We start from the raw sequence: 144,179 nt of genomic DNA on the forward strand, positions 1-144,179 counted from the left end.
ACAGACTAGGCTGATTCGGTATCCAGAATTGAGGCGCATACACATGCTATCTCAATCTATGGGGCTGCCATACAGATTTCAAACCGAGGATAGACCCCTGGGTATTTAAACTAGACTTTAGTCTCGGAAATCCCGAACCTTTGTGTTCTAGGTATGAGCCATTCGAACTCTAGTTTCCACTGTCTCAGTTGGTCTCCTACGAACTCACCGCAAACATAGACAGGTGGCTATACCAAACCACCAGAAGTCGTTCAGGCACGACAAACACCAAAGGAGTTGCACCTTTAGAGGATTTAAGGTCTCCTAGACCAGAAAGTGCACAAGACAGTGCGAATGATACAAAAATACAATGTGCACAAGACAGTGCGATGCAGAGCGAATGCACAAAACAATGCTAAACAGATGCACAAAATAGTGCGATGCTAAAGGTGTACAAAACAGTACGAGCAGGGTGAATGCACAAAACAGTGCGATATAGATAAGGTGCGCAAGATAGCGCGATGCAATGCCCTAACAAGTCTAGGTAAGGTGCACAAGATAGCGCGATGCAATGCACTAACAAGTGCAGGTAAGGTGCGCAAAATAACGCGATGTGATATGCACTAACAAGTGTGGAGAGGTGCGCAAAATAGCGCGATGTGATATGCACTAACAAGTGTGAAGAGGTGCGCAAAATAGCGCGTTGTGATATGCAAAGCACAAGACAGTGCGATGGAGGTGCGCAAAATAGCGCGAATGAATGTAATGCACAGGATAGTGCGATGTGATATGCAAAGCACAAGACAGTGCGATGGAGGTGGGCAAGATAGCGCGAATGAATGTAATGCACAGGACAGTGCGATTTGTAAAATAGCACGAATGTAAACTGCACAAAACAGTGCGATTGAAGTGCGCAAAATAGCACGAATGATAAACTACACAAAACAGTGCGATGCGCAAAATAGCGCGAATGTAAACTGCACAAAACAGTGCAATGCGCAAAATAGCGTGAATGTAAACTGCACAAAACAGTGTGATACGCTAAACAGCGCGATTGATTTGAAATGCACTAACAGTGCGATACGCTAAACAGCGCGAGTGATTTGAAATGCACTAAACAGTGTGATATGCTAAACAGCGCGAGTGATATGCAATGCACAAAACAATCCGATACACTAAACAGCACGAGTGATTTGAAATGCACTAAACAGTGCGATACGCTAAACAGCGCGAGGGATTTGAAATGCACTAAACAGTGCGATACGCTAAACAGTGCGAGTGATTTGAAATGCACTAAACAGTGCGATACACTAAACAGCGCGAGTGATATGCAATGCACAAGGTAGTATGAGTGAGATATAACCACAAGATGCATAAGACAGTGCTAGTGAGATACAAAGTGTAAGTGCACAGGACAGTGCGATAAAATGCACATTCTATGCAAGTATGGGGGCATTTTCTACGCAACAGATACGAGCATTTTCTATGCAAGTATGGAAGCACATTCTATGCAATATTGAAAGCATATTCTATGTATGAGACGAGCAAAGCATATTCTATGCAGAATCGAAAGCAAGCATATTCTATGCATGAATCATAACGATACGTGGCACGCATGCAATAACAATGTATATGAAAGTGCACATTCTATGCAATAGAGGGGCATCAAACATGTACTCTAGTGCCTCCGATTTTCCACTTAGAGGACTTCGCAACACACTCAGCTCAAAAAGGGCACACCCTGTTCATATTGGCGAGAGATAACATCTGCATGTGAAACCCTCGGGTGCTGCTTGGATTGCCATTCTGACTTGAAGCAGGCTTACACTTGGGGTCGAGATACACTCATACTCCAGAGAAACGGCGAGGCCTGAGAAGGTGCACCTGGAATGCAGTCTCGGATTTTGCTAAAGTTGAAACATGCTAAAATGCTCCAAATTTTCCCTCTTTTCTTTTGCTTTGCAGTCCGGAACCTAAATAGCTTCAAATAGGACCTTGTTTTACTATTCTGACATGACCTGGGTTGAACCCTACGGCTTTATGAAAGAACCAATCCTGTTTTGCACGAATGTGGAGAACGACATGGCACTCTTAGCACAAAACGATTTTTGAAATTGAAACGAGAAAATGGTTCTCAACCGGGTATTGAGCCTACAACTGACCACAGCTAAAACGACTCAACAATGGAAAACAAAGGTAGAACAACCTAAACACAACTCAACAAAGGAAAAACAAGATAATATGACCTAAACATCTGTTGACACTCAAACGACTCAAAACAAGAATCGAGACAAACAAAAACGCACAAACACAACACTCAGCTGTGTTACAAAGGCAAGAGACCTCTCGGTGCACGAGGAGCCAGTTTCTCCGGGTATTGTTTCCCACCATTTCTTATTTGTGATTCTCACATCACTCGGCCCTCAAGCTCGGCTTTTCTTACAAAACCCTTTTCCTCACTTTTTCTCTCAGGGCACATCTCTCTATTCTTTAATCTCTTATTTTTTATCCCTCCCCTGAGTGGTTGATGGATAAACAAAAAGTTGCGGGCTCTTGCCCCTAGCACTCAGCTAGATTCTTCTTTTTCTGTGCGCAGCTAGTGAGTTCCTCCCACAGAGGGGTTGTGCCGCAACTGAGCGTGTAGCGAATCTGCAGCTGACATCGGCTGTCGATGCTCTACCGGGGAGTTTGGACATGGTTAGATCTGTCCAGATGAGGGAGTGGAAAATCTTAATCCATTCCAATTCATGCTTTGCACATGGCTTGATACCTCGTTGCTTGGAGGATGAGAGAGCTTTCAGCCCTTTGTTGTTAGCTTCAGTTGTGCCCTTTTTTAGCAGGTAGAGTGCCCTTTCTGGCAAGTAGAGTGCCCTTTTCTGGCAAGTATGTTGACAACGGGGGAAAGACAGGAAGCCTGACTCAACTGTGCCCCTAATTCATCATTTTGACCATTTTTTGTTTTGGTTTTCTACTAAAACAATTTTGACCAACATGAGAGTTAGATTAACATGCTTGTTCGATTTTCTGATTTGAAATCATGCAAGCCAGGTTATGAGCACTGAAAATTTTCCTTTTTCGGGTCCAAGAAATGGTCTAGCTTTTAGAAAAATGGAATAATTTTCAAGAGAATTAGTCAACCTCAGTAAAAATTCTCAAAAACTATTTTTGCAAATGGCCACTGCTCGACCAACACAGAACTTACTCTTGAGATGCACAACCTCAGATCCGAAGGAAAATTGCCCCTTGCTTGAAGAGAGTTGCCTGGTAACGAAGAGTTGCCCCTGTTTGAATGGCACCGCAGCGCGTTGAATGGCAACGGAAAGTTGCCCCTTGTTTGAATGGCACCGCAGCGCATTGTAGTCAGTCCTCAGAGTGACGAACACAACCAAATCCTCAGATACAGAGAAGACAAAGATGACCAGAACCATCACATGGACACAATCGAATGTGAAGTGTTTTACGGCTAGACTTCAGAATGAAGTTGCCTACGTATCCCAAAGATGGGAATCAAGCCTTATGTAGTTCGGGTTAAGGTACACTCGTGTATTAACCCTCACCTTTTGCGCTCTAACTTTTGCCAAGGCCGCCCTTTGCGAGTTTTCAACCTTGCGAGCTATGTTCTTCAATTCTTTTTCATTTTTTTTCTTCTTTTTTTCATCTCTTTCTTCTTTCCTTTTTTTTTTTCATTTTTTTGCATTTTCTTCATCATCATTTTTTTTTTACATTTTTCTCTTTTGTTCTTTTCTTTTCTCTTTTTTTTTTCTCTCGCTCTAACTTTTGCCTGGGTCGCCCTTTCGGGTTTTCGGCCCAGTGAGCCTCTCAAGGGTAAAAGTGTAGCTTGGTCCATGTCAAATGGTTTTGAGATCCTGAAGTCATCTGAATCCAGGAGAATGGCTGCTGTTCGCTGACGATGCAGGAGTCCATCCAATGGGGGATTGAATTTGCTCCTAGTGTTGTGGATAGGAACTCGGTTATCCTTTAGCAATACTTTCTTCTTTCCTCCCTTCTGGGATTTGGCATTCTTGCCGATCTTCATCTTTGACTCTTCGAGCACATCTGACATTTTTACCCCTAGTTCGAGGGGTGCTTCTGATCTAGCTTCACAAACTTCTTGATCTGACTTTTCTTGCCCCTAGTTCGCGGGCTGCTTTAAATCTGGCCACACAGGCCTCACATCATGATTGGTCTTGGAACATTCTGAATCCAAGTTCAAGGTTTGAAATCAAGAGGGGTCGAGTCTCGAGGCTGAGATCGATCCTAAGCTGCACAATCTCAAGAGCGATTCCGCACAAGTCTTCGCAGGACGACGTAAAACATTTTTTGAAATTTTTTAAGAAAGCGACTAGTCGCTCGCGCTAAAGACAATGCGAAACCAATCTGGATCAAGCCAGGATCCTTCTCAGTACTCACGTTAACAAGCATGATTTCATTCATTAAGGGCTTAGCATGCCTCTCTTTCTCTTAATTGATCAAATTTTTTGCAAATCTTGAGGAATTCCTTCCTCTTTGTTTTCATCACAATGTTCAAAAAGTTTTGAAAAAACTCAGGTCAATGCAATGATTTCAAAGCACAGAAAAGACACAGTTCTGGTCAAATACTGCCATCTTATTTAGAACGTCTGGCACAACTGGTACAAGGCAGAAGCAAACACAAGTGTAAAAATCACTACTGTTTCATTCAAAATCTGTTGGCACAATTGGCTCCAAGGCAGAAACAGACTCAAAAGAAAGTGAAAAGACAAACACAAAATAAGCAAGTGATGTCCGAGGTAACACCCCCGAAATCACCCGACTCTAACAAAACAGGACTGACTCGATACAACAAGATAGACCCAACTGACTCAGTATGAAAAGACTGACTCTATACAACGGGATAGCCTTTAAACGACATAACAAAACTGACTCAATACCCGAGTCAGAAAGTACAAAAACCAGCATTCACAAATGCTCAAAACAATGCGTGCCATACACCACATCTGGAGTAAACTGAGTGCCGCCCTCAGGTGGTTCATCCCCTGATCACATACTCGTACTATCCCCCAAGTTCACTGATCCAGTGGCGATAGACTTTGCTGAGCTGGTGCGGCGATGACCTTGTTGTCAAACAGATCTTGTACATCATGGCGAAGACGAATGCAACTGTCAGTGTCATGACCAGTTTGTTGATGGTAGGCACAGTATTTAGTGTGGTTATGCTTTGGAGGGATAGGATCGGGTAGAGGCCGTTGTTCCAATGGCTTCAGATATCCCTTCCGGAGTAAGGCCTCTAGAGCCTTTGACAAAGGCATATAAAGTGGGGTAAAAACCTTCTTGACTCGAGGTGGATATTTGGTTTTTTGTGAGCTACTTCCGAACGCACCGATGAATGGGGTAGTTATTTTTGATATGGTGGTGGTAACCATGCCCACTTCAGAAGATCTTGCAGTTGCATCACCACTGGTGGTCGCATTCGAACTACGGGAAAACGCCCTCCTGGGCTGCTCCTTCTCCTGGTCAATGAGGCCCTGCTTCATAGCATCCTCAATTTGTACCCCCATCTCATGTAAATCTGAATAGGTGGGGAAGAGGAGAACAATCATTTTCTGCATAAGCTTGGGCTGGAGATTGCGCACAATCATCCGAATCTGATCTTTGTCAGTGAGCCTAGTGGTCATCATTGAGGCCTTGGCCCTCCACTAGGTTACGAAGTCAGAAAAACTCTCTTTAGGCTCTTGCCTAGTCGTCTCGAGATCACGGGTTGTGACCTCGATCTGTGTATTATAGGAGTACTGAGCGACAAAAGCCTCGGACATCTCATCCCAATTCCTCTTAGCGTCGTCTTCCAGTTTTGCGTACCAGATAGCCGCCACACCCGACAGGGTCCGGCCAAATAAAGAAAGCTTCTGTAGTCTGGTGAGGCCCATCGCCTTAATATGTCTGAAAACTGCCGTAAGTGCACCATGGGATCCCCGGACCCGTCAAAGCGGTCAATATGTGGCATTTTAAAACGGTCTGGCAGCGTCACGGCCGTATCGGTATACCCATCCTCAATGTCCGGGATAGACTTGACGCCCTAAGATTTCTTGAACAGCTTTTCAAGCTTGCTAACCTTCAATGCTGTGGGGTCCACCTCGGAGTCAAAGGGAGAATCCGGCAGGTTGGTGGGTGTTTTGGATAATTGGGGTAGGATTGGGGGCGGAGCCGGTCTCGTCGGAATGTCCATATCTCCCTGGACATTTGGTGCCTCCTCGGGTGCTGGAACTCCTGGTGGGGGAGGGGCTTGGTGCGAAGCAGATGCCCCGATTTGCTACTGTAACCTGGCGATCAACTATGCTTGTTGAGCCATGACCTCGGTCTGTTGTTTGGCAAATTCGGCTTGACGAAAAGCGTCCTACTGCATGATTTTCATACTTTCTTGGAGTTGACGCATCATCTCCTCCATTCCTTCCATACTGCCCTGAGCTAACTGATCTATCGGTATATCTATCTCTGTAAAAATAGATATCTCAACCCAACTGCGCACAGGTGAGATGGATAATGACTGCTGATCCGAAGACTGTTGAACTGATGATCTGTGCCTGATCGGCCTTTTTACCCTGCCTCTGGCAAAGGAACACTGACCTGACAGAGTCTATCAGCACAAGCCCAATGTACTGGGGGATATTGGAGCTTTCTGAAGCTATGGTTCCAAGACCTTGTAAAAGAAGAAAATAGACAGCATCTCAGCCTGATTTCACCAAAACAGATATGAGCAAAGCTGAATGACTGTGCTCTCTACTAGATTTTGCCCCAAATTCTGCCTGTAAACTGATACCCTCAGGTAAAACTGATTCTCAAATATTGGTGCCCTCAGACCTGATACTTAGACTTGTACACTGATACATGCATTCCTGTAGAGACATACTCTAAAAGCACATAGCAAGCAAGTGAGAGCCAAAACACCCCTATGTTGGGGTAGGGTTTCCCTGTCCAATTTTGTCAGGAACTAGGGTTTCACTACGCACGTAGTGGTTTCAAACGACCTATGATCGGGTAAGCAACTTGTCCTAGTTTGGAATGGTCACTATGGATTCCGAATATGTGCTAGGTCGAATGGTCAAAGAGGGTGCCCCGGTAAAACTGGGGTTTGTGTTCCCATCGTGGTAGAGCCCGCAAGCAAGCCTCCGACAAATCGTTCAGGAATAGCATACGGCAAACACGGTGTCCTAGGCGCACCAATGCAAATGTAATGCAAAGAAATGCATAAGTGTAATCAAAACAAGATATCATGAGTTCGAGTCAAGTTCTCTAACATCCCCAGCAGAGTCGCCAGAAACTGTAGACGTCCCCGAACGTCCCGGGGGAAATCCCCCCGTTTTGTTCATTGGGCTCACTACAGTTCAGACTCAAAAGTCACGATCCTGTATCTAATCTCACAGAGTGCAATGCAAGACCGATGAATCATCAAAGAGTCAAAATCTGGCAAATCATTTTGGAAAACATATTTTTAGAAAGAAGTGCCAAACATGGACTGCTTTTCCAGATACAGAGTTGCCACCTAAATATTTTATTTTGGAAAATTTAGGAAACCCTGACTCGTGCCTAAGGCCACGTGTCCGTCATCACCAAAGTTGCCTCGGCTCGGGAACTTAGGTACGATTGGGGAAGGTCACTTCGTAAGCACCCCCGCTCGCCTGATCAAAGATCGGCCTCTACTAACCATAATATCGGGTTTTGAAAACATTATGCATTCTTATTCTAGTTATTAGCCTAGATTTACTATGTGATGCGCACAGTATATAAGTATAGACTGGATTGCCTAAGCTGGAACAAAGCATCGCACATCCGATTGTTTTGAAAATGGATCGAAGTTTGCTACTCGCAAGTAGGCTAAAACACGGGTTCCGACGAATTATCCCAACTCAAGCAACCCAACCTTTACCCACAGGCATTCAGGCAGGTATATCACATAAGCACATAGCCTCATGGTAAACATGCTATCATGGCAGTCACTCACACACATGCAAGGATGCTAAAGCATAAACACTTACCGAGTACTCCAAGCCAAAACAGAAACTATGTTAGAAATCCATGCATGATCCTAACTATGCTGAAATGCCTAATGCAACACATGCAGGAATGCAACTACAATAGGCTCGGCTATTCTAAAGATGGCATGTGAAGTGCTACAACTAACAAGTATTCAACTCAGAATTGAAATACAATGTAGTTAGTATGATGCGCCGAGCCTGGTGCATGCAAGACAGATGAATGAATGCAAACATGCTATCATAAGTATGCTAATTGAAACATGCCCTAAACTAACCATCATAAGCTGGTAAATAAAAGGGAGAAAGACGTGGGGTTGGAAGACAAACATCACACACACACACACTTATTACAATTGTGCCCTCGCTCGGAGGGTCCGAATGAATAGTACAAACCATGTAGCTAATCTAAGCTAAGTAACAAATTACAGCTAATTATTGCACAACATTAATTAATCAACAAATTAAATAAGTAAGCAATAAACTAGCATGCAAACTAAATACAATGGACTGCCTTAGCTCTATTTCAGATGGCGAAGGGTGTATGCATGCTCGAGTCACCTTGTCGGTAAATTCCATCGCGATGCCTCGCCTCACCCTTGTTTGCAATTGATCTCAGAAACTTACACAAAGCTCCAGAAGGCTGAAACTCCACCTTGGGAAGGCCACCGACCAGTTATTAGCATGGGAGACCACCTGCCGACCACCCTTTTGTGGTGGAGACCAAAGAGGGTGGTCGGCCTGCCAGAAAATCTGGTCGACCGACCAGTTTCCACCTCTGGTTTTTGGTTTTTCTGCAACAAAGGCAAGAGAGAGAAAAGGCAATGTATTTTCAACAAATGTGTGCATGACCACTCTCCCCGTCCTTGCACAAGCTCAAGGGAGTGTAGTCCTCGATCCTCGTGCCACAAATCACGCATCTCGATGCATGATGACCGAGAAGTTGAATTGCACGACTCGATGTGAAATGAATGCACATATAAGCAAGTAAAGCCAACAACTCTATCATGGACAGTCAAGAGTGTTGGCGACCGAGAATCGAGGCACGTTTCGTCACTTGGAGTACGAAACGTCCCTCGTTTTCCGTGTTCAGACTAAACCCTACTCCAAACACAAAGCAATGAGATGGCATACACAATGTGACTAACATGCAACCTAGCATACGTAATGCTATGGGCTAAAATGGCATACACAATGCACGTGACATAACATGGCATACATAATGCACTTATGAAAACTATCATGTGCACATGAACTAAATGGCATATACAAATGCGATATGGACTTACGCCAATATGAGTGGACCTCAGCCACACTCACTTCAGTGGCCATATGGTGGAAATGAGACAGCCGAAATACATGCAAACATGCATGGATGCAAAGGATCGACCCTAAGGCACAACATGTAACTCTAACAAAGCATGGAAAGGGATGACATATGGCATATAATGACACAAATTCCAGCTCTGAAATAGCATATAAGATGGTCCCAAAACATGCAAATGACTCACACAATGCATGCTAGATGGCCCAGATACTGAAACTAGTGAAGTGCGTTACACTAGAGGTACACAAAGGAATGCACAAATGGCAAAACCACCCCCAAATAGACCCTAGGCAGGTCCAAGACAGTGGGAAAATGGCCTAAAATGATGGCTCAAAGTGCATTCAAATGAAGCCCATGCAATGGTCGGTAAATGAGGCATACAAGCCGGACTCTCTAATGCACTTAAAGAGTGAAAATCATGGGAATATGGCATGCATATAGGCTCTGAAATATGATGTGCAATGGCCCCAAAACATGAAAACACCTCAGTATATGCATGCGATGGACCTCAAAACTCAAAGTTAAGCATGGATACTGAACTACAGCCATGCAAAACAAGCATCATTTGACCATGAGACCCAAAAACAGAGATAAGGCAGTCCAAAACATGCACAAAATTAGTTTAAGGCAAGGCCAAAATATGCTAGGAAAGGCGGCCAAAACATCATGCAAAACAAGCTAGTGAACCATGACTTACACTACAACTATATGAAGCATGTGAAGGACTACCAAACCAGCTAAAAACAGAAACAAGGCATGTCAAAATATGACCCAAAACCCATTGGAACTCAGTCAACACATGCTAGAATGAGGTGCTCCTTTGAAAGGCTATGCAAGGGGTTACTCTACACATGCAAGATAGACATCAAAAATGGAAAAACTACCTCTGGAAAGAGGTTATGGAGGCCATAAAACTCACTGAAAATGGCCTGAAATGACGCTAGGAAGCATGTAAGTAAAGGCTCCTATGAAAGGCTATGAAGAGAGTTACTCTACACATGTAAGAGGGACACCTAATATGGCAAAAACAACTCTGGACCGAGTTCATTCAGGTCCTAGAACTCATCAAAAATGGCCTGAAACATGCTCAAGAAGTGTGTAGATATAGGCCCCTTTGTTAGGCCAACAATGCTAGTAAACAAGACAAGGGGTGAGAGAGTCACCCCTCTCTGATTTTGGGGCTCAAAACAGTATGTTAGCCACTGAAAATCCACTGGATTTCAGTGGCTTGAAGGCCAAATGAAGCTCACTTCAAAGGCCTAGATGCATGGCTCAAAACAAGGTGAAAACAAGCATGCAAGGGGGTAGATGACCCCCAACAGAAAAATGACCTTAAACAAAGTTCAAGAGGAGCTCAAAATATGATTGTTTTCAGTTTATGACAAAGCCTAAATAAGCTTGCAAATAAAGCTAAACTATGAATCAAAACAATGTCAAAGAGAGGGAAATAGAGTGTTACCCTTGTAGCCAAAGGAACCAGCAACTTTTGGACCAAGATAGCAAGTCTTCAACCTCTGAAAATGAGCTCCAAGGTGCTTGGATGGATGATGGAGAGGTTAGGCTAAGCGGTGTAGTGCAAAGGGGCCAAGAACCAAGCAATTTAGAGCTCAAAAGAGAGAGATATAAAGAGAGATATATTGTTTAGCCCTAACAAAAATCTGAACCCTAGCAATGGAAGAGGGCCCTTCCCTTTATAGAGGAGAAGGTCTAAAGCTTCTCCAAGAAGCTTAAAACCAAGCTTAAACATCCTCCATGAACGAGTATGGAGAATGCATTCTGAGGCTTCCAGCTGGCACAGCTGGCTTCAACTCAATGAGACAAAAAAGCAGAAAGCTGGCCGACCAGTTCAAGTGGTCGGCCGATCACTTGCCCTGGTCGGCCGACCAGGGGTCAAAAGGTTCAAGCGTGAAAGGTGGTCGGCCAGCCCATATTGGTGGTCTCCCAGGTGAATGCAACTCAGTGGTGGTATGGGAGACCAGAAAATGTGGCTCAAAAGTGAGGGAGACCACCTACCTGTCAAGAAAAATTGGCCGACCGGGAAAGGTGGTCTCCAAGAAGAAAAGGTGGTCTCCCACCCTACTACCACTTCTTAACAATGAAACTAGGGTCCATGACAAAAATGAACCCACACCGATGCGAAACGAAAGTTCCGGGGCCAAAACACGCAGCCGGGGGCCCCGAAAACTGACTATTAAGCATCGGAAGTGGCGTGCGACCACAAAGGTGGTCTCTTAGGCCACAGTGTCCCTCTAAAGAGAGGAAACAAGGTGTGTGCCAAAAATCGGAGCAAACAGAGTTAGTTAAGCGGTCTCGAACTGAGGCACACGGCCGACGGCTTGGAAAATCGAAAACTAGTCTCCAAACGGGAAAAATGGCCTACGACCACGAAACGTAGCCTACGGCCACTGAGAGATGGTCTACGAGACCTCTCCCTCCCTCTAGGAGGAGAAAACAAAGAAAACAGAACTTGGTTCGCAAACCGAGACAAGGCAAGAAAATGTTCCGAAGCCCGGAGGCAAGGCTCTCAGTCGAGACTTTGCAACCTCAGAACGAGCACAATATGCAACATCACCGAGCGCTCAATCGGTGACGTCTGAGTCTTAAGGTCGGTCAAAAATAGACACCCCATTTTTGACCGACCTTAAGACTCAGACGTCACCGATTGAGCGCTCGGTGATGACGCATATTGTGCTCGTTCTGAGGTTGCGGAGTCTCGGCTGAGAGCCTTGTCTCCGGACTTCAGGACTCTTTCGTGCTTTGCCTCGATTTACGAACCAGATCCTATTTTCTCTATTTTTCTCTTCCTGAAGGAAGGGAGAGGTCTCGTAGACCATCTCTCAGTGGCCGTAGGCTACGTTTCATGGTCGTAGTCCACTTTTCCTGTTTGGAGACCAGTTTCTGATTTTCGGAGTTGTCGACCGCGCGCCTCGGTTCGGAACCGCTTAACTACCTCCGTTTGCTTTGGTTTTTGGCACACACCTTGTTTCCTCTCCCTAGAGGGACACTGTGGCCTGGGAGACCAACTTCGGGGTTGCGCGCCACTTCCGGCACTTAACAGTCAGTTTTCGGGGCCCTCGGCTGCGTATTTTGGCCCCCGAACCCTCGTTTTGCACGGTTAGGGTTCTTTTTTGGCATGGACCCTAGTTTAATTGTTAGAACGGTGGTAGTATGGTGGGAGAACACATTTTCTTCTTGGAGACCACTTTTCTTTTCGCCGCCCGATTTTCTTGTTAGAGAGGTGGTCTCCCTCACTCTTGGGCCATAATTTCTGGCCTCCCATACCACCATTGTGTTGCATTCATCTGGGAGGCCACCTATTTGGTATGGCCAACCACCTTTGGTGCTTGACCCTTTTGACCCCTTGGTCTCCCTCACTTCTGAGCCACATTTTCTGGTCTCCCATACCACCACTGTGTTGCATTCACCAGGGAGGCCACCTTCTTAGCATGGCCGACCACCTTTTCTTGTTGACCCTTTTGACCCCTGGTCGGCCGACCAAGGGAAGTGGTCGGCCGACCACTTGAACTGGTCGGCCAGCCATCTCCTTTTTGGCCTTCCTGAGTTGCATACAGCTGTGCTAGCTGGGAGGCATTTGCCCCATCCTCCGAGATTTAACCCTTTTGTTTGTCTTCTTAAGGAAGCTTTGGCCCTTTTTGCTTAGCTTCTAAGAGAAGCTTGACCTTTTGTCAAGCTTCTTGAGGAATCTTGACCCTTTTGGTTTAGCTTCTTTTAAAAGCTTGGTCCCTTTGCTTGAGGCTTCTCCAAGAAGCCTTGGACCTCTTTTTCTATAAGAGAGGCTCTCCTCTCCATTTGCAAGGGTTGAACATTTTTGGCTGAGGCACACATATACTCTCCCTCTATATCTCTACATACAAGCTCCATAGCTCCATTGGTTCTTGGCCATTTGCACTACACCTCCAAGTACTACACCCCCACTACCATTCTAAATACCTTGGAGCTGTTTTTCAGAGGTTGAGGGCTCACTTTCTTGGTCCAGAGCTTGCTGCATTGCTGTGCTACAAGGGTAAGTCACCATTTCCCTCTTTGTAGCTTTATTTTGCTTCATTCTTTAGCCTTATTTGCAAGCATTTCTGGGTTTGTCATAAACTGAAAAAAGTTTTGTTTTGAGCTTATAAACATGTTTGTTTAAGACATTTTTTCTATTTGGGCTCATCTTCCCCTTTGCATGCTTCATTTCCTCATGTTTAGGGCTATGCATTAGAGCATTTGTGTTGGCCTTGGTTTGGCCTTTTAGCCACTGAAATCCAGTGGATTTTCATTTTAGTGGCTAACATGTGTTTTTGAGCCCTAAAATCAGAGAGGGGTGACCCTCTCACCCCTTGATTTGTTTACTAGCTTTGTTGGCCTTCCAAAGGGGCTCCTACTTGCATGTTTCAAAGCCATATTTCAGGCCCTATTTGGTGAGTTTTAAGGTCTGCATAGGCTCTGTCTAGAGCCCATTTTTCCATATAAAGTGTCTATTATACATGTGTAGAACAATCCTATTCAAGGCCTTTCAAAGGGACTTTCACTTGCATGTTTCCTAGACTAATTTTAGGACCTTTTTGGTGGGTTTTAGGACCCTCATAACCTCTTTCCAGAGGTGGCTTTGCCATTTTGTGTGTCCATCATACATGTGTAGAATAACCCCTTGCATGGCCTTCCAAAGGAGCCTATCATTCTTGCATGCATTGACTGAGTTTCAGTGGGTTTTTGGGCATATTTTGGCATGGCATACTTCTACTTTTGGCTGGTTTGGTGAGCACTCATATGCTTCATATAGTTGTAGTACAACTCATGGTTCACTAGCTTTCTTTGCATGCTTTGTGGACCCTTGATTTTAGCACTTTTTGGCCATGCCTTAAACTGATTTTATGCATATTTTGGACTGCCTTAGCTCTGTTTTTGGGTTCCATGGTCGAATGATGCTTGTTTTGCATGCTTGTAGTTCAATGTCCATGCTTAGCTTTGAGTTTTGAGGTCCACTAGATGCATATACTGAGATATTTTCTTGTTTTGGGGCCATTATACATCATATTTCAGAGCTTATGTGAATGCCATATTCCCATGTTTTGTACTCTTTAAATGCGTTTGAGAGTCAGGCTTGTATGCCTCATTTACTGACCATTGAATGAGCTCCATTTTTTTGCATGTTGACCCATCATTTTAGACCATTTTCCCACTGGTTCAGACCTGCCTAGGTTCTGTTTGGGGCTGGTTTTGCCATTTGTGCATTGCTTTGTGTACCTCTAGCGTAACCCGCTTCACTAGTTACGGTATTCGAGCCATCTAGCATGCATTGTGTGACATATTTGCATGATTCGGGACCATTGTGCATCTTGTTTCAGAGCTGGGAAATTTGTGTTTGTATGCCATACTTCATCCTTTGCCATGCTTAGTTGGAGTTGCATGTTGTGCCTTAGGATCGATCCTTTACATCCGTGCATGTTTGCATGTATTTCGGTCGTCTCATTTCCATCATATGGCCACTGATGTGAGTGTGGCTGAGGTCCACTCATATTGGTGTAAGTCCATCTTGCATTTGTATATACCATTTAGTTCATGTGCGCATGATAGTCTTCGTAAGTGCATTGTGTATGCCATGTTATATCACGTGCATTGTATATGCCATTTTAGCCCACAACATTTGTATGCTAGGTTGCATGTTAGTCGCATTGTGTATGCCATCTCATTGCTTTGTGTTTGGAGTAGGGTTGTAACGCCCTCAAAATAACTACATTAAACCCAACAAATAAGACATGCATTGATATTCAAAAGTTCCACATTCTTTCATTTATCAGAGTTTTATTACATAAGTATTACATGTTAACAACAAAAGCAAAATGCCCTACGGGCTTACAGCTTTCCAAGTTAACACTTGGTTACACAAAAAGGAGTACTAACTCATACACATTAAGCCCTTGGCTTGAATTTACATGTAATACATCAAAAGTAAACTGACAAAAGTATGTCCGCCTCTAGCCTCCCAAGCTATGTCCTTGGAGGTGGCATGCTTCCTGTACCTGAAAATGATATTCCCATAAAGGGTGAGCCACAGCCCAGCAGAAATATAGTAAACCAACCATGAACAATGACTAAAAGATTAGCAATTGATAGATGGCCAACACTGATATATTCACATAAATCACACATTTATGTCATACGACCTTTGAGTCCAAGTTTCCTTTCATTTTCCCTTTTTCAATGGATAGGCATATAAGCACTAACCACATTATCAATAGATATGTATAACAACAATATCCACATTCTCAGATAAGCAAATAGCTATATCCACATTCTATAACAGATATGTATAACCACAATATCCACAGATAAGCATATAAGCTATATCCACACATCACAAAGATAAGCATATAAGCTCTATCTTAACTTCTTTAGACAAGCATATGAGCTGTATCTATGGAGTTCATCCCCTATCTTCTCCCAACACTATTCGGTTTAGAGGTACATCCCCTATCTTCCCCTAAACCGCGGAGTACATCCCCCATCTCCTCCTCTACACATAACGTATATAAACACATTGGTTCTATATACAATCACTCAATACACATATAGTTAATGTATTCTATCAACCGTTAAGTTCCATGACACACTTCATTGATTAGTTTCAGTTTGCCTAATCATCATGCATTGTCTACAACAATCACGACTATCCTCCACTGATAGCCCAAAGCAGTTATTTCTAAACGGAAAAATAAATGCACAAATGGATATTCAATCAACATTTCATTTCCTCATTTCTCACAATTAATTATCCCAATTAATTAAATAATGTAATTAGGTCAATTCCCATAATTAACATTTCAACCCTTAGGTCCCATTTTCATCAATGATTTAATATTTATTCCATTTCTCTATTCCAAACATGCATCTAGGTTTATTATGAATAAAACCCCAACTTTTGTAAAATTACACAAAAGCCCCCAAACTTTTACAAAATTACCAAACCAACCCCAACATCTCAAAATACCAAAATTTAAAGACAAAATCCATAGAGAGGAGTAGGATATCCCTACCTCGAAGTTTGAGCCAAAAAGGAGATGAAGACTCGAAGACCAACGTGCTCCAAATCCAAACTTTTTCAGATTAAAACAAAGCTCTCAATGCCCTCTATCTTTTTAACAAAGGCCCTAGGCTAGAATCATACTCTAGGGAGATCAATTCTTAGAGAGAATATAAGTGTAGAGAGAGAGAGAGTCTCGGATCTAGGGTTTAAAAGAAAAAGAAGGTGAAAAAGTGATGTTCAAAACGCTACTGTCCGCTGATATAAAACACGCTCGCTCGAGCGAAGCCTTTGTCGCTCGAGCGACCAGACACAGAAAACTCTCGCTCGAGCCAAGAAACTCTTGCTCGAGCCAAAAACTCAAAAGTGCGCTCGAGCGAAGGAATGCTCGCTCGAGCCAACAACTCGAACCCTCAGGTCTGCAACCACAAGCACGCTCGAGCGACAGACCTCTCGCTCGAGCGAAGAACAAACCAGACCGCTCGAGCCAAGAAAAGCTCGCTCGAGCCAAGAAACACAACTCTCAGGTCCAGAACCAGACGCCATCGCTCGCTCGAGCGAAGCCACCCTGGCTCGACCCACCAGACACAACTCAACGCTCGCTCGAGCGACAAACTCCTCGCTCGAGCGAAGGTCCAAAAATCTGGGCAGCAACACTAGGCTCCCAAACACAACCAACCTGTAACAAACCTGCCCAACACATCCTATAGCTCAAATACGAAGAAAAAGGATGCAAACAAGATAATAAACAACTACCAACATCCACGGACACATGTCCGGATCACTGTTCAACAAGGGTAAAACCCGGGATCGCTATAAGGGTTTAGTCCGAACACGGGAAACGAGGGACGTTTCGTACTCCAAGTGACGAAACGTGCCTCGATTCTCGATTGCCGACACTCTTGACTGTCCATGATAGAGTTGTTAGCTTTACTTGCTTATATGTGCAATCATTTCATATCGAGTCGTGCAATTCGACTTCTCGGCCATCATGCATCGAGATGCGTGATTAGTTGCACGAGGATCGAGGACTACACTCCCTTGAGCTTGTGTAAGGATGGGGAGAGTGGTCATGCACACATTTGTTGAAAATACATTGCCTTTTCTCTCTCTTGCCTTTGGTACAGAAAAACCAGAAACCAGAGATGGAAACTGGTCGACTGACCAGATTTTCTGGCAGGCCGACCACCCTCTTTGGTCTCCACCACAAAGGGTGGTCGGCAGGTGGTCTCCCATGCTAATAACTAGTTGGTGGCCTTCCCAAGGTGGAGTTTCAGCCTTCTGGAGCTTTGTGCAAGTTTCTGAGATCAATTGCAAACAAAGGCAAGGCGAGGCGTCGCGATGGAATTTACCGACGAGGCGACTCGAGCATGCATACACCTTTCATCATTCGGAACAGAGCTGAGGCAGCCCATTACTTGTAGTATTGCATGCTAGTTTATTCGCTTTCCTAGTTAATTTGTTAATTAATTAGGGTTTTATAATATTTAATTAGCTAGAGTAGTTGATTATATATTCGGACTGTATTATTTATTCGGACCCTCCGAGAGAGGGCCAATTGTTGTAATAAGTGTGCGTGTGTGTGATGTATGTCTTCCAACCCCACGGCTTTCTCCTTTTTATTTACCACCTTATGATGGTTAGATTAGGGCATGCTTCAATTAGCATACTTATGCTTGCATGTTTGCATCATTCATCTGTATTGCATGCACCGGGATCGGCGCATCATACTAACTGTATTATATTTCAATTCCGAGTTGAATACGTGAATCAGTTGTTGCATTTCATACGCCATTTTAGAATAGCCGAGTCTATCTTAGTTGCATTTTTGCATGTGTTGCATTAGCCATCTTAACATGAACTAGGATCATGCATTGATTACTAACTAGTTTATGTTTGGGCTTGGAGTACTCGGTAAGTGTTTATGCTTTAGCATCCTTGCATGCGTGTGAGTGACTGCCATGATAGCATGTTTACCATGAGGCTAACTACTTATGTGATATACCTGCCTAAATGCCTGTGGGTGAAGGTTGGATTATCTGAATTGGAATAATGCATTGACTGTGAGTTTTTAAGCCCACTTGAGAGTGGCAAACCATCACGTTTTCTAAGCCCACCTGAGGGTGACAAATCCACGTCTTAGCCTACTTGCGGGTAGCACCATCAAACCATTTTCAAAATAAACAAACATGAGATGTGTTGTCCCAATTCAGGCGATCCAATCTATACTTGTATGTTGTGTGCATCACGTAGTAAATCTAGGCTAATAACCGGAATAAGAGCACAAAATGTTTTCAAAACTCGATATCATGGTTAGTAGAGGCCGATCTTTGATCGGGTGAGCAGGGGTGCTCACGAAGTGACCTTCCCCAATCGTACCCAAGTTCCCGAGCCAAGGCAACTTTGGTGATGACGAACACGTGGCCTTAGGCAAACGAGTCAGGGTTTCCTAAATTCTCCAAAATAAAATATTTAGGTGGCGACTCTGTATCTGGCAAAGCAGTCCATGTTTGGCACTTCTTTCAAAAAAATATGTTTTCCAAAACGATTTGCCGAATTTGGACTCTTTGGTGATTTATCAGTTTCGCATTGCACTTTGTGAGATCAGATTAAGAACCGTGACATTTGAGTCCGAACTGTAGCGAGCCCAAATGAACAGAACGGGGGATTTCCCCCGGGACGTTCGGGGACGTCTACAACAGGGGGCTGACGTTTTTCCCGTTCCTTGGACGTCCTACATCTCATGCGTGTAGGTTTGCTGCTGCAATTCATTTCAATGTCTAGCTTAGCCAATGTTCGCCCTTCTCCTCTGCTATTGAAGAACAGTCTACTTGACATCCGCGTTAATCTGACCTTCCGCAACAAACTGGTTTCAATCGAGTATAAACACAATAAGTGGAATTATGGGCGCGAAGAACCCACCCCATTTATCCTTAACACATGCAGCGCCCCGAGGCGGTTTCATTAATTACTAACGGTTGGACATAAAGCCAATCGATCTGGCCGCAACCACTCCTTGAACTCATGGTATTCGGCCTTTGGAGTTCATAAATTGGCTGGGGCAAGGGCAGATTTATTAATCTGATTGGCTATTCTACAATGGTAAATTAGTCGCTTGGGCAAAGTGTCGATCGATCGGTGCTGTAGCCACTCCATGAACTATTGGTATTCGGCCTTTGGAGTTCAAAAATTGGCTGGGGCAAGGGCAGATTTATTAATCTGATCGGCTATTCAACGATGGTAAATTAGTCGCCTGGGCGTAGTGCCGATCGATTTGTGCCACAGCCACTCCATGAACTCGTGGTATTCGGCCTTTGGAGTTTATGCTGGGTCAAGGGCAGGTTTATTAATCTGATCAGCTATTCTACGGTGGTAAATTAATCGCCTGGGCGTAGTGCCGATCAGTCGGTGCCACAGCCATTCCATGAACTCATGGTATTCGGCCTTTGGAGTTCATAAATTGGCTGGGGCAAGAGCAGATTTATTAATCTGATCGGCTATTCTACGATGGTAAATTACTCGCCTGGGTGTAGTGCCGATCAGTCTGTGCCGCAGCCACTCCATGAAATCATGGTATTTGGCCTTTGGAGTTCATACTGGCTGGGGCAAGGGTAGATTTATTAATCTGATAGGCTATTCTATGATGGTAAATTAGTCCCCTGGGCGTAGTGCCGATCGGTCGGTGCCGCAGACACTCCATAAACTCATGGTATTCGGCCTTTGGAGTTCATAAATTGGCTGGGGTAAGGGCAGATTTATTAATCTGATCGGCTATTCTACGATGGTAAATTAGTTGCCTGGGCGTAGTGCTGATCGATCTGTGCCGCAGCCACTCCATGAACTCATGGTATTTGACCTTTGGAGTTCATATTGGCTGGGGCAAGGGCAGGTTTATTAATCTGATTGACTATTCTACGATGGTAAATTACTGAATTGCCTAATTATCTAATTGTCATGTGTACACGAATGTTTTATCCAAAGAAGCAAAAAGCAATACTATGCATCAATACAAAATTAAGCATAAGTAATAGCAAAGTACAAGGGAAATTTTTATTAGTAAATTGGGCACAAAATGCAGCCATTTTACATGTGAAAACTACTAGATAAAAAGCTACAAGTTTGCAGGGAAACGCCTAGCAAAAACTTAAAAACTGTAGCCATACATAAAAACTACTAAACAAAAAGCTGTAACATTACATTCAAAATCTTTAAACAAAAATAACTACTGTCGCCTTCGAAGCCTCAGAATCGGCTACTTCCTTTGCCACCTTCGATTCTGCCAAGTCTGCCTCAAGTTTGGCGATCGCCTCTTGGGCTGACTTGAGCGCAGTTTCACCGCATTCGCCCTCTACTCGGCAGCCAATCTGAGCTGGTCTGCATTTCTGGCCCTCTCCATCTTGGCCTTGGCCCTTGCAGCTTCCATTTTCGCCCTCACTGCTTCGAACTCAGCCCGGCTCTTTTGGCCCTCAACTTCGGATTGTAAACGGCCAATTCGTTTGATGGCGTCGTGCTGGCGACGGCCTATCTCGGCTATCCTTCTGACCGTCTGCAAAACTGGAGATTAAAACAAAAATATATGCATAAAAGGGAAAGGCAAGATCGAGATATTTACCAGAAGAGCCGATTGAGCGGCTAACGCTATTGCCAAAAGGTCTGGCTCCGAGCAGAAAGTCGACTTGTCAGACGGCAATGAAACCGATGAAGCCATGCTCAGCGCCATGGCTGGATCTTTTATAGCCGACGTGTCAGAGGAGATCGGCATATTTTTTATCTTTGGTTGAACCACAAAAGGCACAACCATATCCGACTCCTCTAAACGCGGCCGTTTGTCAGCAGGGTCTTCTCCAAAGCCGGCCTCAACCTCGGCAGGACGTTTCTCTGCCCTTCGTTCAGCCTCCTGATTTGCCGGCACGACTGGCTCTGACTCGACATCTCGGGTTTGATCCGTCTCCTCCTCAATAACAAGCGGGGGGGCTCAACATTGACGACGGGTGGCACTTCAGATCGAATGGCCTCGACTCTCTGCCGCGCGGCCATTCGTTCGGCGTTTTTCCTTTTGGCGAGTTGTGTGAGTGACAACTCGGCCATATCTCCAGGGTACGCGCCGGGAAGGTGTAGACGCGCCCGAACGTCCCGGGAAAATCCCGTTTGTTCATTGGGCTCACTACAATTCAGACTTAATGTCACGGTTCTGAATCTAATCTCACAAAGTGCAATGCAAGATCGATAAATCACCAAAGAGTCCAAATCCGGCAAATCATTTTGAAAAACTGATTTTTAGAAAGAAGTGCCAAACATGGACTGCTTTGCCAGATACAGAGTTGCCACCTAAATATTTTATTTTAGGGGGATTTAGGAAACCCTGACTCATGCCTAAGGCCACATGTCCGTCATCACCAAAGTTGCCTCGGCTCGGGAACTTGGGTACGAGAGGGGAAGGTCATGCAATGAGCACCCCCGCTTGCCCGATCAAAGATCGGCCTTTACTAACATGATATGTTGTTTTTGAAAACACATGCGCTTTTTTTCGGTTATTAGCCTAGAATTACTATGTTATGCGCACGGCAAACAAGTATAGACTGGATTGCCTAAGTTGGAACAAAACATCTCATGTTTGTTTTTTAAAGCGGTTTGCTACTCGCAAGTAGGTTAAAATGCAGATTTTACCACCCTCAAGTAGGCTTAGAAAAAAATGGTGATTTGCCACTCTTAAGTGGGCTTAAAACTCGCAATCAATGAATTGTTCCAATTCAAATAATTCAACTTTCACCCACAGGCAATTAGGCAGTTATATCACATAAGCAGTTAGCCACATGGCAAACATGCTATCATGGCAATCACTCACACACATGCAAGGATGCTAAAGCATAAACACTTACCGAGTACTCCGAGCCAAAACAAAAGCTATGTTAAAAATCAATGTATGATCCTAGCTATGCCAAGAATGCCTAATGCAAAACATACAAAATGCAACTAAGATAGGCTCAGCTATTCTAAAATGTCATGTGAAATGCAATTTGATACATGTATTCAAACAGGAATTGAAATACAATGAAGTTAGTATGATGCTCCGAGCCCGGTGCATGCAAGACAAATGAATGGATGCAAACATGCGAGCATAAGGATGCTAATTGAAACATGCCCTAAAACTAACCATCGTAAGCTGGTAAATAAAAGGGAGAAAGAAATAGGGGTTGGAAGACATGCATCACACACACGCACACTTATTTACAGCAGTTGTGCCCTCTCGACGGAGGGTTCGAATGAATAATACAGAACCAACTAGCTAATCTAAACTAATGTAATTAAACTAGTTATTACACAACAGAATGAATAACAGGCTACAGCTAATTATTACACAACTCTAACTAATTAACAAATTAACTAAGTTAGCAATTAAATAAGCATATACAACTATATGATGTAGGCTGCCTCAGCTCTATTTTGGATGACAAAGGATGCATGCATGCTCGAGTCGCCTTGTTCGGAAATCCCTCGCGACGCCCCGATTTGCCTCTGTTTGCAATTGATCTCAGAAACTTGCACCAAGCTCCAGAGAGATGAAACTCCACCTTGGAAATCTGTAGGGGTGCTGTCGACCAGATATTGGCCTTGGAGACCACCTGCCAACCACTTTTTGTGGTGAAAACCAAAAAAAGTGGTCGGCTAGCCACTTTATCTGGTCGGCCAACTAGTTTTTGCTGCTGGTTTCTGGTTTTCTGCAACAGAGGGCAAGAAAGGGGCATGGCAAAGTATTTGTAACACATGTATGCACGACCACCCTCCCGATCATTACATAAGCTCAAGGGAGTGTAGGTCTCAACCCTCGGGCCACCAATCACGCATTTTGATGCATGATGGCCGAGGGGCCGAATTGCGCAACTCAATATGGAATGAATTTACATACAAACACCTAAAGCCTAGAACTCCGTCATGTATAGTCAGGAGTGTCGGCGACCGGGAATCGAGGTACGTTTCATCACTTTGAGTATGAAACGTTCCTCGTTTCCCGTGTTTGGACCAACGCCTATTCCAAACACAATCCAACAAACATGGCATGCACAATGCGACTCAATCATGCAACTTAATGCAACACAACTTGGACATGAAAGCATGCAAGGGATGATCATGCAAACATGCAAACTAGCATACACGATGTTATGAACTATATGGCATACACAACACTCATGACACTAACATACATAATGCACGTGATAACCAACATACATAATGCAATGAAAATGGCATGCACAAGTGCAATGATCAATCATGTAACAACATGGCATGCTCAATGCTACGAACTACATGACATACTCATTGCGCAATGGACTTAAACCGAAATGAATAGGCCTCAACCATGTCCAAATCAGCAGCCATTGATGATGAAATCAAGGCACCAAAACACACATAAACATGTATAATGAAATGGCCCAAGCCTAAGGCACAAAATACAACTCCCCAAGAGCATTGAAACGATGAAACATGGAGTACAATGGCATGTGCTCCAGCACTGAAATGGCATACAAAATGACTTCGAATCATGCAAACAACTCACGCAATGCATGTTGAAAGGCTCAAGTATCGAAAGCTAGTGAAGCGTATTACACTAGAGGCATGCAAGGCGATGCTCAAATGACCAAACCAACCCCAAACAGACCCTATGTAGGCCAAAACAGTAGCAAAATGAATTGGGATGATGGCTTTGAAAGGCACAAAAATGGGGCTCATGCAATGGCTCACAAATAGGGCATAAAAGCATAACTCTAAAGAGCACTTAAAGAGTGAAAAATATGGAAGTATAGCAGCCCTACATGCTCTGAAATAACATTCCCAATGATGCCAAAACATGCAAATATCTCAGGTTAAGCATGCAAGGGACCTCAAAACTCAAAGCTAGTCAAGGCTATTACACAACAAGCATGCATGGCAAACATCATTCGACCAAGAGGCCTCAAAATGGAGCTAAGGTAGCCCAAAATATGAACAAAACCATGTTGGAGCAAAGCCAAAATGTGCTAGAATAAAGAGTCGAAACATCATGCGAACCAAGCTAGTAAACAAGATTTACACTACAAGCATATGGAGCATGTGAGAGGTTATCAAACCAGCCAAAAATAGAGCCATGACATGTCAAATGATGACCAAAAACCCATTGAAATGGAGCTAAAACATGCTAGATTGACATGCTACCTTGATGAGCCATAAATGGGAATACATTACACATATGAGAAGCATGCCAAGGGTGGCCAAACCAACCACGGACAGAGTCTAGGCAGGCCCTAAAAGTCACCAAAAAGTGGCCGAACCAAGCCTTGAAAGTATGAAAATGTATGGTCCTTTGATAGGCCAAAAATGCAAGTAAACAAGACAAAAAGAGGGAGGGTCACCCCTCTGTGATTTAGGACCTCAAAATCACATGCCAACCACTGAAAATCCACTGGATTTTAGTGGCTAAAAGGCCAAGCAAGGATTAGCTCAAAGGCCCTAAGGCATGGCACAAAACAAGGCCAAACAAGGCATGCAAGAGGGTAGGAGACCCTCAGCAAGCTTTTTTTAGTTGAAAACAAAGCTCAAATAAGCATGCAAGTATGGCTAAGAGAGTGATCAAAACAAAGCTTAAAAGGGGAGAAAAGAGGTTACCCTTGGAGCATTGCACTACCAGCAAGTTTCTCAGCCAAAAACCAGCTTTTCAACCTCCATAAAGGTCCTCCAAGAACCTCAGTTCAATGGTGGGGTGTATGGTTAAGAGTTGTGGTGTAAAGGTGAAGGACAACACACTTTAGGTACCAAATATAGAGATATAGAGGGAGGCCCTCTCTTATAGAAAAACAAAAGTTAAAGCTTTGTAGGGAAACTAAAACTTGGATGTAATCCCTCCATACATGTGTATGGAAGATACAGTCTGTGCCTTCTAGCTGGCACAGCTGGCATCCACACAGTCTGCCAAAACAGGAGGAAAGCTGCCGACCAGAAAAGGTGGTCGGCCTACTACTTTTAGTGGTTGGCAAGGGGAATTGGTGGTCTCCACACTAAAAGCAAGCCAATGGTGGTGTGGGAAACCAGAAAATGTGGCCCAAAGACCAAGAAAACCAGTTTCCCGACCAGAAAACTGGCTGGTGGGGAGAAAAGTGGTCTCCAAGGATAAAAGCTGGTCTCCCCTCTTGCACCACTTCCCAAACATAGAAAGTAAGGTTTGTACCCAAGACAAACCAAAACGGATGCAAGACGAGGGTTCAGGAGGCAAGACGCGCGACCGGGAGCCTCGAAAACCAGCTGCTGAGCATTAAAAGTAGCGTACGACCACAAAAGTGGTCTCTCAGACCACAGTGTCCCTCTAGACGGAGGAAACAAGGTGTGTTCCAAAAATCATGCCAAACGGAGAATGTTAAGCGGTCCCGAGCCGAGGCGCACGACCAACGGCTCTGAAAATCAAAAACTAGTCTCCAAATGGGAACAATGGCCTACGACCACTGAGAGATGGTCTACAAGACCTCTCCCTCCCTCTAGGAAGAGAAAACAAGACTTGGACCGCGGACCGAGTCAAAGTGCAAAGGGTCCCGAGGTCCGTAGGCGAGGTTCTCAGCCAAGAACTCCGAAACCTCGAAACGAGCACAACATGTGCAATCACCGAGCGCTCAATCGATGACGTCTAAGTCTTAAGGTCGGTCAAAAATGGGGTGTCTACAGAAGGTCTTCTAATCCAATAAAGACATCGTCGTAAACTTCTCCTCGACCCGAGGTGGACGGAGGGTTGGCTGAACTGAGGCTAGCTTCCTCAAAGGCTACCCTTAAAGCCTTGTCTACTTCGGCTTCGGACTGGCCTAATTCTTCAGCGACCTCAGCGACTTCCGCATGCTCCGAGTTGGATCCTTTGAAACCGATTTGGTGCAAGTTTCTAAAGTTGGTTAAAATAAGAGCCGTAAGAAACTCTTCACCCCTTGGAATCGGGATGTTTTCCGTTGCCGAGAAAGTCGTGTACGTCGGCTCGTATCGAAGAAGAATGTGGGCCGCTCTCCTTTGTTTTTGAAGGTTTGGACGGCCGAAGTATTTCAACGCAACTTTGATCTCTGAAAGAACGGCGTCATCGGTCGAGGTCAAGACTTTCTTCAAATCGTTTCCTGCACAAACCAAACCATGAGATCTTAAAATTGAAGTTTTATAAATATAAGAAAAATAAACGCAAAAAACTATACAGCCACCTGGTTCACCCCTCCATCTAGGAATAGGGTCAAGGCGATCCTCGCCTTCGCCGAATTCCCAGTTACCTTGGACAACGACCATAACATCATCGACTTGCTTGCCAGAGCTGGAAAGCATAGTCACAAATTGATGGTTGGTGTCCTTAGCCCTAAGGAAATAGCGTCCATGCCGACCAAAAGACTTGGCCAAGGCGTAACAATGTCGAATAGCAGGTATACCGAGGTTAATCCTAAGGCGACGGTTTAGCTCTATTATCCCCATTACGATTATGAAAAAGTTGACTTTGGGTTGGGAGGGGATTAGACCCCAATGGCGAAGGACAGCCCTAAGGAATGGATGAAGCGGGAAACGGATTCCGCCCTCTGCAATTGATAAGAGAGGGAAGACGATTGTGCTTTCATCATCCCTCCCCATATCGAGAGTGACGTCTTTCACAAGCGACAGACAAACATCATTAGGGATAGAAAAATGACGTCGAAAGCCAGAGATTCGATCCGCGGAGAGAAGGTCTTTCAGATGCTTTGCCATTTTGGTTAGCCTATAGGAGCGTACTAAACCAAAGGCAAACAAGGAAAAGGGATTCAAAGCAAAGAGGAAGCAAAGAGGAAGAAAACTTACAAGAGACGGAGAGGACAATGAAGGATGAATGGAAGTTGCAGAGGTGAGTCGGAAGGCAGTCCAAAAACTCTTAAGCGTCCAAAAATGTGTGTTTGAAAAGACGACAAGATTTCAAATCACAATAAATGGAAGCGTGCGAAGGGGCGGGAAGTTGAAATGATAACCGAGAGGCATGTGCTCTGACATCCGCGTTGGAATGAGGTTAGCCGCTTAATTTCGGCTCTGACTTTTCGAGTTCGAAACCAAACACTCCAGCTAACTGTCGTTAGTGGAGTGCTTGGGGGGCAATTGTGGGGGCCGAATACTGGGAGTCGTAAAGAGGCTGGATATTATTGGACCTGGAGAGTCAAAATATATACATCACATTTGGCCCCGTCTTGCACATCTTACCCTATTCGGCCAAACAGCTGGTTGAGTAAGGGGTCGAGTGAAAAGCGGTTTGCAACAGAAAAAGTCGAGTAAATAGTTATACGGCGAATTGAAAGTTGGCCCAGTCCCGAGGCCCAAGAAGGAAAAGATATAAATAGAAGAACATCAGCCAGAAAGAGGTATGTGAGAATCATTACGCTTAACTTAAAATACAAGTAATCCAGAGAGTAAAGACTGACTGGCCCGTCGGAGTGCTAATTTCGACACCCCCGACCGGAGTGTTTATCCCTTTTCAGGTTGTTAGCTGAGGATCTCGAGCACCCCGGTGGATCGAAAGAGTATTTCCAAACCACCTTCCCCACAATTGAGGTTCACAAGGCTGGAGGGGACACCTTAGAATTTCAAAAGGTATGGTTCTGAAATCTCATTACAATGGTTGCACACGTACACTTGGTTTTAATGCTTATGCAATTGTTTATTTATTGGTTTTATGCACCGTACTATTCATGCTAATGGCACCTAATGAAGCTTTGCATAAAATTTCTTGGATTTTACAATTAGCAAAAGCAAGTGATTTTCCATTGGACGGTGGCATATCCTTGTCATCCACCTGTTTTGCTTCCAGAAGTTTTAACTGTAGGCTCTGTGGCTTGTCCTTATTGGAAATTCGACCAAATTGCTACCTTTTTGTACACAGTTGTCCCATGTTATGGAATCCCCTTCGTACACGTTTGTTGCTTTTGTATCCTGTTGACTATAATTTTTAAGCTCAACATTGCACATTCTTTATTATAGTTCTACAAGAATCTCGCAACTGGTTTGAAAGATATTGTCTGGAAATCAGGAAATGAAATAAAAGAGGAAGCAAATGATAGTATACAGTAGTAATAGCAATTACCATATTTCAATTGAATATTGTGTAATGGTTTTTGAATGGGTAATGGTAATGCCACAACTTTCTTTGTCGGTTCCATGCTAAAAATGGTACACAACACAAGCTAGGTATATTTGTTCCATATTGAGTGGGCTAGGGGGTTGAATCGATGTTTCCAATTATTATCCGACTTTCGTTGACTGCTTATCATGGCCTGGTTCATTATTTGTGTTTTGGTTCAATGTAAAAAAAAAAAAGAAAAGGGGAAAGAATAGAGCCTATCAATAAAAATAGAGGATTTGGTATATGTGCTTTGATCATGAGTTTCCTTTATTTTAATGGTTTTAGCAATAAGACAATGCATTTGTTCATTATTAACAGTTCACAAAACTGATACTCATTAAATTTTTTACCTCTATTTATGGCTAGTTTTAAATATATTGAATATATACTGACGAGTGTAACTGGTTGCCCAAATGGTAGTGCTAGACCCTACATGGATGATTTATAATACTGACTTTGCTTTGCAGGGAAATTAGTTTCTAAAGGATAGCTGAGTAGTGAAATATGATTTGGAATGATCCTCAACTTTGGCTTAGAAATTCTTATTGGTGGTGTTTGGGAAGTTTGGGACTTGGTTTTTTTTTTTTTTTTTTTTCACAAAAAGACAACCTTTTTGCAAAACCAAAAAAAAACACATCCAAACAAAATATCATATCCAACCCCATAATCATTTCACTTTTTCTCTCACAAACATCACATCCAACCACAAAAAAACCCAAGTACCTTCCCAAACACAAAATTTTTTTTCTCTAATAATATCCTACAACTGAAAAAACCTACATAAAAACCCACTTCCCAAACACCCACATTGTAGGTAAGGTTTTTTTATTTTATTCTGTGAGCCCTGTCTATTGGAACAAACTTATGTTTAGCTCTTGGGTTCCATGTGTCAGTGAGTCTTATATAATAACTGTAGGGCATGATAGATCTCTATTGTGATGGTTTAAATTGTGTTTGTTTTGCTTTTCTGGTTTATAAAGAGGATGACTGTAGGACAATCTTCCTCTTCAATTTGATAACTTGATGGGGTATTTATGTCCTGTTCGTTCATTGTCTGGCCTTCTGTTTTTGTTGTGCATATAACTGATCTGGTATGTTGAATTTACAAAGTTTTGACCCGATATCATGATAATCAACTTGAGCTGATTTGAGTTGTTTGCTTCAATGGGGTCCACTAATTGGTTACTATGATGAACTATCTGTAATACATATTGTTCAATGGTTATTAGATTTGTGATTTTATTATTTTTGTGCCATGGAACTCTATTGATGGTCTTTCTCAGTTGGTATTGATCTTTTACCCATTTTGCTTATTCCAGTCATCGAGTTGATGTAGTTTGAGAAGATGTGTTGCAATGTCATTGATTCAACACCATCGCCCAGGTATATTTTTTCTATGCTCCAAGGTATATATATATATATATTTTTTTTTTTTCTATTTTGGAGCCATGTAGTTTGTTGGCCAAACCATGTAGTTTTGCTAAATCATGCAATCTGTTGTGGTTCCTTTGTCAAAAATACTTTATAAGAAAATCATGTAAACGGTAGATGATAATCGAGTATATAATGTGATTTACTAGTTACTCTCAGTATTGTAACTTTCGATTTCAAGTGCCTAATTGCTTATTGCTTCTCTAAACAGATAGTTGACTTCTGTTGTGGAGCTAATGATTTCAGTTTTCTTATGAAGAAGAAGCTTGATGAGACAGGGATGAGGTGCTCATACAAAAACTATGATGTTTTACAAGCCAAGGTAAACTGAGCTTTTAATAATCATAAATTGTTAGTGTCTATGTCTGGGCTGGGCCTGTAAATGCATCAGATTTGGATTGTTTGCTATTGGATTTGGTATATTCCATGGTAAGATTATTGTTGAAAGGTCGTAAGGCTCAATCCTCAAATATTTATTGATTTTAATGCAAACAAAAATAGTGGCAAAAATCAGTATGATTGTGATTTATTTATTTTTGGTTACAATTGTTCTGTATACAGTTCGAAATTACTACTAATCTTCTACTCGTTGCTATTGGGTTTTAGCTCTTCCTTGTTAGCTTCTAAAAGTATTATTAGTCGAACAACCTAGATTAGATGTTTAATTCTTTCATGTCATGGAAGACGTGGTTGCTAGGAGAAATGAATCCTGTTTCTTAATTGTGTACTTTGATCATAATACTATGTTCTGTTGCCATTTCCATTTTAATTATTCATTGTTATGTAACACTCTGCTTGGTTGCAGAAAATTAGACAACATTCCTACAGCAATTTCATTCCAATGAAAATCATGAAATTGAATTTTCCAAATGCTAGAGATTTACATACATATTCCTCTATGTTTTAATAAATCGTTGCACCAATAACTGTCAATTGATGTTGCAACTTTGCCTAGCTTGTCTTCCTCTTCATACCTTTTTGTCTTTTGGGTTAATTTTTGTTTCTTTATTTGGTTTTTAACAGGAAAAATGTCATTGATAGTTTTATTGTAAGCGGGGGGAACTAAAGCTTGTTGGAAGCCTTCAACCTGTTTCCCAGTGCTGTAGAGAGCACATGATTGGTCTTGCAATTGTGTTGTACTACAGTTGATCTCCCCCCTCCCCCCCCCTTCTCTTTTTATGCCAGACAAATTCATAGATGTCTTGATTTTTTTTGTGCAGACCTTTTTGGTGTTGAGCTGTAAAGAGTACATGATTGATCTGTTTTTTTCCCCCTTCTTTTTTTGTGCTGATCTGTTTTGTAATAACTTTCAACTTATCCACTAGGCACTAGTTTAACTTTATTTCATTTTGGAATTGAAATATTTTTTGCATATTGAGAACCATGGATTGATCCAGTATTATGTTTACCTAAATTAAGTCAATATATTGAATATTTATCAGCTTTATTGCAAGTGTTTTTTTTTTTAGTTAAATCTCACAGATTTAGCATAATTTCAAAAAAAAAAAATGAAGCTATGACGGTGTTTTTAAACGTTACTATAGAATAATGTTAACGGTTATATATTTAAAATAAAAAAGATCTATGACGACGTTTGCTAAATGTTGTGTGACGTCATTGTATCGTTATGCAGCACATTTAACAACGTTTTAAAAAACTCCGCTATACTAAATATAGCGACGCTTTTAAAGCGTCATAAAGCTATAGCGACGGTCTCATCTTCGACGTTTGGTACTAAAATGTCACAAAAATAATTAACGGCGTTTTTGGTAGCTATAGCGGTGTTTTTTAAACGCCACTAAAAACCTAATTTCCGGCAGTTACTGTTATTGTGTAGTTTATTCACCGGTATTATACCGGCGTTAATTATATACAAATTTTTCAAAAAGGTGTGTCAATATATATGAATTATTTGATAATTTTTTATATATTGTTTGATGATTTGTTATATATTGTTTGATGAATTATACTTGTTATTTGAACAATTATTTTTTGTTGTCATTAAATACTCGGAATAGTCTGCTTTTATTTCTTTCAATTGTGTTTCATGTTTTTATGTTGCAGTGTGAATGTTCACATTTGTATGAATTTAGTTTTTTTAAGGCTAGTTGTATGTTAATTGTAAATTATAAATATTCACAATGTATTCTGATATGAGTTTTGTTTTCTCAAAAGTTAGTTGTATGTTTGTTATTTTTGTTACTATGCTTGTTAGTTGAATAATCATTTTTGTTACCATTGAATAATTGAAATAATTGATTTTTACTTTTTTTTTATATTATTTTTGTTTCATGTTTTCATGTTGTAGTGTAAATGTTCACATTGGTATGAGTTTATTTTTTTAAGGCTAGTTGTTTGTTAATTGTAAACTGTGAATATTCACATTGTATTTCGGTATGAGTTTTGTTTTTTCGAAGATTAGTTGTATGTTTGTTATTTGTTGTTTATTGTGAACATTTATATTTTATTTTGGTATGAGTTTTATTTTTTCGAAGGTTAGTTGTATGTTTGTTATTTGTTATTTATTGTGAGCATTTATATTGTATTTTGATATGTGTTTTATTTTTTCGAAGATTAGTTGTATGTTTATTGCTTACTATGAATATTCGCATTATATTTTGATTTTTGTTCAAATTTTTTATTGCGTTATTTTTAAAATTTTCACATCATAAAAAAAAATGAAAGTTCATAATTTGAGATTTTTTTGTATGAACTAAGGTAGTGATTTTCTCCTTATTCATAAGGGAGATATTTTCTCAATAGAATAAGGGATATGTTTTCTCTATGGAATAAGGGACTATTATTATTATTTTTTTTATTGTGTATTAGTTTCAAAATAAAAAATGTGCAAAAAATTAAAAGGATGAGTTGATCATATTATATTAAATAGGACCTAATAGAATACTTAAAAAAAAAATTAGATGAAATAAAACACTTTCAAAAAAAAATTTTCAAAAAATAATCGTTGTTGATTTTAAACCAAAAGGTGACATGGAAAATTTATTGACAATAATGCCTATATTTTCTTATCGTTAGCTGCATTAAATCAATGACAGTTACTAGATAGCAGGGTTATAGGGTTCATTATTGTGCTCCTTTTGATAACTTGAGTTATTCATTTTTAGGTCTTTTTATAAATTATTCATACACAATATCCCTAACTATATAGTTCTATAACGTTTGTCTAAAAAAAAAAAAAAGTATCACATGAATGATTTTGAAATAGATCGTACAATTTTTCAAAAACAAATATGATAAAATTATGTATCTATATGTATATATCAGATAGACTTATTTTTTTGTATGCATGATCTACTTAAAGTGACTTAAAAAACAAACTGCTCGAATGATCGAAACAAGATCCGTAGTGAGTTCCACAGCCAGAACAATACTGCCAAAACATAAACATAAAAATAATGAGTTCGATTATTTAGATCTGATACTTTTAGTTTTTTAGTTTTTTTTTTTTTTTTTGAGAGAAAATAAGGACATTCATTATAATAGAATAGATACAGTCATACATCACTACAACATATAAGAGTTTTAGAAACCAAATATTTTGATCTCTAAAAGTGAAAATTTTGTTACAAAAAACATTTAGAGACCAATTTCTATCATTATGAGGATAGTCGCTAAAAGGTCGTCCCAAAAAGTCAAAAACAAGACTTTTATCGACAAAATTTTGAAAATGTCACTAATAAATAGACTTTTAGGGACAAAATAAATTGGTTTCAAAATATGGTTTATTTTTTGAGACAAAAAATTTGGTCCCGAAAAGATAATATTTCATCACCAATGTCTAATTTTCGGTGTTAAAAATATAATGACACTTTTTGCAACAAAAATATTTGGTTTCTAAAAAATAATTTTGTTCTTAAGTTTTGGTCTCTAAAACCTTAATTTTTTGTAATGCATATTCACGTACAAAATAAAATTAGCCTTTACTTGAGGTTCGCTGCCTCAGGGGCAAATTAAACATCCTTCCTCTTTACCTTAGTAATACATACATGATTCAAAACACTACAAAGATAATTAAAATATCCTTCAACATAGAATACAACTCCCATTCTATAGCCATCTTTGATTTTATTCAAATTAGTTTTTTTTTTTTTTTTTTTTTTTTTTTTTTTTTTAATCTATTGTGGCCTATTAATTATGGCCAAGTTCGATTATAATCTATCGATTGAAATCATAAACTATTTTCAAATAATAACCTTGACCACATTTGTTTTTATTGCTATTATTTTTGTCGATAGACATGCTAACATGACATGATAGATGTGTTAAGGACGTGGCATGATGACATGTTAAATGGAGGGCCAGAAAATTAGCAATTGCAGCAATTTCAAAGTTAGTTGTTGAAATCAAGGAGCCAAGATCAAATCAAGTACTAAATCTGCAAAATGGTTCCTATCAAACATGGGATATGGATAATGTTAAGGAAATCATGGGCTTGTTGAGGAAGTCGTGAGCTTAGGCAATCTCTTTCTCTGGTGTGGTTGAGCCTATAAGTAGGCCAAAAGGGATACAAAGAGAGACCGATCAATCAACCACCACTCACAAATCGTGAAGAATTATTTAGGAGTAGCTTAAGTTAGGCATTTTAGGAGTAGATTAAGTAATTTTTCAAACCCCATTTCTTTTCTTCTGTCGTTTGTTGTATTTTTCATTTCTTTGTTTTTGTTTAAGTTCTGGTAACTAGTAACAAGTGACAATTTAATCGAATAAATACATATTTTGTTTTGTTTTGTTCCTTCTTTACTTAATTACCTCTAGGGAAGTCTTTAGTCTGTTTAAGGCAGAGAGCTCAACCACAAAGTTTGATCTTTTATGTTTATTTCAAATATGCTTTAAGTTTGTCGATCAATCACTGTTGATTGGGCCTAAACAGAATTTTTGCTAACATAAATTGGCACGCCGGTGGGACCATTCTAATTTGGAGTGATGATGATGAAGAAATAGATTTATCCTTATGGAATCATACCTTCAACAAGTGTGCTTACATCATGTGCACCCATGGATACAAATCGCTAATGGAGTAGTAGTGTTCCCATCGATACAGATTATCAGCGGAATGCCTTACATTCTGAAAGTTGTCAGTGTCATGGTGGTGGTTCTACTACTTATTGTCAACATAATGGCATGACAAATGATGTGAAAAGAATAATTTGGTGTTGTGAGGATAAAATTTATTGGTGTGGGAGTGAAATTTTAATCCTAAAAGAAGAAATTAGTTCTCTTTGTAGGCAAAGATTTCAAATAATTTCATCATCTTCGCATTATTTGACGCAAAGAGATTTAAATTACTGTGATGGACAGATTCATCGACTTAAAGGCCAAATTTTTCGAATTGAATAAAAATTCTATATTGGAAGCAAAAATTAGAAGGCAAAATGGCCAATGAAAAATTAAGATATGAAAATAATGTGGCTCATATGGTTAATACACATATTTTTGAAATATGTGGCTCAAAGGGTTAGCACACCAAGTCATGAAGATAATATGACTTTGGAGAATTTTCATAGGCTATTAATGGCTAAAATTAAAAAATAACCCCTTATCTCAAAAAATATTGAGAATTCTGATGATAAAGGTTCACCTAGGGGCATGATGCTTTGCCAAACGTGGCAAAAAGTGACAATCCATTAATGGCTAAAAAAGAAGAACAACCCATTCTCTCAAAAAATTTAAAAAAATTATCACAAAATGATAGTAAAAATTCACTTAGGGGCATGATTTTAAGCCAAAGATGGCTGAAAATTATGAACCCACGTTTATTGAATGCGAATTTTTTAGCATTGCTCAAAGTGTCAAAATTTATGAATTTCTCATAAAATTCAATTATGTGAGTTTTGGGATCCAACATCCACTTTGGATTTGTAGATCACACAAAAAATTAATTTTCATAACATGGTTTGAAAAACAAGGGTTGAAAAATGCTATATGTAATGAATTCTCTTTAATTAGTCAAAATGTGGCCAATAGAGAATTGTTTTATTTTAAAAATAAGGTATATGACTCTTTGTTATGTCACTCGACAGAGCCAAAGATAGAGTGTTCGCCAATCAACATTGGTAGATTAAAAATTACTATCGGTATAATATAACTCTTCAAGAATTTGAATTATTTGCACCATCAAATATTTTCTGTTGGTTGTGGTAGACCGCCTTATAGATCATTTAATTGGATTTCATTCTTCAATCTATTTAAATGAAGGGGGCATTGTTTGCACCACATTTCATTTTTCTGTTGATTGTGGCCTATTAATTATGGCCAAGTTCGATTATGGTCTATCGATTGAAATCATAAACTATTTTCAAAGAATAACTTTGATCACATTTGTTTTTATTGTTATTATTTTTGTCGATAGGCATACTAACGTGGCATGACAGATTTGTTAAGGATGTGGCATGATGACATGTTAAATGGAGGGCCAGAAAATTAGCAATTGTAGCAATTTGAAAGTTAGTTACTAAGATCAAGGAGCCAAGATCAAATTAAGTACTAAATCTGCAAAATGGTTCTTATCAAACATGGGATATGGATAATGTTGAGGAAATCGTGGGCTTAGGCTATCTCTTTCTCTTATGTGGCTGAGCCTATAAATAGGCCAGAATAGATACAAAAAGAGATTGATCAATCAATCACCACTCACAAATCGTGAAGAATTATTTAGGAGAAAAAAATTAGTCATTTTAGGAGTAGATTAAGTAATTTTCCAAACCCCATTTTTTTTCTTTTGTCGATTGCTGTATTTTTCATCTTTTTGTTCTTGTTTAAGTTGTTGTAATTAGTAACAAGTGACAATTTAATCAAATAAATACATATTCTATTATGTTCCATTCCTTCTTTACTTAATTACCTCTAACGAAGTCTTTAATCTGTTTAAGGCATAGAACTCACCACAAAGTTTGATCTTTTATGTTTATTTTAAATATGTTTAAGTTTGTCGATCAATCATTGTCGATTAGGCCTAAACAGAATTTTTGCTAACACCAGTATTTGACAATCTGTAAGAATATTGGTTGACATAATTTGATGCTGTGAACACTATTTGAGCACCTCCAAACATGCCTTTGCCTCCGCCACTAGTGCTGAAGATGCTGTAAAAGAAAATTGCTTCTTTATGATTGGATTTCCGTTGTAGTCCATCGCAACCCATGTAGCCCCAGCTTGAGATGATTGTTGCCTCTATGCTCCATCAATCAAAAATCTGTGCACAATAGAATCTGGACACCAACTAGCATTGTTAGTAATAATAAAAGAAACATCCCCCCTCTTTCGGGTGCTCAATATCCTTTTGAAATACAGCCTTGTTCCTGTGGATCCATATTCCCCATAAAACCTTAATTGCTTCCACTGTAGCCCGCTCATCTGGTGCATTTCGAAACCACCACTCAATCCATTCCTAAACCAATAAACTTTGCCCAGATTCAAAATCCAGACCCAACCGTGAACCCCTCCAAATGTACTTGGCAAAGGGTATTGAAAACAAATATGTTCCACATATTCTTCTTCCTCCAAACATCTTGGGCATCGAATATCAAATTAATTAAGGCAACATTGGCAGGTAAAATTCTATGAATTAATTTCCATAGAAATAAAGCCCATTTCACCAGAATTTGAAGGTTCCATAACTTCTTCCGACACCAACAATGGACTCCTATTCCTTGAACTTCAGAGAGAGACCCGGCAATTTTTGTGCATTGATATGACTTTTTTTGGCCTAAATAACTTCAAAGTGAATATGTTAGCTTAATTTTAAACATTAAAGATTTTAGATATTCAGAATTTCGTAGCTGAATATGAGGAAACACACTGACCTGTTATTTAGTGTCAATTAAAATATGTGAAGATGAAAATTTCATTTTGTGACAATTTTTTTTCTATAATTTTTTTTTAAAATTTCATTGCAATAAACCTATTATGATAGTTTTTTCATCAATATATTGTCACAAAATATTACGACAAATTAAGGTATGAGATATATATGAGTTATTTTTATGAGATATATTAGTTTGTAGGGACAAAATTACTTTGTAGGTATGAGATATATTAGTTACAAAAAATGTAATTATTTTTATTTTTTACGATGAAATGAGCATTTAGTGACGAAATACTATCCTTTGTAAGATCCAATTAAGAAAAATGATGTTATAAATATGAGGAAATTTCATTTTACCTCCAAATTATGTCTTAATGATCAATTTAACTTGTGTACTTTTTATAATTTCAATTTTATACTTTAACTATTTGATTTTGGATCAATTTTACCCTAACCGTTAACTACCGCTTAAAATCAAAATAAAGTTGATGGCGTGACACCAAAATTTCGTTCGAAATTTTATTTTGTTTATTTTGCCTGCCAAACTATTTTAAAAATATAAATTAGACCCCCAAATCTCATATTGTTTAAGGTTCTAATTAATATTTTGGGGATAGTTCAAGGGATAAAATGAAAACGATAGCAAGTATCGTTTAATTATAGATGGTAGCTGACGGTAGGGATAAAATTGATCTAAAATTACAGAGTTCAGGTATAAAATTAAAATTATAAATACATTAATTAAATTGATCATTGAGGTATAATTTGAAAAGCAAAATGAAATTCTCCATAAATAAAAAGCATCTTCATGGGTGTTTTATTTTAAAGTGAAAGGTCCATATTAAATTACATCATTTTATACAAATGTACGATTTTTTTATATCATTATCAAAAAAAAAAAATTATATCAAAATATTTATTATGTCAATAAAATTATGCTCACTATACTTTTACTTGATATCTAATGTGTGACATACACAATAATTGTTGTAATGGTATCCATACAAGTCATATTCATATTCATATTTAACCATTAATAATTATGTATGCTAAACAAAAAATAATATAAAAATATGGTAAACATAGAATTAATTATTTTTTTAAACAAACTTCTTTTTGTTGGTAAATCTATTTTTTTCAACAATTTTAATGGTGCCAATTTATAAAAACCTCTCAAAAATTTTATATAATACTACATAAAAAAGAAAAATTCAAAGTTCAGTGGTTCAATTGAACCCACTACTTCATGCATAGCTCGGCCCATGGAGAGAAATACAAGAATTTGACCATGCCACGACCCTCCACGCTAAGTTTTGTAGCTTGAAGTTGCTTCTTTTTTGGAGCTTTCAACTGTTGCAACTTCTTTTGCATCTGTCAACAAACAAAGGAAGCAAGTGCACTGCTCAAAGCTTGTCTAGAAAAAATAATAATAATACCTCCAACACACACACGACGTCTAAACACACAAACATGCCTATAGAGCCACAACAAGCCAATGTGAGTCTACCTAACACAGCCGAAGTTATTACAAGAAGACATCTTCTGCTTTTGCAGGTAAATGGGCATGGCTCAGGTTTGACCCGACTTTCAAAGCACCTTCACTAATAATTTGAAGAAGGGAAAATGATGGGGAGGAGAAAGTGGCCAAAAGAAGTTATTTCTTCTAAAAGGTGAAAAGTTTTCCTTTCTCTAATTTGTCCCTTCATTAAAACTTTTCAAAAATATTGTCGGACCCTCCATTTCAGGTGGGTGTCCGAAAATAGGGCACGTGTCTGACATATCCATAATGTGGCCAGTGAAAAGAATTAATTATCACAAGCTTTGTGGGCTTGAACAGAGTGACAGTACATCAGCTTTCATTCAGGCCAGGTAAGGGGAAAAAAAAACTACTTTCTCTCTCTTTTCTTTTCTCTTTGGTCTCTTCCTTTGTAAAATAGGGCCTAGGACTCTTTTGCTCTTATTTGGTTGGATGAAATGAGATGTAATGAAATGATCATTCTTTAGATTTGCCTGTGAAGTGATCATTCCCTTACAATGATAAATGACACAATTTCATTTACAATGCATTTTTCATTGTTTTTTCCATTAACCAAACATGGGAACGAATATTTTGATCGAATAACCATTCAATTTCATTCCAGTGAACCAAACATTATTATATAATTTATTTTTTTGATCCACAGGAGAGAAAAGGCTGTACATACCATATTGCAGTTGCATGTTGACATGTGATTTGACCTTTTGGGGTTTATAAAAAAATATGCACTCTGACCCTAGGGGAGTCATGTCCCCAAAATAATAAGTTGAACAAAATCAACACAACTTGTGCACATTTGAAAATCTTTTACAGCAAACTTGAGAAAAGGCCTCTATCAAAAAAATTTCTATTTATCATTATTATTAGATAAAAATTGAAATTTCACAACAGCTTAAATTTTATCAAGGTGGTTTACATGATTTAAATTAAATTCCATTTACTTCCACTTCTCAGCTTTCTTATCTTCAAATGAAAATTAAACTGGCATCATTTGAGTTTAAATGGATTGAAAAAATCAACTTCAAATCAATAAGACTTCCGACAGAGAAATGCCATATTTTGAACATGTATCCTGTAGACATTTCAGCACTCCCTTCGTTACCATGTACATATACATACATACATACATATATATTATGAAAGAAAGAAACTAATTGCAATAGTAGATGGTTAAATTTAAGAGTTTGTCATAGTTGTCCTAATCTATTTCATGTTAAGTGTCCAAGAGAGGAAGACCAACCTTCAGACGGTGCTGATCTTGCACAACCTATTTAGCACGGGCCCTAACCTCATCTGGATCAATCTTGGATTGGGGGCGAACTAGAAAATCCATTGGCATTGCTTCAAGCCCTAAAGCAAGATGCATGGAAGATGACTGGCCAGACTTCGATTCCCGCATATCCCTCATAAAATTGAAGCATTTGAATATATACATTCAAAACATGGTGCAAATCAGCCATATAATAAATCAAAATTGGCTGACTGACTAGGAACCAACGGATTAATTCTGTTACGACATCTTATTGTGAAAATTCAGGCAAGTCATCTCTAGATTCCATTCATGAAGCTTTATTCATTGGCTTATTGAAAAATAAACAAGACATTCTACACATGACTAAGACTAGATATATATATGGAAACAAGGTCAAGATGGCTAAATCGCTCAAAATACGTGTAAGCAAATTGAACAAAGACAATATATACTTTTTCGCAGATGACCTTCGAAAGGGTACCTTCTCATCATCCAAGTTTTTCATGTCCTCAAACTGTGTGCTCTTATTGAATATTGGTTGACTCTGTATTTTATTTTCAAATTTTAAAATGATAAGGAAATATTAATATGAATGAATAGAAAACATGTACCCACATCAGTTATTAAAAAAAAAACTCTTGAGGTTCCAAACAATACCTACATACAAGGGTTCCGAGAATATATTGTGTATATATGGCATTGTGTATATTAGGAATTAGGTAAGAATTAGGCAAGATTGTGGTGTAAATAGGAATCTTTGTATTTCCTTTTTCAGTCATAGGTTTAGGGCTATATAAACTGATGAACTCTTTGTAATCAAACACAAGTTGAATATATAGATCATTTAGAAAAACTTACATGGTATCGAAGCCAAGTTTGAAACCCTAGCTTGCAAAATCGAAACCCTAGTCGCCATAGTGGGTTTGCTCCATCTGGTTTTTCGTTTGACTCAAAGGTTTCATCTGGTTCGACGACTCTTCGACGTCGACCCAGAGCTCTCTGCCTCTCGGTTCAATCGCGACTCATTGTCGCACCTCGTCACACCCATCTGCTGTGAATCGCGACTGTCTCTCGGTTCAGCTCAGCATGTCGTCACAAACGCTGGTTCTTCTCTCTCTGTCTCTGTGTTTTGCACTATTATTTGTTTTAAAAAAATATATATATGTATATTTGTCCCATTTGGTACTATTTGCTTGGGTGTTCTGGAGTTTCTCCTTTATTATGGTTTGACCACAGTTTATATCTCTGGTTTTGGTTGGACCCATTTGACTTCCAATATTATAAGTGTATTCATAAAGAAGAAGGGGCTATTGGCATCAAATGAGTATGCCTTTTGCTATCAGAGGGGTCATTGGAAGTATCATTTTCCCAAGAAGAGATGTTTGTCTGCTTTATCTTCTCAGTAGTTTCCAATCCAGTTCCACGCCCCTTCTCTGAATATTTTTCAGCCTCCTGCCGGTTCTACTGCATCTGCTCCGATTCCTAATCCTGACTTGGCTTCCTTGAGTGCTCAGATTAATCAGCTTTAGCATATACTGTCTGCCTCCCAATCATCTTCGTCTGTCTCCATTGTTTCTTCTCTTTATTCCGATTTGCTTGGGTTTTCTTCAAATATTTCTTCGTTTATCTGGATTTTTGACTCTGGTGCCTCTTATCATATGACTCCCCATTTTCCCTTACTTTAAAACTGTACTCTTCCTCCCTTTCTTATTACTGTCAATGCTGCTAATAGGTCTGGTATGTCTGTTATATTTGTTGGATCTGTCCTACCATCTGCTATGTCTGCTGTCTCTATTCCATCTGCCTTTTATGTTCCTCAGTTATCTGTTAGTTTATTATCTATCAATCAGTTTGATGCCTCTAGTTTTGATGTTATCTTTTCTTCTGCTATCTGTTTTGTGCAAGATCGAATGTCTAAGCAACAGATTGGGACTAGCCGTAGAGTTAGAGACCTCTATGTGGTGGAGAGCTTACATCTGCCTATGGCAACCTCTCAGATTGCCTTTTTCTCTTTTTAGTTAGGTTCTTTGTTTAGTCCTTTCTACTTGTGACATTCTAGATTAGGGTATTTGTTTGCTGATCGCTAATGGTCTTTAGCTCAGTCGGGTATGTTAGGTTAAGTTTCTCCTCGTAAACTTACTGAATGTCGGGGTGTAAACTTGCCAAAATGACAGCCTTACCTTTTCATAAAAGTATTTTTATATCTGATACACCATTTTCTTTAGTTCATACTGATGTTTGTGGCGCTTCTTCTATTCTCACCAAAGGGGATTTTGCATATTATGTGTCTTTTGTTGATGACTACACCCGTTACACTTGGGTTTATCTTATGACTCATAAGTTTGACTTTTACCAGATATACCGTACTTTCCAGTCTATGGTCACTACACAGTTTGGGTCTACTATTAAATTGTTGTGGTCTGACTTGGGTGGTGAATACTTTAAAATTGAATTATGTGAATACTTAGCCAAATTGGGTATCATTCACCAAATTTCTTGTACTGATACACCTGCCCAAAATGGTCGAGTTGAGCGTAAACACCGTCACCTTCTTGAGACAGCTAGGTCTCTCCTTTTCTCTACCTCTGTTCCGGCTCCTTTTTAGGGTGAAGCATTTCTTACTGCTGCTTTTCTTTGCAACCGTATGCCTACACCCCTTCTTTCTAGTCGGTCTCCTTATAAGGCTTGGTTTTCTCAACTTCCTAATTACTTCATTCTTCGTGTATTTGGGTCTGCTAGTTTTTTTCTTTTACCCCGTAAAGATAGGACCAAACTAAGTACCTAGTTTGTTCGATGTGTCTTTTAGGGTTATAGTCTCACTCAGAAAGGTTATCGCTGTTATGACCCTGTTTCCCGTCGCCTTTATGTCTTCCGCCATGTTGCCTTTCTTGAACGTCTACCTTACTTTCAGTTTCCTCCTCTCACCGCCCCAGTTTCCAAAGAGGATTTGGTTCGTATTGATCCATTTCCTTCTGAGCTCCCGTCTGATGAGTACATCTACACTGTTCCTCTTGAGGCCGTTCCTACTTCTCCGTCTGCGTCACACATGGCTCTTTCTCCTCATTCGGCTTCTTCTTCTCCTCCTTTGTTAGTCTATTCTCATCACAAGGCTCCCCCACCACTAGTTGTCTCTACTCCTGTTACTGCTCCTTCTGCTTCTGATCTTACTGCACACTGATATCCTACTCGTGAGCGTTGTCCTCCAAACAGCTTGGGTTGGTCTAATACATGTTTTTCTGCTTCCTATCATACTTTTTTGTCTGTTATTCATTCTTTTTCAGAACCTCAGTCTTACACGGAGGCCTGTCAGGATCCTAATTGGGTTTAAGCCATGGAGGATGAGTTATTTGCCTTGCAAAAGACAAACACTTGGGAGTTGGTTCTTTTGCCTGCTGACAAGAATCTGGTTGGTTGCAAATGGGTATATAAAGTCAAGACACATTCTGATGGTTCTCTCGAGCGCTACAAAGCTCGCTTGGTTGCCAAGGGTTTCTCGCAGGAGTATGGTATTGATTATGAGAAGACATTTGCTCATGTTGCCATGATGACTACTATCTGTACCTTGATTTCTGTTGATGCTGTTCGACATTGGCCTCTCTATCAGATAGACGTTAAGAATGCTTTTCTTAACGGTCATCTCATTGAGGAAGTCTACATGCGTCCTCTCCCTGGCCTTCTCCACTCCTCTGGGCAGATTTGTCATCTTCAGCGTACTCTGTATGGTTTGAAGCAGACTCCTCATGTTTGGTATGATCGCTTTTAGACTGTTACTGCGCTTGGGTTTCATCCTTCTACTTCTGACTCTGCTTTGTTTCTGAGACATACCTCGACTGATTTTGTTTCTCTCCTACTCTATGTGGATGATATGATCATCACTAGCTCTGACTCTTCTGCTATCTCTGAGGTCAAGCAACATCTCTTTTGCACCTTTGAAATGAAGGATCTGGGTCCATTACGGTATTTTCTTGGTATTAAGGTTGCCTCTTTTTCAAAGGGTTATTTTTTGTCTCAGGCCAAGTATGCTAATGAGGTTATTCACCATGTTGGTGTTACTGATATTAAGGTTTTTGATACACCTATTGAGCTTAATGTGAAGCTCAACTCTAATGATGATGTCCCTTTGGATGATCCCACGTTCTATCGCGAGCTTGTGGATTGTTTAGTTTATTTGACTGTCACTTACCCTGATCTTGCTTATGTTGTTCATGTCGTTAGTCAGTTCATTTCTGCTCCTCGCTCTACCCATTGGGCTGCTTTGGTTCGCATTATTCGCTATCTCCGGGGTACCATCTTTCAGGGCTTACTATTGTCCTCTACTTCCTCTTTAGACTTGGTGGCCTATGCTGATTTTGATTAGGCTGGTGATGTTAATGAGCACAAGTCCACCTTTGGTTTTTGTATGTTGCTTGGCGATTCCTTGATCTCTTGGAAAAGCAAGAAACAAATTGTTGTTGCTCACTCTACTACCAAAGCTGAGTACCATGCTATGGCTCATGCCATTGCTGAGCTTGTTTGGTTCAGCTGTCTTCTCTCTGATTTAGGTGTACCTCAGTCTTCTCCGACCTCTCTTTATTGTAACAACTGTAATGCTATTCAGATTGCCCACAATACTGTCTTCCATGAACGGACGAAACAGATTGAGATTGATTGTCACTTTGTTTAATAGCATCTGCAGTCTGACTCTATCTCGTTTTCTTTCATCTCATCAGCTTTGCAACTTGCGGGCTTCTTCACCAAGACTCATACCACCGCTTGGTTTTAGTTTCTTCTTCGCAAACTCTCAGTGTTTTTTGATAAAACACCTTGAGTTTGAGTGGGGGTGTGAGAATTATGTATGTATATACGGCATTGTGTATATTAGGAATTAGACAAGAATTAGGCAAGCTTGTGGTGTAAATAGGAATCTTTGTATTTCCTTTTTTAGTCATAGATTTAGGGCTATATAAACTGATAAACTCTTTGTAATCAAACGCAAGTTGAATATACAGATCATTCTAAAAAACTTACATCACATACTAATCAAACAACATTAGAAGGGGAGAACAAACAATATTAGAGAGCACATCTTCAAAACTCATAAATTTACTCGATGAAAATAGATCCCCCATGACCAAACATCATGCGAAGATAGCTCATTACAGAATAAAATGAAACAGGAGTGGTTCTGGATTTTCAAGACAAATTTCATCATCTTGGAGAATAGATCTTGGGTTGATCATTGAGCAAGAAAGAAGTCTATCCACCACATACACTTTCACACAATGTTCTAGCAAACAAATATCATAAAATTTATCCAAGTACAAAGGGGAACCATGAAGAGTGATCAATACATGTATGAGTGCCAAAAGTCCAAAAAATGTATAACATTACCCATTTATCAACCAAGTCTTTTGCCATTCTTCTGTTGGTTGTGGTCTCCTCATCTGACATCAACAAAAACATAATAACCTGCATAACACAAAAAATTAATATGCAGAGTTGTTCCTTCCACTGCCAAGCCATAACCATTATTCATGTGTCAGTGTCGCCTCATAAGGAGAATCCTGACCTTCCCAAGACCACTCTTCTTCAGTTGCTCTCTCCTATCATAATGCTCTAAATCAATGGGAAACTCTATGAAGTGCAAGACATAATCAGTGCACACATAATTTTAATACATCTCACTTAAAGAAATGGAGAAAACGCTTTTTGTACATCAGTTAAGATCCTCAATATTGCCCCACAGGTGTTTATATTCAGTAAGCTTCCATCTGGAAGGGGTTCGAGCCAGGTTTTCAGGAGAGTTAATACTCCATGATGGAGTTGTTTCCTGCACCAATCAACAGTTGGTGTAGGAAACAAGATAAAAACCACAAATACTAAAATGGAAACATGATGTCAATGAAACTAATGAGAGAAAATCATTTTACTTTGAGAGAACCTCCATAAGGAGAGGCAACTTTTTGAGTTTATTTATAGCAGGTTTTGACTATCTATCCAATTATGCATCTTCTTCAGCCACCACTTTAAGCTATAACATTTTCAACAAGCAATGCTATCTCTGCAGTACTCTTTTCATCTTTCTTCTTTTTCTTGCCTGACTTGAAGAGCTGATCAATTTCCTCATTGTCTTCGCCCTCTTCCACTTGGAAAAATTGTAATAGATCTTGTAAATCTTCAAAAAAATATATATTGATAGTCATTATTAAGAAACCGACACAATTGGAATTGCCACAATAATAAATTTTAAAGAACGATGAAATCCTAACCTAAGGAGCATCACCAGGAGAGCGTGGTTCATTATCAAATCCATACAGCTTCAATTGCATGAGTTCCAGGCACTACCACTTGTAACAATAACAAGAGATGTCAAGAAATAGAAAAACAACAAAATTAAATCAAAACCACCAGCAATTGTTGGATATTTCAATTGAAGTGAAGCACAAGTAAACCAAATTTAATCCAGCCCCCTCAAGTAGAAGTGTGCTTCTAGATTAAATCAAAGAGAGATGTGCGACCAGATTATAAATGTAATTAATGACATACAACCAATTATAAACAGGAAACAGTTTTTTAAAACCAATTATTAGCTTGACATCTGGGGAGATAAAGCCAACTTTTCACTGAAAAGGAATTCAAAGTGGCTTCAGCAATCATGTTTAGAAGTAACATTTCCAAAACTTCCCCGTTATATCTATATTACTCATCTCAAAATGACATCAACCTTGCTGAGATCAGTAGAAGTTCAGAACCATAGTTATAGTGAAGACCATTCATTAATATTATCAATATAACAAGTAAGGTCTCAGAACCATGGTTTCGAATTATTAACCTAGATATGCCTTATGGTCACACTCAAATTTTGGTAGCTACAATTTCTTAATTTCTATTTTGGCTTAAATCTGTATCCATTTTTGATATTAGACCTGACTAAAGAAACCATTGATGATATGTTATTTTATCCACAATAGGATCCACTACAAACATTAATGAAACATACCACAACAATATGAACTTCCAATCCTCTATGATGGGACTTATACAGTATGTAATTTGTAAACAAAGAGGTACCATCACAAAACATATAGCGATCCCGGTTGTCCCTTTACTGTTCTGTTGTATTCCGGACTCGGTTCTCTGAAATTGGTAGTGGTATCTATCTTGTTGTCGTCCTTTAATTCCATTTGATCGAGTTTTAGGATGTTTTGAGCAGGGTTGTTACAGGTTGGTTAGGCCTTGGTTTCAATTCCTTGTTGTTCAGTTTTTAGGCGATCCGCTCGAGCGGGTCTCCTTGCGCTCGAGCGGGAATTGCACACCTTCAGTATTTCGTGTTCCTGCAAAACTTCTGCAGATGTGATTTTTACGCTCGAGCGGGTTTGTTTAGGCTCGAGTAGTAGCGCTCGAGCGGGTAGTACTTTCTGGGTATAAGTCCTGGGAGGGGGAAATCTACGCTCGAGCGGACTGGTTTTCGCGCTCGAGCGGAAGTGCTTTATTCTTGTGTCTTGACACTCGAGTGGGCCTTATTGCGCTCGAGCGTGTTCAGATTTTTGTTCTTGGCGCTCGAGCGTTGTGTTCTCCACTCGAGCGGGTCATACGTATATGAGTTATCCGCTGGGTGATTTTAAATCACTTTTTGCTTTTCTTTCTCTCTCCTACTTTTTCTAAAAACCATTTTTGAGAGCCTCTCTCTCTAGAAACTCCCTTCTCTCTAGGGTTTGATCTAGTTAGAGTGTCCTCCTTCTCTTCGGCCTTTGTAAAGGTTGTGTTGATCGTCGAGGGCGTCGTTTTGATCCGAAAATCTTGGTCTTTGGAGCACTTTGGTGTTGGTCTCTTCTCCATCCAAGCTCTAACTTCGAGGTAGGGATAACCTACTCCTTACTATGAGCTTTGTCTTTAAATTTTTTGTATTTTGATATGTTGAGGGTTGTTGGGTAATTTCGAGAGAGTTTGGGCCTTTGTGTAATTTTACAAAAGTTGGGGTTTTTATTTATATAAAACCTAAATGCATGTTTGGCATGGAAAGGTGAAATTAATGTTGAAACATTAATGAAAATGGAACCTAAAGGTTGTAATGTTAATTATGGAAAATGTCCTAATTACATTGATTGATTAATTTGTATAATTAATTGTTGGAGATGAGGGATTGATTTGAAAATGTGAAAATTGGAAAGGGAAGGGGTTAAAGGGTGTAGTTGGATCATTTATCACTCACCTAGTTGAAATGTTGATTATATATCCATTGTTGCATTTATTTTCTGTATAGAAATAACTGCTTTGGGCTATCGGTGGAGGATAGTCTTGATTGTTGTAGACAACGCATGATGATTAGGCAGACTGAAACTAATCACTGGAATGTGTCATTGAGTATGACGGTTGAAAGAATACATTAAATTTATGTGTTGTGTGATGATGTGTATAATTATTGTTTATATGCATTGTGCTGTGTTGGAGGAGATAGGGGATGTACTCCACGGTTTAGGGGAAGATAGGGGATGGACCTCTAAACCGGATGTTGTTGGGAGGAGATAGGGGATGGACTCCATAGATAGAGCTCATATGCTTATCTAGTGATGTGTTGACAGAGCCCATATGCTTGTCTTTGGAAGTGTGATAGTGCTCTTATGCATATCTATGGAAGTGATGATATAGCTTGTATGCTTATCTGTTTGTGTGTGATATAGCTAGTATGCTTATCTATTATGAAATGAGAAAGTGCTTAATATGAGTTATTGCCTCATATGAGTTGTTTGGCTAGGTTCTGAGCCATGGTTATAAATTGAGAATTGAACAGAATTGGAAAATGGATTGTAACATGGACTTGTATGTCATGAAATTGTAAAGTGTGATAAGGGAAAATATCAGTGTTGGCCATCTATCAATTACTAATCTTTTCGTCATTGTTCATATTTGGTTTAGTGTATGTCTACTGGGTTGTGGCTCACCCTATATGGGAATATCATTTTCAGGAACAGGTAGCATGCCACCTCCAAGGACGTAGCTTGGGAGGCTAAAGGCGGACACACTTTTGTTGTCTTATTTCTTTTGATGTATTACATGTAAATTCAAGCCAAGGGCTTAATATGCAATTGAGTTAGTACTCTCTCTTGTAACCAAGTGTTAACTTGGAAAGCTGTAAGCCCGTAGGGCATTTGCTTTTGTTGTTAACATGTGATACTTTTGTAATGAAGTACTCTGATGAATAGAAGAATGTGAAGCTTTTGTATATCAATGCATGTCTATGTTAATGGGTTTAATGTTGTTATTTTGAGGGCGTTACAACTTGGTATCAGAGCGTACCGGGTTCGAATACCTTGGGTACGTGGGAAGTGATTAGGATCACAATGGGTTTGTCTCGCTTGATAGAGACTTAGATGTAATGTCATATGCTATGTGCTTAATTGATAACATACTTATGTGACTATGTGGGTATGGGATTTAATTTCTAGGATGTTGATTGGATCCTTGGGTTTCTGGGAGTCTTGTTGGAAAGGCACTTGATCAATGCCGTTTCTAACCGGAACTCTAGTAACGCCTCGGGACTATCATTATCCAGAAATGAAATTCGTAAGTGCTTATGTGTTTATGTGCTTACGTGGAGTGAATTACAGTTGTCCGTGTATTAGGAGGTGAGTGTTTAGTTTTGGCACATTTGTGAATGTGCTAACGTTCAGTATTACCTTTATTAGGATGTCAGGATGAGGAAGAGGTGCTAGGCGTGGTAGGTCTGCGAGGCAGGAAGTACCTTTACCGGATGATATTCCGGCAGTATAGGAGGGAATTGGTCAGGCCAATGTGGTCGAGCCAGCGGGTTAGCAGGCTATGAGTGCCTTGGCCTGAGAGATAGCAGGAGCTTTGGGTATTCTCAGAGCAGGGAATCAGGCAGCTGAGGCAGGGCCTTCTTTCTTGAAGAGGGAGTTCTTCCGGTCTAATCCGGACGAGTTTATTGGGGATCCGAAGGAACCACTGAAGGCTGACGAGTGGTTAGAACAAATGAGTAAGACGTTCGAGATGCTTGGCATCGAGGACGGAGCATTGAAAGTGACCTTGGCATCCTTCTAGCTGAAGGGAGATACGGGTCAATGGTGGAAGTACGAGAAGGCTCGTGTTGGTAGTACATGGGAGGCGTTTGTGAATGCTTTCCAGGAGAGGTTCTTGTCTGCAGTTGCTAGGGAGAAGCTGAGTGATCAGTTTAGCCGGCTTAATCAGCAGGGTATGTCTGTGGCAGAGTTTGAGGCCACTTTTACTAGTTTGTCCAGGTTTGCACCTGAGTTGGTGGCGTCCGAAGAACGCCGTTGCTATGAGTTTGAGCGGAAGTTGAGACGGGGCCTCAAGTTGAGGGTTGGTGGGTCTTACATCCGAGAGTATAGACATTTAGTGGATGCTGCAGCTCATATGGAGCTTATGATGCAGGAGGAGGACGAGGAGAAACATAGAGGCTCCAAGCGGGGCCAGGAGGGTCAGGTGATGGCAGGAGACAGAGGGGTTATAATCCTCAGCATTCTTAGGGTGGAGTTGCTAGATCGACCTTTCCGGTGCCGAGTGCAGGCTCGGGGAGAGGTAGTCAGGGAGGCTTGACTTATTTTGCGTGTGGCCAGCTGGGTCACAAGTCTTCGGTTTGCCCGCAAAATAGAGGGGGTCAGCGAGCTACTTCCTCTTCAGCTAGACCTCAGGACAGGGGCCAGCCCTTGTCTTGCTATCAATGTGGTCAGCCTGGGCACCTGAAGAGGTATTGCCCGCAATTGAGTGCTACTTCAGGAGCGTCTGGTTCTAGACAGACGCAGAGTTATCAGCCAGCTTAGTCTGTGCAGGCCTCGAGGGCCAATCCGGGAGCTTCGTCATCCCAATCAGTGCAGCAGTCTTTTGCTCCTAGAGGTGAGCAGGTGGATCAGGGGCCTACAGGGCGCATGTGTGCTGTTACCGCGCAGGATCTGGTACCGGCTCCATCAGTAGTGAGAGGTACCTTTTTGTTTTGCAACTCGGTTACTAATGTGTTAATTGATACAGGTGCATCTAATTCTTTTGTATCTGCTGCATTTGCATCTGTTTTGGAGTTGGAGTTAGCACAGTTAGCATCTCCTATATGTGTAGTGTCACCTCTTGGGGGTGAACTGATCTTGAAACAGGGTTATAGAGGTCGTCGACTATAGACTTGCATTCCCTTTTGTAGTTATGCCCATGAAGGGTTTTGATGTTATTTTGGGTATGGACTGGCTATCGTCATACCGGGCTGTTATCGATTGCTACTGCCAGAGGGTCACGTTATGTACCATGAGCGGGGAGTGGTTCCATTTCTTGGGAGACCGGGTTGGTAGTGTCCTGCCACCGGGGTATGATTCGCGAGGGCGGAGTGAGCTTAGTGGTCTACTCGCTAGCTTTGAGAGTGGCGAGTGTGATGAGACCCAGCTTGTGTTGCCGAGGGTGGTTTGTGAGTATTCGGATGTCTTTCCCCAAGACCTTGTTAATTTGCCACCTCACCGAGAGATTGAGTTCTCTATTGATCTAGTGCCCGGCACGGCGCCGATTTCTATGGCACCTTACCGTTTTGCCCCAGCAGAGTTGGTTGAGTTGAAGATTCAGCTCTAGGAACTGCTAGATAAGGGTTTTGTCCGCCCTAGTGTTTCGCCGTGGGGAGCACCGGCCCTCTTTGCTAAAAAGAAAGATGGTGCCTTGAGATTATGTATCGACTACCGAAATTTGAATCGGGCTACGGTCAAGAATAAGTACCCTATGCCCCATATAGATGATTTGTTCGACCAGTTGAAGGGTTCCCGTTGTTTCTCTAAGATAGACTTGAGATCGGGTTACCACCAGTTGAGGGTCAGGGAGGAGGATATCCTAAGACGGCATTCCGTATGCAGTATGGCCATTATGAGTTTTTGGTGATGCCATTCGGGCTTACTAATGCACCGGCAGTCTTTATGGACTTGATGAACCGGATCTTCCGGGAATTCTTGGATCGATTTGTAGTCGTTTTCGTGGACGACATTCTTATCTATTCACCTTCAGAGGAAGAGCACGAGGAACACTTGAGAGTGTGCTTGAGTTGCTTAGAGCCCATAGGCTATATGCCAAGTTTGGGAAGTGTGAGTTCTGGCTAGGAGAGGTTAAATTCTTAGGCCATGTGGTATCCAGGGAAGGGGTGTCTGTTGATGCATCCAAGGTTGAGGCAGTGCAAGATTGGGCACAGCCTAAGAGTGTGTTTGAGATTCGCAGTTTTCTAGGATTAGCTGGGTATTACCGTCGGTTTGTGAAAGATTTCTCCAGGCTAGCTTCGCCGTTGACTAGATTGACGCGGAAAGGGGTCAAATTTGTAAGGAGTGAAACTTCTGAAAAGTTGTTCCAAGAGTTGAAGGTTAGATTGACCACCGCTCCGGTCTTGATTATTCCGGATAGAAGGTCGGGTTACGCGGTTTATTGCGATGCCTCACGAGAGGGTTTGGGTTGTGTGTTGATGCAAGAAGGGAAAGTGGTAGCTTATGGCTCATGTCAGTTGAAAATACACGAGAAAAATTACCCTACACACGACCTAGAGTTAGCGGCAGTGATCTTTGCCTTGAAGATTTGGAGGCACTACCTTTATGGTGAGAAGTTCGAGGTGTTCTCGGACCACAAGAGTTTGAAGTATCTGTTTACACAAAGAGACTTGAATTTGAGGCAGAGGAGATGGATGGAGTTCATTGAGGACTATGATTTTGAGTTGCACTATCACCCGGGGAAGGCCAATGTTGTGGCCGATGCCCTTAGTAGGAAATCCATTAGTGATGTAACTTGTATAGCCATCCGGGAATGGGGAATGTTGGGTGTACTTGGCAAGTTTGATTTGCATCTGGGCGAATCTGTTGAGGCTGCGGCCTTGTTTTCTGTTATTGCGCAGCCTACACTTGTGACTAGAGTGTTAGAGGCACAGAGAGGTGACCATGAGGTAGAGTCCTTCCGAGAGAAGATCTCCAGTGGAAAGGCTGAGAAGGGTTTGACGGTGTATCCCGACCTGAGTGTGAGATACCGAGACCGTTTGTTCGTGCCGGAGTCTTGCCGAGAGGAAGTACTCCGAGAGCTCCATCATTCACGCCTTGCGGTGCATCCGGGAGGTACTAAGATGTATCGGGATTTGGGTCACCAGTTTTGGTGGCAGGGTATGAAAAGAGATGTGGCAGTTTTCGTGTCTAAGTGCCTTACTTGCCAGCAAGTGAAGGCCGAGCATCAGAGGCCAGCGGGTTTGTTGCAATCCTTGCCTATTGCCAAGTGGAAGTGGGAGCATGTCACTATGGATTTCGTTGTAGGTCTTCCGAGGACTCAGCGGGGTAGTGATGCTATTTGGGTGGTTGTAGACCGGTTGACTAAGTCGGCGCACTTCATTCCTATGCCCGTGAGAGATTCGGTAGACCATCTTGCTGACTTGTATATTCGGGACATAGTGAGATTGCACGGGGTCCCAGTGACGATCGTCTCAGATAGAGATCCTTGTTTTACTGCTAGGTTGTGGCAGAGTTTGTAGAGTGCCTTGGGTACTAAGTTGACCTTTAGTACGGCTTGTAATGCCCTCAGAAATAACCCATTATATATATCATTGACATGCATTATTTAAAAAGAACACTTTAACACTTCATTATAATATCCATCAGAGTCTTACTAAACAAAAACATTACATGTAACATCAAAGTAAATGCCCTGCCGGCTTACATCTTTCCAAGCCAACACTTGGACACAAAAGTATGAGTTCTAACTCAAACATAAATAAAGCCCTAGGCTTGAGTGTTTACATGTACAAACAATGAAAAACAAATAACTAAAAATAGTCTTAAAAGTCCAAGTCCTTCCAAGCTAAGTCCTTGGAGGTAGCTTATCACCTGAACCTGAAAATGATGTTCCCATAAAGGGTGAGCCACAGCCCAGTAGAAATATACTAAACCACATATAAGCAATGAATAAAGCAATAGCATTCAACAGATGGTTAACCAGGATAATCAATTACTTCATTTTACAGCCTCATGACACTATTGTCTAAGATACGTTTTACTTTCCAACTTTATCAACATGGCTGAGAACCTGGCCAAACTTACAACAGTGAATTATATATATATCATATTCACATTCTTCCAATATCAACAAACAAATGAGACTCAAGCTCAAATCAAAACACTTCATACTTCCAGATTGATACACATTTTAGTGCTGTATCAACAAAACACTTCAATATAAATAAGCACACATAAAAGTGATGCTAATGGAGTCCATCCCCTATCTCCTCCCAAACAAAAATCCGGTTTAGAGGTCCATCCCCTATCTTCCCCTAAACCGTGGAGTACATCCCCTATCTCCTCCCACACAAAACAATGTATGCAAATGCAATGCTCAATCAATACACGTATTTTCTGTATCAATGCAATAGTCAAAATTAATGACTTAACCAATGTGATTAGTTTCAGTTATTCCTAATTCACATGCAAGGTCTACAACAATCACGACTATCCTCCACCGATAGCCCAAAGCAGTTATTTCTAAACTGAAAATAACTATGTCAACAATTCAATGAATTCCCCAATTCCATGAATTTAACCATCTTTTCCCAATTCCATGAATTAATTATACAAATAAATTTAATAATACAACTAGGGTTTTTCCTAAAATTTACCAAAGTATCCCCAACATATCAAAATACCAAAACTTAGAACAAAACCTATAAAATGGAGTAGGAAATCCCTACCTCGAAGAAAATAACCCGAATGGAGAAGGCGGAGATGAAGACCCAAATACCAATGTGCTCCAAACAACCAACAATTCAGATTAAAACGAAGCCCTCGACTCACACACTCTTTTTAATGAAGGATCTAGGGTAGAAACACACCCTAAGAAGATCAATCCTAAGAGAGAAGGTGTGTATAGGGAGAGAAAACTCGTAACTAGGGTTTTGGAATATGAAAGTGTATGAAAAACAGATCTGAAACACGCTGCTGCCTATTTAAACCTGACAGGCTCGCTCGAGCGAAGACTTGGTCGCTCGAGCGACCAGACACAGAGAAGCTACGCTCGAGCCAAGGAAGCCTTGCTCGAGCCAACAACCCAAATGCTCGCTCGAGCGAAAGAAAACTCGATCGAGCGAAGAACTCAAACCCTCAGGTCTGTAACCAGACACACGCTCGAGCGAAGGAACTATCGCTCGAGCGAAGAACGAACTAACACGCTCGAGCGAAGAAATCTCGCTCGAGCCAAGACTGCACAGCTACAGGTCCAAATCAGACGCAACCTCTCGCTCGAGCTACCAAACCCCGGCTCGAGCGAATAACCAAAAACAACAGCTCGCTCGAGCGAAGAACCAAAATTCTGGACAGCAACACTTGGTTCTAAACCCAACCAACCTGAAACAAACCTGCCCAACCCATCCTATAACTCCAAATAAGAAAATAAGGGACAACAACAGCAATCATACAATGACAGAATCTACGGAACCTATGTCCGGATACAATAATCAAATGGGAAAAGACCGGGGTCGCTATAACCTCCCCCCCTTAAAAGAATTTCGTCCCCGAAATTAAGCTTAAATTTTTGAAAACAGGTTTTTCTCAATTCCCAAAGATATTATAAAACAATAATAAACAACTTGACCCAATACTGGTCACTTCATCTCTTTATCAAGAGGCATCTCACAATATATATAAAACAACATATATTTCAGCCTGTATCATTATTATGCATTATTCCTTCCAATGTTAGCAATTCCCATATCATATTCAATCGCATGATATATACCACACAATCAACAATGTACTCAACAGATGCAATGTTACACTAAACTTCTATAATGAAGCAAGTTTCAAGATACGCCCATTTACCAATACAAACTCAATGTTTTACAACTTAAGACATATATAAAGCTCTTAAGTTTAACAATATAACAGAATCTAGTTATAAGATTATAAATCAACAAATATGTCCGGATATTTCTGGCGGATTTCCAATTCACGTTCCCAAGTGGCTTCTTCCACTCCGTGATGTTTCCACAAAACTTTCACCAAAGGGATGGTTTTGCCTCGCAAAACTTGATCCCACCTATCCAAGACCCGAACCGGTCTCTCCTCATACGAGACATCTTCGTCAACCACTAAATCAGTCCAATCCAACACATGTGATGGATCCGGCTCATACTTCCGAAGCATACTCACATGAAACACGTCATGTACTCCGGACAACTGCGGTGGTAAAGCTAAACGATAAGCAGCCTCGCCAATCCTCTCAAGGATCTCAAACGGACCAATGAACCGAGGGGACAACTTCCCGCTCTTCCCAAATCTCATCAAACCCCGCCTAGGTGATATCTTCAGAAAGACATAATCACCCACCTCAAACACCAAAGGTCTCCTCCTACGGTCGGCATAAGATTTCTGACGACTCTGTGCTGTAACAAGCCTCTTACGGATAAGCTCAACTTTCTCCGTCGTTTCCCTCACCAACTTCGAACCCAACAGAGGTGCATCACCCACCTCGGCCCAACAAACAGGAGATCTACACGGTCGGCCATACAAGGCCTCAAATGGTGCCATACCGATACTAGACTGGAAACTGTTGTTGTAGGCAAACTCCACCAACGGCAAGTGCCTCTCCCACGATCCACTAAAGTCTAGAACACAACCCCGAAGCATATCCTCAAGGATCTGAATAGTACGCTCGGACTGTCCGTCAGTCTGAGGATGATAAGCTGTGCTAAAGGTCAACTTAGTACCTAAGGCACTCTGCAAACTCTGCCACAACCTGGCAGTAAAACGAGGATCTCTATCTGAGACGATCGTCACTGGGACCCCATGCAATCTCACTATGTCCCGAATGTATAGGTCGGCAAGATGATCTACCGAATCTCTCACGCGCATCGGGATGAAGTGCGCCGACTTAGTCAACCGGTCTACAACCACCCAAATAGCATCACTACCCCGCTGAGTCCTTGGAAGACCCACAACGAAGTCCATAGTGACGTGTTCCCACTTCCACTCGGCAATAGGCAAGGGTTGTAACAAACCCGCTGGCCTCTGATGCTCGGCCTTCACTTGCTGACAAGTAAGGCACCTAGACACGAAAGCTGCCACATCTCTCTTCATACCCCGCCACCAGAACTGGCGACCCAAATCCCGATACATCTTAGTGCCTCCCGGATGCACCGCAAGGCGTGAATGATGGAACTCTCAGAGTACCTCCTCTCGACAAGACTCCGGCACAAACAGACGGTCTCGGTATCTCACACTGAGGTCGGGATACACCGTCAAACCCTTCTCAACCTTCCCACTGGAAATCTTCTCACGGAGGGATTCTACCCCAGGGTTACCCCCCTGAGCCTCTAACACTCGAGTCACAAGTGTAGGCTGTGCAACAACAGAAAACAAGGCCGCAACCTCAACAGATTCGCCCAGAAGGAAATTAAACTCCCCAAGTGCACCCAACATCTCCCATTCTCGGATGGCTATACTAGCTATGTCACCAACAGGTTTCCTGCTAAGGGCATCGGCCACCACATTGGCCTTTCCCGGATGATAATGCAACTCAAAGTCATAATCCTCTATGAACTCCATCCACCTCCTCTGCCTCAAGTTCAAGTCTTTTTGTGTAAACAAATATTTCAGACTCTTATGATCTGAGAATACCTCAAATCTCTCACCAAAAAGATAATGCCTCCAAATCTTCAAGGAAAATATCACAGCTGCTAACTCTAGATCATGCGTAGGGTAATTCTGCTCGTGAATTTTCAACTGACGTGAGCCATAGGCAACTACTTTCCCTTCTTGCATTAACACACAACCCAGACCCTCTCGTGAGGCGTCACAATAGACTGCATAACCCAACCCTCTCTCTGGAATAATCAATACTGGAGCGGTGGTCAGTCTAACTTTCAACTCCTGAAATGATTTTTCACAAGTCTCACTCCATACAAATTTGACTCCCTTCCGAGTCAATCTAGTCAAAGGCGAAGCTAATCTGGAGAAATCTTTCACAAACCGACGATAATACCCAGCTAACCCCAGAAAACTGCGGATCTCAAACACACTCTTAGGCTGTGCCCAATCTTGCACCGCCTCAGTCTTGGATGTATCAACAGACACTCCTTCCCCAGAAACTACATGGCCTAAGAACTTGACCTCTTCTAGCCAGAACTCACACTTCCCAAACTTAGCATAAAGCTTATGGGCTCTAAGTAACTCTAGCACCACTCTCAAGTGTTCCTTGTGCTTCTCCTCAGAAGGTGAAAAGATAAGGATGTCGTCCACGAAGACGACTACAAAACGATCTAAAAATTCCCGGAATATCCGGTTCATCAAATCCATAAAAACTGCCGGTGCATTGGTGAGCCCAAATGGCATCACCAGAAACTCATAGTGGCCATACCGTGTACGGAATGCCGTCTTCGGAATATCCTCCTCCCTGACCCTCAACTGGTGGTAACCTGATCTCAAGTCTATCTTAGAGAGACAACGGGAACCCTTCAACTGGTCAAACAGATCATCTATACGAGGCATAGGGTACTTATTCTTAACCGTAGCCCGATTCAATTTTCGATAATCTATACAAAGTCTCAAAGCACCACCTTTCTTTTTAACAAAGAGGGCCGGTGCTCCCCACGGCGAAACACTAGGACGTATAAAGCCCTTATCTAGCAACTCCTGGAGCTGAATCTTCAACTCTACTAACTCGGCTGGGGCAAAACGATAAGGTGACATAGAAATCGGCGCCGTGCCGGGCACTAGGTCAATAGAGAATTCAATCTCCCGGTGCGGTGGCAAACCAACAAGATCCTCGGGAAAGACGTCCGAGTACTCACAAACCACCCTTGGCAACACAATCTGAGTCTCATCATCCTCACTAATCGAAAGGTTAGCAAGTAGACCACTAAGCTCACTCCGTCCTCGTGGAACGAACCCCGGTGGCAACACATTACCAACCCGGTCCCCCAGAAAATGAAAATACTCTCCGCTCACGGTACAACAAGTGACCCTCTGGCGGTAGCAATCAATAACTGCCCGGTATGACGATAGCCAGTCCATACCCAAAATAACATCGAAACCTCTCATAGGCATAACTACAAAGGAAAATGGGATTCTATGGTAATCAACCTCTATATCACAACCCCTAACACCTTGTTTCAAAATCAATTCACCCCCAAGAGGTGACACTACACATATAGGAGATGCTAACTGTGCTAACTCCAACTCCAAAACAGATGCAAATGCAGCAGACACAAAGGAATGAAATGCACCCGTATCAATCAAAACATTAGCAACCGAGTTGCAAAACAAGAAGGTACCTCTCACAACTGATGGTGCTGGCACAAGATCCTGCGCGGTAATAGCGTACACGCGCCCAGACAACCTCTGATCAACCTGCTCACCCCTAGGAGCATAAGATTGCTGCACCGACTGGGACGACGAAGCCCCCTGATTGGCCCTCGAGGCCTGACCTGACTGAGCTGGCTGCTGACCCTGAATCGGCCTCAAACCAGATGCACCAGGTGTGCCACCCAATTGCGGGCAATACCTCTTCATATGCCCTGGCTGACCACACTGATAACACGAGAGTGGCTGGCCTCTACCCTAACTCTGGCTCTAAGATCGAGCCGAAGATGATGCTGCTCTCTGCACTCCTCCCCTCTGAGGACAAACTGGAGACTTGTGACCCAGCTGGCCACACTTGAAGCAGGTAATGTCTCCCTGACTGCCTTTCCCCGAACTAGCACTCGGCACAGGAAAAGTCGATCTAGAAAAGCTACCCTGAGACTGCTGAGGATTAAAACCCTTCTGTCTCCTACCATCACTCTGACCATCCTGACTCCTCTTGGAGCCCTTCTGTCCTTCCTCCTCCTCCTGCATCATGATTTCCATGTGGGCTGCAGCATCAACCATACGCCCATAGTCCCGAATCATAGTTCCCCCAACTCTCAGCTTGAGGCCACGCCTCAACTTCTTCTCAAACTCAATACAGCGGCGTTCCTCAAACGCCACCAACTCAGGTGCAAACCTGGACAAACTAGTAAATGCAGCCTCAAACTCGGCCACTGAAGAACTCGCCTGCTTAAGCTGACAAAACTGGTCTCTCAGCTTCTCCCTGACTGCTGGAGATAAGAACTTCTCCTGGAAAGCATTCACAAAAGCCTCCCACGTACCTCCTATACGACCCTTAGTAAACTTCCACCACTGACCCGCATCCCCCTTCAACTGGAAAGATGCCAAGGTCACTTTCAACCCCTCGTCTTCGATGCCAAGCATCTCAAACGTCTTCGTTGTCTGTTCGAGCCATTCATCTGCCTTAAGCGGCTCTTTAGGATCACCCACAAATTCATCCGGATTAGACCGGAAGAACTCCCTCTTCAGAAAGGAAGGTCCTGCATCCGCAACAACAACCTGAGCTTGATTCTCAGCTCTGAGAATGCCTACTGACTCCCTGAATGCCCCTGCTATCTCTCGGGCTAGAGCGCCCATAGCCTGCTGGCCTACTGGCTCGGCCACATTGGCCTGGCCAATTCCCTCCTGAACTACCGGAATCTCCTCTGGCACAGGCATCTCCTGCCTACCCGGCCTACCACGCCTACCGCATCCTCGTCCTCGTCCTGACATCCTAATAAAGGAAACAAAGACATTAGCACATTAATAAATGTGCCGAAGCTAAACACTCACATCCTAATGCATTGGACAATAATAATTCATTCCACGTAAGCACATAATCACATAAGCACCTACGAATTTCATTCCCGGATAATGATAGTCCCAATGCGTTACTATAGTTCCGGTTGGAAGCAGCAGTGATCAAGTGCCTTTCCAACAAGACTACTAGAAACTCAAGGGTCCAATCAACATCCTAGAAACTACATTCCATACCCACATAATCACATAAACATGTTATCACATAAACATATAACTTTACACTAAGTCTCTATCAAACGAGACGAACCCACTGTGATACTAATCACTTCCCACGTACCCAAAGTATTCAAACCCGGTACGCTCTGATACCAAGTTGTAACGCCCTCAGAAATAACCCATTATATATATCATTGACATGCATTATTTAAAAAGAACACTTTAATACTTCATTATAATATCCATCAGAGTCTTACTAAACAAAAACATTACATGTAACATCAAAGTAAATGCCCTGCCGGCTTACATCTTTCCAAGCCAACACTTGGACACAAAAGTATGAGTTCTAACTCAAACATAAATAAAGCCCTAGGCTTGAGTGTTTACATGTACAAACAATGAAAAACAAATAACTAAAAATAGTCTTCAAAGTCCAAGTCCTTCCAAGCTAAGTCCTTGGAGGTAGCTTATCACCTGAACCTGAAAATGATGTTCCCATAAAGGGTGAGCCACAGCCCAGTAGAAATATACTAAACCACATATAAGCAATGAATAAAGCAATAGCATTCAACAGATGGTTAACCAGGATAATCAATTACTTCATTTTACAGCCTCATGACACTATTGTCTAAGATACGTTTTACTTTCCAACTTTATCAACATGGCTGAGAACCTGGCCAAACTTACAACAGTGAATTATATATATATATCATATTCACATTCTTCCAATATCAACAAACAAATGAGACTCAAGCTCAAATCAAAACACTTCATACTTCCAGATTGATACACATTTTAGTGCTGTATCAACAAAACACTTCAATATAAATAAGCACACATAAAAGTGATGCTAATGGAGTCCATCCCCTATCTCCTCCCAAACAAAAATCCGGTTTAGAGGTCCATCCCCTATCTTCCCCTAAACCGTGGAGTACATCCCCTATCTCCTCCCACACAAAACAATGTATGCAAATGCAATGCTCAATCAATACACGTATTTTCTGTATCAATGCAATAGTCAAAATTAATGACTTAACCAATGTGATTAGTTTCAGTTATTCCTAATTCACATGCAAGGTCTACAACAATCACGACTATCCTCCACCAATAGCCCAAAGCAGTTATTTCTAAACTGAAAATAACTATGTCAACAATTCAATGAATTCCCCAATTCCATGAATTTAACCATCTTTTCCCAATTCCATGAATTAATTATACAAATAAATTTAATAATACAACTAGGGTTTTTCCCAAAATTTACCAAAGTATCCCCAACATATCAAAATACCAAAACTTAGAACAAAACCTATAAAATGGAGTAGGAAATCCCTACCTCGAAGAAAATAACCCGAATGGAGAAGACGGAGATGAAGACCCAAATACCAATGTGCTCCAAACAACCAACAATTCAGATTAAAACGATGCCCTCGACTCACACACTCTTTTTAATGAAGGATCTAGGGTAGAAACACACCCTAAGAAGATCAATCCTAAGAGAGAAGGTGTGTATAGGGAGAGAAAACTCGTAACTAGGGTTTTGGAATATGAAAGTGTATGAAAAACATATCTGAAACACGCTGCTGCCTATTTAAACCTGACAGGCTCGCTCGAGCGAAGACTTGGTCGCTCGAGCGACCAGACACAGAGAAGCTACGCTCGAGCCAAGGAAGCCTTGCTCGAGCCAACAACCCAAATGCTCGCTCGAGCGAAAGAAAACTCGATCGAGCGAAGAACTCAAACCCTCAGGTCTGTAACCAGACACACGCTCGAGCGAAGGAACTATCGCTCGAGCGAAGAACGAACTAACACGCTCGAGCGAAGAAATCTCGCTCGAGCCAAGACTGCACAGCTACAGGTCCAAATCAGACGCAACCTCTCGCTCGAGCTACCAAACCCCGGCTCGAGCGAATAACCAAAAACAACAGCTCGCTCGAGCGACCAACTCCTCGCTCGAGCGAAGAACCAAAATTCTGGACAGCAACACTTGGTTCTAAACCCAACCAACCTGAAACAAACCTGCCCAACCCATCCTATAACTCCAAATAAGAAAATAAGGGACAACAACAGCAATCATACAATGACAGAATCTACGGAACCTATGTCCGGATACAATAATCAAATGGGAAAAGACCGGGGTCGCTATACGGCTTATCATCCTCAGACTGACGGGCAGTCCGAGCGTACTATTCAGGTCCTTGAGGATATGCTTCGGGGTTGTGTCCTTGATTTTAGTGGGATGTGGGAGAGGCACTTACCATTGGTGGAGTTTGCCTACAACAACAGTTTTCAGTCTAGCATCGGTATGGCACCGTTTGAGGCCTTGTATGGCCGACTGTGTAGGTCTCCAGTGTGTTGGGCCGAGGTGGGTGGTGCACCTTTGTTGGGTCTGGAGTTAGTTAGGGAGACGACGGAGAAAGTTGAGCTTATCCGTGGGAGGCTTGTTATAGCCCAGAGTCGCCAAAAGAGTTATGCCGACCATAGGAGGAGGCCTTTGGCATTCAAGGTAGGTGATCACGTCTTCTTGAAAATATCACCTAGGCGAGGTTTGATGAGATTTGGCAAGAGTGGGAAGTTATCCCCTCGGTTTATTGGCCCCTTTGAGATCCTTGAGAGGGTTGGCGAGGTTGCTTATCGTTTAGCCTTCCCGCCACAGTTGTCCGGAGTTCATGACATGTTTCATGTGAGTATGGTTCGGAAGTATGAGCCAGATCCATCGCATGTGTTAGATTGGACCGACTTAGAGGTAGATGAGGATGCCTCGTATGAGGAGAGACCGGTTCGAGTCTTGGATAGGCGGGATCAAGTCCTGCGTGGCAAGACCATCCCTTTGGTAAAGGTTTTGTGGAAACATCACGGAGTGGAGGAAGTCACTTGGGAACGTGAGTTGGAGGTCTGCGAGAAATATCCGGACTTGTTCATTGATGAGTAAATTGTATTTAAATTTTGTAATGTTGTTGGACTTAAGAACTTTATATATGTCTTAAGTTGTAAAACATTGGTAATGTTTTGGTTCAATGGAAGTACGTTGTAGAACTTACCTTGATATGGGAAGTTGATTATGATATGAACTGTGAACCATGTATATTGGAAATAGTTGGAAATTGAAGGAAATTGCATGTTGATAATGCCCTTGTAATATATGTTGTGAAATGCCTCTTGAAAAGAGATGGAATTGACCGGTAATGGGTCGAAATGATTAATATTATGTCGTAATATTGTTGAGAATGAAGAAAACCTGTTTTTGAAAACCTTGTGTTTAATTTCGGGGACGAAATTCTTTAAGGGGGGGAGGTTATAGCGATCCCGGTTGTCCCTTTACTGTTCTGTTGTATTCCGGACTCGGTTCCGTGAAGTTGGTAGTGGTATCTATCTTGTTGTCGTCCTTTAATTCCACTTGATTTAGTTTTAGGATGTTTTGAGCAGGGTTGTTACAAGTTGGTTAGGCCTTGGTTTCAATTCCTTGTTGTTCAGTTTTTAGGCGATCCGCTCGAGCGGGTCTCCTTGCGCTCCAGCGGGAATTCCACACCTCCAGTATTTCGTGTTCCTGCAAAACTTCTGCAGATGTGATTTTTACGCTCGAGCGGGTTTGTTTACGCTCAAGCGGTAGCGCTCGAGCGGGTTTGTTGGCGCTCGAGCGGGTAGTACTTTTGTTGGCGCTCGAGAGGGCTGTGGCTCACCCTATATGGGAATATCATTTTCAGAACAGGTAGCATGCCACCTCCAAGGACGTAGCTTGGGAGGCTAAAGGCGGACACACTTTTGTTGTCTTATTTCTTTTGATGTATTACATGTAAATTCAAGCCAAGGGCTTAATATGCAATTGAGTTAGTACTCTCTCTTGTAACCAAGTGTTAACTTGGAAAGCTGTAAGCCCGTAGGGCATTTGCTTTTGTTGTTAACATGTGATACTTTTGTAATGAAGTACTCTGATGAATAGAAGAATGTGAAGCTTTTGTATATCAATGCATGTCTATGTTAATGGGTTTAATGTTGTTATTTTGAGTGTGTTACAAAACAAAAGCTCATACCTTATACCGCATAGGCAGGCTGCGCATGAGTTTCACTCGCAAGCAAAGGCCAATCACAGTTGCCAGACTACAATGTTCAATTGTTGGAGTGAATGTCACCCTGAATTAAAAAAAAAAAACCATATTTAATTTATAAGAACTTAAAATTCCACCAATACAGGAGGATTTGTCGCTACCTCGCACAGTTATGCTTGTCATTTACTTCAATTGCATCTTCTCACATAACTTTCAGCTTTTCCAAGGAATAGGGATGCTCAGGATCTTTTATGTCTCTAAGATGATATAAGAATGTTAAGAGAAGTACAGAGTTTCCAAAACTACTTAGCTCCCTTGTATAATTTGGTATGAAACTATATCCATCATACTCGGATGTTAAGAAATAGTATCTAATTTTATTCAATAAATAAGTTCAAAACAAAACGATATAAAGAGTAAGAATAGCTAGTTGCCATAAAAAATATAGTTTTGCTTCCAACGAAAAGATACACTTGTTTGATGAGAAGAACATGATAGTTTTGCTTCCAAGGAGAGTAGCATCTTCCCAAGAAATTCTCCATTAATTCTTTGACAAATGTATAGCATTTATTTTCTTGTGCTTGTTTTTTTCATTGTTAAAGAGCCTTCTTTTACCCAGTGAATATTGTACTATATCTTCCTATTGTACTTTCCTCCTCCACTTTGACAAAATTTTCAATTAACACAAAAAGTATTGTCGTTCTTTTACTTTTTGTATATAGACACACAATCAAATGTAATGCATATTGACTGCAAATGTTAGTTGCGGTGAGATAGTCACCACACATTTATTAAATTTTATATCAAATTTAAATGGATTTCATGATAATTTCTATAACATGTCATTAATATTCAAAAGTTTCTATGAAAGTTTTACATACTCATAAAAGTTTTGAACCACATAGAGGCACGTGGTCCCTTACAATTGCTTCTGCTCCCTTTGTCTAAGAGATATGGACAAGCAGCAAAACTTTGCTGAATAGGAACTTCACCCATGTAGTTCGATTTGATCAACATGTCTAAACTACATATTCCTTTCTAAATTCTAATACACTTACATACAAGTGAATTTTAATATCAACACCAAGCTTTGCAAAGAAATGCATGATTTGTGAGATATATAACTGACAAAACACAATGGATATGACAGAGCATCGAATGTAATAATCAAACTCAAAGGATATCAAAGATTTCTAATTGGTCAAGGGGCTCCACAGCATACTCGTTGACATCATCCGCTGCTGTTCTAGTTCGATGCTCCTTTTTTTCATAGACAATGGGATTGGCATTGATTAAACCGGAATCCATTTTCCTCAGTCAACCTGATGCAGTTTGCAGAAGCTCCACATAAAAAACATTAAAAACTATGGTCCACGCTCAAAAGCGACCAAATGGAAGCCAAATTGATATTGAATTATTGCATAAGCATTGAACACTATTGTCCCCTTGTTCATAAATCATAGGATGTTGTGCAAAAAGAAATAGAATAACAACAAATTAGCAGATTACATATTCAATTCCAATTGAAATTCTTCGCGGCTGAAATCTGCTTAACTTTTTGTCCTTTGTTGTAATACACGATCACTCACCAGTACATCATTAACCTCAAATTGTAAATAACATCACATCGAAGCAGGGATATCTAATGATTTCTATAATCAACTCATAGAAGAAAAAAAAAAAAGAAGAAAGAAAAAAGGAGAAATTACAAAAAGAAACCAGAGTTGGACGCTTGTAACAAAATAAAACATAAGTTTTTAATTTTGTCCATTTAAACCCTAATCTTTTGGTTTATTTTTAATCTAAAACATTAGTCAATTTTCATTAAGTAAAACCGACTAAAAAAGGGTATTTGAATGTAAACATTAAACTCAATGTAGGTGTATATAAAATGTCTAAAATACCATTTTTTGTTGTGTTTAATGATTAAAATACATTTTTTCTGTTGGTTTTACTTAATGAAAAAAGGCAAATGGTTTAGATTGACAATAAATCAATAATTTAGGATTTGAATTGATAAAATTAAAAACTCAGTTTATTTTGTTATAAGGATCAAACCATAGTTTTTTTTTTTTTTTTGCAATTTCCCCAAGAAAATCGCTTGACTTATTCGACTAGGCAGGGGAGGTCTGTCCCTTCTCCACTGGAAGAAAGTAGATGATCGCATAGGGTGAATGAATCAAAGAAACGGAATACTCAGCGTGAGAGATTGAATTCCGCAAGTTCGAGTGTCTGTGCATTGGAGGAAGACAGAGAAAAGACTAATTCCTTAATATCTTATTATGCTCATTCTTTATATAGATCTTAGTTAGCTTTGTAGGGATTCTTTAGGATAAGCCTGATCGGAATAAGAAGAAGACAATACCATTAACTGGTTTCATCCTCAATTTTGGTGACCTCATCCATTACCAAGGTTTCATTCATGATTTTAACCCATATATGCGATGTTTATTTATTTTAGTTTTTTTCCCAAATTGACGGCTCAACTACTGATATTTTTTGTTTCTTTTCTAAACAATCCTTTGTCAAATGTAATTCACAGTATAAATATTTCTCCTACACATATTAGTAAACGACTACAACATCAATTGTTTCAAGAGATTGAAATAGTGTACCCAAGTGCAGAAACTAGGGTTAAAAAATGTAAATCTTAATCAGGGTTAAGATATGTCAATTTGGGGGTATTTTAAAACATTTATTATGAGAAGAACAAAATTATATTGCCTATACGCCATTACCTGAACATAACAGATCAAATTATAAACTAAAACAATCCACAAATCAAAGAACATGCCTTCAAACGACAGAAATCAAATATAGGGTCTCACATAAATACATATACACATATATAACTTACAAATCTACAAGAAAATACACACATGCGTGTATACATGTACATGTGTCTTGTTTACATATTGGATTTTCGAATGACAATGATTATCTCCAAGTTTCTGGGAACTTTTATAGCAGTTTACGTGGAAACTAACAAGTAATTAATATCTATCTATTCTATTATTATTAAAAGGGAACATCTACTTAGCCATGGTCTCATAAATTTTTATTATTTTTCCTAAAATAGCCTTAACTTCTTAAATAATTTTTTTATTTTAAAACTTATATCAATTTGTAATGAAGGGTCAAATCGTAAATTACTAACTCAGTAAATAACTTCCACTTTTCCACTTCCCACATTTCACAAACTACTGTGCAGTTCCACGTTTCACCATCTTCTCTCTCTTTTTTTTTTTAACAAACTGCTATGTAAGTTCCATATTTCACCATCTTCACTCTATTCAAAAACTTTTTCTTTTTCTTTTTCTTCTTCTTTTTGGAGAAAGACTATTCAAGTATTCAAGAACTTTTTTCTTTCTGGTTTTTTTCTTTTAATTTTTTTTTATTTTTTTTGGTGTGGAGGAAGACTATTCAAGAACATTGCAATCTTATAGTTTTGTTGCAAGTTGATAGAGTGGTTGTTCAAAATATGTATCTACTACTCATCTTGCACGGTAAGTGTAATATTGTTAATTATAATTTTTATTTTCTTTATTAAAAAGTTTCATTATGTAATCAGGTTTTTGGAGAGGAAAAAGCAGAGTATTAAAAGTTTGTTTGTTTGTTTTCTTAATTTTGTATGTGTGTGTGCGCGTATGTTGTTTAAAAAAATCAATGTTCTTAAAATTTCTATTATGTTATCAGGTTCTGTAGCTTTTTTTTTTTTTTGGGGGGGGGGGGTTCTTTAATCTTAAATCTATGTGTGTGTGTTTAAAAAAAAAAACAGTGTCCTTAAATTTTCCATTATGTTATCAAGTTCTTTGGAAAAAAAAGTACAGAATAAGAAATAAAATTTATTTATTTATTGTGTTTTTCGTAAAGAAAGAATTCATCGTTCTTAATTTTTTTTTAAAAAACAAAAAAAAAAAAGCTGTTAAAAAAAATATATTTTATTATTACAAAACGAAAATCCATTTGGTACCAAATGCAGCACAACGGGAGCAGGAGGGCGTTGTTGGAAATGGTTATAAAATTCTGGATAAAACCAGAATTTTTTCCTAAGTTCGGTCTATTTTTTAGGTGGGCCCTGAGTGTCGATTTACTCGGGTCAAAGTGGTAACGCGTTCTATGCCGCGTTGTGATTCACGTGGTATATTTGGTTGCTCAAAACCATTACCGAGTAAATGGGAAATTGAAGCCAAAGTGTGCTCCATGCAAATGGAGTTTTGGTGGAAATTCCTTAAGGTTGTAAATTGGCTTGTCCCACATTGATTTGGTGGGAAGTTTTGAAAGGGTTTATAAGGCTTAGGGTGAGATACTTGGGGTGTGCCCCAAGGGGTACCCAAGTATTTTAGAGGGAGAGGTTATGGGCAAAATGGGCTAGACCCATTGGACCCAAAAATCACCACGCGCGCACGCGCCACCGTCCGTCCGGTTGGGCTTCTAATCTTTTTGGGCCAAAAACATTTGAATTTAATTTTATTTTTTATTAAAATAAAATCCAGAATTCAAATTAAATTGGTTTGGATTTTTTGTTCATCCAAACAGGGCCCTTCCCGTTTTCAAACAGAATTAAACGGTTTTGGATTTATTGCTCATCCAAACAGAGCCCTTCCCATTTTCAAACAGAATTAAACGGATTTGGATTTATTGCTCATCCAAACAGAGCCCTTCCCGTTTTGCTATCTGTTTGAATTCAAAACCAACAGGTATCATACCTGTTCAATTCAAAACCAAAAGCCACATACTTGTTCAAATTCAAAACCAAGAGCCATCTTCACATCTATAAATAGGACCACCCTCATTTGATGTTTTCCATTCAGATATTTCGTATTTCACTTCTGCTAATTATATTCTTCATCTTGCTGCATTTTATTTCCGAAAGAAAGAGTGTAAACACTTAGTGTGTTCGTAAGGCAAACAATTAGTAGTGCTGCTATTGTTTGTGGTATATCATTTCATCCTGGGAGATAGACGTCCAAATTCTGAAAGCACCGTAGAGAGGACGAATCTGTCTTAAGACAGAATCCTTTTTGGGTATCTTCATTGTATTTAATTTTCTGTGTTTTCAAATTAATATTCTGGTTGGAAAAGCAAATAGTGATTTATGCTATTTGACAGATAGTAGTAATATACTGTCTCTTTTCTTTGACAACAACTAGTAGTACGATACTAGTGTCATTAACAATTCAGAATATTATTTGGTATTACAGAAAATTCTTGTGATATTTTATTTTTCTAGTTTTAGTAACAAGGAAAATAAAATTATTTTGTTGTTATATTTATTTTCTGGTTTTAGTAACTAGAAAATTATTTTGTGTTTTATTTTATTTTCTAATTTTGGTAACTAGAAAATTATTTTGTGTTTGTTCTGATTTTTTTTTAATCAGATAGTTTTGTGGTATTTTATTTTCTAGTTTTAGTAACAAGAAAAATAAAATGATTTTGTGTTATAATTTATTTTCTGGTTTAAGTAACTAGAAAATTAATTTATGGTTTGGTTTTCTGATTTTTGTAATCAGATATTATTTCGGTATTTTATTTTACTAGTTTTAGTAACAAGGAAAATAAAATTATTTTGTATTGTAATTTATTTTCTAGTTTTAGTAACTAGAAAATTAATTTTGTTAATCAATCATGTAACTTTGTGACTCGGTCACAATCTGTTAATTTTGTAAGTAACTTATGGTTTCGTTTGGTAGACCACTTATTTTTTGAACCCTTTGTGAAAATGTGTTAATTATTTTGACTTTATCATAATTCATCGTGAGTATACATGGAAGAATTTGTTTCTAGAGTAAAATATTAGTTTTACAAATTAATTTTATTTTATTACAATGTGGATTCATAGTCTTGAATTGTTTCTGCACTTGAGTCGGAAAATATATATATATATATATATATTCACAAGAACATTTTAATGCATATTTAATTTGTTTATTTATGTACAAATCAAACTTATCAAATGAAGGTATAAAGTTTAAATGCGTTGGATTTTATTTATGAGTTGAGAATCCTTTTATTTCATGATGCAAGTGATGGGATCGTGCATGATTAATTTATTTTGTTAATTCATTATTTTTAGTTGATGCGTTTGATATGCATGTATGATATCAACTCAAGTTATTTCTTGACAATAATTTCAAGTGATTTGGAATGATAAATTGTTATGTCGACTTTGGACATAAGCAGGTTAATTTGAATATTTCTAATCAATTTTGAGTGGGTGTTTAAACACCAGAGAAATTTAAACATGAAGATGTATGTAATTATATCGGTCCATTTAATTGGGAAGTAATTTAAGAAATCTTTTATGTTGATTATTGAATTATGTGACATGAGATGTCATTAATAATTATTTTACTTGCGTAGTAGAATTTGTTAAACCATGAACCATTTTATTAATATGGGGGTGTATCTCTTGCATTAGTTGAGATAATTTAATTTTCTTCTGTCACAAATATTTTTATGACAGTGACATTTATTTGTTATTAAGTTGCAAGAATGTATACAATCAAATGGGTTTTGAATTGTTTGATTCTTAGGAAAAAAAATTTATGAGGATATGATTTTGTTAAAAGATTAATTCTGACTTGAGTAGTCATAATTATTTTGGTTTTTTCTTGAATTTGTTTTAAAATTCATTGATTTATATTAGAAGTGATAGGGGTGGTGAATATGATGCACCATTAAATGAATTTTGTGCACAACATGGCATTATTCACCAAACTACAGCCCCTTATTCTCCACAGCAAAATGGAATTGCTGAAAGGAAGAATAGAACCCTAAAAGAAATGATGAATGCCATGTTACTAAGTTCAGGCTTACCACAGAACTTGTGGGGGGAAGCAATATTGTCTGCTAATTATGTTCTTAATAGAATACCCCACAAGAAAACCAAAAGCATTCCTTATGAATTGTGGAAAGGTCGACCACCTTCCTACAAATACTTAAAAGTGTGGGGGTGTTTGGCAAAAGTTGAAGTACCTGTTCCTAAAAAGACTAAGATTGGACCAAAAACAGTAGATTGTGTGTTTATTGGTTATGCTCAGAATAGTAGTGCATATCGATTTCTGACTTATAAATCAGATATACCTGATATAAATGTGAACACTATTATAGAGTCAAGGAATGCTGTGTTTTTTGAACATGTCTTTCCTTACAAGAAAGGACAGGTATTAAGTTCACAGGAAAAAAAAAAAACTTATGATTGTACACAAAGTCAAGAGACTAATGACAATCAAACACAAGAGACTAGTAATAGTCTTGACCAACAGATTTAACTAATGATGAACCTAGACGAAGTAAGAGAGCAAGAACATCAAAATCCTTTGGTCCAGATTTTCTGACATACTTGTTAGAAAATGAACCTCAAAGCTTTAAGGCAGCAATGACAGGTCCTGAAGCACCTTTGTGGAAAGAGGCTGTTAATAATGAAATTGAATCCATTATGCAAAATCATACTTGGGAATTGGTGGATCTTCCACCAGGTTCTAAACCTCTTGGATATAAATGGATATTCAAGAGAAAAATGAAAGCAGATGGTTCAATTGACAAGTATAAAGCAAGACTTGTTGTTAAAGGTTACAGACAAAAGGAAGGTCTGGATTATTTTGACACATATTCCCCTGTGACAAGAATAACATCCATTCGCATGCTTATTGCTATAGCAACGTTGTTTAATTTAGAAATACATCAAATGGATGTTAAGACAGCTTTCTTAAACGGTGATCTAAATGAAGAGATCTATATGGAACAACCCGAAGGGTTTGTAGTATCAGGGCAAGAAAAGAAAGTTTGTCGACTTGTAAAAGCCCTTTATGGATTAAAACAAGCACCTAAGCAATAGCATGAAAAATTTGATCATGCAATGCTTACTAATGGGTTTAAGATAAACGAATGTGACAAATGCGTCTATATTAAAAACACTGACCAAGGATATGTCATAGTTTGTCTTTATGTGGATGACATGCTTATCATTGGAAGCAGTCAAAACATGATCAAATCAACTAAGCAGATGCTTAACAAAAGATTTGATATGAAAGATATGGGGGTCGCAGATGTTGTATTAGGAATGAAAATTACTAAAACATCTGACGGATATGCATTATCTCAATCTCATTATATTGAGAAAATTCTTGATAAATTTATCAAGGATGATTTGAATTTAGCTAGAACACCTGTAGACATCAGTCTTTATTTATCAAAAAATAAAGGTGATGCAGTGTCTCAGTTAAAATACTCCCAAATCATTGGAAGCCTAAATGTACCTAATGAATTGTACTCGCCCTGATATAGCTTATGCTATCAGTAAATTGAGTAGGTACACTAGTAACCCTGGAGAAGACCATTGGAAAGCGATCATTTGAGTTCTTAGATATCTAAGATTTACTCGTGATCATGGTTTGAACTTTACTCGATATCCAGCAGTACTTAAATGTTATTGTGATGCAAATTGGATATCGGATACTAAAGATTCAAAATCCACAAATGGATATGTCTTTACTTTAGGAGGCGCTGCTGTTTCTTGGAAATCCACGAAACAAACTTGCATCGCACGATTCACAATGGAATCCGAGTTCATTGCTTTAGACAAAGCAGGTGAAGAAGCAGAATGGATTCGTCACTTCTTAGAAGACATTCCAATGTAGCCAAAACCTGTGCCAGCTATTTGCATTCATTGTGATAGTCAATCTGCAATAGGCAGGGCACAGAATCACATGTATAACGGTAAGTCACGACATATTCGTCGTCGACATAATACCGTAAGGCAATTGTTGTCAAATGGAATAATCTCAATAGATTATATAAAATCTAAAGAATATTGCGGATCCGTTAACAAAAGGTTTGACAAAAGAGCTAGTGTATAGTTCATCGAAGGGGATGGGATTAAAGCCTATTACATAAGAGTCGTCATAATGGTAACCCTACTTATATGACTGGAGATCCCAAGAACTAAGTTCAAAGGGACAACTAAGTTATGTATGGCTCGCCAGAAATCACCAAGGGATTAAAATTCCTACCCATTCCTATGGTGAGAGTGATATCTGCAACATATGTTGTCTGCAGAGGTATAAGGATAAGCTTTGCTTTTAATGATTACTTATATCTTGATTAAGACATAAAATCAAGATGAGTATAAGGAGATACTCACAATAAGAATCACCTATATGAGTGTTGAACTGGGGCCGGTTCTATGAGAATGAAAAGGCTAAATTCTCTAGAAACACTTATGAAAACCAGGCGCGTTCAAGGCCAAAATGAACACAACAGTGAGAACCACGATGTGTTAGAAGATATTTTGTGTGAAATCTATTGTCTTGGCTTACACAAACGGCTGAAAAATTCAAGGCATCGCGTCCATTGGTTAGCCAGTAAGTCCGATAGGTTATCACTAGGGAAGGTTCAAGGCCGAAAACTACCTATCCTGATGCAAGATATTTTCGACTTATACTCTTTCGTTAAAAGTCTGCATATTGTTGCATTTCCGTTGTCATCAAATTCCATTCATGTGGGGGATTGTTGGAAATGGTTATAAAATTCTGGATAAAACCAGAATTTTTTCCTAAGTTCGGTCTATTTTTTAGGTGGGCCCCGAGTGTCGATTTACTCGGGTCAAAGTGGTAACGCGTTCTATGCCGCGTTGTGATTCACGTGGTATATTTGGTTGCTCAAAACCATTACCGAGTGAATGGGAAATTGAAGCCAAAGTGTGCTCCATGGAAATGGAGTTTTGGTGGAAATTCCTTAAGGTTGTAAATTGGCTTGTCCCACATTGATTTGGTGGGAAGTTTTGAAAGGGTTTATAAGGCTTAGGGTGAGATACTTGGGGTGTGCCCCAAGGGGTACCCAAGTATTTTAGAGGGAGAGGTTATGGGCAAAATGGGCTAGACCCATTGGACCCAAAAATCACCACACACGCACGCCGCCGCAGTCCGTCCGGCCGGTCGGGCGGGCTGGGCTGGGCCTGGGCTTGGGCGCGGGTGCGTGGTGTGTGGTTGGGTTGGGCTTCTAATCTTTTTGGGCCAAAAACATTTGAATTTAATTTTATTTTTTATTAAAATAAAATCCAGAATTCAAATTAAATTGGTTTGGATTTTTTGTTCATTCAAACAGGGCCCTTCCCGTTTTCAAACAGAATTAAACGGATTTAGATTTATTGCTCATCCAAACAGAGCCCTTCCCGTTTTCAAACTGAATTAAACGGATTTGGATTTATTGCTCATCCAAACAGAGCCCTTCCCGTTTTGCTATCTGTTTGAATTCAAAACCAACAGGTATCATACCTGTTCAATTCAAAACCAAGAGCCACATACCTGTTCAAATTCAAAACCAAGAGCCACCTTCACATCTATAAATAGGACCACCCTCATTTGATGTTTTCCATTCAGATATTTCGTATTTCACTTCTGCTAATTATATTCTTCATCTTGCTGCATTTTATTTCCGAAAGAAAGAGTGTAAACACTTAGTGTGTTCGTAAGGCAAACAATTAGTAGTGCTGCTATTGTTTGTGGTAGATCATTTCATCCTGGGAGATAGACGTCCAAATTCTGAAAGCACCGTGGAGAGGACGAATCTGTTTTAAGGACACAGTGTTAAACACTGGACTTGATCAGAAAAGTTATTCAAATAAATTAACCAAGTAAGTTGTTTAATTTTATTCTGTTTTTATTTGCTTTAATCAGATTTTAATTTTGTTTTTGTAATAAAATAAAATCTGTGGTTTTATTTATTTATTTATTATTCGAGTTTGATTTTTGTAATCAAACAAATTCTCTCCTTTTATCTATTTCTGTTATTCTTGTTGTTGTTTTGTACACAACAGAATTTAATCTATTTAAATACAGTGAAGATTGTCCCACAGGCGTGAGAGTAGCGATGACTCACAATGTCATCCAAGATTTTGTTCACTTTCTTTAAAATAGAGCATATTTTTCCCTTTCTTTTTCAATCTCTTATGCATATAATCACCCTGTTTAAACCCATTTGCACCATTTTCTTTCGCTCAAAATTTTTTTTAACTGAAACTTTTTTCTCTCTCAATTTTCTTTTTATTTTATTTATCATTTGAGTTCTAGCGTTGGTTTTTTTTTTAAAAATAAAAAAAAACTAAAATAGTTTTTTCATTTTTTTCTCTCAATTTTTTAACTGAAACTTTTTTTTCCTCATTTTTTATTTTTTTTATTATGATATATCAATTGTGATCAATCAATTCTCCACGGTTTTTCCCGTTCTTTATCTCAACTTTTTTTTTGACTGAATTTTTTTTCTTTTTCTCAAATTATTCTTATTTTATTGATGGATTATTGTAGAGTTTCCCCCCCCCCAATATAGAGTTGAGTATGCTTTATTTTCGCCCAAAGGTTCTCTCTCAAATTTTCTTTTTATTTTATTTTATTTTTTTATTATGATATATCAATTGTGATGAATCAATTCTTCATTGTTTTGTCCAATTCCTTCTCTCAATTTTTTTGATTGAAACTTTTTTCTTTCTTAATTTCTTTTTATTTTATTTATTTATTATGATATATCAACTGCGATGAATCAATTTTCTCCTGTTTTTTTCCAATTCTTTCTTTCAAATTTTTTGGACTCATACTCTAAAAAATATAAAAATTAAAAAACAAAAATAAGATACCTTGACAAATTATGTACAAATGTAGTTTTATATTTTATTAAGCAAATAAATTTATAGATAATAAATTTATAAATTTATATAGTTTTTTTTCCCCTAAAAAACACAAACAAAAATTTAAGAATAAAGGAAAACCCAAATAAGAAATCCAAAGTAGGTGTTACCTTTTAATAACAGAACAGACAATAGATAGATAAGGAGGACACCAACAGTTATTAAAATTAAAAATAGATATATATATATATATATATATATATTTTTTTTTCTTGATCTTTCTCATAACATTATTTGAATTGTTCTTAAGAAAAATTAGAAAACAAAACTTACAAATATACTTGAAGAAAAATTACTATTATTTTAACATTATAATTTTTTTTTTTAGTTGCATAAATATGTGCAACATTGTTACATGGTAATCTACTTATAGGTTTGTATATATAACAAAAGTTACGTACTTCATTTTTTGTCAATTCCATCTTATTTTTTTGTAGTTTAATGTTGTCATATATGTATGTCCAAAATTGCATCAAAACAATTTGAAGAGATGGTTGAACGTGACGTTTGATTTATGCTAAAATATAAGTTTTGAATTTTTGAATTTCGTTTATAAATTTTTTTCACAATATTTACATTTTGTGTTTTTATACATAATAAGCCAATTAGAAAACCAAAGTTATTATTGTGCACTATTAATGAAAGTACGCATGTGAAAATTTTTGGCTCATTTTACGAACGTAAAATTGTAATTTAATCAATGTACATTATTAGCAAACTAATCTTCAGCCTTATGTTACCAAATTAAGATTTTATATAAATTTTTGTTGTACAATTTTTTTAGTTAAGATTAGTAAATATTGTATTTTTTTAAAGATAGGGGAACAAAAAATTTATGTCCATCTCAGTAGTTGAATGAATTATACCAAATAGGGGAACAAAAAAACAAAAAGAAGAAAAACCCAAACTGTTTAAGTGTAAGTCTAAACAATTGCACACATTTTATGATTTACAATTTTGGGAAAAAAATTGAACCAAACAGGAAAGTATGATTACACAAAAAATACAAAAAAAAAAAAAAAAAAAAAAAATCCAAGACACTCATTTTATATGATTTTTTTAAGAGCACAGAATTTTATTTTAAATAACAAACACAGAAAAATCAAGATAAGTGTCGATAAAGAATCACCCGAGAAGTTGTTTATTATGAACAACACAAAGTCATAAAGCAACCTGCAAAAAAATTAATAGTATTACACACACACAAAAAAAAAAAATCACAATTATGGTTGATAAAAAAATTGAACCAAATAGGAAAGTATGATTACACAAAAAATACAAAAAAAAAAATCCAAGACACTCATTTTATATGATTTTTTTAGAGCATTGAATTTTATTTTAAATAACAAACATAGAAAAACCAAACTGTTTTTTGATCAGCAATAGAATAGAAGTACTATTATATGCATGGAGCCCTTGCAAGCCTCAAGATGATGCTCATTGCTTACCGTATGCAGGTATGTAGTTCCTTTTGTGTGATGCATCAATTGGAAAGCATCAACCCGGTGTGGAAGTTCAAAACGCATGCAAAATACAATGAAGATATAGGAAAGTTTCAGAATTTTTGTATGAAAAATACAGTGAAGTTATACAGTACTTTTCACCAAAATCAAATGCAAAATGCAATTCAAGGAAGATGTTGTAACTGCTTTAGACGTGGAGAGTGGGAAGTGGGAAGTGGAATTGGTGTTTTAATTTATCATTTTACCCCTAATAAAAACTGATGTAAGTGTAATAAGTTAAGGTCATTTAGGAAAAATTGAGAAAAAATTGTTTAGGAGTGGCTTCATGACACCAAAAATGTTGTTCCCTTTTAATAAAAGAATAGATATAACTTACAAATCTACAAGAAAATACACACATGCGTGTATACATATACATGTGTGCTTGTTTATATTGGATTTTATAGCGACCCCGGTATTTTCCCATTTGATTATTGTATCCGAACTTAGGTTCCGTAGATTCTGTCATTGTATAATTGTTGTTTTTGTCCCTTATTTTTCTCATTTGGAGTTATAGGATGTGTTGTGCAGGTTTGTTTCAGATTGGTTGGGTTTAGAAACCAAGTGTTGCTGTCTAGAATTTTGGATCTTCGCTCGAGCGAGGAGTTGGTCGCTCGAGCGAGCTGTTGTTTTTGGTTCTTCGCTCGAGCCGGGGTTTGGTCGCTCGAGCTAGAGTTTGCGTCTAGTATAGACCTGTAGTATTGCATTCTTGGCTCGAGCGAGATTTTCTTCGCTCGAGCGAGGATTTCTTGTGTCTGGTCGCTCGAGCGACCAAGTCTTCGCTCGAGCGAGCCTTTCCAGTTTTAATAGGAAGCATCGTGTTTTTTATCAGTTTTTCATCCTCTTTTTAGATTCCAAACCCTAAGGTCAGACTTCTCTCTCACCCTACTCACCTTCTCTCTTAGATTTGATCCACTTAGGGTGTGTTCCTACCCTAGATCCTTCATTAAAAAGAGTGTGTGAGTCGAGGGCTTCGTTTTAATCTGAATTGTTGGTAGTTTGGAGCACTTTGGAGTTTGGGTCTTCATCTCCATCTTCTCTTTTCGGGTTATTTTCTTCGAGGTAGGGATTTCCTACTCCATTCTATAAGTTTTGTTCTAAGTTTTGGTATATTGATATGTTGGGGTTACTTTGATAATTTTGGGAAAAACCCTAGTTGTATTAATTACTTAATTTGTATAATTAAATTAAGGGAATTGGGGAATTTGGTTAAATTCATGAAATTGGGGAATTTATTGATTAAATGGTGTAGTTGGATAATTTAAATCACTCGCCTATTGAATTGTTGATATATTTATTTTCAAGTCTTGAAATAACTGTTTTGGGCTATCGGTGGAGGATAGTCGTGATTATTGTAGACACGGCATGTGGATTAGGGATAACTGAAACTAATCATTGATTAAGTCATCAATTTTGACTGTTGAATTAATACAGACATTATGTGTATTGATTGTGTGTTGTATATGTTATGTGTTTACATACATTGTTTTGTGTGGGAGGAGATAGGGGATGTACTCCACGGTTTAGGGGAAGATAGGGGATGGACCTCTAAACCGGATTTTGTTTGGGAGGAGATAGGGGATGGACTCCATTAGCATCACTTTTATGTGTGCTTATCTATATTGAAGTGTTTTATTGATACAACACTAAAATGTGTATCAAACTGGAAGTATGAAGTGTTTTGATTTGAGCCTAAGTCTCAATTGTTTGTTGACATTGGAGGAATGTGAATATGATATATATATATAGTTCACTGTTGTAAGTTTGGCCAGGTTCTGAGCCATATTGATAATGTTGGAAAGTAAAACGTGTTTTAGACATTAGTGTCATGAGACTGTATAATGATGTAATTGATTATCTTGGTTAACCATCTATTAAATACTAATGCTTTATCCAATGGTTATATTTGGTTTAGTATATTTCTACTGGGCTGTGGCTCACCCTTTATGGGAACATCATTTTCAGGTCCAGGTGATAAGCTACCTCCCAGGACTTAGCTTGGAAGGATTTGGATTTTGAAGGCTATCTTTGGTTGTTTGTTTTTATTTGATAAATAATCAAGCCTAGGGCTTTATTTGTATTTGAGTTAGAACTCATATTTTGTGTCCAAGTGTTGGCTTGGAAAGATGTAAGCCCATAGGGCATCTAATTTGATGTTACATGTAATGTTTTTATTTAGTAATACTCTGATGAATGAATTAATAAATTGTTTTCTTTAAATAATGCATGTTGTTGATATACATATAATGGGTTTATTTTGAGGGCGTGACAGATTTTCAAATGACAATGATTATCTCCAAGATTCTGGAAACTTTTATAGCAGTTTACGTAGAAATTAACAAGTAATTTATATATATATATATACACATATAGATAGATAGGTAAAGATTTATACCTTTCGATGTGAGAGAACAGAGCACTGGAGAGAGAGAGAGAGAGAGAGAGAGAGAGCTGCCTAAAATTGAGGAAGAAACAAGGGATAGAGCCAAGAAAAAGAAGGTACATTTGGTGGGTGTTTGGAAAGTGGCTATTTTTTAGGCTTTTTGGCTATTTTAGTAGGCTATTTTAGTTTTTGTGTTTGGGAAGATAGGATGAATTTTTATTTGAGTTGTTGTATTGAAAAATGCATTTGAAACGATGTTTGAAACTGAAATGACAAATTTGTCCCTAATCTCATTTTTTTTCAAAATTGTTCTAAAGGGGCAAAAGTGTCATTTACTATGTATGGGACTAGGCTGGGGCTGCACTGATAGTGTAGGCTGCTGAAACTGTCCAGCTGCCTTTTTTTATTTATTTTTATTTTTTTATTAATATAAATTATTGGTTTATGGTATTTGAGGCTTTTTGGCTTTTTTAGTATTTGAGGCAATTTTAGCCTCAAACTTGGCTTCCCAAACACCCCATACTAGGCTTCATTGTATAGCCCATTGTAAAATAATAAGTAAAGAAAAACCATGAGTTATAATTAAAAGAAAAGAATGAGTAACTATTAACGGGTTTTAATGGTTGGACTTAATTTTTGGGTTTCACTTTATTTTCAGTTTGTGATCGGATTAGAAGATATTGTTGGCCCTATAGGGGCCCAATATGGGTCCCATTTTGATAATCCGAACCATTCAATGTGTAGAACTCGTTGAGTAATATATGCTTGTAAAAAATCACGTTGATTGGATATCAATAACTATCTCATCGAATCAGATTTCTATCAACTGTTTATTTTTTCACTGCCTATTTTTTTTTTATACAAAACTAATTTAATCGTGTAGCTATAGATATCCGATCAACATGATTTTTTACAAGAATATAGTACTTGACAAGTTCTACACATCGATTCAGCTTATCAAAACGAAACACGTGGTGGACCCCCATGGGCCCAACAGCACCCTCCAGTCCGATCACGGACTAGAGGGAAGCCAGACCTTAATTTTTTATCAAATTTTATTGAAAATAAATTCTAATAAATTCTCATTAAATATAATTTTTTGTAACAATTTTAAAAATTTATAATTATTGACTTTTTTGTCATGATTTTTATAAATTGTCGTTAAATTTATAATTAGTGATATTTTTTCGTGACGAATTTTTTAAATTTTCATTAAAAATTAAAAATTAGTATCTTTTTTTGTAACAACTTTTTTAAACGGTCGCTAAAATTTATAATTAGTGATTTTTTTTGTGACAATTTTCAAACTGTTGATAAAAATTAACAATTATTGACTTTTTTTTAATATTATTTGATGACAAACGTTTTTAATTATCGTAGAACCTATTAGACAATAAGTCTACCTATTAGGACCTATGCATAAGTCTCTCTTACACTGTATTTGGTTGGAGGATTTGGGAAGGGATTGGAAAAAGAAGAGTAAAATGTTAGGTAAAATTTGAATAAAATATACTTACATTTCACATAGTTTTACACTTCTCTTCTCTTTTCATTTCCAAATCTCTTGTCAAATCCTCTAACCAAACAAAACGTTGAAGAATTCATGCCTTATAACTAAAATAATATTATAACTAAAGAAGAACAACGATTATAATTAAAAAAGAAAATGACATGATTAAGGGTGCATATAATGCACCCCTTTCAAGGGTGTATATGTTAGAATTTCCCATTTAGGTAACATAAATCCTAAATTACTACATATTTATAATAAAAAAAAATTAACCCCTAAATTATTACATATTATCATCTTTACCTCGTTGGCTTTGAAATTTGGCATCGGCTTCCCGGACTCCGCCCCATGAAAAAGTGGATTTCAATAAGGAAAAATTACTTATAAGTGGGATTTAAGAAAAATAAGTACGGGATATTGGTAAGTTTTTTGAAATAACAGCCGCAGTGGAGAATACAAAAGTAATTATTGAAAAATAATTTTTTTTTTAATTTTAGATTGACCAATATACCATTTTCTTGTCTTTTTCTTAACTTTCTGCCATCACATCTTTCATGTCACTCATTCACTCACACTTTTTGTAGAGAAGATTTTGCTTATGATATTCATCTTTGAATCAATAGTAAAAAAGTCATACATAATGATGCGGCTCATTATGAATATTTCACTTTAAAACAAAACATTATCAAAGATGAATTTATTTGCGATAATGATATTATCACATCATTCTTCTAAAAATTTTTGTATATATTTTATATATGAATAGAATTTTCTAACCTATAAACCAATCATGAGAAATGAGTAATCTTTCTCACAATTTTTTTATCATTTTTCACAAAATCATCCCATTCAAACGGAGTGCAAGGATTGTTGTTATTGTTGAAAAAATATATAAAAATTGTATTGAAATATGTAAAAATATTTTGAGATATGTGAACAGTGTATTAAAATTAGAGTAAATTGTTGGAACAATTTTCTATGTAAAAAAAAAAAGAAAAACTTGAAATAAATTCAAACGAAATAAATAAATAACATACCGGATTTATTTATCGAACCGAATTAAAATTAAGACCAAGTTGAGTGTGTGACACTCTATCCTTAAGACAGATTCGCCCTGCTACGGTGCTTACGATTGAGTGGCGTCTATCTCCTAGGATACAATGATCTTCACAAATTGTAGTAGCACTCCAAACAATTTGTTCGGCGAACCAAACCTGTGTTCTAACTCTCTGAATATTTATTCCTAAAATTATAAATGAAGAATAATGTACTAAAGATTACAAACGGACGGAAAGAACAAATTTCAGACTGATTTCTTCGGATCTCTTAAATACTGGATTTATGGCAGTATATATAGGCAACCAATCACTGCCTCGAACAAGTCCAAATAAATAGTGAAAAGGTGCATAAAGCCTATGAACAGGTGCACCCTCTACTATTCAAATTTGAAGTGTAGTTTTGACCGTAGTAGGAACAAATTTCCAAATACATTGAAAAGGGACCCGTTGGAACAGTTAAGGAACTGTTTCACCTTCATTGTTTAAACCATTTAATATATATATATATATATATATATATTAAACTAGTTTAATAAATAAAGGAAGGGGTACTAATTTTAGGAAACTAATAAGGAACCTAAAATTTGAATTTAGAATTAAATTAAATTCTCACAATAATTTTTATTGAAAAAACTCAAATGAATTTTAAAATAAAAAATTAATGTTAGACTCGAAAACGACGTCAACTTCTCATTCACTCATAAATGGTTTTGACGAACTGTCTTCACCGTGTGACTTGCCACATGGCAAGGAACACTTCACCTCTTCGGACTCGCCCCAAAAGACGTTCGGGGCCCACTCAACTTGGGCTCAAAAATATGCCTATATTAAACTATTTTTCCAACATAAATTACATTGATAGTCCTTTCAATTTGCTCATTATATCATTTTGGTCCTTATAATTTCAATTAGCTTGATTTCGACCTTTAATTTTAAATTGTGTCAATTTAGTCAATTGATAACGTCAATTAGGTTTTTAAGAAAAATGGTCACCAAGTTAGTTGAAATTAACTCATTGGATTGAACAAATTTATAATTTTGTCTATAAAATTAGAAAAACATGTTGCTTCTGCGTACATTGTTTTTAAGAAAAAACTAACAATTGCAATAAATTGGATTAAATTGAGATAAAATTATAAATTTCATATCAAAATTGAGCCAATTGAAATTACAAAAATCAAAATGACACAGGACGGAAATATAGGATTATTGGTGCAATTTGTCCTTAAGATTATAAATATTTTAATATTTTGTGCATCTTATTGACAACTCTTAGAACTACCATTAGTAGGACGAACCAACCATGAGCTATTTATGAATGATTCGGTTCGTTTGCACAAAGTTTTTGGAATTAGGTAGAAAGAGGGAAAAAAATTATGGGAAAAGTATAAATCAATGGTACCTTCACAAAATATTTACAATTCATGAAAATATTTATCATTTTATTTATTAAACTTGATAAAATTTATCATTGATTTAATTTTATTTTTGAAAAATTGCAATTTCCACATGAATATATTAATACACAACGTGATCCATTTTCCACATGAATCCACGATCATTTTGTCTCATTTTTCTAACAAAATGGTCACATACCTCACATATGGGAGTTTAGATCCTCCAGAGTTCCTTCTCTAGAGTGATCTCTTTATAGTTCGATTCAATGGTTGAAATTAAGAGAAATCAAAATCACGTCATTTTGATTAAGTATGGAAAAACAAAAACAACACAAAACAAAAAGAGAGACAGAGAAGAGACCCCTCATTTCCCTCTCAATCGATAGAGGGAGTCCTTTGGTGGTGCAGCAGATTGAAGATCGCTTGGTGGACCCAGAATTTTCTATTTCTTGATGTAGTTGCATTGTGTGTTTTCGTTGTATTGCTATTGTTATACGAACTCGCAGTTTGGGATTTTTTATCATACTAGTTGGACTATAGCGATCCCGGGTTTACCCTTGTTGTATTTGTATCCTCTTTACTTTGTATTTTGAGTTATGGGATGTGTTGGGCAGGTTTGTTACAGGTTGGTTGTGCTTGGGAGCCTAGTGTTGCTGCCCAGATTTTTGGTCCTTCGCTCGAGCGAGGAGTTTGTCGCTCGAGCGAGAGTAGTGTTGCCCCGGTTCTGGACCTGAGAGTTGTAGTTTCTGGCTCGAGCGAGCTTTTCGTGGCTCGAGCGGTCTGGGTTTTTCTTCGCTCGATCGAGAACTTCTTGGCTCGAGCGAGAGTTTTCTGTGTCTGGTCGCTCGAGCGACCAATCCTTCGCTCGAGCGAGAGTGTTTTATATCAGCGGACAGCAGCGTCTAAAACATCACTTTTTCACCTCTTTTCTTTGAGCAAAACCTAAATCCGAGCCTCTCTCACTCTAAACTTACACTCTCTCTAAGATTTCATCTCCCTAGAGTGTGAATCTAGCCTAGGGCCTTTGTTAAAAAGATAGAGGGTGTTGAGAGCTTCGTTTTAATCTGAAAAAGTTTGAATTTGGAGCAAGTTGATCTTCGGGCCTTCATCTCCTTTTTGGCTTAAACTTTGAGGTAGGGATATCCTACTCCTCTCTATGGGTTTGTCTTTAAATTTTGGTATTTTGAGATGTTGGGCTTGGTTTGGTAATTTTGTAAAAGTTTGGGGCTTTTGTGCAATTTTACAAAAGTTGGGGTTTTATTCATAATAAACCTAGATGCATGTTTGGCATAGAAAAATGGAATGGTTGTTGAATCATTGATGAAAATGGAACCTAAGGGTTGAAATGTTAATTATGGGAATTGACCTAATTACATTGTTTAATTAATTGGGATAATTAATTGAGAAGAATGAGGAATGAAATGTTGATTGAATATCCATTTGTGCATTTATTTTCTGTTTAGAAATAACTGCTTTGGGCTATCGGTGGAGGATAGTCGTGATTGTTGTAGACAATGCATGATGATTAGGTAAACTGAAACTAATCAATGAAATGTGTCATGGAACTTGACGGTTAATTGAATACATTAAATGTATGTATTGTGTGATTGTATATAGAACCGATGTGTTTATATATGTTGTGTGTAGAGGAGGAGATAGGGGATGTACTCCGCGGTTTAGGGGAAGATAGGGGATGTACCTCTAAACCGGATAGGTATTTGGAGGAGATAGGGGATGTACTCCGTAGACAGAGCTCATATGCTTGTCTAGAGAAGTGAAGATAGAGCTCATATGCTTATCTTTGAGAAGTGTGGATACAGCTTGTATGCTTATCTGTGGATATTGTTGATATACATATCTGTTGTAGAGTGTGGATACAGCTTGTATGCTTATCTGTGGATATTGTTGATATACATATCTGTTGAGAATGTGGATATAGCTTTTATGCTTATCTGAATGTGAGATATAGTTTTTATACATATCTGTGGAAATGATGATAGAGCTAGCATGCTTATCTGTTGAAAAAGGGAAAATGAAAAGTAAATGGGACTTGTAAGTCGTTGACATAAATATGTAATTTATGTGATTGTATCAGTGTTGACCAACTATCAATTGCTAATATTTTAGTCATTGTCCATGGTTGGTTTAGTGTATTTCTACTGGGCTGTGGCTCACCCTATATGGGAACATCATTTTCAGGTACAGGAAGCATGCCACCTCCAAGGACATAGCTGGGAGGCTAGAGGCGGACATGTTTTGTTGTTTTACTTTTGATGTATTACATGTAACTTCAAGCCAAGGGCTTAATGTGTATCGAGTTAGTACTCTTTGTTGTAACCAAGTGTTAACTTGGAAAGCTGTAAGCCCGTAGGGCATTTTGTTATGATGTTAACATGTAATACTTATGTAATGAGATGCTAATGAATGATAGAAGGTGGTTAGTTTATCTATCAACGCTTGTCTTATTTGATGTGTTTAATGTTATTATTTTGAGGGCGTTACAACTTGGTATCAGAGCGTACCGGGTTCGAATACTTTGGGTACGTGGGAAGTGATTAGTATCACAATGGGTTTGTCTCGCTTGATAGAGACTTAGATGTAGTATCACATGCTATGTGCTTACTTGATAACATGCTTATGTGACTATGTGGGTATGGGATTTAATTTCTGGGATGTTGATTGGATCCTTGAGTTTCTGGGAGTCTTGTTGGAAAAGCACTTGATCAATGCTATTTCTAACCGGAACTCTAGTGACGTCTCGGGACTATCATTATCCGGAAATGAAATTCGTAAGTGCTTATGTGTTTATGTGCTTATGTGGAGTGAATTACACTTGTCCATGCATTAGGACGTGAGTGTTTAGTTTCGGCACATTTGTGAATGTGCTAACGTTCTGTGTTGCCTTTATTAGGATGTCAGGACGAGGAAGAGGAGCTAGGCGTGGTAGACCTGCGAGGCAGGAAGCACCGTTACAGGGTGAGATTCCGGCAGTGCAGGAGGGAGTTGGTCAGGCCAATGTGGCCGAGCCAGTGGGTCAGCAGGCTACGGGTGCCTTGGCCAGAGAGTTAGCAGGAGCTTTGGGTATTCTTAGGGCTGAGAATCAGGCAGTTGAGGCAGGGCCTTCCTTCTTGAAGAGGGAGTTCTTTCGGTGTAATCCGGACGAGTTTATCGGGGATCCTAAAGAGCCGCTTAAGGCAGATGAATGGCTCGAACAGACAACGAAGACGTTTGAGATGCTTGGCATCGAGGACGGAGCACTGAAAGTGACCTTGGCATCCTTCCAGCTGAAGGGAGATGCGGGTCAGTGGTGGAAATACGAGAAGGCTCGTGTTGGTGGGACTTGGGAGGCGTTTGTGAATGCTTTTCAGGAGAGGTTTTTGTCTGCAGTAGCTAGGGAGAAGCTGAGGGATCAGTTTAGCCGGCTTAATCAGCAGGGCTTGTCAGTGGCCGAGTTTGAGGCTACCTTTACTAGTCTGTCCAGGTTCGCACCGGAACTGGTGGCGTCTGAGGAACGCCGTTGCTATGAGTTTGAGCGGAAGTTGAGGCGGGGCCTCAAGTTGAGAGTTGGTGGGTCCTATATCCGGGAGTATAGACACCTAGTGGACGCTGCAGCTCATATGGAGCTTATGATGCAGGAAGAGGATGAGGGGCAGAGAGGCTCCAAGAGGAGCCAAGATAGTCAGAGTGATGGCAGGAGGCAGAGGGGTTCTAACCCTCAGCAATCGCAGGGTGGTGTTGCTAGATCGACCTTCCCAGTCCCGAGTGCAGGCTCTGGGAGAGGTGGTCAGGGGGAATTCACTTGTTACAAGTGTGGCCAGCTGGGTCACAAGGTTTCAGTTTGCCCGCAGAAGGGTGGGGGTCAGAAAGCTGCTTCTTCATCAGCTAGACCGCAGAGTCAGAGTTTGGGCAGGGGGCAGCTCTTGACTTGTTATCAGTGTGGACAGCCTGGGCACATGAAGAGGTTTTGCCCACAGTTGAGTGCCACTTCGGGAGCGTCTGGTTCTAGGCAGACGCAGGGTTTTCAGCCAGCTCAGTCTGTGCAGGCCTCGAGGGCCAATCCGGGAGTTTCGTCATCCCAGTCTGTGCAGCAGTCTTTTGCTCCGAGAGGTGAGCAAGTAGACCAGGGGCCTACAGGGCGCGTGTATGCTGTTACCGCGCAGGATTTAGTACCAGCTCCATCAGTAGTGAGAGGTACTTTTCTGTTTTGCAACTCGGTTGCTAGTGTGTTGATAGACACGGGTGCATCTCATTCTTTTGTATCTGCTGCATTTGCATCTATTTTGGAATTGGAGTTAGCACAGTTAGCATCTCCTATTTGTGTGGTATCACCTTTGGGTGGTGAGTTGATCCTGAAACAGGGTGTTAGAGGATGTGATATAGAGGTCGCCGACTATAGGCTTCCTTTTCCGTTTGTTGTCATGCCCATGAAGGGTTTTGATGTTATTTTGGGTATGGACTGGCTATCGTCATACCGGGCTGTTATTGATTGCTACCGCCAGAGGGTCACGTTATGTACCTTGAGCGGGGAGTGGTTCCATTTCTTGGGAGACCGGGTTGGTAGTGTTTTGCCACCGGGGTATGATTCGCGAGGGCGAAGTGAGCTTAGTGGTTTACTTGCTAGCCTTGAGAGTAGCGAGTGTGTTGAGACTCAGAGTGTGTTGCCAAGGGTGGTTTGTGAGTATTCGGATGTCTTTCCCGAAGATCTTGTTAGTTTGCCACCTCACCGAGAGATAGAGTTCTCTATTGATTTAGTGCCGGGTACGGCGCCGATTTCTATGGCACCTTACCGTTTTGCTCCAGCAGAGTTGGTTGAGTTGAAAGTTCAGCTCCAGGAATTGCTCGATAAGGGCTTTGTTCGCCCTAGTGTTTCACCGTGGGGAGCACCGGCCCTCTTTGTTAAAAAGAAAGATGGTGCCTTGAGATTGTGTATTGACTATCGGAAGTTGAATCGGGCTACGGTTAAGAATAAGTATCCTATGCCCCGTATAGATGATTTGTTTGACCAGTTGAAGGGTTCCCGTTGTTTCTCTAAGATAGACTTGAGATCGGGTTACCACCAGTTGAGGGTCAGGGAGGAGGATATTCCGAAAACGGCATTCCGTACGCGGTATGGCCATTATGAGTTTCTGGTGATGCCATTTGGGCTTACCAATGCACCGGCAGTCTTTATAGACTTGATGAACCGGATTTTCCGGGAGTTCTTAGACCGATTTGTGGTTGTCTTCGTGGACGACATTCTTATCTATTCGCCTACTGAGGAGGAGCACGAGACACACTTGAGAGTGGTGCTTGAGTTACTTAGAGCCCATAGGCTGTATGCCAAGTTTGGGAAGTGTGAGTTCTGGCTGGGGGAAGTCAAATTCTTAGGTCACGTGGTATCCGGGGAAGGGGTGTCTGTTGATACATCCAAGGTTGAGGCAGTGCAAGATTGGGCACAGCCTAAGAGTGTGTTTGAGATCCGCAGTTTTCTGGGATTAGCTGGGTATTACCGTCGGTTTGTGAAAGATTTCTCCAGGTTAGCGTCACCGTTGACTAGACTGACTCGGAAGGGAGTCAAGTTTGTGTGGAATGAGACTTGTGAAAAGTCGTTCCAAGAGCTGAAAGTTAGATTGACCACCGCTCCGGTGTTGATTATTCCGGAGAGAGGGTTGGGTTATGCGGTTTATTGTGATGCCTCACGAGAGGGTTTGGGCTGTGTGTTGATGCAAGAGGGGAAAGTGGTAGCTTATGGTTCACGTCAGTTGAAAATACACGAGAAGAATTACCCCACACACGACCTAGAGTTAGCAGCAGTGATCTTTGCCTTAAAAATCTGGAGGCACTACCTTTATGGTGAGAAGTTCGAAGTGTTCTCGGACCACAAGAGTTTGAAGTATCTGTTTACACAGAGAGACTTGAATCTGAGGCAGAGGAGATGGATGGAGTTCATCGAGGATTATGACTTTGAGTTGCATTATCATCCGGGAAAGGCCAATGTTGTGGCCGATGCCCTTAGTAGGAAAACCATTAGTGTTGTAGCTTGTATAGCCATTCGGGAATGGGAGATGTTGGGAGCACTTGGCGAGTTTGATTTGCTACTGGGCGAATCTGTTGAGGCTGCGGCCTTGTTTTCTGTTGTTGCGCAGCCTACACTTTTGATTAGAGTGTTAGAGGCACAGAGAGGTGACCTTGAGGTAGAATCCCTCCGAGAGAAGATCTCCAGTGGGAAAGTTGAGAAGGGTTTGACGGTGTATCCCGACCTGAGTGTGAGATACCGAGACCGTTTGTTTGTACCGGAGGCTTGCCGAGAGGAAGTACTCCGAGAGTTTCATCATTCGCGCCTTGCGGTGCATCCGGGAGGTACTAAGATGTATCAGGATTTGGGTCGCCAGTTTTGGTGGCGAGGTATGAAAAGAGATGTGGCTGTTTTCGTATCGAAGTGTCTTACTTGCCAGCAAGTGAAGGCCGAGCATCAGAGGCCAGCGGGTTTGTTGCAACCCTTGCCTATTGCCGAGTGGAAGTGGGAGCATGTCACTATGGACTTCGTTGTGGGTCTTCCGAGGACTCAGCGGGGTAGTGATGCTATTTGGGTGGTTGTAGACCGGTTGACTAAATCGGCGCACTTTATTCCTATGCGCGTGAGAGATTCGGTAGATCATCTTGCCGATTTGTATATTCGGGACATAGTGAGATTGCACGGGGTCCCAGTGACGATCGTCTCAGATAGAGATCCTCGTTTTACTGCTAGGTTGTGGCAGAGTTTGCAGAGTGCCTTGGGCACCAAGTTGACCTTTAGTACGGCTTATCATCCTCAGACTGACGGGCAGTCCGAGCGTACTATTCAGATCCTCGAGGATATGCTTCGGGGTTGTGTCCTGGACTTCAGTGGGACGTGGGAGAGGCACTTGCCATTGGTAGAGTTTGCCTACAACAACAGTTTTCAGTCTAGCATCGGTATGGCACCGTTTGAGGCCTTGTATGGCCGACCGTGTAGGTCTCCAGTTTGTTGGGCCGAGGTGGGTGATGCACCTTTGTTGGGTCCGGAGTTGGTGAGGGAGACGACGGAGAAAGTTGAGCTTATCCGTAGGAGGCTTGTTACAGCCCAGAGTCGACAAAAGAGTTATGCCGACCGTAGGAGGAGGCCTTTGGCGTTTGAGGTAGGTGATCATGTCTTTCTGAAGATATCACCTAGGCGAGGCTTGATGAGGTTTGGGAAGAGTGGGAAGTTATCCCCTCGGTTTATTGGTCCTTTTGAGATCCTTGGGAGGATTGGCGAGGTTGCTTATCGGTTAGCCTTACCGCCGCAGTTGTCCGGAGTACATGACGTGTTTCATGTGAGTATGCTTCGGAAGTATGAGCCAGATCCATCACATGTGTTGGATTGGACCGATTTAGAGGTAGATGAGGATGCCTCGTATGAGGAGAGACCGGTTCGGGTCTTGGATAGGCGGGATCAGGTCCTGCGTGGCAAGACCATTCCTTTGGTGAAAGTCTTGTGGAAACATCACGGAGTGGAGGAAGCCACTTGGGAACGTGAGTTGGAAGTCCGAGAGAAATATCCGGACTTGTTTATTGATATGTAATTTTGTATTTAAATTTTACATTTTGTTGAACTTAAGAGCTTTTATATATGTCTTAAGTTGTGAAACATTGAAAATGTTTTGGTTATTGGAAGTATGTTTGGAACTTGCCTCATATGGAAGTTGAATGTAACATTATAGGTGTTAAGTATATTGTTGACATTGGAAAGTTAGTGCATAATGTTGATGCATGTTAATAATGCATATGTTGTTTACATATTGTGATATGTCTCTTGTTAAAGGGATGGGATGACCGGTAATGGGTCGAATTATTGAATGTTAAATTGTAACATTGTTCAAAATGAAAGAAAACCTGTTTTTGCAAACTTGTGCTTAATTTCGGGGACGAAATTCTTTAAGGGGGGGAGGTTATAGCGATCCCGGGTTTACCCTTGTTGTATTTGTATCCTCTTTACTTTGTATTTTGAGTTATGGGATGTGTTGGGCAGGTTTGTTACAGGTTGGTTGTGCTTGGGAGCCTAGTGTTGCTGCCCAGATTTTTGGTCCTTCGCTCGAGCGAGGAGTTTGTCGCTCGAGCGAGAGTAGTGTTGCCCCGGTTCTGGACCTGAGAGTTGTAGTTTCTGGCTCGAGCGAGCTTTTCGTGGCTCGAGCGGTCTGGGTTTTTCTTCGCTCGATCGAGAACTTCTTGGCTCGAGCGAGAGTTTTCTGTGTCTGGTCGCTCGAGCGACCAATCCTTCGCTCGAGCGAGAGTGTTTTATATCAGCGGACAGCAGCGTCTAAAACATCACTTTTTCACCTCTTTTCTTTGAGCAAAACCTAAATCCGAGCCTCTCTCACTCTAAACTTACACTCTCTCTAAGATTTCATCTCCCTAGAGTGTGAATCTAGCCTAGGGCCTTTGTTAAAAAGATAGAGGGTGTTGAGAGCTTCGTTTTAATCTGAAAAAGTTTGAATTTGGAGCAAGTTGATCTTCGGGCCTTCATCTCCTTTTTGGCTTAAACTTTGAGGTAGGGATATCCTACTCCTCTCTATGGGTTTGTCTTTAAATTTTGGTATTTTGAGATGTTGGGCTTGGTTTGGTAATTTTGTAAAAGTTTGGGGCTTTTGTGCAATTTTACAAAAGTTGGGGTTTTATTCATAATAAACCTAGATGCATGTTTGGCATAGAAAAATGGAATGGTTGTTGAATCATTGATGAAAATGGAACCTAAGGGTTGAAATGTTAATTATGGGAATTGACCTAATTACATTGTTTAATTAATTGGGATAATTAATTGAGAAGAATGAGGAATGAAATGTTGATTGAATATCCATTTGTGCATTTATTTTCTGTTTAGAAATAACTGCTTTGGGCTATCGGTGGAGGATAGTCGTGATTGTTGTAGACAATGCATGATGATTAGGTAAACTGAAACTAATCAATGAAATGTGTCATGGAACTTGACGGTTAATTGAATACATTAAATGTATGTATTGTGTGATTGTATATAGAACCGATGTGTTTATATATGTTGTGTGTAGAGGAGGAGATAGGGGATGTACTCCGCGGTTTAGGGGAAGATAGGGGATGTACCTCTAAACCGGATAGGTATTTGGAGGAGATAGGGGATGTACTCCGTAGACAGAGCTCATATGCTTGTCTAGAGAAGTGAAGATAGAGCTCATATGCTTATCTTTGAGAAGTGTGGATACAGCTTGTATGCTTATCTGTGGATATTGTTGATATACATATCTGTTGTAGAGTGTGGATACAGCTTGTATGCTTATCTGTGGATATTGTTGATATACATATCTGTTGAGAATGTGGATATAGCTTTTATGCTTATCTGAATGTGAGATATAGTTTTTATACATATCTGTGGAAATGATGATAGAGCTAGCATGCTTATCTGTTGAAAAAGGGAAAATGAAAAGTAAATGGGACTTGTAAGTCGTTGACATAAATATGTAATTTATGTGATTGTATCAGTGTTGACCAACTATCAATTGCTAATATTTTAGTCATTGTCCATGGTTGGTTTAGTGTATTTCTACTGGGCTGTGGCTCACCCTATATGGGAACATCATTTTCAGGTACAGGAAGCATGCCACCTCCAAGGACATAGCTGGGAGGCTAGAGGCGGACATGTTTTGTTGTTTTACTTTTGATGTATTACATGTAACTTCAAGCCAAGGGCTTAATGTGTATCGAGTTAGTACTCTTTGTTGTAACCAAGTGTTAACTTGGAAAGCTGTAAGCCCGTAGGGCATTTTGTTATGATGTTAACATGTAATACTTATGTAATGAGATGCTAATGAATGATAGAAGGTGGTTAGTTTATCTATCAACGCTTGTCTTATTTGATGTGTTTAATGTTATTATTTTGAGGGCGTTACATGGACCCCACCCGCTACGCTCGTGAGGTTGCATTATTATTGGTAGAAATAATAAGAAAATAAAATTCAAATGATTATTTTTCTTCAAAAAAATCCCCAACACAAAATGCACAATGTTTCTTCTTTTCTATTGAATAATTATAGTCACATTTTACATTTAACGAAATTGGGAACCAAAAAAAAAATCAGTCCCTTGTTGTCCTAGAAAAAATGAAAATACTTTGCGGATTAGTTAAATAGTTTAGTTTTTTTTTTTCCCTTCTTGCATCCAGCCAATACTTTGTCAAAGGTTACACGTATGGTTATGCTCAACTGGTCATGAATTCCCTGTATCAAGAAGATTTGCAAATTAGAAAGGCATACTCATTCAGTTAGTAAACTAGTGTGGAAGAGTTCTTCAAATCTCCTATAAGCAGCTCTTGTGAGTAATGGGCATATGTATGGCCATGATTTCTTGAGTCAAATGGATGTTGTAACCACCTCTTTTAAGGATAAATTACAAATACACCCCTTGAAATTTGATTAAAATAGAAATCGCTCCCTTGATTTTGAAAATTACATTCCACCCTCTGCGGTTTCTAATTTCATAACAAATCGTCCTTTTATTAATAAATCATCAAGTCAATTAACAGTTTTTAATGATTTTAAAAATACGTTTCAATTAATAATTTAGATAATTTTATTATTGTATAGGAGAGCAATTATAAATTTCATTTGTTTTAGTTAATTATGTTAAATAAAAAATTCTAATAAGGGGGTATTTGTAATTTTTCAAACTACAGGGACAATCTGTATTTTTAGCAAACTTCAGGGTTGTATTTGTAATTTACCCCCTCTTTTATTAGCATGTGCTTGTGGACATGCAACTAAAACCTAAACCACTAAAATCACCAGAAAATATGAAGAAATATAAGCATAGAGGCGACCATTTCTTCAAAAGAATCAAGTAGCATTTTAATGGTATATGCCCAATATAATTTGCACAAACCATTGCAATCTAACATCTATTCATGTAGTCCAAATTTCTATATGACATATTACTAATAGTTAAAAAAAAAAAAAAATTACTACAGCAGTGATTCATCCCCTTAAAATTAGAGCTCTAATTGAGCTCTAGTGAGTTGGAAAATAAAAAAAATAAAATAAAAACAAAAAACCAAAACAACACATCAGATGAGCCTCACACACACATTAGAGCAATTAGAGCTCCAAAATATTTTTGATGAACACCATGGTTCTTATTTTTGACATACAAAAACACCACCCCTTATTGAGCACTCAAGTTTCGCACAAGTTGCTTAATCCATTGCTTGTTGCTTTCGAGTCGGAGCCCAGCTCCACTCCAAATTCACCATCGCTTGAAATTCACATTTTCCATCATATGGTATTGATTCTATTTTTCATATTTCTTTATTTTCTTCAATCTTTATCATAACAGACCTCAACAGATGGGTTTAACCAGAAGATCCAATAGCTGGTTCATTCATTCATTTTATCTGAAGTATGACCTTTTGATGAATGACTGTCAAACAAACAAACAAAAGAGAGAGAGAGAGAGAGAGAGAGAGAGAGAGAGAGAGAGAGAGAGAGAGAGACAATAGTTAACTAAAAGAATTCATTCTAAAGTTATTGATTTTATTTCTCAACTTATCACTTAAAGAGAAAACTCAGGTGTGGATCATACACCTGGTTTTGATTGGAACTAGCTAGTCGCAATCATATTGATCTATTATTATGGGATTTGAGACATTTTCCTTCCACACATTCTGAAAATCAATCTTCATGGAAAAACCACTGCGTGTCATGTTTTGATCGTTACCCCAATTTCATAGTTGGACGGAAATGACTCATGAAGACTTATATCATGCACTTGCACCAATGGACTTGATTTCACAAGCTTTCAATATTAACAGATGAAGGTCATCATCATTCAAGTTATTCACTAAGAACATGGGACGGAACAAACAAGTTTTAGAACCTAAGAAAAAGATAATTTATCAAACAATTAACAACAGAAAAAAAAAGAGAGGAAATTATTGAAAACACAAATAACAATATTTTATTATGTTAAACAAAGTCTGACAAGTGATTTTCTTAGTTTATATTTTTTCTTGGTGGTTATTAAATGGCTAATGAAATTTGGATTATGCCGAATGACAGCCTAATGAGTTGTCAATTCAAAATAGAAAATGAAAAATAGAGGGATCTTTCCAATCAATACTGTCACGATACAGTATCCAGGTGCAGCTCGTTAACAGTGGCTTGGCTATAGTCATTATGACAACAAAAAAAAAAAAATGTTTTGATAGATGTACAAACCTCTCCACCTGGAAGACGAAGGTGTTCAGACCATAGCGTAACGTGAAGACTCGAATAAAATTTTCCTGCCTTCCAAGGCTTTCCTCTCATACACGAATCCACAAATTCTTTGTCTTCAATAAGTACACCAATCTGAATCAACAGCATTTTTGTTAACAACTAAGAGAACTACTACAAAAAAGTGGAGGAGATTTGTACATTAAAATGGAAGGGCATATCATAATAGATGTGTAGTTTGACAAGAAGAAGTTGGAGTTGCCAGTAATACGATTGGTTGTGACTAAACGAAGAAACAATTCAAGAAGTCAGCAATAACAACAAAATTCCGTGTGTTAAGAACAGCAATCTGAAAGTAAAGAGTTGTATCTACTACTTTAGTTATTAATTTGTACATTTTAAAGGGGTAAAAAAAATTTGAATTGTTCAACAACTTGTATTATTGAGAAATTGTGACTTATCAATCCATCTGTGAAAGTTGTTCTCGCTTGAACCAAAAAAAGGTAATACTCATATAATGTAGACGCAACAAAAGAACTCAAAAATAAGAAAGTTATCACAAAAATCGATCTAATCTTATAATCTGTATATCAGATTATTCCACCACTCTTCTGATTGCAAAGAGCATCAATGGCTCACTTCACAATTTTTTTTTTTTTTTATTTTTTTGGAAAAAAAATGAACAAAATGAATCCATAGATGCAAAATTTTCAAACTTCCATTATGCAATCAACTACGAGATAAATCATACTGTATCCGGTTCTGCAATTTAAAACAGCTGGTCAAAGAATAGAAAACATGAATGCAAAAGGATCCAAAAGTTTAAGTTGATACCTCTGAATCTCTTAATCCAAGTAAACTCCTGTTGTTTATATTAGCTAATCCTATCAAGGATATGCAGTCATCAATTATCATGATTTTGCTATGCACATATATCAGCAGAAACATAAGAATGCGAAATGAGATGTGAATATCTTCTCTCCATACCATACTTCACATGATCCGGTTCCCAAATTTGGTTTTCTAGTTTCTGTATCTAATACCAAACAATTGAGCAGTGAAGGCATGTTCGGAATAAGGTAGTAAACAACTTCTACCAAAAACAAAGTAAACAAATCGAGAGGAAAAAAAAAATAGAAACATAAGGAACGCTCTTACAGGAATTTTAGCGAATAGCTGGCATGCTTTCATCAATTGAGTCAAGGAATTTGAGAATCACTCTCTCCAAAACCTAACTAGAGAATGTAATTGTTGCATTTCAGCTGGAGAGTAAACAAAAAAAAATTAAACACTAACAGATATTCTATTTATTGATGCAAAAATGGATTAAGAAATTAAGATAATGATACTAAATTAAGAGAAACGAATGAGGTACATACCAGAGGGGGGTAAGAGAAAGCAAAAGGCTTTTCCCTAAATTGAAGATCTATAACAATTGATGGGAGAGGGTTTCATGACGATTGAAAACGAAATTCAGGAGCCACCGCCAAGAGTGTGTAGAAAATGAATTCAAAACTGTGAGCATACAGTGTATACATGTTCACCGCCAAACCGAAAGTTTTCCAGAGCACAGATGGGAGCCCTGGGTTGGCTTTATGGGCAGTTCACTGAAACAAAAAACAAAAACAAAAAATATATCCTTTTTCAACTTTATCTTCTTCCTCCTTTTTACAAGAAAACAAGAGGAGGGTTGAAATTCATTAATGAAAAGTAGTGTTAAGGAATCTGTCATCCCAAGCTCACAATAGGGTTTCAATCAGGGCTAACCTCCTTTCTCTAATATGAATAATGTTCTCAAGACCTGAGAAGAAAAAGGGGGTAAGAAATTAATCAATTAAAGGTAAATGTATTGGGTGGAGTAGTTGATGTGAAAATGACATTTTCTTTTATGTTGCTAAAAAATATCAAGCTTGGCTTTTGATTGAGTGGAAACCAATCCCAAGCTTAAGTAGCTTGGTTCATGTAGAAGGATGGTTTCTTGGTGCTTAATGAGTCAAGTTTGGGATCGACTTGAAAAATCAAAAGAACTCTAGAAGTTGGCATTGAAAAAAAGCTCATAATCGAGCTTAAATCCAAGTAACTCAATAAGCTCCATATATAGTATTCTAGCTATGATTACAGTCAACAAATATGGCCTTATTGACACTTATGTTGCCTTTCTTGATTCAGTGCCTTGGAGAATTCACTATAATTATGCAACTGTAATACAACAATTTGTGTTTCTAATGATGAAAATGGAAGAGTTTGAAATGAAAAAAAATAAAAATGGATGAGTTTGAAAATATTCTTGAAAAACAAAAAATGTAATTTGCAATGTTCATATCCTTTGGTATCAACTACGCGGCCATAAAACAAAAGAAGTTTTATTTTACTAAGAGTGCTCCATATCTGCGCAGATTTAGATCCTAAACTGACTTCAGGATTAGCTTTGTTGTTCTACTGAAAATCTTTTGGAAGGATTGTTTACTGTTGGCATTGAAAGAGTTCTGAATTGCTAACATTTACTATTTCATTACAGATCATATAAAAGCAGTCCGAGAAAGATTGCAAAACATCCAAACTACCTCCCAAATGTCACCTAAGATCATGACAATTAGATATTGCATGCATGAGGAAAGCAACTAAGATTAAAAGATTTGAAATTCACCTCTCACCAGAATTAAAATCTTTGAAAAGATTACTTGAGGAACAATGGCTTCTCTAATCTTTTCATTCACAGTGAAAATCCAACTAAAATTATGCTTAAAAGGTAAATTGAACTATGTTTAATATCATTAGCAATACAAAAAAGGTAAATTGAAAAACAAAAGAAAAAAATTGTAAGCCATTTGAATTTGCACATAACCAACTCTAAAAGAACACTTCGGAATTGAACTCGTCTAAAGTTAAGTTGTGTTGCATCCACACGAGACTAAACACAACTCGATGCATTTACAAAGTTATAAAAATTCAATTTTTAAATTGTTTTTTGTAATTCAAATTTTATTAAAACACAAAGAAAACTAATTCAAATTATATTCAAACAAACTCCAAGCAATTGTGCAAATTACTATTTTGTTTTACTGAATGCTCACTTGAACAAAGGCAGATAATTGTATTAAGATCAGATGAACTATTGTCTTCTCTTCTTTTGTTAAAAAACTATTGTCTTCCTATTCTTCTTAATGGTGCTTCAACATCAACTACTGACTTTGTTGTTCTTAAGTACTTATTTAAAAACAACAATTTCAATTGAAGCTTAAAATGTTGAGGCTCAAGTAGGAATAAGGGATTCATTTACAGATATTAATAAGAACTTCAAACCAAAGCACAAATGCATGAACATTAATTTGAACAAAAAACAAATTCAATTCAATGTCGGCACTAACCAAGCTCATAAGCAGACATCTGAAAACAATTGTCAATGAAGCAAACATAGGACAATGGAAGTAAGAAATGGAATTCATAGCTACGGGAATATGGAAGTTGGGGAATGTCATGCCTCTTTTGTTTCTTGGACCAAATTCAGAGTAGTTTGCAACAAGGCAACCATTTACACCTCTTAAAATAGCAGAACTTGTCGAAGAAGCCTGAGTGGAAAGCTGCAGCAACACAAGCGGGAAGAGGTGATGAACAGCTTGTTGGAGAAGACCCAATTGATGGAGATGTTGCTTGGCAATCTTCAACAAGGGTGAATTTTCCATTTCACCTGGGTTAGACACACTAATGCTAGAGGCGGATTTTCCTTCTTTTATAGGTAGGTTATAGACTAGAAGATTGTTCCTAGCATTGTGTTTTTTATTTTTTTAACACTTTCTACCAGTAAATTTTTGCTTTCCTCATAATAAAGATCATTCACATTTCCCATTAGCTATATACATTGATTAAGTTTTAGTTTTGCATCTAACTAATATGTCACTGATACTATTACACCATCAGATTAAGTTTTAGATTAATATATGATGAGAGTGAAATCAACATAAATGAAACATTTTTCCCATTACTCAATAATTTATGAGTGATATTGGTTAGTATTTGATGTATAACAACTTCATAATCCATCATATTATGAGCTAAATCTTTTTTTGTTTTTGTTTTTCTCTTTTAGCTTCTATGGCATTAGTTTTTTGTTTTGAGCCAAGCTCCCTTATGTACAATAGAACTACTAGAGAGCATAAACCAAAAAACGAAACTATGACAAAACTAGATAGAGAAGGCATCCATATAAACATATAGAAACCTTAACTAGTTATAAATATTTGATGACAATGCCACAAGTACAACCACTTTCATGCCTTTTCTAGCTTAACAATTACAGATTCAGAAAGTAAAATATGGGGGAGAAGAAAAGTGAGGAAAAGAAAATCCTAGAACATCAAAATAACCTATAGATACGGCTTTAGTTAAGAATCATTTCTTCTTCCATCCTAATGCCTTTGTCCCCTAACCCCAAGAAATACAGTTCTAATCTTGTGTAGTTCTTTGAGAACATCTTTCACACTCATTCTTTCACTCAGCATTTCAGCAGAACATGAAACTCCAATTTGAAAGACTGGTACTAGGCAAGCCTCTAGTTTAGAAATGTTGGTTGTACTACGTTGCAAGCTCCTACTTGGCTCCTCTTCCATTTCCAATATGATTTGGAGATCAATGATCTGCATTACTTTGCCCGGAAGACACATTTGTACATAGCTATGGAGGTTTACATTGCCCATAAACATGTTATTAGTTGGTCTTTTTCCTGTGAATATTTCTAGTAGCAACACTCCATAACTGTACATATCACCTTGCATTGATACCTCTTCACCCATACCATACTCTGCAATATGAAATAGTTAAAAAAAATGCCCAAAATTTTTACTTTTGGTATGATTGTTGAACTAATAAGTTGTATTTCTTTTGCTGAAAAAAAAAGTTAAACATTTCAAAAGATAAAATTATCTCAAGGGTTAAAATCTATGTTCAAACACCATAGGGGTAGGACAATGGTTGATTTAATTTGTTGTGGTAGCTATACAGACAATAAGGCAAAGTCAAGGAAAATCATCTCCAAAACATGGCTTAATTTCTATATAATCTCGTAATTAATTTTTAGTTCACCGCAAGATAATAATATAATGTAACTAAATAATATTTCTTAATCAATTTCAACGTAAGAAGCACTAAACAATTACCTGGGGCAACATAGCCAATTGTTCCTCTAATCCCAGTTGAACTTGATTGCTGATGAATAGAAATTCCATTGGTTGCTGAAAAAATCTTTGCCACGCCAAAATCACTAACATGGGCACACAAATCACCGTCAAGAAGAATATTACTTGGCTTTAAATCACAATGAATAAAAGCCATTTCACAATGATGATGAAGATAATCCAATGCACATGCCACATCAATGGCAATGTTTAGCCTTTGAACAAAGTTCAAGTTCTTAGGTTCATGTGGCTCTAAAAGACTTGGGTGTAACCAATTTTCTAAGCTCCCATTTTCCATGAACTCGAAGACCAAAGCCTTGAAGTTGTTGCCCTTAAAATCAATGCTTGAGCAAGCTGTAATTATCTTGACAAGATTTCGATGGCGAATGTTCTTCAATGCTTCACATTCTGTAACAAAACTCTTGTTCGCTCCACATTCGTGTAGTTTGAACACCTTCACAGCAATAATTTGTTCATCGGAGTTGAGAATCCCTTTATAAACAGAACCATATCGTCCCTCACCAATTAAGTTGGATGGAGAGAACCCATTTGTTGCTTGAAAAAGTTCTCCAAAAGATAGTTGCAAATATTGGTTTTGCAAAGGCGAGGCTAATTTGACTTGTTGTCTTGACGTTTTGTTTCGGTAAATAATAGCTAAAATGCACAATGATAATAGAACAATAGTGAGAGTAACAATTAGCACTATTACTCTATGGTTGAAAAGTCGTTTCCTTTCATTTAAGACTTGGATTGGGCATGCAGGCAATTGCAATAGTTTAATTCCTCTGCATAGCTTACTATTTCCAACAACTGAGAAGGCACTAATGTTCGTGAAAACTCCTTCATTCGGAACTTCACCATCAAACATATTATAGGAAAGATTGAGATATTGAAAGAACCGAAACTCCCCGAGAAACCTTGGAATCTGTCCACACAAGTTGTTCCTAGAAACATCTAGTTCTTGAATACCTTTCAATTGTCTGAAGGCCATCGGAATTGTACCTTCGAAGAGGTTACCATCAATGTAGAGGAATTCTAAAACTTCACAATTGCCGAGAGTGGCGGGGATTTCTCCAAATAGTTTATTTTTTGATACATATAGTCCACCCAGATTTTTCAAGTTGCCTACTTCTTGTGGTAGTAATCCCGTTAAGTAATTTTGATTCAAGGATAGACTAATGAGGGAAGATAGACAAAAGATTTGATAAGGTATTGCTCCTGTGAGATGATTGTAATCAAGATAAATTTGTTGTAGATTGGTACAATTGCCTAAAGAAATTGGAATGCTTCCCTCAATCATATTTGTTGACAAGTCAAGTACACCAAGCCTACTCAGGTTTCTAATAGACGATGGAATCTCTCCAGAAATGTTATTGTATTGAAGCAAGAGCCTTTCCAACATGGAGAGTTTTCCAATGGAATTTGGAATACTACCTGTAAGCAAATTCTGACTTAGAAAGAGGTATCACAAATTTACAAGGTTCCCAATACCAAAAGGTATGTTTCCAGATATATAGTTGGCTTGTAGATTGAACCAAGTGATATTGGTGGTGAGATTTGCAATAGAATGGGGCAAAAAACCTTTAAAATAATTCAATGCCAAATCCAGAACTTGTAGATTGGAACAATTGGATAAAGAAGTGAGGAAGCTCATTAATTCATTGGCTTGGTTTGTTCCAAGTGAATTGTCAGAAGCACCTACACCGGCTAAAGCATCAAGGGTTCCCAGATTCATAGGCATGGGCCCAGTAAACGAATTGCGGCCAAAATTAATGTATGCAAGTCTTGTAGCATTGACTAATGACGATGGAATTTGGCCATAGAATTGATTTGAAAAAACATAAAATTCTTGCAAATTCGGAAGGGTCAAGCCTAAATCTGGTGGTAGAATTCCATGCAGTTGGTTGGAACTGATAGAGAATAAATAGATTGATGAGATGTTGTAAAGCGAAGTAGGAACCATACCGAACAAATTGTTTACTGACAGCTGAAGAAACTCCAACTTGGAAAGCTGCCCAAGTTGGGTGGGAATGCTTCCCTCTAGATTATTGAACCCTAGAGAAAGCTCACGTAGATTGGAAAGGTTCCCGATTGAAAGTGGGATAGTTCCAGTAAGATGATTGGTTGCAAGATTCAACTTTGAGAGATTGGACAAAAAACCCAGCTCGGTGGGAATTTTACCTCCTAAATGGTTATCACGCATATCGATATATCTCAAGTGTGAACAATGAGTCAAATTGGTTGGAAATTCACCTTGGAAAGAGTTATTCAAAAGCAGAAGGTACTGCAGACGAAACAACTTGCCAAGTTATTGTGGGATTTCGCCATGAAAGCTGTTGTTACCTAGATCAATCCTCCTGAGGAAGGTGAGGTTCCCAATTTGAGGAGATACGGAGCCCACTAATGCGAGAGATGACAGGTTTAGGACTGTCACACGTTGATGTCAACGACCGCATGAGATTCCTTGCCAATTGCAAAAGTGAATTGAATGATTCCATGAGCTTAAGGCACCCCGAGGATCTCCTTGTATCAAATCCTTGATTGCAAGCAGAGCCTGATGGTCTGTCTCGTTGGTGAGAACTAAACTGGGATTGCCCTTGGCAGTGGTAATCAGTTCAAGAGAGCTCATGAAAAAGAAAATGAAACAAAGTAAAGATGTACTGAGTAGACCATTGAGAAAAGTCGAATTTGTTTGCTCCATTTTGTGTCAAAAATAGAATATTATTATGAGAAATGGAGCTGATCAACTTGTATACACCGATGGGGAGCCAAATATATGTAACGGGGAGCCAAATATATGTATTTATTGAGCCAAAGGCCGGGGACTTTTTTGATTTTTTTGGGATTGAACATGGTCTGGATTGGTTTGAATTGGGATAAAATCAGGACCAATCCATTATCTATAATTCTTGAAAATTTGAAATCAATCCAATCCGTTTAAATCGTGAAACCAATCCATTTAAACACTAATTTGATCGGTGTAGGACTACAGATCACATAATTAAATAATAAAAAATATACATAGAACATTTTAATTTCATAAAAACATAAATATAGTATCCTATTAGTTCCACAATAACAACATGTCGACATATTATTCTAGAATTTAAACAACCATAAGAAAATTGGTTCCATCGTAAGTATTTAAACCATTACAAATTAAAACTAAAAACCAACAAACAAAAGCAATAAAAGAGCGGATTTAGGTTTGGGTTGGAATAAGAGAAGATACTACGCGGAATGACGGTTCCAATATAGAACCGTGAGGTTCAATCCGGAACCGATCTGTGAACTATGGGGTTTAATACAGTGTGTACACAAATTCGAAAATTTAAATTTGAGATAGTTTGAGGGGCTCGTGGGGTTCACCACATGTCATATTTTGATAAATTGAAGCATTCATTTTGTAGAACCATTTGTTCATATCTTTTATGAAAAAAATAAATTAATTTGATAATTGTAATATTTTTATTCGATCGCATTTATTTCCAAAAAAGCGAATGGTCCATTTTAAAAAAACATACTTGCCGTTCATATTTTTAGAGACAAACACAATAAATAAAAATATTATGATTATTATCAGATTGACTTAATTTTTACCACAGATGATATACATTAAGGATCCTATAAAATGAAGGTTCAAATCCTAGAAATGGAGTCCTTGATGGGCTACACGAACTCCTTAAGCTCTCTCAAGTTCATATTTGAGTTTGACAGAAGCTTAAGTTTCCCAATTCAATATCATTTTGTTAATGATTTCGTTTTAAAAATGAACCAAATTAATTCGAATTAAAAATTAATGGATTTGCCAAAATTATAACTTAATCATCTAAGTGACACATAACACAAACTTAAACACTCTGTTTGTATCATGTGACTTCGTAAGAAATTACCTATACTATTATTAAAAGTAAACCCGTCACTTAATGTCCATGAACTTCCTTCTCTCCTTTTGTCAAGTAACCTTCTCTTCTTCCGCCCAGGGTCAATTTTTTCATCCAAAAAGGAAAAAATAAAAAATAGTAGTTAAAAGAGAGCCACAAGACTTGAATCTAACACCATCCACTTAACTTACTAAAGAACACTTTCATCACTTAAACAACATAAAAAATATATTACAAATTCAAAATTATAATTTATATTTTAAGTACACCCATCAGGTGAGCTCACACCCTAATAAGAAATAATGTGAACGATAACTCTTTTTTTTATATAGTAGTGAGGTGATACATTCCCCCCATTTGTTTCCCCCTAACTCCACCTCTGATGAGGTGGCTAAAAAAACCAAAATTTCAATTTGAGTTGCAACACAGTGCGAAACATACGCATAGCCCCCCTCCCCCCCTTCCAAAAAAAAAAAAAAAAAACCACCTATTTGCTTCTCTCTCGTTCTTACCAAAAACACAATCTTTGGTTCCTATGTAAGTGTCAATATCTCTCTTCTGTTACTCCATTTTTAAATCTTTAACAAAATTTAGTCATGTGACAAAAATGTGACAGGGAAATGAGGATAAAATAGGAAAATCATCAATGTTTCTTACCAATACACTTTGTTCTACATGATAAGCACATGAGAGTTATATAATACGAATATATATATGTTTGTACAGTAAAAATTGAGACGAAAATATAAGAAAGTAGATCTTTTGAAATAAATAAAAAATGCGACAAAAAAATCAAAGAGAAAGAAAGATGAATAGATAGAAGATTGTTTTATCATAAAAAACAGAGTTTCGTAATTTCAATTTATGCAAAATGCTAGTTCATCTTCTTAATTGTTTACAATCAGTGTTTTATTTTAGCTTAATATAGTCATATTTTGATGTAAATTTTAGGATAAAATGTGTATTGGCGAAAAATGTAGATGTTTTTTTTTCTTTTTTACCCTCATGTCATAGTTACATTCTTATCACATGACTAGATTCTGTTAAATATTTAAACAATTGAGCAACAGAAATGAGACATTGACACTTGCGTAGGGACTAAAGTTAGATTTTACCAAAAGTATAGGGGGTTAACTGTCACAATTTCATGTGTAGGGATCAAAGTGTGATTTGTCCAGAAGTGCAGGCGATTGACTGTCATAATTTCATGTGTATGGGCCAAAGTGAGATTTAGTTCAAAATGCGAGGGTGCAAAGTGTAATTTACCCTATAATAATTTTTATGTTAAAAAATAAAAAAATTAAAATGAAAGGAGTCTGTATTCAACTTTGCTTTGCTGGCTAATTAATGGCTATGGATTATGATTGGGAAATGGAGTTGATCAACTTGTATACATACACCAATGGAAATTCAACTTTGCTTTGCTGGCTAATTAATGGAATTCACATATACTCTTGGGTGTTTGTTACAGCTTAAATGATCTATTTATAACTTATTTTAATTTGGGAGTCTGTATTAGACCGTTTGTTGTAACTTTTGTTTACAATTTATAGGCAGAAATTAAAAAGCCGAAAAAAGAAGCTAATTATCTAAAAGTTAGGGGAGGGATGGTTTTAGTTTATGTTTTCTTATTATCAACTTTTAGCTTACAATAAACTGTACCAAACAAGGCAAAAATGGTCAAAAACGACTATAATGTTTCATAACAAAATGGGTATTTACACCAAGGCCCCCTCAAAATATTAATGAATATCACTTTACCATCATGAATAATTTATATTACGTACTTGACCTGTTTAATTAGTTACCTATTATATAATTTTTAACTTTGGATTTTTTTTTAATTGCCCCAATATTTTAATTTGAATTAGGTCCCTATTGTCGTTCAGAAGGACGTTATTAACCTATTCTTGTTGGACCATATGCTAATGTTTGAATGCAAATATTTTGGAGAAATTTTAATTTTTTTTTAATGTGATTATTAGATCATTGGTGCAAAGCCAAAAAAGAATTGAAGGGAGAAAATAAAAATATTGGTAAAGCCAATCATGTGAACACCTCTCTTGTACATTGCTAGCGACTCAAAGAATAAATTTGACATAGGCCAAACAAGTCTAAAGCAATAAAACTTGACATAGTTTAAAGAAATAAAACCCATATGTTAGTCCGAACAAATCCAACGAAAATAGTCCAAACAAGTCTAAAGAATTTTCTTTAGCAATGCTTTCATTTTCAATTTTCCTACCCAATCAACTGATTACTTGAGTTGGCCACTCTTGGACATTTTTATTCAAGAGTTGTTGCGGTCAGTCATTACAAGACATGAAGATTGAATATTTTTTTTTCTCTTTATGAGAGTTGCATTCGGTTATTTCTTTTCATTATATCTTATACCTAGCTTGACACAATTTTTTTTAAGTAAATTACACTGACATCCTTTCCATAACATTGAAATCACGTTGTCACCTCCCTTATTCTCTAAAATATCAGTAACCCCCCTTCCTTCAGAATTTTAAGTAACATATGGATCCATCTGTCAGTCAACTGCGAGTTGACCTAACAGATTTGGTTGATGCAGTTAGTTTGATATTTTAATGTACCAAAAATGCCCTTATCCAATCAACATAATTTAAAATGCATTTTATTTACTTTGTTGAAAATAATTTCACACCATTTGAAGCTACAAATCAACTGTGTCTAATCCATAAACTTGATTTACAAAAACCAAGGCCACCATTCTGCTACAAGCTGTAATAGTAGTACTCCATTCTTCAATCAAAAGCTAAAGGCATCATTTCATCAAGCAAAGACTGAAAAACCCACAATCCCTTCCCCAGTTTCATAAACCCAGAAAATAAAAAAACAGAGCACCCTTAATTTCTCTTGACAAAGAAAAATAATTTATTCTGGCCCACATACACTTATTGAATGCATTCAGCTCAACAAACTCAATTCATCATCCGCATTACACTGCCCATTTTCATACATACATGTATATATGTGTGTGTCTGTGTGTCTCCTTCTTTGTTGTATATCTTTTTGTCTTCTTCTTTGAAAAAAACTTGGTTGTGATTGCAGATGTGGATATGGTTGTGTTTGTGTTTGTGATTATCTTGACAAGATTTCGGTGGCGAATGTTCTTCAGCGCTTCACATTCTGTTATGAAACCGTTGTTTGCTGACGTAGGTGAGATGGGATTCCTTGCAGAAGCACTGTGGGTGCAAAGATGCAATATTTCCTGGTAGATATGTGGAGTAACCTATTACATATCCATTTTTATGAAGAGAAAAAAAAAAAATTGCCCTTATTTTTGTTATCAATTGTAGATGGAAATGGAGGTAGGAACTATTCAGTGACAAAAATATTAGATTGGGAACAATTTGGGACATTTAAAATATCAAGAACCAAAATAATACACAATGCATATTCTTGGAACAATTTGCGTATTTTATGCATTAGATTTGTTTGGGCCAGCATGATACAAGGCATAGATTCAATTACCGAAGATTAATTTGGAATAAATAACATTTATGATTTTTAACTATCCATTTAGTGTCATTTTGATCTTTCATGTTTTCATTTTGTCAATTTGGTTCTAAATTTTTTAATTTGGGTTACTTTGGTCCAATTTCAAATGACTCGTCTAAATAATTAACCAATAATGAAAAGAGTATGTGTTCTGTGTCACTTTAGTTTCTAAAGTTTTTTATTTTGTCAATTTGACCCCAAAACATTGATGAAAACATGAAATATAAACTTACAATATTGAGGGGTGAAATTAAAATTTTAGAGATCAAAATGAGACAAAACATATACTTTTGGGATCATAGTTGAAATTTATAATTATTCTGATAACAATTTAGACCATCGTTTGAAATTAGATCAATTTGATTCAAATTAAAAAATTTAGAGATGAAATTGATAAAATTAAAATTTAAAAGATCAAATTAACTCAGAACCCATACTTTTATATATATATATATATATAAGTATATTTTTTCCATTAATTTGTTACTGAGTTGCTTTCTCTGCCGTCCGTAACTCCGAAAATAATGACAGTGAGAACGTCATGAGAATAAAATTCCACTTCCTTTCCACCAATTACAATCTTGAATGTTACTAAATTTATGTTGACTTAGAGCATCTTTAATGGTATATTGTCATTGCTATAATTTGGCAATAAATAGTATTATTTTGTCAAATTATAGTAATAGTTCTCTAATGGTCACATGCTATTTTAGCAAATCCCAACCAATTTTCCATCCAAGTTTGTAGGTGTTGTTTGGATATAAGTTTTTTAACGATTTTTTTTGTTTTGTTTATTTGTTTGTCTTTTGTGACCTTTTTTCAACTGTTTGTAAAAAAAATTATATATTTACTGTGGGGATATATTTTCTGAGTACCAACACGTGGCAAGGTGACGCCGACGTGTCAGCCGATGTGCCACGTGTCCTGGTCGTTATGCCGAGGTCATCTCAGTTAGGCCGAGGTTATCTCCGAAGATATCGGAATCCGAGATAAACGGATAAGGGATAAGGGACAAGAGTCCTAGAATAAATAGGAGACTTAGCCAAGATAAGGATAAAGCTCTTAGGGAGTTTATCTTTATCTCTTGAGGAGTCCAAAGTAAGTACTGAACAGGAATCCATAGAAGGCAGGCTTCTATTGGGATTAGGATTGAGGTAACTATAAAAGAGAGATACCCTCATGGGTCTAAGGTGTGCTTTTTATGCTCAAGCTAGAAGTTTAGCACTATTGATTATCTTTGAGAGATATACTGACTTGATCGTCGGAGTGGCCCCGGGTGGACAAACTACCGCTGGAATCTTCTCTTTCTGTTACAGGTTAGCCAGGTGTCATCTATTCTGCCAGTGCTCTCCAGCTGAATACTGAGTTGAGCAGTGTGATCGGAAAATCACCCACACAATTTGGCGCCGTCTGTGGGAAAGAAAGTAGAATAGTTGGCCAGTAACAGACAGAAGGAAAAGATTGGGGACGACACTCCTACTAGGAGTGGGAGACCTGACCCTGATGGCGAAGGAGACAGGTCCAACGCAGAAACTCATGAGCAAGCTCACGGAGTAAAAGACGTCGCCCAGATTGGCGACGTACCAAAGAAACCTGATCAAAGCAGGTACTACAACGAGGATGACCTCCAGGTTTGGAAGGATAGGTGTCTACGGAGGGACGAAGAGGTAAAAGAGATGGCAAACAAATTGGCAGACCTACAGTCGGTCGTCAACTTCATGATGCAAAATAACGTCATGTAGCCACCGTTCCCGCTACAGGATACGCCGATTCCAGCGGCCAATGCCCAGAAGGGAGGGTAGAAAACAATCCCCATAGCCCCTCAGCACAACGGGAGCGAAAGATACTCTCACCGACCTTCCAGGGAAGTCGGACGAAGAGAGTCAAGAAGAGAAGAATCACAGAGGACGCATCCCATAAAGGAGGCATACCCCAAAGGACATCGGAATGTTCAGGGACAGGCACTGTGCTTCGACACAACTCATGGAGAAGGGTCGAAAAGGACTCACCACGAAGCAGAAAGTAGTGCACCAAAAAGATTGAAAGCAGGAGATAGCCAAGCTCTTGGACGGACGAAGGAGGACTTAAGAGATTACCTCAAGAGGAAGTAATAGAATGCCGAGGCCGAGGTAACCTCCCCAGATAAGCCGAGGACACCATTCTCGGTGGAATTGGACAGGTTTAAGGCACCAAAGAGATTCAGTATGCCTAGGTTTCAAATTTACGATGGTAAGTCAAACCCCAACTTCCATGTTGGACTATATTTGAACTCAATGGCATTGTATAATGGAAACGAGCCGTTGCTCTGCAAAGTGTTCCCCTCATCATTCGAGGAGATTGCATCAGACTGGTTCCACAAATTACCGAAGGGAAGCGTGAAGACTTGGGAAGGCCTGGCCGAGATGTTTGTGGCTAGGTTCGTAACAAACAAGCTGCAGCCATTAAGGGTGGACGCATTGATGGCTCTGAAGATCAGCAAGGATGAAGGCCTTAAGGCCTATGCAAAAAGATACTATGAGGTGTTCAATCGAATACCCGAATGTAATCAAGAGGTGGCGGTCGTATCTTTCAAGAACGGCCTGAAAGACAACTGTCCACTACGAAAGTCTTTGGTAAAGACATTGCCAAAAAGTATGGAAGAGCTCATAGCGAAAATTGAGAAGTATGCCAGAGCCGAAGAACACACGTCGGAGACTAAGGAGATAAAGTAAGAGAAAGGAAACGGCTCGCCGAAGCGAGGCCGAGGTAACAATAGATCGAGTAAACAAGAGACAAAGCTGAGGGCCACACAGGCAGTAACAACTGTGTTCCGAATCCTGATTCCCAAAGTCCTGGACCGGATTCGGAACCAACCCTATTTCAGAACACCAACGAAGGCACCAGGAGAGTTTATGGGAAGGAACGTTAGCAGACATTGTGCTTACCACAATGAAAATGGGCACACGACTCAGGGTTGCAGAGCCCTAAAAACACACTTGGAAGAACTGGTGAGGCAAGGCCACCTGAGAGACCTCATTGATGAGGCCAGGACAAGGGAAGAACAGGCAAGACTACCTCAGGCGCCAGCAGCTCCGCCTCCCGCAGCACCACAACCTCAGGCAGGAGGACCTCAGATAGTCAATGTGATTCACTCGAAGGTTAACGAGAATGAAATTATGGGGGAGACCCAGAAGGTGAAGCACCTGCAACATGTCTACCAAGTCGGGGAGAAGAGACATCGGGCAGAGGAGCGCCAAGGACCAGTAGTGTCCTTTTCAGAAGCCGACCTTGAGATGGTTCAGCATCCGCATAATGATGCCTTGGCAGTATTCCTCCAGGTTGGGGAGTGCCAAGTGAAACGCATCCTGATTGACCAAGGAGCTCTTGCGACATCATGTACGTTCGATGTTACAAGGAGCTCAGCCTTCACCCAGACGATATGAAGCAATCCAATAGCCCAATGGTCGGGTTCAATGGAATGCCGACATGGCCACTGGGAACAACTAGCTTGGAGGTGCAGGCAGGCACCAGGAAGGTAACAACAGAGTTCACCATAATCGACACACCCTCCCCTTACAACATCATCTTGGGAAGGCCATGGTTGCATGCAATGGGGGCAGTTCCCTCAACATTACATCAACTATTGCGATTCCCAACAGAGCATGGGATAGAAAAAGTCAGAGGCGATCAACTGCAGGCGAAGAATTGCTCCATGGCAGCAATGAAATCCACCTGCAGCATACGAGAGCCAGAAAAGGCAGAAATGGAAGATGAGGATGTGGAAGTCCTAGAAGACGTCGGCAAGGAGCCAGCCGAGAAGAACGAAGAGGCACTGAAGAAAATCCTCGTCCAGGATGGAGATGAAGAATGCTTCTTTCTTCTTGGCTCGGGCTTAGCCGAAGAAGAGGAAAAAGAGTTGGAAACTTTTTCGAGAGCAAATATTGAGGTGTTTGCTTGGACACCTTACGAAATACCTGGCATTGACCCCGAGGTCACTTGCCACAAACTGAATGTTGACAGGTCGGCCAAACCTGTAATTCAACAAGCCAAAAGACCGACGTTGATGCACGTCGAAGCAGTAGAGGAAGAAGTAAACAGACTTCTAGAGGCCAGGGTCATTAGAGAAGTTCACTACCCGACATGGCTATCCAATACAGTGGTGGTAAAAAAGAAGAACGGTAAATGGAGGGTCTGCGTAGACTTTACCAGCCTCAACAAAGCCTGTCCCAAAGACAGCTTTCCTCTACCCAAGATTGACCAGCTAGTAGATGCCACTTCAGGACATGGAAGAATGAGCTTCCTAGACACCTACAGAGGGTACCACCAGATAGCCATGTACCTCCCAGACGAAGGGAAGACCACGTTCATCACCCCAAAAGGCCTGTACTATTACAGAGTAATGCCTTTCGGTTTGAAAAATGCAAGAGCAACTTACCAAAGGCTGGTAACCAAAATGTTCAAACACTTGATTGGCCGAACAGTAGAAGTCTACATCGACGACATGGTCATTAAGACCAAGGAGCCTGAGGGTCATCTCGCCGATCTAAAAGCAGTCTTTGAAATCCTTAAAGCATATCGGCTCTGACTCAATGCATCGAAGTTTGCATTTGGAGTTGGATCTGGTAAGTTTCTAGGATACCTAGTGACCAGAAGGGGCATCGAGGCCAGCCCATATCAGATCAAGGCCATCCTAGAGTTGAAGAGCCCGACGTCGGTAAAACAGGTGCAGATGCTAACTGGAAGGGCCGCAGCCCTGAACAGATTCATCAGCAGAAGCTCAGATAAGTGTAGACCTTTTTTCAACTTGGTGAAGAAAGCCACAGACTTCCTGTGGACCGAAGAATATGAAGCCGCTTTGGCCGACCTAAAGAAGTACTTGACCACAGCTCCAATTCTTTCAAATCCAGAACTTGGAGAGGAGCTGTTCCTGTACGTAGCCGTTTCAGAACATACGATAAGTGCAGTACTAATCCGAGAAGAAAAAGGGGAGCAAAGGGCTATTTACTATGTAAGCAAAACCCTAGGCAATGCAGAAACGAGGTATCTACCCTTAGAGAAATTGGCACTAGCTTTATTAATGGCTTCAAAGAAGTTGAACCATTACTTCCAGGCCCATAAAATTATGGTGCTAACAGAACACCCTTTGAAGTCCTTACTGCAACAAGGAGACCTGACAGGAAGAATAGCCAGGTGGGTAGTCACCCTAAGCCAGTATGACTTGGAGTACAGGCCAAGGACAACAATTAAAGGCCAGGTTCTGGCCGACTTCGTGGCCGAGTTCACGCTAGAATCCATCAAACATCGGGCTCTGTTGAGCTAGGATGAACGATGTCCAACCAAGCAAGGAGAAGCTCAGTCAAAGGCGAAAGAACAAGGAAAAAAGGAGAAACTCAGACCCTGCAACATTTACATCGGTGACTCCTTTCGATTGTTCGTTGATGGGAGTTCAAACCGGCAGGGAGCGGGGGTAGGAGTAGTGCTTATATCTCCAGATGGACAGATAGTGGAACAGTCCATTCGTTTGGGGTTCAAAGCCTCAAACAACAAAGCAGAATACGAAGCACTCATCGCAGGGCTGAAGCTGGCAGCAGCAGTACAAGCAGATGAGGTAATCGTTTTTTGTGATTCATAACTAATAGTTAACCAGACAACAGGCGAGTTTGCAACCCGAGATGAACAAATGTCAGCATACGCAAAGGAGGTCATCAAGTTGTCAGCCTTGTTTCAGAACTGCCGACTACTTCAGGTAAGCCGAGATGATAACAGCCACGCCGACGCGTTGGCCTACCTAGCTAGTGCAGTACAATTTGGAAAAGCAAGGACAATAATGATCGACTATTTGTCGGGCTCGAGCGTCGAGCCACTATCCACAGAGCATGAAGCAATATGCGTGGACATGGGACCAAGATGGATTGACGCAATTGTTGCATTCCTGAAAGAAGGAAAGTTGCCAGAAGACCACAAGGAGGCACACAAGATCAGATTGAAGTCGGCAAGATTCAGTCTAACAGCAGAGGGACACCTCTACAGAAGATCCTTCACTGGACCCCTTTTAAGGTGCGTACACCCTTTGCAGGTTGAAGATTTTTTATATGAAATTCATGAAGGAATTTGTGGAAGCCACGCTGGGGGCAGATCACTAGCTCACAGGGCCATTACCCAGGGGTATTGGTGGCCTTACATGCAAAAAGATGCAGAAGCCTACGTGAAGAAGTGTGAACAATGCCAAAGGTTTGCACCTTTGAAACACCAGCCAGCTGCTGGCCTGAACCCTGTATCTAGTCCTTGGCCATTTGCCCAATGGGACATGGATCTCATTGGGCAATAGCCCCAAGCAACCGGACAAAGGAAGTACTTGCTGGTAGCAACAGATTACTTCACAAAGTGGATAGAAGCAGAACCTCTTGCCAAGATCCGAGATGTGGATGTAAAGAACTTTATTTGGAAGAACATTATCACCAGGTTTGGAATTCCAAGAGCAATTGTTGCAGACAATGGAACTCAATATGACAGTAAGCTAATCAAGAATTTCTGTGCCAAGTTCAAGATCAAGAACTACTTTTCAACCCCAAGCTTTCCACAAAGCAATGGGCAAGCAAAAGCCTCCAACAAAGTAATTCTGGATGGGATAAAGAAGAGGCTGCAGGCAGCAAAAGGAAAGTGGGTAGATGAATTGCCTTATGTACTCTGGGCATATCGAACTACGCCGAGAAGATCAACAGGGGAATCCCCCTTTGCCATGGCTTATGGCACAGAAGCAGTCATTCCGCTAGAGGTCGGCATCCCTGGGATCAGAACCCAGGGGGTAGAGAACGGACTAATGATGTACTCTTAGCCCGAGATCTAGATCTTCTAGAAGAACAAAGAGAGAAAGCTGCAATTCAGCTCGCAGTATACCAGCAACAGCTTGCCAGAGCTTATAACAAAAAGGTTAACCCAAGGGAATTTCAGATTGGTGACCTCGTCTTAAGAAAAGTCGTCGGCAACAAGAAGGATCCCAGAGAGGGCAAGCTTGGCCCAAATTGGGAAGGACCCTATAGAATCATCTCGGTGCTGGGCAATGGGGCATATCGGCTTGAAGATAATGAGGGCAAAAAGTTGCCAAGACCTTGGAACACTTGCAATTTGAAATTTTTCTATCATTAGAATTTCTTTATTCCTTTGTCATTTGCCGAAGTAAATAAATAAAAATTCAGTTCCCTTTTCAAGATACTTGACATTGTCACTAGAATACATGCATAATGAGAACCCAAGTGGAACTCAGGTTCACATTAGGGGGCAGAGAGAAAAAGAATATGTTTAACACTTGTTGAAATTTGTGGACAATTTACAAGTTGAAGTTAAACCGAAATCATTGTTTAACACTTGTTGAAATTTGTGGACAATTTACAAGTTGAAGTTAAACCGAAATCATTGTTTAACACTTGTTGAAATTTGTAGCAATTTACAAGTTGAAGTTAAACCGAAATCATTGTTTAAACACTTGTTGAAATTTGTAGCAATTTACAAGTTGAAGTTAAACCGAGAACATTGTTTAACACTTGTTGAAATTTGTAGCAATTTACAAGTTGAAGTTAAACCCAGAACATTGTTTAACACTTGTTGAAATTTGTAGCAATTTACAAGCTGAAGTTAAACCCAGATTATTGTTTAAATACTTGTTGAAATTTGTAGCAATTTACAAGTTGAGTTAAACCAATATGATGTTCAACACTTGTTAAAAGTTTACAAGTTAAATTAAACCGAGAAGTTTGTCTATCCGAGGTGTGTCACGCTGAGAAGATTGCACAAAGAAGGAAGAGTATGTTAAAAGACATGCAGAATATTCTAAGTATAGAATCACGCAAAGACAGTCAAAAGAAGACAAAGGTACAAGCACTCAGTGAAAGAAAGTTGTATTAGCATTCAACAAAAAGAGGGCACATCGGCCATACAAAGAGCTTACATTATCTCAAAAATAAAATTTGAAATACAAGAAACAAAAAGACATGAAAACTAAGATTCCTCAGCATCGGTAGTGAGCTGGGTTGGGACCTCGGAAGACTGTTGAGAAGCCACCTCGGCCGCCTTCTCCGCCGCAAGCTCAGCATCAATCTCTTGCAAGGTTTCATCAATACTCTTGTCGGCGAGGGGGACGTCGGATGAAACCCTCTCAGGAGCAGTATCTGTGAGGACCTCATCACCCTCCTCATCTTGAGTCAAGTCCAGGACTTGCTCATTTTGGGGAGGAGACTTGGTCCCAGCAGCATCTTTGGACTTCCTCACTAAAACTTCCTTCTCGGCCTCATCCTCAGAATCAGATTCATCATCAGATTGAGCAAGAGTTGGAGTTGGAGGGAATGGAAGAGGAATGGTGTCGACACTTCTCAAAGGCGAATCTTCAGGGACATTAAGCTTTTTTAGAAGGGACATCCAACCAAGGGTGAAACCCTTGTTGCATGCCTCTTTCACTTGCTTTTCGTATGCCTCCGTAACATCGGCCATGCCCTGAGCATATGTCGTCTCATCGGTATCCTTGATTTCGGCTTCTTTCGTGACCAAGGCCTCTTGAAGCTCTTTTTGGGCCTGTTCCATCTTTTCCTCGGCCTCTCTTTTTTGGGCCTCATAGACCTTCCTAATGGCCTTGGCAGATTCAGCCTTTTCTTCAGCGTCGGTTTGGGCCTTGATGGCGGCCTCGGCTTGGTCCTCCAACTTCTTCATTTTCGATTGAAGGCTTTTGTTGGCCTTTTGAAGAGAAGAGAACTCCCTCTTCATCTCGGCCAACTTCTCTTGATTTTTGAAAGATTGAGCAGAGAAAGAATGGGCATGCTGGATGGCCTGAAATTGAACAAAACAAAAGTTATTAGAAAATTTCTAAGTATGAGAAAGAAGGAAAAAAGTGCCAGATGAAAGACACTTACATGAACAGAACGTTGAAGCATCAGAGCGTAATTTTCATACTCGCTCAACCCAGCGTTTCGGTCAAGATCGTCGGGGAGAAGCAAAGCAGTACTGAGGGCTACTCCGACATTGATGTCTTCAACGTTATCATTGGCCATGACTGGCTTATCTTCCAGAGTAATTTCGGGGGCCTAGGGGACAGCAGGCTTTTTAGACCCCGAGGTCATTGCAGAAGATGACCTCAGCTTTTTTGATTTGGAAGAATCGGGTGGAAGTGTTTCGGCGGACCTCTTCGTAGGGACAGAGGCAGTTTTCTCACTCGGAGCCGCCTTGGAAATAGGCAAGGTATCCTCAGAATCGATCTAAGACACCTTTGCCTTTGGCTGAGCCTTTTTGATTCGTTTTGGCTTTGGAAGAGGCAGGGTTTGTGTTGGCTGAGCGTCAACATCAGTTGGAATGTTGGCCAGGAGATCTTTTGCAACTGGTTTTGGGCGACCCATCTCGGCAGTAGAAACTATTCGGCGTCGATGGCGGCGTTGGGATATTGGAATCAAGAATGGAGCCAAGGTTGACGATTGCTCAGCTAGATCAGAGGTTGATCCTTGGTCTGTCCGAGATGTGGACGCGGTTTGTGGAGTTGTAGCAGATGGTGGAGAAAGGCTTTTCTTCTTCCTCCTAGGGACGTCGGGCAAAGCTGACTTGTATGTTGGAATAAAATTGAGAAGCAGAGGTGCCGTTCATTTATGGACTGGCAGGTCCAAGAGTTTCTTCAAACCCTTGCTGGGAATAAAGGATTGGCGAAAGTTTTTTGGTGGCTTATGTAACGCCCTAAAAAATAAACCCATTAAATATATATAACATCAATATGCAATGTTAAAAGGGAAACAATTCATTAGAATCTTACTAAATAAAAGCATTACATGTAACATCAAATTAAATGCCCTACAGGCTTACATCTTTCCAAGCCAACACTTGGACACAAAAGTATGAGTTCTAACTCAAATACAAGTAAAGCCCTAGGCTTGAGTGTTTACATGTACTAACAAATAAAAACGAATAACAGAAATTAGTCTTCAAAATCCAAGTCCTTCCAAGCTAAGTCCTTGGAGGTAGCTTATCACCTGAACCTGAAAATGATGTTCCCATATAGGGTGAGCCACAGCCCAGTAGAAATATACTAAACCAAATATAAGCATTGAATAAAGCAATAGCATTCAATAGATGGTTAACCAAGATAATCAATTACATCATTATACAGACTCATGACACTAATGTCTAAGACACGTTTTACTTTCCAACATTATCAATATGGCTCAGAACCTGGCCAAACTTACAACAGTGAACCACATATATATAATATTCACATTCTTCCAATGTCAACAAACAAATGAGACTCAGGCTCAAATCAAAATACTTCATACTTCCAGTTTGATACACATTTTAGTGCTGTATCAATAAAAACACTTCAATATAAATAAGCACACATAAAAGTGATGCTAATGGAGTCCATCCCCTATCTCCTCCCAAACAAAATCCGGTTTAGAGGTCCATCCCCTATCTTCCCCTAAACCGTGAAGTACATCCCCTATCTCCTCCCACACAAAACAATGTATGTAAACACATAACATATACAACACACAATCAATACACATAATGTCTGTATTAATTCAACAGTCAAAATTGATGACTTAATCAATGATTAGTTTCAGTTATCCCTAATCCACATGCAGTGTCTACAACAATCACGACTATCCTCCACCGATAGCTCAAAACAGTTATTTCTAGACTTGGAAATAAATATATCAACAATTCAATAGGTGAGTGATTTAAATTATCCAACTACACCATTTAATCAATAAATTCCCCAATTTCATGAATTTAACCAAATTCCCCAATTCCCTTAAATTAATTATACAAATTAATTATTTAATACAACTAGGGTTTTTCCCAAAATTATCAAAGTAACCCCAACATATCAATATACCAAAACTTAGAACAAAACTTATAAAATGGAGTAGGAAATCCCTACCTCGAAGAAAATAACCCGAATGGAGAAGACAGAGATAAATACCCAAATTCCAATGTGCTCCAAATCACCAAATGTTCAGATTAAATGGAAGCCCTCGACTCACTATATCTTTTTAATAAAGGATCTAAGGTAGAAACTCACTCTAAGTAGATCAAACCTAAGAGAGAAGGTGAGTAGAGGGAGAGAAAAGTCGGACCTAGGGTTTTAGAATAAAAAAGAGGATAAAAAACTGATTAAAAACCCGCTGCTGCCTATTTAAACTCGACAGGCTCGCTCGAGCGAAGACTTGGTCGCTCGAACGACCAGACACACGAAAACCTTGCTCGAGCAAAGAAAAGCTCGCTCGAGCCAACAATGCAATGCTTCAGGTCTGCAACCCTGCAGCACGCTCGAGCGACAGAATGCTCGCTCGAGCTAGGAACTCGAAAACACACACCTCTCTCGCTCGAGCGAAGAAAATCTCGCTCGAGCGAATAAGCACTGCCCTCAGGTCTATACTAGACGCAATCGCTCGCTCGAGCGAAGAAAAGCTGGATCGAGCTAGAAGACACATAATACAAACCTCGCTCGAGCGACTAAGCCCTGGCTTGAGCGACCAACCCAAAAACTGGACAGCAACACTTGGTTTACGAACCCAACCATCCTGAAACAAACCTGCCCAACACATCCTATAACTCCAAATGAGAAAATAAAGGATGACAACAACAATTATACAATGACAGAATAAATGGAACCTAAGTCCGGATACAATAATCAAATGGAAAAAGACCGGGGTCGCTATAGCTTAGGAACAGTTGCAAGAAAAATAGACATTAAGCAATGGATAAAGTATGAAAGACTTTAAAAAACAAAGTAGGTATAAATGCAGGGCTCTTACCATTGCCCTCTACGAAGACTGATCGAAGGAGAGGGAAGAGATGGAGGTCTTCATCTGGGGCGAACTCCCAGTTCCCCGAAGTAATGAAATAATCATCCCCAGCTCCCTTGTTGGAGTCAGGGAGGTTGGCAACAATTTTGTATTCAGTGGACCTCGGCTTGAGGTAGTAAACGTAGCTGGTGTCTTTTTTAAGGCCACACATAGTATAGCAATATTGGATGTCGGCTAATGTGATCCTAGCATTTTCTTGTTTGGCTAAGGCTATGATACCATTGATGGTTCGATAGGAATTGATGGAAAGTTGCATCGGGTTCAACTTGTAATAATGAAGTATTTCACGGAAAAGGATGTTGAGTAGGAGTCGAAGTCCACACTCAATGAAGGATACCACAGGGAAAGGCATGGAGTCATCAGTAGGCATGATGGAGTCACCATCCCCAGCCAACCTCAGATGGATATCGGCTGGGATTTCAAACTCTTGTCTAAAGAATTCTAGTTTGGATGGGGTGTTTACCCTATGTTTCCACATGCCCATAATGTCGGCTTAAATGGAGATATCAGATTTCAGGAAGAAGAATTTTTGGAAGGATTAAAGGACCTCGGCCAAAAACCTAAAAGTCCACTTTGGTAAGGGTTTGTATGGATCTAGAGGGAGTTCGTTTCAGTTTTTCCTAAATTATGGGTTCTACAGACAAATCCCAAACCTAAGTCTATGGAAACGAAGATTGAAGGCACGAATCTGGAAAAGACACAAAAAACAGAAACAAGAATGAGTTTCAGAGTCAAGAACAAAGATGGTCTATCAAGAGCATAAAGAATACAAGAAGTATAGGGCCAAGAACAGTGGCAAAAGTATAGGGAAGTGGTGAAACAGTGCATGTGTTCAAGATATGGGCAAGGGCAAAATTATGAAAAAAAGAAAAACACATTCAGATGTATGATTCACAAATTAAACGTTTGAACAAATGCAGTAATGGCAGCAAGTGATAGAAAGCATCAAAGAATTAAAAACGAAAGGAACAGTAAACTCACCGAAGAAAAGAAGCCGATGCGAGGATCGCCGAAGTCAGACAATGGTTACAGAAGTAACAGAACGGCGGAAGCTTCACCAGAATGAGGAATGAAGGCAGTTGCAGAGCTTAAGGTTTGGAACAATGGCGTATTCAAGAGCTAGAGAGAGAAAAAGCAAAGGAATCGAATGAAAAGTGATGAAATAAAAGAAGACGGAAACAAGTTTTGCCAAAAACTTGAAACGGCGGCAAAAGAGGACAATTAATGCGTCTAGAACAGTGAAATGCGTTAGACGGCGCATGTAGGCGCGAAACAACTTAGAAGCCCGTTCGGAATACGATCCAGTAAGGAAAAAACACGTGGCTAAACGGTTGAGTTGTTATGTATGACAGCTCATACGTGTGAAGGAGCTCTTAGAATTCTTGATCTTTAAGAAAACATGTCGGCCTACGAAGATGATCTCAGATTAAACCGATGAATTAGCATGAGGTATTGATAAAGGATCCATCACCTCAGAATGCCGTGGTAATAGAACCTAGGGGGCAGTTGTGGGGATATATTTTCTGAGTACCAACACGTGACCAGGTGACGCCGACGTGTTAGCCGAAGTGCCACGTGTCCTGGTCGTTATGCCGAGGTCATCTAAGTTAGGCCGAGGTTATCTCCGAAGACATTGGAATCCGAGATAAGCGGATAAGGGATAAGGGACAAGAGTCCTAGAATAAAGATGAGACTTAGCCAAGATAAGGATAAAGCTCTTAGAGAGTTTATCTTTATCTCTTGAGGAGTCCAAAGTAAGTACTGAATAGGAATCCATAGAAGTCAAGCTTCTATTGGGATTAGGATTGAGGTAACTATAAAAGAGAGGCACCCCCATGTGTCTAAGGTATGCATTTTATGCTCAAGCTAGAAAGTTTAGCACTATTGATTATCTTTGAGAGATATACTGACTTGATCGTCGGAGTGCCCCTGGGTGGATGAACCACCGCCGGAATCTTCTCTTTCTGTTACAGGTTAGCCAGGTGTCGTCTATTCTGCCAGTGTTCTCCAGCTGAATACTGAGTTGGGCAGTGTGATCGGAAAATCACCCACACATTTACATTATACCTGACTAGACAAATATAAAAAATGAAAACAAAATTGAAAAATTTCCAAAAAAGAATTTAAATATAATTCACCCCACCAAAAAACATACCACTAAAAAAAAAACAAAAAATTTTATTAACTACATTAAAAAATAAACAATCATCAACTACTACCAACAGCCATCCATTATTCATCTAGCATTCATTCACCAACAACCATCCACCAACAATCATCTATCATTTTTTTTTTTTTTTTTTGAACAGGTGAAAGCTAAAGCGATTACAAAACATCAAACATTAACAGATCCTTCAAAGGAGAGGGGAGAGAGGTAACCCATCCCAAAGGTAAAGCACCTCGTAAATGAGTGGAAGCAATCCAGTGAGCAACCCCATTTGCGGCTCGAGGGTCCAATAGAGAGAGAGAAAGAGATTCTCAATCCCATTAAGCGAATGTTCAGAATGCAAACTCGACAGTCCCATGGGGGAACCAGCTTTGTCGTACTCAACTTAATCACTGATTTGTTATCGCTTTCCACTTGGATGTGCGAAAGACCAAGGGCTTGAATAAGAACGCACGCGAGTCTAACTGTCATGGCTTCGCCTTGCAAGACTGAAGAAGTTTGGACTGAGCAGACCCTGCCATCAACTAAAGTACCCTTCCAATCTCGTAAGACAACTACAATGGAGGCTATCCTCCCATCTGAGGTGAAGCTGGCATCACAGTTTGCCTTGAGAAAGCCTTGGTGAGGCGGATGCCAAGAAGGGTGGGACTGACGGGTTAAGTGCTCGTTGAGGGGAAGACTTCCTCTTGAACACCATGGCAGTAAACTTCCCTCCAAAGGAACGCTGCTTGCCGAACAACTTGTGTAGGCTCTATTGGTGAATGATTAAAAACCCAGCCATTATGATCTTTCTACATAAACTAGCCCACAATTACGACCCTGCCTACTCTGCGTTTCCTTTCTCTATCAATGGTGTAGTGCTCAAAAAGGGATACTGTCTAGGCTTGTGCAGAGGAGGTGACACCAATGCTTGATAAGAAACCTAAATCAGACCCAAACTAGACTGCTCTGGTCCAACTGCAATGAAAAAGTATATGTTCAATCATTTTCGTGACAACCCCGCAGATGGGGTAAGATGGAGATGTGGCACATTGACGACGAAAAAGGTTTTCTTTGGTGGCTAGCTTGTTGCAATAGACCTGCCACCAGAAATTGCAAATCTTTGGTGGAACATGGAGTGCCCAAATTAATTTCCAGAAGTGCTTAGGAGGTTGGGTTGAGGACGAGGCTCTAGAGCTACCCCTGAGAGAATGATCCTCAAGGGCGTATTCAAGAGAATGATCCCCTGAGAGAATGCTCAGATTAGTAAAGATCAAAGAGAGAGAAAGAGAGAGAGACAGAGAGAGAAATTGATGAGCCTCAATGAACTTTAGCTTCGGATCGTAGATCGTAGATCACCCCCTCTTCGGATCGTAGATCATCTTCTCTCATTCACCCATTCTCTTTCTCACACCCACATTCATTGATTCTCTTTCTCTCCCCATGTTTTCACTCCAAAGTTGAATCTCTCTCTCTCTCTCTCTCTCTCTCTCTCTCTCTCTCTAGAACCACCACCAGATCATCCACATATCCCTATCTCTCGAAGCCCTAACCCCCCCATCTTCAACCCTCTTCTCCAACCCTCAACGTCCTAACCACTAGTCGATTATGCCTTTGTCTTCGAGTTTCCAACTCTAACCCCAAACTCCAATGGTCGCACTACAAGAAATAATAGTTTCGCCGACCAAAATATTAGTCGCCAAAACCAATTAGCGACTAAATTTTTTTGTCGCCAACTTAGTCGCCTAAACCCTGTCGGCGAATGTTTTAGCGACGTTTGGTCGCTGAAAGTGAAACATTTGGCTACTATTTTATTCAGTCAGCAAAACCTACCTTTTAGCTACTAAATTTTAGTTGGTCGGCAAAGGGCCAATGTTTGGCTACTAAATTATTGGTCGCCAATAGTCAACTATATTTTTTTAAATTATACATTTACCGACCAATGTTTTAGTCGCCAATACTCAAGGAATCGGCGACCAAACCTTTTAGTCGCCAAAAGTGATTTCGTGAAAAACAAAATTACACTCTGCCCTTGTGGAGATTCGAACCATCAACCTCCCACACCATAAACCTTATACAACACCCTCTTTCCACTACACCTCCATAACAGTATATGATTATATATGCAAGATATATTATTTATATAGTACATAGACCCGTATTAATGTAAAAGTATATATATAAAGATAATTATTTTTTATTGAACATAATTTATATAAAAATAAATTATTTATTAGAAAAAAAAGAGACAACTATTGGCAACTAAACATAATTTTAGTCGCCAATTCTATACTTTTGGCTACAAATAATTTTTTAGTCGTTAAAAAATAAAATTCCCGCGCTAAAATTACTACTTTTGGCGACTAAACTTCTTTTTTGTCGCCGAATGCCTCACTTTTGGCTACTAAATTATTTGTAGTCGCCAAAAACCCTCACTTTTGGCTACTAAAAAATTTGTAGTCGGTAAAGGGCCTAACTTTTGGCTACTAAAATTTTTTTAGTCGGTAAAAGCCTCACTTTTGGCTATTAATTTTTTTAGTCGCCAAAGGGCCTTACTTTTGGCTACTAAATTTTTTTTAGTCAGTAAAAGCCATATATCGGCGACCAAACAAGTTTTTAGTCACCAAAACCTATACTTTTGCCTACCAAGTTACTTTAGTCGCCACAAATCTTTACTTTTGGCTACTAATGTCTTTTTAGTCGCCAAAACCTATACTTTCAGCGACCAAAGGTACTTTTTTAGTTGCCAAAGATGCTTTTTCTTGTACTGTCACATTCCTTCAAATTGGCTTTCTGATGGAGAAGATGAATATTGGAGAAATTTGTATAAATTCGACTTTCAAATCTAGGTATTTATCTTCTAAAATTCATTTGAGATTGCTTCAGAAATTTATATAAATTTGTATTGGTGAAATTTGTGAGATTTGTTTCAAAGCTATAAATTGGTGAAATTTGTGTTTGGCAAAGGCACAAATTGGTGAATTTGGTGATTTTTTTTATTTATTTTTATGTTTTAGACACACCTTGAATTAACAAATTGGTGAATTTCGTTTTTATTCCTAAAACTTCAAACATTTTTGGGAGGTTTTTTTGGAAAAGGCCCAACCTAAAGGGAAGGAGGGAAGGAAGAAAGCAATTGGTTTTTGGGTGACCTGGCAGATTTGGTAGTTGCCAAAGCTTGTGTCAAATTTGGCAGTTGCTATAACATGTTATTGGAGAAGCCATTTTTGCCCAAGCTGCCATATTAGGGCTTTGGTAGGTGTTTTAGCAATCCATTGGAGTCTTTTTATTTTATTTCTCAACTCAGAATATATAATCTCACCCCTAATAATCCTACAAATTTGTTGGATTAATTATCCATTGGATTGATAATCCTGAACCAAAATTTCAAAACAAACAAAGGATTATTGGGCCCACGAATTAATAATCTCAACCCCATACTCTAATCCTGTCAATCAAATATGCCCATAAGTTAATAAACATATTGTGATTTCTCTTGGAATAATACTATACACTGATTATTAATTAATAAACCTTGTATTATCTATTAATTAAAATATCAATATAAAGTAATGAGTCCCAACACTGAATAGACTTGTTGTAACAAGACTAAATAATTTAAAGTGAATATGTTAGTTTAATTTTAAACATTAAAGCTTATAAAAACATTCAGAATTTTGTTGTAGAATATGAGGGAGCACATTGACCCGTTAATTAATGCCAATTAAAATATGAATGAGAGAGACGCGACAATTTTTGTGCATTGATTTGATTCATTTTATGCTAGCTCATTATTCAATTTGGGTTCGGTTCTTTCAAATTTGAAAATTTAAATCGGAGATAGATTGAGGGACTCATGGGATTCACCAGGCCATATTTCAATAATTTAAATGGTTCATTCTGTAAAATTATTTGATTGCATTTATTTTCAAAAAAATAGATGGTTTATTTTAAAAAAACATACTTGTTCATATTTTTAAAGACAAACACAATAAATAAAGATATTATGATGGTTATCAAATTGATTTAATTTTTACTATGGATAATATATACTAAGGATCCTACAAAATGAAAGTTCATATCATAGAAACGGAGTCTTTGATAGGCTCCACAAACTCCTCAAGTTCTCTCAAGTTCATATTTAAATTTGAAAGAAGCTCAAGTTTTCGGAGTGCCCCCGGGTAGACGAGCCACCGTGGTATTTGTTGTCTCCTTGTGTGCAAGTGTTGGGCTCTTCTATTTTTCCGTGTGCTCTACAGCTAAGTTCCTTAGATCTCGACTAAAAGATCTAATTTGGTTGTGAAGTTAAAAATCAACACCCACAGTTTGCGTCATGTGACTTGGTAAGAAATTATAAGAAATAATGTAAAAGATGGTGATACATCCCCCATTTCTTTCCCCCGACTCCAATGAGGTGGCTGAAAAAACCAAAATTTCAATTTGAGTTGCAACACAGTGTGGGAAACTCACGCACAGCCCCAAAAAAAAAAAAACACAACGTATTCTTTTCTCTCTCTTTCTTTCCCTCTCCGGCGTCCTAATTGGTATAACATATTGATTGCAAATGTTAGGTGCGGTGAGATAGTCACCACACATTTACTAAAGTTCATATCAAATTTAAGATGCATTTCAAGATAATTTCTAAAACATGTCTTTAATATTCAAAAGTTTCTACAGAAGTTTTATGTACTCATAAAAGTTTTGAATCACATAGCGGCACGTGCTTCCTTACAATTGGTTCTGCTCCCTTTGTTATGCCTCTTAGGGAAAGAGATATGGTCAATGCTTCAAGCCTCGAGAGCTTCAGGTGCGAATTTGTAATCACTGGTCGACCGGCCGGATGACCACCCGGACGACCGGGTGAAGCCCTTGTCTACCGCGGTTGTCACCTTGTCGACCGCGGTTGTCAGCCTCTTTGTTAGACGACCGGTTAAACAAATTCGAGGCAAATTCGTGCCTCAATATTCGAGGCTTGTAGCATGACTCCAAGAGATATGGACAAGCCACAAAACTTTGCTGAATAGGAATTTCAACCCATGTAGTTCGATTTGATCAACATCTCTAAATTACATATTCCTTTCTAAATTCTAAAAGACTTACATGTAAGTGAGTTTGATTTCAACACCAAGCTTTGCAAAGAAATCTACGATTTGTGAGATACATGGTTGACAAAACAATGGATATGACAGAGCATCAAATGTAATAATCAAACTCAAAGGATATCAAAATTTCTAGATGGTCAATGGTCTCCACAACATACTTGTCGACATCATCCAGTGCAATTCTAGTTCGATGCTCCTTTTTTTCATAGACAATGGGATTGGCATTGATTAAACTGGAAACCATTTTCCTCAGTCAGCGTGATGTAGTTTGCAGAAGCTTCACATTAAAAACATTAAAAACTATGGTCCGTGCTCAAAAATGACCAAATTGAAGCCAAATTGATATTGAATCATTGCATAAGCATTGAACACTATTGTCCCGTTTTTCATAAATCATAGGATGATGTGCAAAAGGAAACATGATGATACAGTTACGAAACAACGGGTTCTAGAGGGAATGGGTCGGACTGGTCCACGCTTCTCCAACTGATATCTGAATAGTCAAGCCCACCTGAGAACCTACATAGGAGTTCAACGGGGAACGGGGAGTTCCCCAGCGAACCCTCCGACAAGGAAGTTAGAGAGAGAGAGAGAGAAGTGGAATGTAGAGATATGAATTTGAAATAGAGAGCTTAACCTTCTTCTTGTCTTCAACGTCTGCTTATATCCTTTGGTAATCATTTCGTTGTCCCATCCGACCTGTCACCTTGGCCAAAAGTCTATGCTGTAGCTTACCTTGTTCAAGGTGAGGGCGTACTGTCCCGACGGAGAGGTGTTGCCGTAATAAATGCTGTGAGGGGCTGCATTAATGGTGATGTGCAGTGGCAATAACTTTGCCGATCTTTGCCTGCTGAGGTGGCTTGCCCTTTACCTGCCACGTGTCTAAATATCATTGGTTCTTCATGTCATGTTGACTTCCAACTATGCTGGGCCTTATCAGTTGGGTTATTTATTGGGCCCTAAGTGGTAGGCTTGGGTTGTTTATAGTGGATTGTGGCCTTTATGGGCCTACCCACGTCAGTAGTCTCCCATTCCCAAGTGCAGCTTTAGTCTAACGAAGGGAATAATGAGGAAGATGGGGGTTGAAGGTCGAGTGAAAGGAACGACCGATCAGAAGTGGCTGAGTGGAGGGACCCGCCGTGAAGAGGGCCGACCGCGAAGGCTAACCAAGTAGGGGGACCGACCATGAGGAGGGCCGACCGCGAAGGGTAATCGAGTGGGGGGACCGACCATGAGGAGGGCCAACTGCGAAGGGTAACCGAGTGGAGGGATCGACCATGTGGAGGGCCGACCGTGAAGGGTAGCTGGGTGGAGGGACTGGCCATGAAAAGGGCCGACCGCGAAGGGTAGCCGAGTGGAGGGACCGACCATGAGGAGGGCCGACCGCAAAGGGTAGGGCGGCGGGGCGCGGGGCTCGAGAGGCGGCAGGTCACGTGACAACTGGAAGCGGGAAGGGGGGCAGTGAGTCGTGGTCGTACACGTGGCGGCATCTGGTGGGCAGAGGTCAGGCGTTGGGCCAGGAGTGAAACGATAGGTCATTATAGGGTGTTGAAAAGACTGTGTTGGCGGTTTTTTGAAAAATTTTCAAACTGGCAAAATTCAATAGGGACCCTTGGAATACGGGCAAACCTTGGGCCTTTGGGATTACTCGCTTTACCTATCTCTTCGCAAAACATCAAAACATTCCCAGCGTAAACTCCTTCGTTGCCAATGATACACCCTTGTAACACTTCTGGAATTTTCTTACGCCCGCATCCGAAGCTATTCGAAGACATACAATAGGGATGGCACAAGAGGAAGCAACCACCACAAGGGTTGATCCCCTAGGAGATGATGACGCGGTGGACCTGGCAGAACGATATAGGAGGGAGAGGCAAGTGGAGAAATCAGGGGAGCCGGCAAGTTTATCTTGTCCGTTGACGATGATAGCGGCTCCGAAACTAATCAGCCAGGCTGAGCCAGATCTCTGGCATACAAAGGCTGACAAGTCAACCGTTACGGCAGAGGTATTGGAGGATATACGGAAAAAATACCAGGTGCCTAAAGAAATAGAGTTGATGTTACCGACAGCAATGGAGAGGCCTTTCGACGCCCGGCCGGGGGAGTTTGCCCTATACGAAGAGGCGTTGAAGGGAGGGTTGAGGTTGTCGCTTCCACAGGTGGTAGTGGATGTCCTCAACCAACTGGAAGTCGCGCCAGGCCAACTAATGCCCAACGCATGGAAGATTGTACTGGCCTGTGCAAGTGCGTGGCAGAAGGCGAAAAAGGGAGCGGCCATGACGGTGGACGAGTTTTTTGCCTGCTATAAGGCCTCGGGCCAGCAAGAAACTTGGGTCACTTTGCAGGCGGCGGCAGGAAGGGGTTTGGTGGCGGGGTTGCCGTCATCAATTAAATGATGGAGGCCGCGGTGGTTCTACGTATCTGCGAACGGCAGAGTTGGAGTACGCACAGTGTGGAGGGTACCCACCAAGTCTATGGAGCCAAAGCTAGGGGCTACAGCGGAGGAAACGGTGAAAAGGTAAAGGCATGGAGGGAGAAAGAGGGGGTCAGATGGGACGATCTCGTTCAGCCATCAGCGTTATTTGCCGCAGGATTGGGCCCTCAACCGACCGGTGGGGATCTGGCACCGGCAGGGCTTGAGGCGAAGAGGAAAGCGCAAGAGACGGAGGACCGGGCCATTTTTGCCAAAGCCAATAAGTTCAAGGAAGTGCAGTTAGGCCCGCCACCAAAACCAGTCGCGAGGGAAAGAATCCGACCGCGCCCCAAGCCACTGGGGGGAAAAGACTTGGGCAGTTTCGAGCCACGACCGCCCCCCGTTGATCTAGTGAAAGAAAGGGCAAACAAGGAAGGAGAGGTCTTAAAAAAGAAGAAGAAGAGAAGGGTTGCTCCTGAGGGGGTCTCAGATGCGCCTGGGTCGAAAAGGGTGAGGGTGGGCGGTGAGGGCACTCCGATGGCAGAGGAAACAGGGGAGAGAGGGGTGGAGGCTACTCCAGAAGCGGTCGTCGTCCTAGAGGCGCAGGGGGAGAAGCGCCAAGGGGTCTTAAAGGAAGAAAGGCATGCGAGCGCCCTGGCCGCCAAGGTGCAACTAGAAAGTGGGTCGGCTGACCCTAAGGAAGTGATGGTGCAGCAACCCAAGGGGAGCCCTGCGCCCCAAGGAGAAGGGGCCATGCTGACGACTGCAATCTACCACGCTCGCGCCGTGTCTAGGTGGCTGGAGGGAGAAGAAGGCCTAGCCAGGGTGGCTACAGATCGCCTTGTGGGGATTGTAGACGAGGCAGCCGTGCACTCGGTTTCTAGGTTCAATGAGGTTGAGTTGCTAAGGGGGTTGTGCTCTGTCCAAATGGAGGTAACCACCTTAGCAGGGGCTCTGCTGAGAAAGGCAGCGGCTGCGAAGGTCAAGTCGGAGGAAGCTAAGGCCCAGCTTGCAAGTTTCAAGAAGGAGAATGCAAGCTGGAAGAAGACTGCGCGACGCGCGTGTGCCAGGGGTTGGCAGGAGGCTGAGAAGGCAAAAAACATGGAAGTATTGGCGATCGTGCAGGGCAATGTTGCCGACCGTGCCCATGCTAAGCTGCTGGCGGTCAGGTTGGAGCTAGAGGACGAACACCGCAAGGTAGTGTCGCTCGAGTTCCAACTGACTGGTGAGCAGAAGAAGCTAGGGGATGCCCAAAATGCCTATACGGTCGCCACCGAGCGGTTTGAAGAGGCGATGATCAACAATGAAGAACTGCGTACCCAGCAGATCAAAGAGAAGGATGAGCGTGGTAGGGCTATGGTGGAGAAGATAAGGTTGCAGAAGGAGCTGGAGGATGAAAAAACCAAGGCAGCCTCTGAAAGAGCAGCATACCCCGATCTGTGCGTTGTAGCAGTAGAGCAATTCAAGGGGTCTGCTGAATTTCAGATAGCAGTCGATGCCGCGGTCGCCAGCAACTTGGCAAGGGAGGTGTCTAGGGGGGCGGGCCCGTCGGGAACGACCGCTAGGGGCAGGACTGAAGCAGAAGTTATTGAGAGCTTCCAGCCGTCGGACTTCTACAAATATGAGATGGCTGAGTTCTGGGACAGTGGCTGGAAGTTGTTCAAGCGGAAGGTAGAAGAACTGTTCCCAGGCTTGGACCTTAGCGGTGTAAGGATTGATGAAGACAACGTGGCCCAGACCCCCCTAGATGAGGGCATTGAAGAAGAAGACCTTTCAAGTGAGGAAGATTGATTGGTGTGAACAGAACCTATACTTAAAGTTTGGTTTGTGTTTTTGTGTTTTTTTTTTTTTTTTTTGCTTTTGAATGACTGTAAGAAACTTATGTACAAGTTTGTGAATAAATAAAATTTTGAGTTGTTTTCATGCTACTCTTTTTGTTTGCGCATCTGAAGTGAATGAGAAAGGCGACTTGTATAAGGTTTATCTGTAAATCATTGTAAAGTGTAAAATGTAAGGAAAACTCACTGTAAAGTGAAGTTTAACGTGTAAAAAAAATTTGGGAAAGACTCAATGCAGAGTGAATTTTAACTTGTAAAAATTCAATGTAGAGGGAATGTGAGAAAAACTCAATGCAGTGTGAGTTTTCACTTGTAATAAAAACTCCATGCAGAGTGAAGTTTGAAAATGTAACAAAATCATAAGTTTGTGTTCGCCAAACTGCTGTCTTGCAAAAGAGGTTTATTCTAGTTAGGCTTGATTTGTAAGGGAAGAGGCTGACTTAAAAAAGTTGATAATTAAGGGAATAATCTGACTTGTAAAGGGAACATGTAAGAATGTCAAAGATGTGAGGCTTCAAATTATGCCTAAAAATGTAGTTGTAAACCATGTTGTAAGAGTGTTGGTAAATAAAAGATGAGTTTGGAATTTGACTAAGTGAAGAGTGGTGATAAAACATGAACCTGGAATTTTGACTAAGTGTGTCTACTAATGCCACAAACATGAAGTTTGTATGAATGGCCTTGACTGAGCTCTATATGTGTGTTCGGTTGGGGTTGGGGTTGGCCGTAACTCAGTGGCTTGAAGTAGCTTAATCTGACTGAGGCTGTGTAAGCTCAGTCTGGACGAGGCTTTTACGCTCAGTTTGGCTGAGACTTGTCATGCTCGGTCTGGCTTTTATGCTCAATCTGGCTGAGGCTTTATATGCTCGGTCTGGCTGAGGCTTTTACGCTTAGTCTGGTTGAGGCTTTGTATGCTCGGTTTGGCCGAGGCTTTTATGCTCAGTCTGGTTGAGGCTACAATCAAAGCGTTATTTAAAAGATCATACAGATAACTGAGATATAAAATTGTCATGGAAAGTGAAGCCCAGTAGATCAAAAATTTACATTATGTGAGGGGAGAACAAGAAAGTTCAAGTGTGTAAATTTGCCAAAAAGAAAATACAATAACTGAGCAATGCAAAAATAGGAATTTATTGAAAGTAACGCTTCAAGTGTTCGGCATTCCATGGGTGGGGGAGGTCTCGACCTTCCATGTCCTGAAGTCGGTAAGTGCCTGGACGTGGTCAGGCTTTCACAACGTAAGGTCCCTCTCACTTGGCTTCTAGTTTACCCTCAGTCGGATTTTTGGTGGCAAGAGTTACTTCGCGCAAGACAAGGTCCCCCACAGCAAACTCCCTTGGCCGGACTTTGCGGTTGTAGTGTGTTCGCATTTTCTGTTGGTATGAGGCCAGTCTGACAGCAGTGGTTTCTCTGAGCTCTTCGATTAGGTCAAGGTCTGCCCGACGGAGTTCTTCGGTTAGTTCTGGGTTCGGATGTAAAACCCTTGGGGTAGGCAGACCAACTTCCACTAGGATGACCGCCTCAGCGCCGTATGTTAAGCGAAAAGGGGTCTCCCCAGTGGGAGTCCGAGCGGTAGTACGGTAAGCCCAGAGTACATTCGGTAATTCCTCAGCCCAAAGTCCTTTAGCAGCTTCGGGCTTAGTTTTGATGATCTTCAAAAGAGAACGGTTAGTAACCTCGACTTGGCCATTGGCTTGGGGATGACTTGGAGAAGAGAAACATGGTTGGATTTGGAGGTTTGCATAGAACTTCCTGTACTTGGCGTTGTCGAATTGTCTGCCGTTGTCGGAGACGATGGCTTGAGGGATGCCAAACCTGCATACGATCGACTACCAGATGAATTTGGTTGTGTTCCGCTCGGTAATGATGGCAAGGGGTTCTGCCTCTACCCACTTGGTGAAGTAATCGATGGCAACAATCGCGAACTTGGTCTGGCCTCGGCCGGTGGGAAATGGACCAACTAAGTCGATCCCCCATTTGGCGAACGGATAAGGACTACAAAGTGTGATCAACTATGTAGGAGGAGCATGGGAGATGTTGGCAAAGCATTGACATTTATCACATTTGAGTACGAAGTCGGTCGCATCTTGGTTGAGAGTAGGCCAAAAATAACCAGTGAGAAGTATTTTGTGGGCTAGAGACCGGCCGCCTGAATGATTACCGTAGATACCCTCATGGATTTCTCGCATCACATAGGTTGCTTGAGCTGGACTGAGGCATCGCAGATACGGATGTGAAAAACCACATTTGTATAAGACACCACTGACGATGATGTAATTGGACGACCAGGCCTTAACTTTGGTGGCTTGCTGTTGGTCATCTGGAAGTTCCCCCGTTGTCAAAAATAGAAAGATGTCCGACGCCCAAGGGATGGGCTCATTCTGGAGGAACTGTACTTCTTGCTGATCGGGAGAAATGGCAGGGTGGGCTAGGTACTCGAGACGGACACCATGACTGAGGTCAGACTGGTCTGCAGAAGCCAACTGAGCCATCTCGTCTGCCTTAGAGTTTTCCGCCCGAGGAATGTGCTATATGTGGAAAGTATTGAAGAGGCGAACAAGGGGAAGGGCAATATCCCTATAAGCCCGCATTGTGTCCTCCTTTGCATCGAATTTCCCCGTAATTTGTCCGACAATGAACTGGGAGTCACTGAACACCCGGATGTGGCTGACACCAATGTCCCTGGCTAGGCGGAGACCTGCTATCAATGCCTCATATTCAGCCTCATTGTTACTGGCATCGAACAAGAAACGGAGAGCACATTTGAAATAACCACCCTCAGGGGTGGTGAGGATGAGGCCAGCCCCGCTGCCTTCTCTGCGGGATGATCCGTCGACGTTGGGAGTCCAAGAATGAGGGTCCTTTGGCTCGGTATGGGTTGGTGGGGGTGGAGGGGCTGTGGTTGGGGTAGGATTAGTGAACTCCAGGATGAAATTGGCGACAGCCTATCCCTTAATTGCTGTTCGAGGTCGGTAGGAGATGTCGAACTGGCTGAGTTCCACGGACCATTGCATGAGTCTTCCAGAGAGCTCTAGTTGCTGCATTACCTTCTTCAAAGGTTGGTCGGCGAGAACCACTATGGAATGGGCTTGGAAGTAAGGACGGAGTCGTCTGGAAGCAGTGACCAAGGCTAGGGACAATTTTTCTAACAGTGGGTAATTCTACTCGGCGACCCTGAGGGCCCGACTGATGTAGTAGACCGGCCGTTAAACAGAGTCGTCTTCCCTGATAAGAGCTGCACTGACTGTGGTGCTTGAAACGGCTAAGTAGAGGAAGAGGGATTCGCCAGTGATTGCCTGAGAAAGGAGGGGGGGTTGGCCATGCACTGTTTCAATTACTGAAAAGCCTCTTCGGACTTGGTCGTCCATTCAAAAGTTTGCCGAAAAACTTTGAAGAAGCGGAGGCACTTATCCGTTGCGCGGGAAATGAAGTGGTTGAGGACGGCAACTCGGCCAGTGAGTCTCTGAACTTCCTTAACCGTTTTGGATGACTACATTTCAATCAAGGCCTTGATCTTTTCAGGGTTAGCTTCAATGCCCCGCTGACTGACCATGAAACCCAAGAACTTCCTAGATCCTACGCTGAAGGCACACTTCTCTGGGTTGAGCTTCATTTGGTACTTCCGTAGGGTGGCGAAGGTCTCTCGCAGGTCGATCAGATGATCAGCGGAGAGTTTTCTCTTGACTAGCATGTCGTTGACATATACTTCCATATTTCGACAGATCTGATGATGGAAAACGATGTTGACCAACCGTTGGTAGGTGGCCCCAGCATTTTTCAGTCCAAATGGCATCACACGGTAATGGTAGGTGCCTCGATCGGTAATGAAGGAGGTGTGTTCCCGATCAGATGAGTGCATCAAAATTTGGTTGTACCCAGAGAAGGCATCCATGAAGCTAAGCATTTGGTGACTGGCCGTGGCGTCAACCAGCAGATCTATGAGGGGAAGAGGATAACTCTCTTTGGGGCAAGCTCGGTTGAGGTCTGAGTAGTCGACACAGAGTCGCCATTTACCATTGTTCTTACGGACCAGGACCGCATTTGACAATCATCTAGGGTAGTCCACGTTCTTGATGAATTGTGCCTTAAGGAGTTTGTCGACCTCTGAGGCGATGAGAGTATGGCACTCCGGGTGGAAAATGCACTGCTTCTGGCGGTAAAGTGGGAAATGGGGTTCAATGCTGAGGCGGTGGGTTAAGAATGAGGGGTCAATACCCGGCATGTCTGAGTGGGTCCAGGCGAATACATCGTTGTGCTCGATCAAGAGGGCAGTAAGGTCGGCCTTTGCTCGGGGGGACAGTTGGTTGTCGATTTTGGCAGTTTTCGTCGGGTTGGTGGGGTCGATGGGAACCTCAACGAGCTCCTCCACAGGTTCCCCTCTGACCAGCTCGTCCTCATCCCGGGTGTCAAGTCCTTCAATGATCATGACTTCCTTCAGCTTGACTTCTTTGAGTGAGGCGACATAGCATTCTCTGGCCACGGTCTGCTCTCCCCTTACAGTCCTGACCCCCAGATCGGTGGGAAACTTAATGGCAAGGTGATAAGTTGATGTGATAGCTTGAAAGGCATTTAGGGCAGTGCGGCCAAGGATGATGTTGTAGGCATATGGGCAGTCGACAACAAGGAAAGTGAGCAGCTTTGTAGTCTGCCGTGGGTACTCGCCGATTGTGATAAGAAGATTAAGGAGCCAATCGAGGTCACCCGGTCGCCAGTGAAACCGACCAATGGGGTTTGGAGAGGAGACAGACTTTCCTCCCCAATTTTGAGCTGATAAAAGCAGTTGAGAAAGATGATGTCTGAAGAACTGCCGTTGTCGATGAGAACTCGTTTGACCTTGTAGTTGGAGAGGAGGGAAAAAATGACGAGAGGGTCACCATGAGGGTAGCGGATGCCTGTACAGTCGGCGTCCGTGAAGGTGATAGGCTCGGTCCACTGCTTGGGCTGTTTGGAGGGTCGATCGATCGTGGCAACTGCTTTGTCTGAGCCCTGCCTTATCTTTCTGAGTTCTGCCCTTTGTGTCGAGCGGGATGGTCCCCCACAAGCAAGGCCGCCTGAAATGACTCTGATTTCTTCAACAGGTGGGGGTGGGTTACCTAGCGGCTGAGGTTGCTGTGGAGGGCGATCATGGCCTTCCTTAGGTTAGGCTGGCTGCCGGGGGGGCTGCGCCGGCTGTTGTTTCTGAGGGGCTCAGTTCTTTGCCTCTGCTGAGGGCGAGTATCCGTGAACTGGCTAAGACATCCCTGGCATATTAGGGTCTTGACCTAATCTTTGAGGTTAACGCACTCATCGATGTTATGGCCATGGTCCTGGTGAAAACGACAATATTTGGGCTGATCTTTCCGATTGGAAGGGATTCGTGAAGGTTGGGGCCATTTGAGGGAGTAGTCCTGCTGGATCTGATTGAGGACTTGTTCCAAGGGGGAATTAAGAGGTGTGTATCGCTCGAATCGACCGGGCGGTCGGGCTGGTGCCGACCAGTCAGCTCGGGGGGGTCGGTCGGTATAGTGCGGTGTTTGGCTATTATACTGAGTGTTTCTGGGTTCTGAGTCTTTTCTCTTTTCTCTGGGGGTCGGGTTTTTGGTTATTGGATCTTGCCGGATGGCTAGGGAATCCTCAGCATTCATGTATTTTGGGGCTTTGGAGAGTAGGGCTGCCATGGAGGTCGGGGGGTTTTTAGAGAGGGAGAACAGGTAGTCGGACGACTGCAGACCGGCCATGAAAGCAGTGAGGATGACCTTGTCATCATTTTCCGCTACTTGCAGGGCTTCGGTGTTGAAGCGGGTAACGAAACTACGTAGCAACTCCCCCTTGGTCTATCAAATGTTGAGGAGTTGGGTCGCCGAGCGTCGTTGGCACTGGGCTCCAATAAAATGGCTGAGGAATGAGTCACTGAGGTGCTGAAAAGTGGAGATAGAGTCTGCTGGTAACTGGCTAAACCACAGTCGAGCTGACCCCTTCAATGTCACGGGGAAAGCTCGACACATGATCTCATTAGGGAATGAATGGAGGATCACGAGGGTTCTGCAGGTCTCCAGATGGTCGACTGGGTCCATCGTTCCGTTAAAAGAGTCGATGGTGGGCATCTTGAAGTTGGGGGGTAGAGGTTTGTCCCGGATGGAGGCGACAAAGGGTGAGTTTGCTGTGGTGGAGGGTTTATGCTGGATGTTCTGCATGACCCCTTGGAGTTGGAGCTTCATGGATCAGAGCTCTGCATCCCAGAGGGGAATGTGGTCACCGCCGAAGGGCAGTGGGGGCTGGACGCTACTGGCCTCCCTTTCAGGGATTAGTGCCAGGATCGATGGGTGTGGGGTTGGAGGTGGTGGATTTATAGTTGGAGGAGGAGGTTGCACGCCTTCCAAGTTGGGTGGATAGGGCTGCTGGATAGAATGGCTTGGGGCTCGTTCTTGATTAGGTGGAATATCTGGCGGTGGTGGGGGGGCATAAGAAGGTTTCTTTGGAGTAGAGCGTTAATCAGGGCTTGATTTTGCTTGGCCATGCGGTTAATGCTGTTGGTAAGCTCGATGAAATACTGTGGCGGGTTGTTTGGATTGGGGGGGTCGGCTTGGTGGTCGGCGGCATTTTGGTGAGAAGCCATGGATCTAGTCGTGACCATACACTTTGATGGGTATCAAGAAAGGGTTATTGGAACAGGGTCTCCGGCGGCAATGAACACAACTGGCGCAAGGAGCAAAGCGTTCCCACAGACGGCGCCAACTGATGATACAGTTACGATACAATGGGTTCCAGAGGGAATGGATCGAACTGGTCCACGCTTCTCCAACCAATATCTGAATGGTCAAGCCCACCTGAGAACCTGCACAGGAGTTCAACGGGAAACAGGGAGTCCCCCAGCGAACCCTCCGACGAGCAAGTTAGAGAGAGAGAGAGAAGTGGAATGTAGAGATATAAATTAGAAATAGAGAGTTTAACCTTCTTCTTGTCTTCAACGTCTGCTTATATCCTTTGGTAATCATTTCGTTGTCCCGTCCGACCTGTCACCTTGGCCAAAAGTCTATGTTGTAGCTTACCTTGTTCAGGGTTAGGGCGTGCTGTTCCGACGGAGAGCTATTGTCGTAATAAATGCTGTGAGGGGCTGCATCAATGGTGATGTGCAGTGGCAATAACTTTGCAGATCTTTGTCTATTGAAGTGGCTTGCCCTTTATCTGCCACGTGTCTGAATATCATTGGTCCTTCATGTCATGTTGACTTCCAGCTGTGCTGGGCCTTATCAGTTGGGTTATGTATTGGGCCTTAAGTGGTAGGCTTGGGTTGTTCATAGTGGGTTATGGCCTTTATGGGCCTACCCACGTCAAAACAGAGTAACAATAAATTAGCAGATCACACATTCAATTCCAATTGAAATTCTTCGCAGCCTAAATCTGCTTAACAAATCATCCTTTATTATAATACATGATTACTCACCAATACATCATTAACCCCAAATTGTAATAAATAGCATGTTGAAGCGGGGATATCTAATGATTTCTATAATCAACTCATAGATAGAAAAAGAAGAAAGAAAGATGGGGAAGTTACAAAAAGAAACCCAGGAGTTTGACACTTGTGATAAAATAAAAACCTAAGTTTCTAATTACGTCCATTTAAATCCTAATTTTTTGATTTATTTTCAATCTAAACCATTAGTCAATTTTTGTAAGTAAAACCGACCAAAAAAAAGATATTTTAGTCATTAAACTCAATTGCAGGGGTACATAAAATGTCTAAAATACCATTTTTCATTGAGTTTAATGATTAAAATATAATTTTTTTTTGTCAGTTTACTTAATGAAAAAAAGTAAATGATTTAGATTAAAAACAAATCAAAAATTTAGAGTTTGAATTGGTAGAATTAAAAACTCAATTTATTTTGTTAAAAGGGCCAGACCCTAAGCTTATTTATTTATTTTTGCAATTTTCCCAAGAAAATCGCTTTGACTTATTCGACTAGACAAGTAAGGTCTGTTCCTTCTCCACTGGAAGAAAGTACATGATCACGCAGGGTGCATGAACCAAAGAAAGGGAATACTCAAATTGAGAGATTGAATTCCACAAGTTCAAGTGTCTGCGCATTGGAGGAAGACAGAGACAAGACTAATTCCTTAATATCTTATTCTCCTCATTCTTTATATAGATCTTCAATTAGCATTTTAGGGAATTCTTCAGGATAAGCCTGATAGCAATAAGAACAAGACAATACCATTAACTGGTTTCATCCTCAATTTTGGTTCCCTCATCCATTACCAACGTTTCATTCATGATTTTCAACCCATACATGCGATGTTTATTTTATTTATTTATTTTCCAAATTGACAGCTCAACTGCTGAATTTTTTTTATTTCTTTTCTAAACAATCCTTTGTCAAATGTAATTCACAGTATAGATATTTTTCCTACATATTAGTAGACAACTACAACATCAATTGTTTCAAGAGATTGAAATAGTGTACCCAAGTGCAGAAACTAGGGTTAAAAAAATGTAAATCTTAATCATGGTTAAGATATGTCAATTTGGGGGTATTTTAAAACATTTATTATTATAATAACAAAATTATATTGCCTATACACCCCTACCTGAACATAACAGATCAAATTATAAACTAAAACAATCCCGAAATCAAAGAACATGCCTTCAAACCACAAAAATCAAATATAGGGTCTCCCATACATACATATACACATATATGACTTACAAATCTACAAGAAAATGCACACGTGTGTATACATACATATACATGTGTACTTGCTTACATATTGGATTTTCGAATGACAATGATTATCTCCAAGATTCTGGGAACATTTATAGCAGTTTACATGGAAATTAACAAGTAATTTATATATATATACATATAGATAAACTAGCATATCACCCGTGCTATGCACATGATAAAATAATATATTATTTAATAAAAATATGATAATTATATTTAATTTTTTTTATTATGTAAAACGAAAGTTAAATGAAATATAGAAAATCAGGATTTTCTTAATTGTTTAAAATTAAGAAAATCAAAAAAATTAGTATGAGATATTGATCATACGGTTTCTCACTAAAAATCTCATTTAGCTTATATAAATGGAAGTATAAGATTCACTTTTTTTATTCTTTTCTCGATGTGGGATTATAAAATAAAAATTAAATGAAAGTCAGCCAATAAGCATTTTCTTAATTGTTTAAAAGTTAACAATTGTTTGGGCGGGAAGTTTATTTCGAATCAAGCAATCTTAACCGTTTAATCTTTAATTTATTTCGAATCAATTAAATTTAACCAATATATTTTGATAAAAATGCTAAAATCACAGTTAAACTAGCAAATCAATCAATCCGAAAACGGTTCACCCTATTGGCTAGGTCAAAGGACCAACCAACTAATACAAAATTAATTATTTAAAACTTTTTAATTTTATTTTAATTTTAAAATTTAAATTGTCTTAAACTAAAACATATACAGCACTACAATATTAAATGGGAGCATAAGGTTTATATAGTTAAGCAACTCATTTTTTCCTCATTTTCCTGACGTGAGATTGTAAAATAAAAGTTAACAATTGTTTGGATGGGAAGTTCATTTCTAATCAAGCAATCTCAGTTGTTCAATTTTTAATAAGGTTAATTTTAGTTATTTCAAATCAAACAAATCGAAGCAATATATTTTGATAAAATAACTAAAACCGTGGTTAAACTAGTGAATCAGTCAAACCCAAAACGATTCAGCCTTATCAGCTAAGTCAAAAGATCAACCAATTTACAACAAAATTAGTTAATTAAAACCTTTAAATTTTATTTTAAAATTTAAACCATCTTGAACTGAAACATGCACAATATTATAATATTAAATGAGAATATAAGATTTACTTTATATAAGTGAAACGACTCACTTTTTATTTCTTTTTTCGATGTAGGATTGTAATTATTTTAAACTTAAATATTATAAGAGTTTCAAAATCTCATACAAAATTATTTTTAAAATTAAAATGTCTATGTGGGATTGTACAATAAAAGTTAAATGGAAGCTAACCAATTGAGATTTTCTTAATTGTTTAGAACTAAGAAAAAAAAAAAAAAAAGATTGGTATTGATAATATGATTTCTCACTAAAAATCTCCTTTTGCTTATATAAATGGGAGCATAAGATTCACTTTATATAAGTGAAACAATTCACTTTTTTCTTATTTTCCCGATGTGATATTGTAAAATAAAAGTTAAATGGATATGCTCATTGGATTGCAGATTGAAATTGTGTTTATAAAAGCACATTCACATAGCATGGGTGATATGCTAGGAGTATTGTATATGTGTTCTTAAACAAACAAAAAATAAAATAAAATGGTATTGATTATAAGGTTTCTTACTAAAAATCTTCTTTTGCTTATATAAATGGAAGCATACGATTCACTTTATATAAGTGAAACAATTCACTTTTTCTTTCGTTCCTGATATGAGATTGTAAAATAAAAGTTAAATGGAAACTAATTAATGGGGATTTTCTTAATTGTTTAAAATTAAGAAATTTTAATAATTTATATAAATTAAAGTATAAGGTTCACTTTATGTAAATTAAACAATTCACTTTTTTTTTTTCCTCCTCCCGATTTGGGATTGTAAAATAAAAGGTAAATTGAAGTTAGTCAATGAGAATTTTCTTAGTTGTTTAAAATTAAGAAAATTTAATTATTTTATATTGACGGTTTGGAGCTTCTAGAAAGCTTCTCCCTTAAAACTCCATTTATAAGATTCATTTTATATAAATGAAACAATTTACTTTTTCTTTCTTTTCTCGATGTGAGATTGTAACACTTTATATAAGTGAAACAACTCACTTTTTCTTTCTTTTCTTGATGTGAGATTGTAATTTTATTAAAGTTAAATATTATAAGAGTTTCAAAATCTCATACAATTTTTTTTTTTAAAATCAAAACAATGTGGGATTTTCTTTTTGCTTGTATAAATGGCAGTATAAGATTCACTTTGTTTTTTCATTTTCCGATGTGGGATTGTAAAATAAAAAGTAAATAGAAGCTAACCAACGGAAATTAAAGAGGCATAGTTTAGGTTGGTGAATTTACCATACTCGATCATTTTATAAACTCATATGCATATTAAAAAAAAAAAAAAAAAATCAAATTCATTCCAAAGTCATGTTCATGTGATTTCAATGTATTTATCTTTAATTAAACTAT

The 144,179-nt window shown here is 39.6% G+C and overlaps 1 pseudogene; it reads right to left on the reverse strand.

The window, feature by feature from the left end:
* Positions 1 to 36,941: 36,941 nt before the first annotated feature.
* Positions 36,942 to 100,786, reverse strand: LOC114258227 (protein IWS1 homolog 1-like; annotated as a pseudogene).
* Positions 100,787 to 144,179: the final 43,393 nt, after the last annotated feature.

The sequence above is a fragment of the Camellia sinensis genome, chromosome 11 (assembly GCF_055761805.1).
Source record: "Camellia sinensis isolate YWXY chromosome 11, ASM5576180v1, whole genome shotgun sequence".
Taxonomy (NCBI): Eukaryota; Viridiplantae; Streptophyta; class Magnoliopsida; order Ericales; family Theaceae; genus Camellia; species Camellia sinensis.